The sequence below is a fragment of the Balaenoptera ricei genome, chromosome 18 (genome assembly GCF_028023285.1).
Source record: "Balaenoptera ricei isolate mBalRic1 chromosome 18, mBalRic1.hap2, whole genome shotgun sequence".
Lineage (NCBI taxonomy): Eukaryota > Metazoa > Chordata > Mammalia > Artiodactyla > Balaenopteridae > Balaenoptera > Balaenoptera ricei.
Genome location: NC_082656.1, coordinates 58,359,035 through 58,503,213, shown reverse-complemented (window position 1 = coordinate 58,503,213; position 144,179 = coordinate 58,359,035).

Sequence of the window (144,179 nt, the reverse complement as noted above, 5' to 3'; positions counted from 1 at the left end):
TTGGTTCTCTCCTTGTTCCTTTTTAAATAATTTATTCCTTCTATGAATTTTGAGTAATACTAAGAAGTTGAAAATAACGTAAATATTTAATGATAAAATAACGTGGGATAATTTACATATCTAGCAATAGGAGATTGGCTGATTAAATTATGGTTAGTTGTAAAACAACATCTAGAGTGTAATGTTATTTTAAAAAGTAATAACAATAACATGTCTGAAAGAGAGACAGAGTTGTGTTTAATAGCAAGAACTTCGTAGGCATTATGCCCACCTTTAAACACTGGTCTTTTTCTCACTAACTTCAAGTTCTTAAACCTTGTGTTCCACAGTTTCCATTTATAAAATGGGTGGAATGATTGGTACTAATATATACATAAACCCCTTAGCACCTTTCCTAAGAACTTAACACTAAGAGTTTGCTGTTTCATATAGCAGTACACACATGTATGGATAAGACATTGCAGCATATTTTTTAAAAGGATTAATGGTGGACTTCTAATGCCATTTGTTCTAAAAGAGAATTTATTTTTATACATAAAATTAATTTCAAATGGGTTGTATAATTTCATGTTTTGATTTTATTTATTAATATTTTAGACATTTTCTTAAAACAATTTTTTATCCTTCTATCATGTAAGAGCCATACTAACATCAATGAGAGAAGCAAGAAAAAACTATTAAAAGGCATCTTTATGTCAAGAAACTACAATTTAGCTGTAGTATAGTAAGAGATAAAACGATATTAGTCACAACAAAGAAAAGAAAAAGGATGATATATCCATAGTAAATTAATTAACATTTATTGAATTCATAATTGATGATTACTGTTTTATTTGTGGTTAAATTGGTAGAATTGTACTGACAAAGAGATTGGAGTTACGTGAGATATAAAAGGAATTTATTTGACTGTCTTATAGCTACAAGTTCATAGAAAGCAATCAAACTTTTTCTACTTCATCATTTTCTTTTTATATTCCTGGCTTTTGAAGTTTGTAGGATTGTAAAAACTAATTTGCACTCAATTACATACAATTAACATACTCCAAAGGAGTTGTCTATAAATTTTATGCCTTCTCCCTTAAAAGAAAGTAACAAATAGAATTTTTATACTTTGGATCACATCACCACATCTCTGTTTCAAGGAGAATGCTTTAGTCTGCCATTAATGTATTCATTTCTTCATAAAACATTTAGTGCCTGATTACTCACTTTATTTGCAGACCCAGTATTTTTCTTGAAAATCACAAAAGAATACGACAATATCCATATTCCAGATAGCTCAGCGATAGCTACCTAATTACAGTAATATTAGCAGGAGGAGGACAGGGAGAGAGAATTCATACTTTTTCAGCACCTACAATATGACAGGCATTCTGTTCAGAGATTTACAGACATTCTTTTACGTACTCTTCATAAGTAAGTGTTGCATTACTGTTGTAAATGTATAGATGAGGTAACCAAAAGAATAAAGGGTAAGAACCTTCCTCAAATCACAGAACTAGTAAGTTGTGACCCTGAATTTGATAGCACATCCACTTAATGGCAGAATGAGCAACTGAGAAAGAAAGAGGCCATGCTCACAGTACTTCATATACTCTATTTTCTTTCTCTTTTTCTTTGAGTTTATGTTAAATAATCCATGAACACTCTTTTAATCCATACATGATCTCTAACAGCCTTTTTAAGGAGCTCTGTAAATATTAGTTATAGCTTTTAATCTTGATAACTCTGATTAATATATTATTTTTATATTTTAATCTGCATATTACAAATTGTATATATTCTGACTCAGTATATTATGTCTGTTTCAGTTTCCTTGTGCCTAATTATATTAACTAGAATAGAGGAATAGTTTCTCAAAAATAAAATCACAAAAAGTACAAGTGGTTTTAAAAGAATTACTACAAAAAGAACTACACGTTGAAAGTAATCCTAATAATGTAATGGAAGACTTAAAATGAGAAAACGGTGGCTTTTAAGCTTCTCCTCTACCTAATTATATTTATTATAAGCTATCATGTAGCTTAATTAATGATGATATAATAAACTCAGATGAGAAATGGACATCAATTTTATATTTATGAATAAGGGTATTTAATTCTGGATTTATTGATATATCCAATATCTTTAACAATGAAAGTCTTCTGTAAGGTGCGTTTCTTGGAAAAGAACTAGGATTACAAGGCATTCTTTGTTGGTACCAATTATGGGATGAAGGGTGGAAGAAGCCAAAGACTTCTTTCAAGTATCTATTATCAACTGTATTCGGTAGGTAAAAATTGAACTCCTTGCTAGAGAGGATAATACAGATGCTGGCATCTTTTATATGCTAGTCTTGTTGGTACGTTATATTTAGGGTCTTTTAAAAGCAGCATAATATTTTGTTTTTATTTGTTCTATTTCCTCCTTTATAAAACTTTTCTCTTTCAGTTGGAGGGTTTAGTCTATTCATATTTACTGAAATTGCTGCTATATTTAGGTTTAAGTCTATCATCTTATTATTTGTTTGCCCAACCTCTTCTGTTTTCTGTTTATTTTTCTTCTTCTTGTCTTCTTATAGATTAGTCTAGCATTTTTTATTCACTAATTTTTTTACATTAACCTTTCCCTTTATTTGCTTGTTAGTTACATATTAATTTTATTATTTTTATTTTTTTCTAGAATCACAATGCTCATATAGGACTTATGAAAATCTTCCTTAGAACTATAAGTATATACATATATACACACATATATACGTATATACATATGTACATATATACACATATATGTATATACATATATACATGTATACATATATATATAATCTCAAAAAAATGGACCCTGCTGCTTACATAATTGTCAAGCTCTTCCTAAAGTAGTCTATGAGGAAATCATGATTCTTATTCATATTGTCTAGATTTTATCCCAATTTTTATTTACATTTAATAATGTGTAACTGTTGGTATGGAGCATTAATACTTCAGGTTAGGAATGAAGAATTCCAGAGCTGGATCATTGCCTTTGCTTCTTAGAAGGCTTAAGATTTACTTTATACGGGTAAATTGGTCCGACCTTATTAAAATAGGTCACAGAAACACCTTCAACAATAGATTATATGCTTCCATCCTGTACAGTGATTTAAAAAAAAAAGAAAAACAGTTATTGGCTTCAAACAATTGTTCAGGCCTTCTTTAAAGACATCAAATCAATTAGCACACCTACTTCTCACAACAGAGAGTAATATCCTCCTTAGAAATTTGAGGAAACTTAGTCACTGAGAGTGAGGTTCAGGCCACACAGCTGGTAAGTACTTAATCCATGATTCAAAATCATACTGTCTGGCTTGAACTCATGCTCTTAACTATCAGATTGAACAAACTGCCTGGATTGCCTCCTAAATTGTCTAATTAACCGTTTAGAATATAAAGGCAATGTGTGAAATCACCTATCAGTGTGTTTGTCCTGTGATAAACATCTGTCTTATGGTGTATTCGTTTGGATCCTTCATGACAAGCAACAGAAATGCACTCTATTAACATAAGAAAGTGATAATTTATTGAAAAGATATATAATATCTCAAGAATTTAAGTATAATTTGAAGAACATTATATCAGAAATGGCACGAACCAGGGCATCAGTAGGATCTAATTAATACATGTAATGAAGAATTTCTTTAGAGTATGCACAGCCATCTACTTCCTATCTTTGTGTCATTACTCAAGATTCAAATTTCAGTGAGAAATCATATGAACCATCTATCTTGGGCCAAATGTAAGTAGGAAAGCAGTTAATTGTTGTACTAGTAAGATTAGGTCCATGAGAGAAGTATTATTTTCCAAAGCAATTTTATTGATGCTATCTCTAGAAAGGCAAAAAATGGATGTTGGGAAGACAGATGTACATAGGATTCATTTCTTAAAGCAAATGTTTCAGCACAGAGTTTGAAGAGCTCTTTGGCTTTAGCTGTATGCCTTATGTAATGATTATCACCCAAAGTTCTTGACTTGTTGGGTTAACCAGAGTGTGTTTTCCTTATTAGATAATTTTTAAAAATATAACAACACAATTGGTGTTGGCTTTCTAATATTTTTGTATCCCTTACAATCTCCATTTTATTATTGGTTAGTAATTATACATATTAAAAATAAAAACATTTATTAAATATGTTTCATTTATTAGTTTACTTAACAATATTTTCTATTAGTCATATACCTCATATTAGACTCTGTAGTGAAATAAATTCTAAAAAGGCAGAGAAGAGATTTTGTTCTATAAGTTAGTTAAGAGCTTTTAAAATGCTTTTAATAATTTATAATTATATGCAGTGTGAGGTTCATGACCTGACATTATAAAACAAAAACAGTTGATAGTTTGAGACACATTCATTTCTATGCAAGTAAAAAGTTAATTGTTTACTAATAATTTAAAAATCACATCATTTCACTGTACTCAAGAATAATGAAATCATAAGAATTTTAAATGTATACAAACTCCCACAAAGCAAATTTTACGTCAACTTCAATATTATTTTATTAATTGTCATTATATATTTTGTCTTTCCAAGCAGGAAATTTTTGAGTGTGAAAAGGAGTACAATCAATAATTACTCTTGGGTCACAGGTGGAAACCAGTGCTAATGCAAGAAAATAGGAAAAAAAAATCTTGCTAGTCATCTTACCCTGTTTCTTTGCTCAGCAAAGATTTCAAAGGAAATTATTCTTTATTGGCCTTAAAAGAGAGTAAGATTTTTATAAGTCATAGGAAGATATTTGAAATAAAGGACTTTGAAAATCAAAATATCTGAAATTAAAAAGAACACTGGAATATTCAGAGAGTAGAGAGCATTAGCAAGGCTAAAAATAGTGATAGTAATAGAATTAGTGTTAGAGAAGAGAAGAAACCTAATATAAGAAACTGGTATCTGAATCTGGGTGCCTTAAACGGTTCTTCTATTTTCTTATTATCTATTTAGGAACTGTCATGGTTGATAATATTCTTCATTTTCTTTTGTATGTATCAGTCCACCAAGCAAAATTTTAGAACCATTTTGTCATAAGACAAATATATGTTCTATTTAAACATTTGATGTTTATGGTTTACATCAATTTAGTATCTGTGTTATTTATTAATGTTATACAATGGTCAGGAATCTATGAGAGAGTGAGTGGACTCAAGTATATTTTTGGTGACAAGATTTTGAGAAAACTTGGTGAAAAAGTTTGGAGAGTACCCATCCCTAAATGTTAAACAAAGATACTTCCCCAATATCTCTTCTCACAGCTTGCAGTGGCAAATTAGTTAAGTCAGTGGGAAAAATGAAAACACAGAAGTGATTGAAAGGTATTTCATGGAAGGAGATAGTGTCAACCCAAATTCACTTTTTAAAAATTGTTCTCCTCTGAATTGGTCCCTGAGATCAGTAAAATCTCCTAAGAATCTAGCAGTCAAAGGACAAAGTGAAGGGACGTCTGGGTATCAGTAACAGTGTGCTGCCCAGAGCAAAAGGAACACAAATTATAGTAACAATAGTTTGGGATACATTTGAACATTTAAATTTAGAATAAATTATAGGGAATCTTATTCCACATTTGAAGAATTTTAAAAATATCAGTGGATACCTGGACATCCCTGGGAGCCCTCCAATAGAATAATGACAGGATGAAAATTATACTTAAAGGATATAAATTTGACAGCAGTGCAATAGGCAGATTGAACAGAGAAGCAGGGGGTAGACGGCTGAGTGAAGTATTAGAGGATCATTCATAGATTGAATCATTTTAAACTGTTGTTTCAGAGGATGAAAAATGTTCAAATATTGGCACTTTCATAAGGTTAGACCTAATGGTATTCCAGACGTGATGTAATAAGGTACTAAAGTGATGTTAATGAGAGAGAATAAAATAAGAGAGACAGATGTAAAAATATTGCCAATTTCAAGAATGTAATTTCAGCAAAGTAACAAAACATAACTCAAACTGCTTTTTGGAGCTTCCTAGGTATGAATAGAACATCTACGCAAATAGTTAATATTTAAGTGTTCAAAATAAGCCCCACACTACTTTGTGTATTACGTGGATGAGCTCCTGGAATTATCATAACAACCATAAGAGGTAGGTATTATTATCTTACTCATTCAGTAAATTAGGAAACAGAGGGAAAGAAAGTATTTCCAACTTGCCCAAGGTAACACAGCTAGTAAGACATGGGACAAGGATTTAAATTCCAGGTGAATCTATAGCTTGTACTTTGAATTGCTAAACTACACTATTTGGAATAATAAGTTAGTCTCCAAATCATCTACTCCACATACAGTACTAATTGCATGCTTTTTGCAATTAAAGGAAAAATTTAGGACCTAGATTATATAAAATTGGAAAGTGCATGAAATTTATTTTTGTACCTAGAAACCCTCAAATTTGACCTACAATCTCAGGATCCTAATGCCCTTAATAGATCTTTGGTTCTTCCATTGATTTATTAGTAATTATTCTTCAAAATCACTACATTTTATTAAAGTTTTGCTGTTCTATAGTCTCTCTCATTTCTAGCTCTAACTCTCTACCAAATATGTAAATTAATTAAAGTTATATTTTAATGTTTATAATGGTTTCTTTGTTTCCTTATGGAGAATATTTACTTTGTAACTTGGCTTTGTTGGCCTTAACCTAAAGAAGTAACTAATTTATAAACTTTAGAAAACATATCAGGAAGTCATTCTAGGATAATATTCTGTAATCTTATGGTAAAGATGACTGACATCTTGTAAATTCTTTCTCTTAATACTGGAATTCCCAATTGTAAAATGAATCTTTGTAAAGTATGTTCATCTTAGCATGATTACATCTCTTCAAATGGACATTCTACTAATGCTCATGTCCCTTTTATATGCTGAATTAATAATTATTTGAGAAGCATTGACCACGTAGATGAGGTTAGCTCTATCACGTACCTGAGGAATCTTTGCCTATCTTCACAATAAGCATCTTATCTATTAACCAGGGGAAAAAGGAAACCTAACATATGTGAATGGGTACATCTCAATAAATTATTTCTTAATTATTTTGTGACAGTAAATTTTCCTTTAAAATCTAGGGTTTAACTTTAATTACTAATGAAAATGGCACCGTATATGATAATTCACAGACTTTAACTCCTAAATATGAGATCTTAATAGTACATTAATATTTATTGTTCTTGCAATTCCAAAGGTGGTTATCTCTTGTATTTTTCTTCCAATTTTATATTTTATTGAAAATTAATATTGTCATTTGCCTAAACACTAGTAATGGTATCAGATCATATATATTCCCATTTGAGTTATACAGAACTTGATCGCACAAGGATCTTTAAAATTAATTTTGATAATAGCTAACTGAAGGTTTCAATAATTTAACCCAAGTAAGGTTATCATTGAATTGTTGGTAATAAACAGAATGATTTTGTGTATAAATATCATGATATGCATAAGAACAATCCAGTTATACATTTGAATGAGATTGGAGAAAATAAAGTTATTTCTTTTTGAATCTCCTTGCTAAAAGACTTAGATATATCAAGCAAAATAAAGGGTTATGTTACTAAAAAGGAAGGAGGGAAACAGGTAATGGAGAAAACTATTAGTCCCAACCACAATTGTAGGACAATATAGGAAAAATTAGTAGAGTCATAAACATAAACATTTAACACCTCACTGACTCTCACCTCTCATTCTCTGCCTGTCTCTGTCACTGTCTTTCTCTTTCTCTCTCTGACTGTCTTCTCTCTCTCTCTCTCTCTCTCTCTCTCTCTATATATATATATACATACTATATGCACATATATATACTATATATACAATGTAACTGAACATATTAAAAATGCAAGGAGAATTTGATAAAAATATATTTTGGTTTTACTGATGACTTCAATACATCTGTTATTTGTTTTTTAGTTAGAAACTATTCTATTTATTTCTTTCTGCTAAAAAAGAAAGAAAAAAGAGTGGCATCAATGTTCAGCCTGAAGGGATAAATCACAGCTTATCTGAGCTTGTCATGGCAAATGGTGTACATTTTGCCAGACACTCAATTTCTTTATTTCTCTTCCAGTTAGAAGTGATCAAATAAGCTTATTCTCATGTTGAAAACAAAACAGGAAGTGTGTCATAAGTTTCTATTGAAAATTTTCTTGGCTTAACACAAAGAAGTCAATTTCTCTTCGCCTTTGGAGCATGGGATTAGATATTTTAGTGATTTGACATAACATTTTGAAATAAATATTAAGCTTACACTTTTTTTTTACTTTCTAAATGCATTTATAAGCTCTAGACTCTTTAAAGCATAGATCTATGCTCTGTAAGTTAGATGCAAAAAAATATACAGTGCTGGATTATTGCAAATGATTTAAGAGCTAAGAAGACAAAGCATATAGTAGAAGCATTTGGGGGATAAGAGAAAGGATACAAATAAAAATAGGAAAATATGTAAATTGAAATGTTTTAATATAGAATTTAATTATTAATTAATTATGAAACAAATTTATGTATATCAGGTATAATTTATATGTAAAGCAAAATTTCTAGCTCTGGAAATTCACAAATATTTCACAACTTGAAAACAATTTTCCAAAATTAATTGAACTTTTATCAGTTATGGAAACATTAGCGTCCATTAGAATATCAAGAAATAATGAAAAAAGAAACCATCCTCCCAGTAAGGAAAATACTATTGAATACTTCTTCTTTTCTGGTAATAAAATTTATGGCTGAACAGCTCTGTTTTACATAAACAATGTAAACGTTAGATGCATATTTACACACACACCATATGACCTGCTAAGCCTTCCAACGCCATTTTACTCTGTCCTTTTTCTCTGTGTAACAGGTGTTCATCTGCCTCTTAGTTCTCCTTAGTAATGGTCCATTCTCCTCTTCACTTATTCATGCATCTATATACAACTTCTTATGAGTTTCATCATTTTCTTAACTGAGCACATTGATCTCCATAATTTACTTCAAATTCTAAAAATTTGCCTAAAATTGGTTATATGGTTATGTCCTTAGCTGAAGAAATAATATTTTGCAAGTCTGAACGTTAAGGAAAAAAAAGAAAATGAGCTGCTTTTTATTCATTCAGCTCCGAGCTGCAATTAAACTAGACAAGCTGGGGGAAAAGTCCCTATACATTTATTAATTAATATCTTTCTTTAAAGTATGGAATATATAATGTAATTATGTATCTATAATATACAAGTCAATATTTCTTTACTGCTTTAGAATTTGTAAGAAGATTTTCACATATAATTTTTCTTATATTTATCTTAACAAACAGAAAAAATGTGGGCCAAACCCTTCCTCTCAGTGCTCCCTATATAATTTTATCTGTTTTATTCTCAAAGTAAGTATCATTATCTAATGAATAGATTCTAATCTATTAATTTACTCTTTAATTTTCTTTGTTAAGTCTCTCTCTATCCCTACTTCACCAAATTATTTAAGATTTTGAAAACAAGTGTTTGGTTGTGTTCAATGCTGTGTCTCCAGCGCCCAGAATACTTAATGGCACATAGCTGGAGATCAATAAGTAATGGCTGGATAAATATAAAATGAATTATCCTAAACTTGATTTTACAAATGAAGAAAAAAAGTAAGGATGTAGATATTTCCCAAAGATATAGAGCTTTTTAAACAGAATCAGTACTTGAACTTGTAAAATAATGTTGCCCACCATCTTGTTCTACAAGAATCAAGTCATTAGCCAATGCAGTCGCTAACCTACAAAACATCCTAAGAGGAATTCAGGGCAAAGATCAGGATGAGGCACTCTGTGCTCTAGGAAAACAGGCAAAACAGGTGCTTAGATATTTAGATATTTCAGAAGAAATTTTTTATGAACCTGGATTCTTGCATCTTCCCATACTTAGAAAAGCACTAAAACCATTAACTAAGTGACTGGCAGCAACCTTCTACTGATAAGTGTGCTTGGGTGCATTTACCCCTTTGCCAAAATCACGTCTATATGGACCCCCCTCTACCTCTTCAGAACAGTTCCTCAGAGCTGAGAGGCTGTATTCTGGGCTATAGTCCTCAGTAACTCCCCAGATAAAGCAAACTCACAACTCTCATGCTCTGCGTTTTTATTTCAGTAGACAAAATCACATCTCCTGCTTCTAAATCAAAGTCCTTTCAATAAATTTAATTGCCCATCTGTTGATTTTTTCCACTTAAGTGACTAAAAATGTATTTTTCAAAAAAGGTGAAAGGAATCTGTAGTTAATGAAAGCATTTGCAAGAAAAAGGAAAATGATCCTAAGTTGTTTTACTTCTACAGCAGCTTCCATAGTTACTGAGAACTCAAGAATCATCTAAAGAAATCATCCTAAATTAAATTATATAGCACCAAAATATTGAAAAAGAGAAACACTTGAAATTTGTTGAAGTGACAGATGGAACATAATTTCCAGCAATGGGTTGTCAGTTCCCTATAAGTGCAAAGTCTTTCTGTTTTATAAGTGCTAAATTGCTACAGAGGCTCTTGTAATATGAAAATCAATTAAAGAAAGAATTTGAGACAATGAGCTGTAATTTTAGTAGTGAACTTAAAGTGAATTGGTTGTATTTTAAACATTTTATAAACAATGAAAAGGGAGACTTATGTACATAGTGCAATTTGCTATGCAAACTTTAAACAATGTGACTAAATTATATGTAAAATGAGTATATTTTGAAAGAAAATAACTCCATTCAAACACTTTTCAGCACATAACTGCAAAGGGAGTACCGAACTCATATTTTGGGGAAAATATCTCTCTGCTTTTTAAAAAAGTAGATCCTTTACAACCTGCTGTGTTAAACATTGTGGTCTTATTTTACTATTTTGGGCAGTGAGGGGAAGATTTTTAAAATGCAAAACTAATATTCAGCATTTTTTCTTTATTGAATTTTCTACATACTAATTTTAATTAAAATATGTTTGTAATTATAATCATTTTGAGGAATAGTTTAGAAATTACCTCTAAGTTTAGGTCATATATTTCCTATAAGAATATTTGTTTTATATTATTCTCAGTCTTATGGATGAATAGAAATTTATTTAAGTCAGAATTCCAAATCTTGGATAATGGAGAATATCAAAATATCATGATCAAATTTACTTTTTTAAAGTCAAGTTTTCATGATTCTTTGAAACAATATTATGACATTTTCTAGTGAATTAATTATGGCTGCATTAAAATGACAATGTTTTGTTTTGTTTTTTAATTGCCATAAAAAAGAGTTTTACTATTCTCAAGTTTAGCTAGTTTTCTTTCAGGTAAAACTTTAAAATAATAACCATTATTATATTCAGATGAATTTGCTTTTGTGTGTACCTTCAGGGCATAACTACTTTGTTCTTCTATGTAACTTTTTCTTTTTTTTTTAGGGAATAATAATAATAGCTAACCTGTATCGAATTTCTGCTGTGTCTCAGGCATTTTACTAAGCTTTTCACATAGTTGAAAGCATTTAAACAGCATGACAACCATACTAAGTGGAAGTGATTTATTTCCCTGGTTTTCTCATGGAGATAGTTAATACCTTTCTCTAGATCACACTGATAGCATGGCAGAGTGAAGTCAGGAATTAATATCAGAAATTTCAAAGCCAAACTGTTAAACAGCCATACACCAAAATACCTCAAAAGCATGAAGGTAAATGTTCCTATACTCAGTACCTTTTAGATTAGTTCTTTAATCAATATTTTATATGAATATGAATTTTTAAAACGTATTTTTCTGAGAACGTTCAAACATGTTCTAGTACTCTACTTTGAAATCAGCAATTTTACCATGATATCATGTTTTGAAACATTATTATTATTCCTGGCACATTTTAAATTTTATTTTATTTTATTCAGTTATCTTACTTCCCAAACAATGCCAGACTATATTCTCCTTGTACAAATTTAAACACTGAAAATAAGACTAAAGTCCTCCTTAAACAGGTTCCCAAGCTCAAATTATCAGTTTTATGCATTGATTTCAACCTGTTTCTCTCTACCTATTTCTCAACTTTCATAGGCTCCATAAAAATATATATTGGTGTTTTGTACACTGTACTCTAAATATGTGTCTGGAATTTAATTTGTCCTATTTGATGTCTTGCAACACTGTTCTGAATCTCTTCTTTCTAACCCATATATTCTGGTATATCTTTTCATTGCTATGTTGTATTCCATTATGCAGTTTAGTTTTTCAGTCCACCAATTTTTTTTTTTTCCTGATCACAAACAGTGCTGCAATGTTTTCTTGCAGCATGAATGCTTAGCTTGCTTCACTCATTTGAGTTATATACTAAGAAGTATCATTGCTGTATCATGGTGTTTTTACCTCTGAGGCTAAATTGTACTCATAATGTTGCTGTGATAATTTTTGTTCACATTAGATATTATAGTCATTGAAAAATGTTTTTAAACTTTTCAATGTAATGCTAATTGTGATTGTTTGAAGGATATAATTTTTTTTTTGACTTTTTTTTTTTTTGATGTTTTTGTTTTTTCTATTAAAAGGCATGGGCTTTTAAAAAATATATTTTGGAACTGCCAGCTAAAAATTGGCACTTGCCATCTGCCTCTATAAGGTTTAAAATCACAATCTGCTGCAGTGACTGACCTTCAACACACCCTGAATGGAGGTTAGGGTGGAGATCAGGAATGAGACACTCTGTGCTCTGGGAAAAATTGTCAGAACAGGCCTTCAGGTAGTTACATATGTTCAGGAGAAGATTTTATGAGCCCAATTCTTACGTCTCCTCATATCTAGAAAAGCACTAAAATCATTCATGGTGACGTCTGCTCCTCGTGACTAGCAGAAACCTTCACGAGACTAGCAGCAACCTTCTGCAAAAAATGTGTGCTTGATTGCATGTACCCTGCCCCCTTGACCAAAATCTCGTATATACTGACCTTCCCCCTTACCTCTTTGGAGCATTTTCTCAGAGCTATCTGAAATGCTGCCTCCTGGGCTATAGTCCTCATTTTACCCCAAACTAAACTTGCTAGCTCACAACTCTCACGTTGTGCATTTTTTTCAGTCAACAGAACTAAGATGCATTTCCACAAACCATTCGTTCATATGTTTTGCCCAACTTCCTTTGGGAATGTTTTTCTTTCACTTTTTGTTTTGTAAAAATATTTGATGTGTTCTGTATATAATTTTTATACATTTGTTGGACATATTTTCTTCTAGGTTTTTAGTTATATTTATTATCTTTGTATAATATCTTTTGAAGTATAGAAGTATTGATTATTTGATTTGTTAGTTTCCTTTGGTCAGATTGATCAATACCTTTTTTATGTTTTGATAAGATCAGGTTCAATGTTTGTATCTTTTATCAGTGCCTAGTACTTCTACTAGGCCCCAGAATAAATTAAGCATGAAAAAAGTATTTTCATGAATAAAATATTGCATTATCCTATATTTTTTATAATAACCTTATTTATATTCTTTAAACTTTTATGCTTTTAACTTACTTTGATTTTATTTTGCAAAAAGTGTGAAATAAAATCATTTTCCCCAATTGGATAGCCAATCTTCTCATACAATTTTATGAATAAAGATCATTTCCTTGTAGCTTGGTAATACCACTTACATCACATACAACTTCATTTGTCAAAGAAGAATTGTACTGTACAAGTTTAACAGGCAAGGGAGACGTCATCAAGTCAACTAGGATAGGAATCAAGGCCATTGCAATAGAGAAAGAAACTGAACCCAACTCTACTGAAATGAAAGAGATTTAAGCACTTCAGTAAGCTAGTGGAAAAGAACTGGAGGACATTAGGAGGACATTGGTCAGTGTAATTAGGCCAAAGTTTTGCTAATTGCTGCTAACTGAAGTTAGGCTCCTATCCTCCCTCAGAAATTGGGAGATATGGCTCTTTCTTGATGACTACCTTTCAAAGGGAAAGCTCCCAGGTCCTTGAGAAAAGCATTCCTGGGTTATAAAATTTTCAAAAGGCTGGGAGAAGATTTACGCCTTAAAGAAGCAGAGAAAGGATTTACAATTGTAAGTTTTCTAATGTAAATGCTCTGAGAAAAGGGAGGTCAAGCACTTAGAGTCAAGAAGAAACCTGTCTTAAGTTTAGTCAAGTTGAGGAGAATGTTACAGCTGTCGTGATCACATCATAAGTTTAACTTCTTCCTGTACTCTATTCTGTCACATTAATGAAAGTGTCTATTTCTGAACCATTTCTCATTTAATTGCTTGATAGTGCATTACTATCCAGACATTAAAAACTCCTTTCTGTTGTCTTCTTTTTATCAAACTTTTCTCAGTTTTGTTTTGTGTTTGTTTTGTTATGCTTTGTTTTGTTCTGGGACAATTTTCTTGTCAATATGAGTTTAATTTCAGTTTGTCAAGTTCTATGAAAGATTATGTTGAAATACACATTGAGTATAAAAGACACTGATACTTACCTTTACAAATTCCATTCTTCTCTTATTCCTGACCAAAAACCCCATAATTTTGTTCAGTGCAATAATATATTCAGCTTAAAGGAAAAAGCAAAACATTTGTCACTGTCAGATAAATTATGACCAGCGATTATTAGTAAATGAACTTCCACTGAAAATATCTGGAATTATTTCACTCTCCTGATATAGGTGCTACTACTTCCTCATCATTACTTCATTTTTATTTTTTCCTTTTTGGGAAGGCAGGAGGGAAGTTGAAGTTGGAATAAACATCAGCAACCAGAGTGGAACTATCCAAAGATTCACACCACTACATCTATTCACATGTTGTTCCCAGCTGTTAACCTTCAAATTATTTATGATCCTATCAAAATTAAATCTCTCCATAGGTACCCTAACCCTTTTCATCTACATAAGGACATCAATCAAACAACATTCTTTTCCTCTGCAACATCATGAGTTTAGTTTTTACTGAAGACTGTATTTATATACAGCCATATATATATATATACACACACATTTCAAAACATAAAATACATTTCAAAACATAAAATAATTATGTAATCTCACTAGTACAAATTCTTTCCCGATTTCTGCCTAACTCAACATCAGTCTACTTCATTACCACATTACAAAAACTGTACAACTTATCAAAATACCAATGAATCAATGTTACTAAAACCAATGGTCAATTCTCAATCTTCACTTTTTCTTCATCTCTCATGAACATTAGACACAGGCCCTCAATTCATTCTTTTCATTTATTTTCCATGTCACTTTATTCTCTTAGCTTTCCTCCTATTTAGTGGGTACTCCTTTTAAAACACTTGTATTGTTTTCTCCTCTTCTGCGTAAACTTATGTTGTTAGATGTTCTCAGGACTCAGTCCTTGATCCTCCCTTCTGTCTGCATTTATTCTCTTGGAGACGAGTTTCTGTACCATGGCTTTAAATGATGTCTATATAATCATGACCTCTAAATTTCACCTCTAGTATAGACATTTCGAGACTTGTACCCTTACTTGAGTTTTTCCTAAGGGATGTGCCAAAATGAACTCCTGACCTGCCCTACCACTATCCGGCATCCTGTCCATCTCAGTTGATGGCAAAACTGTTCTTAAAGTTGTTTATGGAAAAATTTGGAGTTATTGAGATTTCTAGCTTACATTTACAGCCTAACAACCTGTTTTTAACTGGATTCCGTTTATCATCAAAATATGCTTATGCTAAGATTAAGGTAAAAGAAGGACAGAAGGAACCTGGGAATTGATATCTTCATGGAGCAGCTTCACCAGTCTATACAGGCTCTGTCCAAAAAGTTGAATGAGTAAAATAAACCTTGATTTTGCTATGTTACTGTGAATATATGTATATATTTTCAAGATATATATATATATATATATATATCTTATGCCATCAAATCCAGTCTTAACTGAAACAGAGAATTGTCTTCTGTACAATATTCAGTGCATCATTCCATGAACTTCTTATATGTCTCATTGTGTCCTTCAGTAATATATTCTTGCTTTTCTCTGTTATGTTCTACTACAAGTCTTGTAAAACTATCCCTGGAAACTTTATAGCTGTTGTTATGATTATGATTACATATTTTTTTTCTTCTATAATGTATTTGCTGTTTATACTTTTAAAGTAACTAACAGTATAATAGTAGTGTACTTGTGGTTGTTTTGCTTTGGCTTAACCCTTCTGCCAAATATTCAATATTAAATAGAACTCATGATAGCAGTATTTATATCACTTGACTTTAAAGATATTAAGTCTGTTATAATACTTTCCATATTAAGACTTTATCAAATGAAAGTCTCTTGTTAGTTTTACAGTGTTTTATTTTCTTTAATTAATCTGGAATATTTTAAATTAAATATTTTTCTCTATTTTAAGAGAATTATAATGTATCTTCTTTAATCTGTTGGTATGATAAATACACATTCATTGCATTCTTTCTGAGAATCTTTTGCTCCCAATTAAACCTTGAACATAACAAACTCAGAGAGAATCTGTGTATGCTCATGTGATCTAGGGTTGAAGTTCTTCTTTACCCAGCCATATTGTCATATAAGCCTAGTATATAAACATCCTTCTCTGTTCTTACTCATGTAAATTCTTCCCTTGCCTTAAGAGTGGAACCGTGTAAGGGAACTTAAAAAAATATGGTGGAGGGTGGCTTGGAGCCAGAACTTTATTTTATCCCAGTTCACTAACCGGAAATACTATTATCCATGAAGAGATCTCCTAATTGAAAGCTGCTTAAAATTTAGAAAATTAACAACAGATTAGGAATCTGTCTGAATTCCTTCTTCTTATAAAATAGTCATACGATTATAACCACATTTTGGGGGTTGCTGATTCTAGACTAGTGCTAATGATGGACTAAATTGCAACTTTATAGACTGTTCTTATTTTCTAGACCACATTTATGGAGTTAGCCTGAACAATATTCCATTATATGCCTCATCCTTGCTACGTCATACTGGATCCATTCTCCCAACGTTTTTCATGCCAGTTCCCAAACATATCAGTCCATCTTGTCTTATATAATTCTGAATATAGAAGTAATTCTGTGTTTGTGTGTGTGTCACATGACTAAAAGAAGCATGCTTCTGTTTTCACTACAAGATCCTAGTAGAATTTTAATGATTTACTTTACTTTTATTTTATTTTATTTTTTATTTTTTTCTGCCGCACCACGTGGCATGCGGGATCTTAGTTCTCCGACCAGGGATAGAACCCATGCCCCCTGCGGTGGAAGCATGGAGTCTTAACCACTGGACCACCAGGGAAGTACCATGATTTACTTTTAATAAATTGAAAAAATTAAGATTCTGCTCTCAAGCAGTTTAATAAATTAGTCTCTAACATTTATATTGGACATTATTTTAAAAGCTTTGCACTTTTCTCCTCTTTGGCTATAATGAACATAAGTATTTGACTTTCACTTTAATGAGAAATTCAAGCAATTCCTACCATAACCTTGCTTAACTGGTCTCTCATTGGTGCATAATACCTTTTTAAAAAATTTTATTGGAGTATAGTTGATTTCTAATGTGTTAGTTTCAGGTGTACAGTAAAATGAATCATGTATATACATAATGCCTTTTATAAGGCTAGTGGTTTTAAACATTTGAAAGGCATGGAAATCTCAAATGTGAATAGGTCACTTAGTAATTTGCAATTCTTTGTTCTCAGTCTTTTTCTTAAACTAGCGCTTCCTTTATTGATGACTACTTTAATACAACAGACCATTTGTCAGGAATTCAGACCACTCTGATGGGAAACAGATTGTTAGGATATCTAAATTCCAATTAAATGCACTGCTGCACTTTATTCCTGCATTTGAGAAACTAAGAACAAGAAGCGCAGACTGAAACAGCAACTTGGAAGATGCCTTGATTGATAATGCATGGTTCTTCGTCTAATTTTTAAACATTTAACTGGAATGAAAAGATATTGTAATAGTAATCAATTTGTGCTTAGGAAATGAAATGTACTTAGTAGTGAATGTTATTTAAATAGAATTTTTTAGGGAGGGAATTGTATATTTAGAGTTTTTTAAGTTATATGAAGACAAGGCAGGAGTCCATTTTTGCTTTAAGCCATATGGTTAAAATCTTTTATAAAAAGTTCTCTTTCCATCAATGGAAAATGAAGTAGCTGAACCCAATTTGTTCCTTCTTTCATTGCTGGAGACTTCAAGTGAATTACCTCAGGGACAGCAATGCTAGGACCATTTATACAAGGCGAGAATCATTGGATGAGACTTAATCAGTGAGTGAGCTGCCTGAGAATTGATACCAATAGAGAGAAACTTTTAGATATAGTTTATTTAATGGTACATTATTAATTTGAAACATAATCAATATTAAAATGCAATTAGTTTTACATATCAATTTCTAATATTTAAAGTAAAAAGAAAAATAAATGTAAAAAATAGAATACTTCCAACATTTTTAGGAGGTACTTTGGCAAATTCCTGTAGACTAGCTTTGGAAAATTGTTTTGGTTTATCTCTTAAAAACTTCTTCAATAAAATATTTTGGTTACCTCATTTTGAAGGACTCTAATGCGTACAAATCTTAAAATTCATTCACATGCAATTTGAGACAGTCTCCACAAAGAGTGTGTGGCTTATGTTACATGCTAAGAAATTAAAGCTGTCTCACTAAAAAGTTTCTTGACTGATAGTAGTTCAGAATTAGAGTGTGTGCTCAGCCTGACAAACCAGCCCCTACGTTCCCTTCCCATCGCTTCCTAAGCTGACCTATCTTATAGTTGTGAAAATATCCACATCCAGAAATGATAAATCTGAAAGTAGGTAGTGTTTCCAATATACATTTAGCAATGGAAGACATTTTAATGAGTTTTTCTCCAGTAATATATCCAAGTGGATGTCTGTGTGTGTGTGTGTGTGTGCATGTGTATGTGTGTTTAACTTTTTGGCCTTATTCTTTCAACAGTTTGTTGTTTGAGGGAAGAGGGGAGTAGGCTGGTGGTTTATTTACATTAGATTGTAGTAAACCCAGATTTAATATATTACCAGTTCAATGCAGTTATAACAAGTTATCCCTATTCAGCTGAATTCCACACATTTATTTACCACTAAAATTGTTCTAGACGATTGGTTTTCAAATTGTGTTTCTTGGTGACTGGCAGAATTGACAAGTTGTGAATGTTCTGGTTCCCTCATTCCTGTATCAACCACAACACTCCTACTTTTATCTATTTCATATATTGTGGGAGTTAAAAAAAAAAGTGTGACTAAGCATTTACAATAAGACATTTGAGAATTATTTTTATTTTATTCTAAAATGGCTTCTATAAAAGTAAACCATTATGGAAAGACCTTATGGGAGGAGCATTGTGGACAGCCATATAGTAGAGAATTGTTGACTACAATTGTCCAGATATTTGTTGCCAAATGTATAATTTTGGCCAAATCATTTTAATGTTCTCAAAGTTCAGTTATGTTTTATGGACTGTGATTTTAGAGTTTTCATATTTATAATGCATAAGTTTCAAGGTTTATGAATGTTCTCCCATTTTGAATATACATTCAGATACTGTGATGGCTGAGTATATGCACATCTTAATTTCTCTGTGTAAAGAAAGAGAGTGTACCAGCAAATGTTTCAACTGAAAAGTAATAAGCTAAATTATTTTCAAAGATGGTCACACTATAAATTAATGAAATAATGTAGGAATGGGAAAAACAATTTGCATTTTCCAAAACAGAATTCCCAAGTGTTTTTTTCAGAAATATTGTCAATTAAAGACAAGAATTTGACTAACCAAATGTGATTAAAATGTAGATGTTTCCAAAATTTTCAGCAGTCACTTTCACTGGAACTATAAGTCATAAAAATAAACTATGTCAACTAAGTAGCTCTTTATTTTAGCCACTGATTTTTCAGAGAATTTTTTTTAGTTTTACGTTTCTTAATTCATAAAAATTTATCATTCGTCCATAAAAGAGAGAGTATGCCTCTCTTATTTGACATTATTCTTTTAAATGTTCTATTCTATTCTATTAAATATTCTATTCTATTCTATATAAAATTAAGTGTCTCATAGCATTCTATATTGGCATAAAATGTCTTCTTGGAAGTACTAATAATTTTTTAGTGTGAAAATTTTATTGTGACAAAACCCTGGGTTTGAAATCCCAACTCTGATTGAATTAACACCCATATGTAACATCCTTAGGTCACTAAACCCAATGAGCCTGTTTTGGGGTGAGATAAAGGTGTTTTCTTGTTTTTATTTCACTTGATTTTTGTGAGGATTAAATAATGCCAATACAAATGATAATTTTTTTCCTTCCTTGAAATCCATCTTGATCAGTATAAATATTCCTAGTATGTCCTATTATTTCAACTAGGAACTCAGATACACACATACATGCATTTCTTTGAATTATGATTACTTTCAAAGGGCCATTCCAGTTATAAGTATCAAATAGAGAGATAACTGGAAACTGGCAGTTGCAGCCAAATATGATTCCCTTCGAAAAGTGGTAGTAGCTCTTTTTCCCTACTTATGGTAATGGTTCTTTTGTGTCTCTTTCTGTGTTTGGGGGTAGGGGGGTGAGGGGAAAGCAGGGGAAGATTCATCTTATACTTAAATGTTCTCAGCACATATAATTTTTATTTGATCACCAAATTATTTTGCATATATATTTTTTACATATATACATATATATATATACATATATTTTACACTCATACCCAGTCTTTAACTTCAATGAATGTTCCTAGTACTAGAGTTGCTTGCTGATTCTGGAGAGAGTTTCCATTGCATCCACGTGATATGAACACAACCCTTACACTACCATGGTAGAAACCCTGGCATTGAACCTCGTCCTCCATTTCAGAACCTCCTTCAGATATCAGAGATATTTGAGATAATCTCAAACTCTTAGAGAAGTTAGCTAAATTCTTCTCTTTTAGGAGTTTGCTTTTATAGGATGTACATCTATCAGCCCATCCCATGCAACCTAGAAATCTACCTGCCAAATGATGAAGGAAGGGATGGGGTAAAATTTACAATGCAAAAGTGTCCCTGTTACATGTGTTTTTGAAGATAAATAAATTGTCAGCTACCTAATTTTTCTCTTTGCTTTATTTAGAACTTTTAAACAACAAAATTATAGATTTTGTTCATATCCTGATTTTTTCCCAAAAGACATTAAGTTAGAAAATAATCAGTAAGATTTAAAAAATAGATTAGATAAACAGCACATGAAAGTAAAATAAGAAAAGCCAGAGGTACTGTTAATATGCAAACACAACAGTCATAAAACATTCTACATTTGCTAAAATGGACCACAAATTTGATTGTAAAATTCCTGACTGCCAAAGGCAAGATCCATGTAAAGAGTTAGACTGTCCCTATGGGCTAACAACAAACAATTCCTCAAGCGAAGCACAGATCTCCTGATACTAAGACTGAAATAAATGTCTCCTGGGCGCCCCATAGTGGAAGGATCTTAGAAGTGGTACAGGTGTTAGTGTTCAGCCAGTCCAAGAGCCTATTCAGTTCCTGTATTCATCCTAGTCTAGCTTTTCTGAAAGATCATATGTCTATTTGAGTGAGTTCATTGGCAAAAAGCTCAGCACTAATAAGGCATTTCATTATTTAGCAGACAATTTCTGTTTTTTAAAAATGTATTTCTTTTGTTCAGCCTCCTTCTATGCATAACTCTTTAGTCATAATTTTAATTCTCTTGAGCAAAGTAGAACAAGAGTACTCAATATTCCGGTTTTAAATAATTTAAGAATAGCTGCCACTGCTCCCTTATTCTTGCATACATTCATTAAAAATATGCATTATGTTTCTAAAATTTACTGTACAGGAAGTTTGGTGGCTATAACTGTGAACAGTGAAAAACCTAGCTCTTACTTCCACCAGGTTTACAAAAGAATTTTTTTTTTTTTTTTACCTTTGTCTGCTTTTTGTCAGTTTCTTCCTTGGATTGAATATCATGGGTTTACCTTTTCAGAGACATTCTTCATCCTTCACTACCATGCTCTGTGCCCTGGTAGCCTAACATGAATGGAATATATCAATGTGTCCTTTTCCTTGGGGATTCTAGATGGCTGGAATTCAGACAGCAATGAAGAAGCGGGAGAGAGGGTTTTGGCCAGTAATTTATTCCTTTGGTCAAGTCTCTATGAGGGCACCGTCAGCTGGTCTCATCCATCAACCAAAGGTCACAGCTTCTGAAAATCAGCTTTGTTTCCAGTATTTCATAATCTCTTAGTTTGCTCCTCTGTTTGCCTAGGGTCCTCCACTCTATCTAGTTCAGTGGTACTCAGCTTTCCCTGTGGTTTTCCTATACCCTTAATGTTTTCCTTTAATTTATATAACTCTCCCCAAATTATTCATTTATTTTGTTCGTTTCTTCCTAGGTATGTGACAGGGACAATTTACAATACCAGATAATGCCTAGAATATAGTAAAGACATCTAGTATATGCTGAATAAAGAATTTTAAAAAAAAACCTGAAACCTGAGATTACAGATTTCACATTCTTAGTCTTCTCCTTCTCCTCCTTTCCTTCCTTCTCCCTCTCACTCTCTGTATCTCTCTCTTTCTCTCCACACACATGCACACACACGTGTGTGTGTATTACATAGATAATCTTTGTGATTCTTAGGTAGAATCTAGATATTTGTGATTTACGAATTAATACAACTTTCAATAGGCAATTATCTGTGTACTTTATTCAACAAATCTCATAGAGAAAACTTGAATAGTTCAAAATTAAATTAACAGAAACATTCATGTAATCATAAATACAATCATCTGTAAATCCTAGTACCAATTTTTCTGGGAATACTTTAATTTACCAAGGACATGCTTAAAATGTAATGTCTAAAGCTGTATAATATATATGTGCTAAAAACACAGTATGTGTTGTTTCATTCTCTTTAGGTGACTGTATTTTGTAATTAGTTGTCTAATATGCTTATTTTTATTTACTAGCATGAATAGAGATAAACATAGTAACAAAAGAACATTAGAACACAGATCAATGATAATACCTTCTGATTGATTTCAACTTTCTTTTCACTCGCTGGGAGTAGGAGAAATTACTTCTGGAGATACTTCAGTTTTTCTCTCCAAATACTCAAATTACATTTATTTGCCTAATCTTCACAAGTAAAGTAATGATTGTAGTAAATATCCAGCAAGTCACTTTCTTGAGAGAATGGTAGAATGCCTGTGTTTGATAAAGAGACACTTGATTTCTTTTGGTGAATGAAATCATATTATAAAACACATCTAAAGGAAGGGCTTCCATGTCCTGTATGAGTAGATACCTGCTCTGTCACATTGCACACTATAGGCTTAGTGCAAAGTCTATAGAGTTTGGAACATACTAAATGTTCAACGAATATTTTATAACTGATTGATTAATGATGCGTACATTTGTTAAATGATTGCCATGTAGTATGGAGATTATTAAAAACATGGAATGCTCCTTGAAATAGTTGGAGACTTACTGCTCTACCCTATTTTTCCCTGACATCCTATTAATTTGGAAATGTACAACACATGAAAAATGGGATTTATATGTGCACTTTTGAGTAAGTAATAAGAATACAAAACAGAACAAAATTAAACTCGGAAATCGATATCTTATCTGAAAGAGAAAAATAAAAGAGGATACTAGTGTTGTGTTCACTAACCAAGTCAGAGGTAAATCAGGAATTATGGATGTAAAATTATGAAAAGATTGGAAATATTTACCAAATTTAAAAACCTTTAAATGTGCTTATCTTCTGTTTTCCCTTACAAAACCCCAAACCTGGGAACATTTTTTTTATCATTTAGTTCACAACAGAGATGAATAACTGGACAAGCAGTGGCCCTCTCTGCAGTCTCTTACGATGGCTTCATCACCAAGAATGGCAGAGGGTGTAGCAATGTTCCTGTAAAGTAAAGCAGGCTGAGACTTTGGAGGATGGCAAATGGAAGAATCACTGAGAGATAGAACCATAGCTCTAATGGCCTCTAAGCCTTGACCAGACGTGCTCAAAGGCTGCAACCTATTGCACTTTATGTGATTTTTTTTTTCAAATATATTGTCCACTATGTCCTTGCTCGATAAACCCAGTTGGGTGTGGGTTTTCTATTATTTGTAATTGAAAGTATCATACTTCATATTTATGGCCACATTATTATATTCTTTAATAAAATAAAAATTAAAACATTAAAAAAATTATTATATTCACATGATCACTTCCAGCCCCTGAGGTTAATTCTACCCAAACACCATAACTTCTGCAAAAGGGGAATGGCTTGTGTTAAGGATAAGTGGTTCGTTCATTGACGAATCAATATCCATAACTCTACTCCATCTCATACATCTATTCATACCATCATTCTCACATAAATAAAACCTATTCATCCCCTCCCAAGAGAAAAGAACCCAACATTCCTACTGGAGAATATTAACCTCTTCTTCCAGTTCCAGATACATCACTTTATGTGAATAAGTAATGTATTCTGAACACATAAAATGTATAATAACAGTTAGAAAGAGGAATAACTGCAATAATAATTACCATTTGAAGATGGGTAGATCAGAAAAATCTACATCTCACTTTACTTTAGGAATAGTAAAGAGTGACATGAGCTGCTTGGGCAGCCAAGTAATATGTCCTCAGATATATCCTCTATGAAGTTCTGATATGTGTAGTGTCCTCCATGACCTTGTTTTACTCATTTAAAAATATCTCCCCTGTACTTTATGGTCACATCACAAGGTCATTTGGGGGGGTCTGTATAACTTTAAAAGCCAAATCCACGTTGACAGTAAGTCATGTATTTTGATAAATAATGCTTTCTTAAAATGCTCTTACTAGTATGACCAGAATCTGACAACAGAGTCTTTAGTTTAGAAGCAAGCATAATTTTATCCCTTTGCATTTTGAATTGGTCTTGGTGCTTTAGTCATTCCTTATCACTGAGATAAATAGCTTCATATTTTATTCAAATTTAATTTGTCTTGGATTGTGAGGACAGAATTATTGTATAATTTACAGTTTCTCTTGAGAAGTTTAAGTATGTTTTTAGCTGGAAAATTTTTAATCTGAGTTGCTTATGAGAGCCTTGGTATGTCAGGATTTTCCTGAGTCTAATCTGGTAAAATTCTCAACTCCATGTCTCAGCTAACACCAGCTTCACATTTCATAATGCTTTCCTTCATCTGGATGAGCCTGATATGGCCTAGCTCCAAATACCAGTTGAAAAAGTGTGTTAGAGTCTAATAGTACACGAGTGTTTGACTTTATTTAGATAGTTCTTGAAAACCATTCATGCTCTAAAACTCACCCACATAAATCAATATGTTATATAAGTTCCAAGAAATGTGTGAAAGAAGAAAGAGGTATTTTGGAATCAGAAGGGCCTTTCCACAGTGTCTTGAAATCATACCAGTTAAAAAACCTATTATGCCACCTCATAAGCTCAACCCTGTTATATGGAAAACTACTTTTGAAGTGGGTGAAAATATGTTTTCCAACTTTATATAGGACTAAAAGTTTAAGAAACTAAAGACAGCTAGTTTATAAACAGCTTTTTTATAACATAGATTTGGCTTTGGAATGAGAAGTGCATGAATGTAGAGGAGATAAGTTGACTCAGGAAGAGTCATTTCTGTAGGTATTTGGATAGAGGTGAACTGTTCCTTCACTGGAGAGGATACTTCACTAAAAAATTCAAGCCAGAGGGGATCCTGGCTTTTTATGAAGTAAGCCAGTGTGTTGAGACTAATATCACCCTATAGTATACTTATCACAATGCTAACTGTATAATTTAACTTATTAAAACACTAAATAAATTTTAAAAGTCACAATTGTAGTAGACAGTTATTCCCATTTTTACTATCAAGTTTACATGCTGCTTCCTCTCTCACTCTGGGTCTTGCTCTGAGAGAGTAGAGTGAGTCCTTTATTTGATAGTCAGACACCCTCAAATGTCACTCTTAAATGCAGTCTTATCGTGAACGGTTCTAATAAGCAAAACAGCCTATTCAGAGAAAAGCACTTAACTTCCTTCTCAACCAGAACTTACTATCAAGCATAAGAGCCTTAATTCTTTTCTGTGGGATGCTAAGGCACCAGGTTTTTATGATAATATTTGGGAAGAGAAAATTGAGGCCTTTTGTAGAAAATATATTAATTCTTACAAGTAGAAAAATAATAGCATATAATAGAAATAGTTGATATAGTCTTCGGGGTGGCTGAACAAACCTATTTAAAGTTGTGCTTTCAGGAGTGATTCCCAGAGCCATGTCACAGAATTTTCTCAAAGATGCTGCTCTTTTTCCTCCAATTAGAAAGCCTCTAGATGACATCCACACCAAGTACTGTACTAAGTAAGAAGCTAAGATATGTAAAATAGACAGTTCCTAGTTAAAAAGCTGTGTGTGATGATCCAGACCTGACCAATAGGCAATGACAAAGGCTTCACCTGACAGTCCTCATGGAAAGCTGCCACCCACACCAGGCTTGGTGTACAGCCAGTGCATTGCAGTCTCTGGAGAGTTGTAGTCAAGAACTCAGGGCCCCTGGGCTAAGTCATGCTCTTTCTCCTATTTACATTCCTAGCCTAGACAGCTTTGTTCCTAGGTCTCTGTAGATGAGACCAGGAGCCAAGGTCATCTTCAGACACCTCTGTAGAGACCTCCTTATGTCAGACAAAAGGGAGAAAGCTTGAAGTCAGTTTATCCCACTCTGACTCACTACCCAGTACTTTTATGCTCCTAGCCCTCCCTCCTTGTATCACCCCAACCCTAGGTCCATAAAACTGTCAGTCTTTTGTTCTGGGGTCCCTCAACAGACAGAGGACCCATATGTCTGTGCCGATTCATCTGATCCTCGATCTGTGTGCCATTCCATGGGGGAAAATGGAACAGAGGGAGTCAGCACTTTCTCCGGTTTTAGACTCTTGCTTATATCATCTCAGTAAGTGATTAGAGGCTTAACTCTTTCATTTCTGGCTTGTGGCTTTAATCAGCTACTCTGACACCTGATGATAGCTGAGCTCACTCTCTCCAAGCTCAGCTGAGTTCCTGACAATATGAAAATCACCAAAAAAAGAATCTGTTAGTGCAGAACTAGCTATGATCTGATATCAGCGCATCGGTTGGACCAAATCTTGCCTCTCAACACTCATGAAACAGATGTCTAAACATTGAGACATCCACTAATGCTGATTCTGAAACTCCCAAAATATGAACACTGCAGAGGAGTTGAAACAAAAGCATGCCTCATGTTTGCTTTCCAAATCTTATGAATGCATCTGATTGTCTGAGTTTTAAACACACCAGGATCCTAACTACAAAGTAGTCTTGAAAATGTAGTTTTTAACCTGTCCAGGCTTTAAATTACAGGGAGAAACATTAGTAAGAGAATGGAACAGATACTATAAAAACTGTCCACCAAGTCGACCACAATCCAAGTGTTTTACTAACAACATCCACACAAAAACATTTTCCACATTTAAACTTCAGAATAGCATCATCTAATTAAAAATAGAACTCTCCAAAGTAATGAAATTGCACTCAGCATTTCAACCCTGAGTGATAATTATTACTCACTTAATTCGGTCAAAATCCCATTCAGACATAAGATATACTGTAGATAATTTATGAAGTGAAGACCTACAATACAACATGCATTGCACGACATGGTAATGGAAAATGAAGGGGAAATTAAAGAAAAATATAAATAACTAGATAGATAATTCACTTCTCATTTCTGCATCTGAACATATAGCCAAATTAGGCAATATTGGTTTTTATAGCTTCTTTTCTTTTTCCACTTGTTTGATGTTCTGCTTTCCCTCAGACAGTAATTTAGCAGCTGGTAAGTCATCTGATAGAGTGGCCAAGACTTTGGCCTTAAGTGTTCCTCTAAAATTCAATTTTAGTACTATCATTGACATTTTCTTGACTATGGAAAAGATAGCATCTTATATTATCCCTTAATTTAAGATATATATCTCATCCTGTAGGACAGAACCTCAAATTCATAAGGTGTGGTCTTTCTTTGATGGAGCTTCACATGAGCTTCATTAGACTTCTTTGTCATGTTTCAAACTCCCTTCTTATAGTTCATGGTTGTTGTAGTAAGACTGATAAATGAATTGCATTGATTCAAGCCCATTGTTGCATTTCCTTGACCATAAATGTGTCCTTTAGTAAGCGGGGTTGTAATATAACATGTAGGGGGGTGTGTGTGTGTGTGTGTGTGTGTGTGTGTGTGTGTGTGTGTTTGTGTGTAATTAGCCAATTCAGCCAAGTTCTCTGCCACTTTATAACAAGAATTACCTTTCCTCCAGTTTCCTTAACATGTTTTCATTTCCCTCTGAGACCTCACCAAAAGCTTGTTTAACAGTCATACTTATAGCAACATTCTGTTCACGATGACACATGCATGCTCTAAAAGCTTTCTCTACAGTGCTCTTCTTTTCTTTCTTAGTCTTCACCAGAATCTCTTTTTTTTTTTTTTTAATTATCTAAGAGCTTTTATTTATATGAGTTGTATCTACTGATATTCATAGCATTAGAAATTAAAACAAAATTTAAATATATTAATTCACTTAAAAACAATAAACTATCTACATATTAACATAAATAACATTTTTCCAATACAAAATATATTAGTGAGCTGAGTGGCATCATTTTAAAGAATCTCTTTTAACATCCATTTTTCTGCCAACAGTTCTTCAAGGCAATCTAGTCTTTTTCTATCAAGCACCTCAAAACTCTTCCAGTCTCTACCTGTTATCCAATTCCAAAGCCATATCCACATGTCTAGTTATTTGTTGCAACAGCACCCACTTGCTGGTACCAAAATCTGTATTACCCATGGATATGGAGGGCAGACCATAACTACATTTAGGCTTAATATAATTCCACATAGAGGTTCTGCTTATTTTTGTAGAAATCTTTATTTTCCCTCTCTCTCTGTGGGATTCTATTGATTTATGTGTCTTCAGGTTGGCTATTATTAATTATCTATTTTCAAATTCAAGGAACATTTTTATTGCTACAAAGTAGCTAATAAATTTTTCAGAATATTTATTTATTTATTTATTTATTTATTTATTTATTTCAGTTTTGTTTCCATTCAGTTCTTTTACAGAGTTTCCATATCTCTCATGAAATTCCCCAAATCTTTACCCATTATATTCAGCTTCATCTGAAACATTTGAAACATATTTTTAACAATTATTTTAAAGTATTATTTTATTGTTAATTTTAATATATATCATTATTTGGTCTACTTCTAGACTATTTTTCTTTTTTTATTATGGGTCATATTTCCTATGCTTTGGAAATCATATACTTTTAAAATGTGTATATTCATAGGATGTGTAGTTAAAATTTTGGATTTTGTTACTTGGATTGAAAAGTGTTGGATTTGTACAGGCAGAATGTCAAGTTTCTAGTATATCACCTTGATGCTGTGAGGTCTTTGTGTTAGGCATTGTCCCATAGTAGATACTTATGAATTTGCCCCTAGGCCTAAGGTATGTCTCTTAGTTCTGTTATGTGTTTCTAACTTTTAAAGTTGGATTGTTTGGAGTTTCAGTAATAAGTCCAAAGTGTTCATCAAAGCCCTCTAAATTGGCAGTAATTGAAATCCAAACTCTGTCTCACCAGCACTGGGAAGATACTAAATTTATGCATGTCACTTTGAGCCATCAATGTGTTGATTTCTGCTGTAATCCTTGGAGTCTCACTTTGTAAATGTATGGTTTAAAAGTTAGCCAATTATTTGAATGGAGTTTGACACATTTTCAGGTTTGAGTGGCTTCCTCCTTTCTGGAATCTCCCCTTCGATTCCCAGCAGCTTTTCAAGCTCGGATTCCAACCTCTGAATCCTCAGTCCAATGACACTGAATCTTTTCTCTTGTACTCTATGTCCTGTGTTCCATGTGAGTTGGGGAGTAGTACTCTGAGGTAATATGACAGTTAAATGTGGAGTCCACCTAGCTTTCTCTCCTCATTTTAAATGATATAACCCCTCCAGTTTCTACTTGTTTTTGTTTACTTCCTTATGCCTTCAAACATTTGTTTAATTTATATTTACCTTAGAGTTTATAAGTGTTGTCAACAGAAGAGATAGTTTGGTATGAACTTTTCTCTATTTCCAAAAAGAGAACAAATCTGTCATCTTTTAATAACACTGGAAATATTACTGATATTTGTCAATGTTTCAGGTATTATATTGTACTACATTCATGAAAAAAGATAAAGATGATAGAATGTGGATGTAGATGAAATGTATGAAAATATTGGGCATCCCTTTCAATGATGAATCTTCGGATATCTGAACTCTACATATTAACATCACTTATCTTCTACCTTTAAAAGTTATAAATTATACTCTGATTTGTACAAAAATAGGCATTTATTTTGCTCACCTAATATATATATATATATATATATATATATATATATATATATATATATAAGTGATTTTCTTTTACACTGATAAATGTTTTCTTTTCAGAAGGAGGCATTCTAGTATGAATAAAATATTATTATATAAAATTTAACATGTTAAAAAATGAATTTAAATTTTATTGGAGGCAGCAAGATAGAGAGGCAAATAGATTTGTAGTCACCACTCATTAGATGTTAAAGCCTTGGCTAATTATCATTATCTACTGAATTTCATTTTTTTCTTCTATAAAATGGAAATTTTCTTAGGATTATTGTGACTCTGTCCTAGGATATTAAGTGTCTTTTATGTTGCCAAAGTACATCCTTAATAAATATATTTTTGACCCTTCCTTAATTAAGTCAGAATCATTTGCAGGAATATACAGAATTACATTGCACGACCAAAAATGTATATGTTTATGTGTGCTTAGAAATCACTCTGTAATCTTGCTTGAGTTTTTGAAAACCATATTTTCCATTAATTAACATGGCACTGTTCGATCCTTAGTAATTATTTGAATTCTTATTTTGTTTTCAGGTAATGATTTGTATGTGACTAATGCAGAAAACAAAATGACATCAGCCAGATTTTTGAAAATTGCTCACTTAAGAATCTTTTATCACCATAACATTCCTTATGAAAAATACATTAGTCATTAAAATAATTGACAGTTAAGAAATAAATATGCTCTCTATTGCTTTAATTTATCACGTTTTTGATCCATTTTATTATCTATAAATGTTTAAACTTCTAGTGACTTCTTTCTCCCAATGATTCATTATTTATACCTTTTAAAGTTGTCTGTTATCTATTATTATGAAACAGATATGCATACTTTTTTCAAGAGTTAACCGAATCATCTGTACCAATCAATAATCATCATATTAGTCATTGTCAAGGAAGAGTAGTATTAAATTCAAGAACAGGGTGATTTGGTTGAAAGACCCTAGAAGTATGAGTTAACTAGCACTGACTCTGCTTCTGTTTTTTTCTGTCAATTCAATAGAAGAAAAATATTGAATTTATCAGAACTTCTTTTTAAAAGATTACGAAACTTATGCTTAGTGAATTTAAGGGGTTTTCTTAAATTTAAGGGGCTTGCTTAAAGCCCTTAAGGGGCTTCCAATTTCTTATTGGAAGTTGTGGAATCGGGATCTAAATCCAAATCTATTTGACTACAAAATCTGATTTAAAAAAATGTCATTTAAAAAAGTATAAAGCCAACAAATAAAAATATCTTCCTTCAAGCTCATGCATCCATTTAGCTATTGTCCAAGTTTCTGAAGCAAAGTATATTGAACAGGTCTAAACCTCATTCTCTCCTGTTCTATCCTCCAATTCATTTTTCAATCCACCACAAAAAGTTTTGCAGTCTTACTTCTCCAGGATTACTGATCTCTTCAATTCTAATTATTAATCCATGTTACATTTAAGATGTTTTCATCTGTTAAAAAAACATGACTCACTGAAGTTTGTACTAATTATTATTTATTTTATTTTATTCTTTTAACTTTTTTCTTTTTATTTTCTACTTCTTCTCCACAGTCTTTACCCCCACTTAACAAGGAGTCTGAAGGCAGGTAACTTCTGTTATAAGGGAAGTAACAACAGTGTCAGAGCAGGGCTCTGTCAGTATCTTGGCTTGTTTCTCCAGACCAAATGCTGGCTGCCACAGTTCTGGGTATCCAACTCCAGAAAGGGTTAAACTCTACGTATTATTCCTTTATTCAAGAATGCAAAACCTCTTCTGTGAAAACTCCCCAGACAATTTTCCCTTATATCTCATTGACCAGAGCTGAGTTATATGGTCATATATTGCTTCAGTGGAGAAGAACAGGATTAAAATTTTTCTTTACATCCTCAAACTGAGATTCCCTTGGCAAAGAAAAAGGTGGGCAAATGTTATCAGGTAGACAATTAACAGCACCTTCACCATCATAAAATTATTTCAAGACTTTATCTTATTTGACCTTTCTGCAGCATTTATTTTGTTTAGCTCATTGAAATTCTCCTGTTCTATATTTTGTGATCCCAGATACTCTTTCCTTCTGCTTCCCTGGGTTTTTTTTTTATATATATAATTTGTTTTGGATTCTTATTTCCTACCCAAATCTAGTATGTTTTTCCCCTCAAAACTTAATCCTAGACTCTCTTCTCACTCTTCATGTGTAATGACATGAGTTGCAATGGTTTCAGTTGCATATGCTAAATTTCTGATATTTTAATTTCCAGTCCACTCCCTTCCATTCATTACTTCCCTGAGACTATGGCAAGAGCATCTGCTGACATGGGCCCCAAAGTAATTAGGAACCACCTACCACACACACGTGCACACGCTCGCGCGCACGCGCGCACACACACACACACACACCACATCGAGTCAGGAGTAAACATAACAAAATATTTCTTTATATTGCTTGTTCTAAGTCCTAGAAACAATGTTGACTGCTTAAGAATGTGGTGAAGAAAATCAGGGTGTGCCACGGCCAATACTGGAGAGAGATACTGCTTCAGAGTTCAAGGAGAATTTAATTGGCATAAGTAAAAAGACGCTTCATTTACCTTTTCAAATCTTTCCTCTTGGACTGCATGAATTATATGATTCTTACATAACAAAGTATTGTTCTCCAATAGTGCCAAGCATCAATTTTATTGCTTCCTTATATGTTCCACATCTCGGTTCCAGGGACATTCAATTAGCATGACATTTATAACCATTGAAATCATGGCTGAGAAAGATTTTGGAATATTAAATAATTAATATCAGTATAGCTAGCTAGTTAGCTAGATAAGTAGAGTAAATGTGAAGAGTGATACCAGTTATTTTCTCTGACAATCGAACTATATTAAATACTAGAATTGTGAATAATTTATATTCAATAAATATGTAGTACAATGTATTTACTTTTTTTTCAAATAAATAACCAGATTTTTGGTGTTATTTCATTAAATTAGAAAGATTGTCTTTGGGTTCTCAGAGAGATAGCTGTGAAAAAATGAGATTTTTAGCAGCAGCCAAATTTTGCCTAATGTCCAGAATGATTTTTTATTTTTACTTGGCAGCAATAGTTTATAGTTGTCACTATGAAACACAGAATCAACAAATAGTCATCATAGTTTTTACATCAATTCAAAGATTACATAGGATATTTTCTGGACTTGTCTATAATTATAATATCTTTAAGGTCACTTTATATCTTAACCTATAGTCATTCTCAAACACTCAGTGAGGATGCTGATTAAGTACTGTTGATGCAGTAACATTTACTTTAAACAGATGCTAGGTAAATGAAAGAATTTTAAGAAAAATAAAGATGCCCTTCATATGAAGAGATAATCATAAGAATTTCAAATATACTTGTTTTGGATTTGCAGTAACCACAATGAAGTAACTGTGATGTAGATTCAGAATATATATTTGAAATATTTATATATATATATATAAATATACATATAACTAAATATACATTTACTAATAATTTGCAATAGCTTAAAATAACTGATCTAATTTGGCCATTTTCATTTTAAAGAATTAAAAAAATATTTTAAAAACATTTAAAAATTATATTTTTCTTGAATCTAAGAGCTACATACAAAATTTGACCAGCGTTTTATTCCAATAAAACTTAAAAAAATTAAAACAAGGAAACAAAAATGATGGTGAAGGAGAAAATAAATTTTAAATAATCTACAATGTAATGTCTATATTTTGATCATTATACATCAAGGTAACATCTTTAAACATTGGCAAAATATTTGAATAAGCTGAGAAGAAAAATGTTTAAATTTAGCAACATGCTGCTAATTTGGTGGGGTGTTTTGGTCATATTAGAATAACATTTAAAATTTACAGAAGGTAAATATAAGGGATACTATGTAGATATAAATATTGCTTTAAGATTGTAAAATCACAATTTATGTGATAGAAAATTATAAGATGAAATCAAAACAATTTCTGTAATGAGGATATTTCATGTGGTCCCATCACAATGTTCGAATCTGATATATAAACTAAATGATTTATTTCTGAATATAAATCTTAATTATAACTAACTCAACAGATATTTTCAAAGGCAAAATATATATATATATATATTTCAGAATACATTGTGAAACTATAGTAATTAAAACAGTAGGTTACAGGTATTAAAACAGACATACAAGCCAATGGAATAGAATTGAGAGCCCAGAAATAAAACCATGCATGTACAGTAAGCTAATATATGACAAGGGACCCAAGAATACTCAATGGGGAATGGATAAATAAATGGTGTTGAGAAAACTGGCTATTCACATGCACAAAAATGGTAACTATGTGAGGTGATGGCATATGTTAACTTACTTTATTGTGATAATCATAATATTTACATGTGTCAAATCATCACACTATATACCTTAAACTTACACAATGCTATAGGTCTGTTATACCTCAGTAAAGTTGGAAAAAATCCTTTTGCCTTCACGATTTTGCCAGCTTTTGGTTATATAACCAAAACTTACAGCATAGTCTTTCTATTTTTCTGTTGTGGAGATATGGTTGTCAAGGTAGGATGATAAATATATATTATTTAATTATTTGTTAGTTTAAGTTGTAAATTTAAGTAGTTAATATGCTATATTTTGACCTCTGTTTGGACCCTTGACCCAGATAAAAGTATAGAGATATGTAAACATTTGCTAAAGGATGTGCTTCTTACAACACATGTAAAAGTGAGTATACATTCTTCCTCTCCAGACTTGTTTTTCCTCCTATATATCTTAGCTCATGATTCACCTAGTTGATTGAGTCTGAAACACTGGATTCATTTGACTGTTGCATTACATATCATACACTCTAACTGATTCAAAAACATTGCTCTGACAGTTTTCCCTACTTACTCTCCTATATTTTATTATTCACTTGATCACTCCCATCAGTACAAAAGCATGGTTTTCTTTTTCATATTTTACTGAAAAGAAGGCTTTCTGTTGACTGCGCTTCCTTTTTAAACTTTTTTAAAATTTTCATTACTTTGCTCCCCATTACAATAAATCCTCTTGAAGGAGTCATTTATCTTTCTTGACACAAGTTCTTCTTTTCCTGACACTTTTTAACCTTATCAGCATTTACTTGTCCTTGGTTTTTGTTTCTGTACTTATTACTTTCAAATATCATACTGATTTCTATTATGTTGATTGTGTTTATCTTTAAAATATAATTTCCATGATGTCAGGGATACTTTCTATCTCTTGTTCACTGATAATCACCAGGAGTCTATAAAGTTGTCCATAAGGTAGGAGCTCAGTAGATACTTGCTGAAGGAATTGATGAAGGAATGCTTGATTATTACCTGTCCCTCAGCATCATCATGTACTTAGTACTCTATGCTTCATATTTCTTGATTTAGTCCCCTGTACTATCTTGGCAACTTTTATGTCAATCTACTATTACTCCAAAATAAGAAGTTTATTTAAAAGAAACTCCTTCTCTAAGGCTAAGCTGTAATGCTATTTTTCCAGGAAATTTTTCCATTTCATGATCACAATTAAAAGTCCTTCCCTCTGTCTTCTAGGACATCTTGTTTATGTTCCTGGATCTCTGTAAATACTACTTAATGTTGAGGCTTTTCATCTCTTCACTTTGCTATCTTTACCACATTTTACTATTTGGCAAATGAGGAAAAACTGGACTATATTTAATACTGAAAGCAGGACTTGATTTTTATCTTAATAATAGAAATAGAATAAATATACCGTTTTGGGTATTATATTGGCCTTGGAAAGTTAGTAAATTTCTCTAATCCTAAATAGACATTCATGAGGCCAATCTCGGTCAATTTTAAAAGTACAGAAATCAGAAACATGAAAGGTTTTCAGGCATAAATTTTAATTTATTTTAATTTTATAAAGATCCGTGGAGAGGCAAACTCACTTTGGAAAGCAGTAGGAATCTGACAAGATAAACTCTTGGAGACCGTCAGCATGGGGTTTTCCTCAGTATATTTGAGCTTAGCTCTCCTCTGGTTGTTTTAACCAGGCTTGGGCTGTTTTTTATCTTATCAATTTATCTTTCTATATATGAACAATAATAATTATTATGTTATTAATTACAATCTGTCTAGAACATTTAAAATCCCAAATCATGTCCAAATCAGAAATTCTCCCACCCTCATCACAGTAGACTTATTGTAACTTGGGGAACTTGGACCTGGGAGAGAAATATAAACTGATCTTACCTCCTCTGTGTTCTCACTCCTTTGAGATTAGGTATTCCAAGGCTGGAAAAGGGAGTACAAAGAGGGAAGGCAAGGTCGTCTTATGTTGCTTGACACTATGTTTGCAGTGAGGAGATTCCCCTGATATGTTCCTGGTTTGATCTGGTAATATATGATCATGGTTATTCCTGTTGCTAAACCAACTTACATAGCAAATTCCACTCCAAGTGGTGTCTGGCTTAGTAGTTTTTCAGTAATTTCGATAGTTCTCCACATAGAGTGGAAAGAAATAAAGGACTCTTCTATATCCACCTAAGGATCATAGTACTAGGATAAGGTGGAAGTTGCATCCATCTTTTCCCCAAGTATACTCCATTAAATTTCTTTTCAAGCATACTATCATAAATTCTTCTCTTGGGTCTAAAAATGGGTGCATATTTCCCCATGTTTTGTGGGAGACATATCAATCTCTCCAGAGGAATTCCCACCATTCCAATGCAAGCATTAGAATAGGCTGACAGAAATGTCAGTAAACACATACACAGCATTCCCATTATGCAGCAAATCCAAAACATTCTCTCTCTTTCCCAGTGGCCTTTCTGCCTAGGAAAGAGGTGGAGGTGAAATCATGCACCATCCAATAAGTCTGCCTGTGAGTAAAGTCAAAGTATTTGGCCTCAATTGGAGGTGGCTCTCTTTAGAATTTGGGCCACTTAATATTCCCGTGTCATCAATACTTGGACTTACTCAACAATTCTAAGGAAATAAGAATGGCTTTTTAAATATTCTATTACACTAACATTTGCATGGGGCAAGAATCCTGAACCAAAATTATAAAACTAAGTCTTAGGCTGGAGAACTGGGTAAAGAGGATTAGGTAATCAGGGAAGAAGTGATAGGGAAAACAAAATTAAAAGTCTCACTGAAGGTCTTTTCAGAACAAATTCCAAACATCATGACAGTACATATTACTGTCATTGTATTACATTATATTACATTACATATTACGTCAATGATAGTGAATAGAACCATAATTAGGCTGTAGATATAACTTTAAAAATCAGTAATATTAATAAGTAATATTAATCAGAAGAGCAGCAAGTGTTTCATTTTTAATATAACAATGTATCTACATATATGTATGTGTGTATATAATTTGGAATTATGAAATATAGATTTTAAATCCTTGTATAACATATTTAGTGAAATAAAAGGTAGATTAAAATATTGAAGAACAAATAGTGTTTAAAATGATTGATGCAAGTAAAAGAAAAAAGAATTTTTTTAGAAAATAAAATAAAAATTTGAAATTACAAATCCACTGAACAGCTTGAACAGAATCTTAAACAAAGATTAAAGAGAATTAGTAAACTGAAAATGGATATGAAAATTTACACAAAATTCAATACAAATTTTCATGAAGAGCAAAAATTTGAAACAGATTCTAAGAAACATTGAAAATAGAATAAGATATTTTAAGGAATTTTTATTCAGATTTCTAGAGAATGGAAAAAGATGATATGGAGAAACAGGATAGATATATAAATGGATATATAGAAAGATAAGTGTAAATGTACATTTGCAAAGAAGGAGATATTGACCATAAATATTTTCTGATAATGAATAATTGCTTCACACCAACATAACCAACCTAGTACCCATGGTTAAATTAGGCATAAATCCTATAGACAACACCCAGAAGAAGGAAGGACTAGGGAGATCTATTACATCACTCTACCATCCTGATGTTTCTTAAGGAAAATAGAAGTGCACAGAAGGACAATAACACATTCCAGCTCTCATATGGCAGTGGAGCCCTAGTTAGAGGAATTAGTTTTTTTTTCCAGGCAGAAGAAAGAATAGATAATGTGTATATTATTTGGCTTTGTGGCCTTGAGGGTGTAGGGGGTGTGTGTGTGTGTGTGTCTGTGTGTGTGTCTGTGTATTCTGCATCTATAAATTGCTAAAAGCATGGAGCTCTAAAAAACTGAAAAAATTAACCCCAAAATACTCATGCTTTGATGGCTCAGAAATATCCACTTCTCCTCATTTGAAGATTTTAACCATTTGCAATATTCACATAAAGTCTTTTTCTTTTTTCTTTTCTTTTTGTAATTAGTAAGGTAATACTGTAAAACTGAGCTGACTCCAAGGGCAAATTGTCCCATTTGCTACTTTCCTTTATCCCAAGTCTAGATCATGGAAACTGCCTCTCAGTGGGGATTTTGTACTGAAGGGCAAACACATGCATGTGTATGTCTAATATGATGAAGAAGCAGAAATCATCACAAAACCTGTCATCATTAGATTAGAGAGATAAAGGAGAATTTCTCCAAACATACCTATTAAAAGTACATGTTTGGGGGTTATTTTGTTATTATTTGATTTTATTGTTGTGACTTTATTACATACGGGAATGGAGCTAAGAAAATAAAGAGAGAAACCTGATTTGATTTTGCTGTACATATTGATAAAATGTCCTAATCAGTTTAATCCTCAAAGTTAGCACAGATGTGAAGAAAATGACATTAATACTTAACAAAAAAGACATCTGTTTGAGGAATTCTGTCCAGTGCTTTAGAATGTGCAGAGCAGAAAGATTTCCCATTAGTCGCAAGTTTCCTGAAGGACATATTTCCCTTCCATTCTATGCCAAAAACTGTGTTTCTGAGTAGTGACACTGTATCCTTAGAAAAAGTTCAGCTCAACCTCCCAAACTAATTATTATCTTTCATCTGAACATTTTTTTCACTAACCTCAGCATCTCAATGACTTAGATTAACAGTAACTTCTGAATTATACAGAAAAATGAAAGAGGAAAGAGGAAAAAAGTATCTCACAACACTGAAGGTCATAATGCTGTGTACAATACCTGGGGTTAGAAAGTCTAGACTATCAGTTTTTGCAGTAGCCAGTTTCCCAATTTTGCTTTTCTTTCCATTTGGGCACAGAATTTATAGGTGTGAATCCATAAACTGTATTTTTTAAAAGATTTTTTTCTTCTTTCTTCAAGGTATGGGTAAGAGGATAAATGTGTTGCCTCTTATGTAAATAATAATGAAAACTCCAGTGAGCTTTTCTCATATCTTCAGTAACTTTCAAAAAAAGTTTTCTCAAAGTCATTGAAACTCAAGTAAAATTTTGTTTTTTAATTGCACAATAAATAAAATAATAATAATAGTAATAAATACCACAAAAATTTCTTACTTGGTATTATTAGACAAATTGCATTTTTAGGTATAAATTATTTTTATCTGTACATTGAAATTTTATTTGTATTATTTTCAAATAATCTGAAAAGTATCAGGAGTATAACACTTTGAAAATGAACAATGAATTTTCAAACACGTCTTAATTACTATGCACATTAATACAATCTTTCTCACTGTATTTTAGCTGCTATGTAGCTATTGGGTGATCCAGATATTTATGTACATATTAAGGTACAGGCTTTCCAAGTAAGTTTTGCAGCTCAGTATAAAGTCATTTTTGCAAAAAAATACCCTGGCAACTTGAACACATTTCAATTATAGTTGTGATTAGTTTTTAATTATTAGTGTTATTATTAGTGGTAAATGTTTTGGTATGATAAAATGATTGCTGTGGTATTGACTTTAAAACATTATATAAAGGAAGGTTTAAGAGGAATGATTGAAACAAAATTGGCAAAATATTGATAATTGTTATAAGTGGGTAATATTTACATGATTCATTATAGTTTTTCCTTCCCTATGTGTATATTTTAAAATTTCCATAATAAAAAATTAAAATACAAGATAAGAAGCTTATTATTATTGCTAAAAATAGTCTACAGGAAAATTGAAGTTTTACCACCAAAATATTATTATTACATTATTTTAATGGTCAGAGATTCTCTATATTATAAAGCATAAGAGGTATTGTTTCATCAGTAATAAATGTCCTCTTTAGTGGCCAGCTAACTCTGAATGAAATTACATATATAAAATGGGAAAAATTAGAGAACATCAATGAAACTAAATCTGATTCTTTGAAAAGACAATAAAAATAAGAAATCAAAATTAACACAACATAGTAAATCAACTGTACTTCAATAAAATAAATTTAAAAAATAAAAAGAAATCTGTAGACAGCTAACCAATAAAAATAAATGAGACATAAATTATTAATATCATGAATGAATGAAGTATCATTTTATTCATTCCATGGACATTAAAAGGAAGATAGAATAATACTAGGAAAATCCATATGCCCATAAATTTGATAATAAAGATTAAAATGGACCAATTCCTTAAAAGCCATAAACTACCAAATTCACACAAGGAGAATGGATCACTGGAACAAGTATATAATAACTTAAGAAATTGAATCAATAATTACTAATTTCCCAAAATGAAGACCTCAGACCCAGATAGTTTCACCAGTGAATTCTACCAAATACTAAAGCAAGCTATACTTCCAATTATCCACAATCTCATCGAGAAAATAGAAGCAGAGGGAATACTTCCTAGCATTACGATAACACCAATACCAAATAAAGAAATTTTTTAAAAGGGAAAACTACAATGCAATATTACTCATGAACGTACATGCAAAAGCCCTCAACAATTTTTAGTAAACTTAATCCAACAATATATTAAAAAATTGTACACTATGACAAATGGAATTTATTCCATGTATGCAAGGCTGATTTAACATTAAAAAAATCAATATAATACACTCTACCAGCACAATAAAGATGGTATAATAATATCAATTGATAACACAAATAATTTTTAAAATCTGATACCTATTCATGACAAAAATAAACAAACAAAAATAAGAAAACTCCCAGCAAAGTAAGAAGAGATTAAAAACTTCCTGAACTTGATAAAATACATCTACAAAAATACAAAAATCTTACAAATAACATCTTCCTTATCAACAAAAACTAGATGCTTCCACTGTAAGGTCTGGAACAAGATAAAATGTCCTCTCCCCACTCCTAAACAATGTCATGCTGGAAATACTAGCTAGTGCAATGAGACAAGAAAAAGAAATACAAATTATACATATTGGAAAGGAAGAAATAAACCATCTTTATTCACAGATAACAGAATTGTCTATGATTTGGCAATCATAACAATTTTTTATCTTTTTAAAAAAATCCTGGCTTCTCACTCCCAGTCTCTTCCCAATTCTTCATCCCACCAATTCATCTTGACAAGGAATAATCCCTATGTATTTTCTGTGTTCATATAATTAATTGCAAATATATATGTATGCATATTTCTATGCATGATCAGAAGATTATTTTTACTCCAGGGTAATTATTACACATGCACATTTCTGAATTTGCTTCCCTCACTCAACAATAACTTCTGCAAATTTTCCGGATACATTTCGAATTTATCATTTTGATTGGATGTTTATTAATCAGTATGTAAAATAATTTCATAAATCTTTCTACTGATAGTCATTCATTTTGTTTGGAACTTTTTGCCACTGTAAATAGTGAGGCAGTAAAACCCTTACGTGGATATTTTTACATTCCTGTGATTGTATTTATAAGACATAAATTTCCAGGAATGGGTTGTTGGGTTAATGGTATCTATAAATTTACCCTAAAAATATTGTTTATAATTTAAATATACACATATTTAGATTTACACATAAACTATTCTTATTACCTTACTAATAAAAATTTCATTATTATAATTGCCATACCATGGAGATCAGAGTTGCTTTTGAAATATACCAGTTAATTCCATAATAACTTCAGTATTAACTTCAACTTACACAAGCTCTTTCTAAACTGCATATTTTAAATTTTGCTTAACGCTCCATATTATTTCCAAAAGTAGACTGGGTATCACCTATCGCAAATCAGTATTATACTAAATCTTCAAAGAGAAAAAAAAAGACTTCCAATGATTCATTTTTAATAGTAATTATTCCAAATGCTAAAATGGTTTCATTCATTGAAACCCACATCTATCTTGCTATAATTAAATACAGCTGCTTTGGCTCTCACTTCAATAAGTATTCATTTTTTAAAATATAATGACCCTTTTTATACAGAATACAAGTTATTAGGTCACCTGCCAGCAGTCTTCTCTCAAGCTACCTAATTATCATTCCTTTAAGCTTTATTCATAACTTATATTTCCAAGATTTGGATCATTAATTTTTCTCCCTTATGCATACATTGCATATATTTCTACATCTTTTTTGGCCTTCAGACTTTCTGCAAAAGTTAGAATCTAGCTTATTGTGGAATAAGGTATTTTTATATTTCCAAATTTTGCAGTTCTAATACTCAAAATAAAAAATTTCTCTATGAACCTGGAGAAGATTAATCATTTTTAATAAGTACATACCTTAACTCCATGAATTATTACTATATTCAATGGAATAAGTAGAAATGTTTCTTCCAACTAACCACTGCTATTGTTTCTAGAAATTTCCACGAAAGTAATTAAAGAATGACACATTAAAAAGAGGGTAGCAGCTTTCTTCCACCCCTCCCTCAGCACTGTAGTGCCTCAGAGATAGTTCATGACTCTGTCCTTCTCCTTTTGCACACTCTCCTTGGATGTGCATATTTTTCATTGTTATGACTACCATTGTTAATGCTCATGACTTCTTGACAGTTACCATTGAGTGCTTTACAAATATGTCTTCACCTTCACTCATTGGACCCCACAAAAACACCTAAATGAAAAGAATCACCTCTTCCTTTAGAATGCTTAACAGTCATCATCGGTAAAGCATCCATCAGGTATCCAGTCATCCAAGTCTCCAACTTTGGAGTTACCAAGACAGTTCATTTTCCTTCAGTGACTCTTTACCATAACAACTACTCCTTACCTTCTAAATAACTTTTTAATTTATTTTATGGCCTTAATAGTACTTGACTCTTTTTCTGCCTTTGCATACTAATGGCTAATATCTCTTCTCTACTAATCAAAACCTGCATCATCTATTACTGTGAAATAATCTATTAATCTTGAGATTACTTTTAACCCTTTAAAACTCATCTGCCTTTCACATTTCAGATAGCCTTAGCAAGTCAAATGTTATGATATTTTTAGTTGGTTAAATCCCTTATATGTCTCTCCATATTTCACCAAAGTGCATCCTACTTGCAATGGCACACAAGAACTTCAAAAACTGACATCATCTTCCATCATTAGTTGCTTAATAATTTTCAACCCAGTAATACCAAACTGCTTATGGCCTTGTATAAATTTCACTTTTATGATCCCATGTCCTAGTTCATTCTAAGTTTCTGTCTTATATATCTCTTTTCCCTATTAATCAATATTTACTGGTGCTACAATATCCATCACAGAATTATCTCAAGAAGACATCTCTGAGCCCTCTCTACTTACGTGATCCTTCTTATGCTTCTGTAGCATTTAGAATGTGACTTTTTCTTACCATCTGTCATAATAAATTGCACTTTTTAAAAATTGATGTTCTTTCCTTAAAGTCGTTGAAGACTGGAATCTTGTTTAATTTTCTTCTTTTTTTTTTTAACATCTTTATTGGAGTATAATTGCTTTACAATGGTGTGTTAGTTTCTGCTTTATAACAAAGTGAATCAGTTATACATATACATGTGTTCCCATATCTCTTCCCTCTTGCATCTCCCTCCCTCCCACCCTCCTTATCCTACCCCTCTAAGTGGTCACAAAGCACAGAGCTGATCTCCCTGTGCTATGCGGTTGCTTCCCACTAGCTATCTATTTTACGTTTGGTAGTGTATATATGTCCATGCCACTCTCTCACTTTGTCACATCTTACCCTTCCCCCTCCCCGTATCCTCAAGTCCATTCTCTAGTAGGTCTGTGTCTTTATTCCCGTCCTGCCACTAGGTTCTTCATGACCTTTTTTTAATTTTTTTTTCCTTATATTCCATATATATGTGTTAGCATACTGTATTTGTTTTTCTTCTTAACCCCAACACTCGTAATATTGATTCACAGAATAAATTATCAACAAATATTCATCAAAATGAAATATTTAAAAATAATTGCTGAACCCACTTTCTACATGGCTGGAGTCCAATTTTAGTCTGTCCAGGTAAGCTCCTACCACAGACTTACATAACAATATAAATTCACATAAATCTTGGACAATTACAAAAGTAAAACTACTTGAAGATACTAGAGAATGAACAAAAGCAGGCACATTCTCAAGGGGAGTCAAAACTTGGAAGAAGAGTAAGGCATTGGGTGAGTGATCACAGTTTTTGTATTTATCTTAAGGGAAGGCTATGGTTGGAGGCACAAGTGGTGGCTAAACTTTGATTTAAAACTCACAGACTTTTGAACATCAAGAATCAGATAGGCAGAAATTGGTGTAATCTAAACTGTGGAAAATTAATTGGGAGCATTCTCAGATAATTCTTCTCTTCCATTCCTTCTTTCCTCCCCTTCTAGAAATCCAGTTACACATAAAGTAGAACTTTTAACTATGTTACATATGTGTCTTATACTCTTTTCTGGATTTTTCATCATATTTTTCCTTTTCTTTTTTAGTTTGTATATTTTTCAGTTGTCCTCTTACTTTTCCATTTTCTAGTGAACAATTCAGCTGTGTCCAACTTACTGTAAAATTTGTTATTTTGTTTTTAATGTTAGTTATTGTATATTTCACTCCAAGAATTCCTTGGTATTCTTTAAAGGGCTTCTTTTTCCCTGATGAAATTTTATATCTCAGCATCTATTTTCACAAATATATTAATCTCATTTTAAAATTTTAATCCATATTTGATAATTTGAGAATCTAGATCATTTATGAGTCAATTTTAATTGTTACTGTTTTTCACTTGGTCTAGTTTATTGGTCTACCTATTACTTATTTGAGAGAATATCTGAAATAGTCTATGAAAAATTGTGGAGTCTATGGATACTGTTATCTTTCCTCAAAGAAGTTGTATTTAGTCATCAGAAAGATAGTTAAATTAGGGTCAGTGCACCTCAATCCAAATGCTTATTTTCAGAATTTGTCAAGTCTCTTTCCTGTTTGCTCTTAACTTGATGAATTAGCCTATCAACGATTTAATTGATTATGGAATGTAGACCTATACTCTTCCTTCTTGATAGTGCCTAATTCTAATTTTTATCTCCTCAGAAACAAGAATTCTGATAGTTTCATTGAACCATTCAACATTTTAACAGCAGATACTTTCTGCTTGAACAGCCTAGGAATCTGGAAACACATCAATGGGAAAAGTGTTGCAAAAAGTCAGGCTGATTTCTTACTGAGAATTTAGCCCTTCAAGTCTGGCTGCCTTGGCTTCCCTGAATCCAATATTTCTCTCTCCAGTCCTGTAAACTGCTGAAATCTCTGATTTTCTCAGATATTCCTCAGGTTTCTGCTAGTATTTTTAGTCTTTCTCCCTATGCCGCATATTAGCAAATATCTTGCTGGAAAAGCAAAGTGCCAGATTCACCACGATGATGTTTTCTTCTCTCTAGGACCTTGGTCCCTCCAATCTCAGCTAATTTTATGGCTCTCTGATGTCTTCAAGTGAACTTTTTTTACCCCATTACACTAATCTTTGGTGGGAGTTTTGATCTGCTGCAAATTAGACTATTTTATCTAGAGATGACACTACTTTTCATAAATAGGAAATAAATTACAAACTGAAGTTACATTAATGCATAATAAATTATTTACTTTTATAATTTCCTATTTACTAAAATTATTGCTTATTTTTCTACCCCTTTTTATTATAAAAAAGTGAGCTCTATAGCCCTAGGATAATTATTATCTAATTTTATTTCCTGTTTAGCTAATTTACAACATGTATACAACATTTTGCTTATACAGAAGTATGTGATATTTTCATTTCTTAAAGTATAAATGGATTAAAAATGAATTGGGTATTAGAAAATAAGCTAATTCTTTTCATTATTTCAAAGTTCTGTCCATAGGATAAAAACACAAATTATTTCATGCGTCCATGCACGTCTTTCTATTAGCATTTATATTATATGTATATCAATATTTATAATACTGATACCACACTTTGTTTTTGTAAAAGCTACATATTTTTTCAGAGAGGGAGAGAGTGGAATATAGAGAACAAAAATTTTTTTTTCTATTTACCAGGAACAGTTATGAGTCATGTATATGTATTATTTATTTCACATAATCTTTGCAACACAATATGTTGGGTACTATTATTACTGCCATTTTATAGAGAAGAAAATGAAGATCTAGAAAGGTTAAATAATTGTAAATTCCTCAAGATGACACATAAGTGGCAAAAATTAAATTTCAATCCACTATATGACTCTGAACATTTTAAAATCACTATAATATAGCAATCTACAAATCTATAGATGCATGCACGTGCATCTATAGAGTTATGAAATAAGGAAGAGATTCATTTAGGATATAATATATGCATAAAACCATCCTTGTTTCATAAAAATGTGAATTTTTGCAAAGAACTGTAAAAAAATTGTAATCACAAATGCAGTTTCCTACTGAAAATCTTTACACCATCAAAGTTAAGAAAAATGCCTTCATAGAATTAGCAATGAATTAAAAAAATCTGTAATCGTGTTTTTTGAACATTTTTTCTGTTAATTTGAATATCTCTGTGTGTTTTTTTTAAACTGGATTATTTTTAATACCTGAAAATAATCCACTTTTTTAGTATTCTATTTTTTATCTGGGTTATTGTAATAATTCCTGGGAAAGCCTTCACTATAATATCAGAAACAGTACGTTAACTATTTAACATCCTTGCCTTACAACCTATTAGGTTCAATATTAAAGAAAATATCTAATCTCAAACTAATCAATTAATTTTAAATATAGCATTTTCTTTACATGTTAGCATTATCATTATTAATTAACATCATAAATAAATAATGTTTAAACATGAGCATGTCATTGTTATTTCAAGATTAAGACCCATTTTTCACTCAAGTTGTTTCAAAGACATTTTTAAATCCATCAAACTTCTAATTCTCTTTTCCAAGACCAAAATTGTAAATTATTTACATATGTACTTATTGTATATCTTGGATGATTATGGAAGGAACAATTTTAGAATTTTATAACATGAAATTTTAATTACAGAAAATCTCAAGAAATATAAATATTTATCTTTGTCCAGACTGTTTCCAAATTGCCTCTTATACATACATGGCAATGATAGAAAAATGTTTATAAAATGATAATTCTATATTTCATCTTCAACATTGTTATGAAGTCAGCTGAGCTTGGATAAAGAGCTGAGCTGCTAGGTGTCAGAGTAGCCAACTGTTCCTTTAACAGTTAAAAATGGAAGAGTTAAATCTTTAATATCTTACTCCGATGGTATAAGCAAGATTCTAAAACTGGAGAAAGCACTGACTCCCCCAGTTCCGTTTCCCCCTATGAAACAGTGCACCGATGGAGGGTCAAGTGGGTCAGCACAGGTACAGAGGGGAGGGGTGTCTCGTTAATGAAGGAGCCCCAAGCAAAGGCTCTGGCAGTTTTTGGATACTGCGGTGGGGGAGAGTGTGAGAAAAGAGAGCTAGGAGTGAAAAATTACTGGATACTGAGTCAGGGTCGGGCAAAATGTCTTCAAGGTCCCTTTCCACCCTCGCACCCTTTCTCACACACACAGAGGTAGGCGTAGGCAGAGGAGGCTGAAAGCCATCAGCCCAGGGACTCAGATAAGAGATCTAGAAAGGAAAACGCCAAGCGGAGTGCAAATACACAGAGAGCACGGCCGGCATGAGGGCCTTACTCCTTGACTGCAGCTCAGTTTCAGAGACTGCAGTGCTCTGACTGTGCACCAAATTTGGGAGGGCACCTTTCCTGCAAGGACTGTCAGGTAGAGCCTTCATAGTGCGTGTGGTCAGGCCTGAAAAGCAGGCTTTAAAACATGTAGGATTTTAACCAGGAGCCAGTCTCCTCAAATAGAGTAAATATCAAGTTGTAAAACATTATTTCCTTTTCTGATTAACATCGAAACAGAATACCATTTCCCCCACTTTTTCTCCGTGTTCTTCACCCCATCAGTGAAGGAGGATCCCTCCCTGCCCTAAATAATGTGTCATGTCCAAAGGCAGACACCTGACCCTGGAAGGATGAGATTCACAGCAGTGTATTAGTCACACCTGATGACAGTACAGGGGGAGGAGGACTCCACAGGCCAGGAGCACTGCTCTTGGGAGCAGGGACTGTTGAAGGCAGTCTGTGTTGGAAGGAGAGGGTGAGGAACCCTTAAGACCCATAAGTGATGGTTTATTTGAATAGTTTTGTGGGCTGTCAGGGAAGATTGAGAACCAAATGGAAGGCAGCTGCTCCTGCTCAGAGAGGAACTAGCTGAGTGAGGACCCTTTCCCAGTAGGTCGGGGCACAGACCAGGGAAACTCTTGATCAGGCTTTTTGGCCCTGTGTAGTTCGAGGTATCAAGGCAGGACTTTAAATTTTAGGTCTGCTTATATTTCTCAGAATTTAATGCAGTAAATTTCCATTTATATATTCCTTTATTTGAGTTCTACATATATTGATGTATTGTGTTTAATTCATCACATTTTCTTTCCAATTCTATTATTTTTTTTGTATCATGTATTATGTAATACTATTATTAAGTCCATGCACACATAGGATTGTTCTATCTTCTTGAAAACTTGACTCATATTCCTCTTTATTCCTGTTATGAAGCATCATTTGTATGATGTTAATATAGTCACTGCAGTTATTTTTCTTTAGCATTTGAATGGTATATTATCTTCAATTAAAGTTTTTTCTTGTTGGTTGTGTATATTTGGATCTAACTTTTATATCTAATTTGACAGTATTATAATTTATACCTCTCTGCTCAAATTCTTCATCTCCTCATACGTGTTGCTTGGCTTTTATACTACATAATCATAACTATGTTAAGGTAACCATGCCTTAGAATTCCAACGTCAGGATAATCACTGGTTCTGGGTTCTGTTAATAGCTTCTCTTAATAAGAGATTACTTCCCCTTGCTATTTTGTGTATGATAAATTTTAATTGGATGACAGACTTTGTGTGTAGAAGAAGAAAAGAAACCAAAGTGAATAGTATTTATGCCTGGAAATGGGCTTGCATTTTCCTAATTTCAAGTCAGTATAGTCCATGTAGTCTGGAGTTGAGTTGGATTTGTTTTCTCATTGCTATAGTTATTTTCAGTGCATAACAGACTTCTAGTTCTATCAGCAAGGGGCTGATTTCTACCTTATGTTTATTGTGGGGCCTAACATGTCAAAGGATTTTTCTCAGTTTTTCTGTTCCACAGTCAGCACTCTATACAGGTTTCCCCCATATCCGGAAGTAGAACATTCCTATGAAACTTTTCAAAAGCAGAAGCAGAAGCAGAAGGTGAAGAAGCAATTACATTAGGGCACATCTTGTAAAAGAATGCACAAAATAAATCGAGATAAATCGCAGATGCTCAGAGACACAGTTCAAAGCTATGGCAGCTTGATGCTGAGATGCTGAGTTTAGTTCCCAGGGAAGGACTTGGCTATACCACTCTCGCTGCTCAGGGTGCAAGTTGCAAAACAAACTGAAAGCTATTTTCACTTTTTGCCGTTTTTTGTAAAAGCAGAAATTCTCTTCAGATTCTTTCAGTTAGTGAAAACAGGTACTAATGTAAGTCCTTGTAATAGCAAAGTGAGATAAAGTGAATTTTTGAAAAGATGGGCATACCTATACATGCATTGCAGCAAAGGGCTATTCCCCAGAAGTAGAGTGTTACTGCTTGTTATTTGGTGCAAGACTCACAGGAAAGGCCGAAACGTTCTCTGATTCACTGGTGCTGCCTTAATCTCAAGCATGCTCCATGTTCCTGGGACCCATGGGTAGAATTGTCTCAGCATTGCTTTTCCTCCTCTCCCATGGCAGTCAGTCTCTGCTTTGTAACTCTGGGTGGTCTTGGGCAGAAGGATTTTGCTAAAGCTCTTTCAGTGGTAGCAGATCTCTACTTGGTATCAGTACAAGATTCCAGGCCCAGATGTCTTTTCTGCTTCTTTCTAGGAGTATATGGCTTTTACTCCTCCTCCTTGCCTGGTTGGTATTGTACCTTTGTCTGGAATTACTGGCAGAGAGATGTGTTCCTCCCGCCTCAGTGGAAGGCTGCTAATTTTTGTTACTGAGTAAAATGATCTTTTGCCACATGCTATGCGTGAAATCCTTAATTTGATGTTTTAAATTAACTTTGGTATATTGTACTTTCTCCTTTGTTTTCCTTATCCTTATGTCAGTTATTTTAGTTTTACAACAACTATGGTTACATGATAGTATGATACTAGACATTTATTTTTCTGTGATCCTTTTTGGGCATTTAATAATAATATGTCCTTGAGTGATTTCCCTGTCTGGGCAAATAAGTAAATATGCACAATATTCCATTATGTTGCTCCACTGTAGTCCATAGCCCAATGCACAATATGTCATTTAATTACTCTCCTATTGATAGAGATATATTTTTTCCATTTCTTTTTTATGCTCTTTTATAATACTGAAGGAAGCATTTGTGCACATACGTCTTTGAACAAATGCGAAATTTTTCTATAGAACACACACTTAGAAGTGTAGTATTGGGTAAAAGGGACAGTGAGCTTTCCTCATGCTGTTCTTTCCATCTCAATTATAAGATATGTGAACTCAGTATGTTAAATGAGCCCACTAAGGTGATTACAAAAAATATGTTTTATCATAAATGTATAAGACTTTTTGAATATTTACTTTGATAAGCTAAATGAATCTAAGGAAGTCTACTTTTGTCCAAAAGGAAGTAAGTTACGTTAATAATTAAAATAATGCTTAGATTTTTTCATAGCTCTATAAGTTTATTGAATGTGACAAAAAACTAAAATAAATCACTCATTAGTAACTACAATACAATTACAAGCAAAAATGCTTTCCGTGATTTTATAGCCCAGAATTAAGAGTAATTTAATATTAAAGATTAAAACTATTTCTATGTGTTTTACATTTAAATTTATAAATATAAATAAATCAATGTGACCCTTTTTATTTCTTCCATAAAATTTAAAGATTGAATAATGTTTCATCATTTTCAGCAATTATTGTCTCTTGCTTACTATCTAGTTCTTTCCTATGCTTAATAAATAGGTGTATTCAGGCAAGAGGAGTAAATATTAGATAGTAAGACCATTCTGTATGTCAAGGTTCTCCAGACAAACAGAGCCAATAGGATATTTAGAGATTATATAAAAGGAAACCTATTGTAGGAACTGGCTCACATGGTTATGGAGGCCAACAAGTACTGCAATCTTCTGTCTTCAAGGTAGAGAATCAGGAAAGCCTGGGTGTAATTCAGTAGTGTCCGAAGACCTGAGAATCCAGAGGCCTATGGTATAAGTCTTGGACTGAGTCCGTAGTAAGGGAAGAACGTTAAATTGACTGTTGTTTTGACCTCCATAGCTCAATGGATAATAGAGTTGACATGCTACACACTTGCACTTTCTCATCTTGTATATATCAGAGAAGATTCTCCCATTCAGTGATGGCTGCATGTAGAGATTCTAAAACATGTAGATGGCTCTACAACCTTACTTTCCATCCTCTCCCAGGTAGCCCAGAAAAATAAGAGATAATCACAGGAGGAGAAAGACAAAACTTTAAAGAATTAATTGCAGCCTTGGTACTGAGAAGCCATTTTCCAGAACAAAGGTGTTACTTTCCCAATGTACCCACCAAGTATACGTCTTTTGAACCAGCTGAATGCATGCCACATGCAGACCTTGTGAGTCTCCAACCTGATATCCACATTTTGTGTTGGGTCACTTTAGAGTCTACAGATAACAAAGTGGGCCTGCCAAGCTTTGCTTGTCAAGTAGAAATTGTATTTTCAAGAGAGCAACTGACTTGGCACCATTTCAGATTCACATAAAAAGTGAAAGCTACCCCTTTGGGGGAATCCTTATCTATCACTTCACTGCCTTAAGCAAAACTGCTGCCTTATTGAGGACTTCCATTCACAGAAATTTCCCTAAATGCCTGGGTGTGGTTCACTGATTGCTCATCTACGTTGAAATATGATGGTGTGCATTGTACTGCTATGGAAAATCATCTGTGCAAAATCAGCACCTGCTATGTATAACCAAAAGCCAATATGGTATCTCCAGTCAATTGGCAGAAGTTAAAAAAGTGCTCATAGCCAAGCCAATACTTTCCTTAATGAACTTTGGGATATTTTTATTATCTTCTGGCTCTTGCCTAAAGCTTAGCTGTCTGGTCTGCCATTCGGGAAACTATAGACTGGGAAATTAAAGACATTTCTCTTTGAAGCTGTAAACTGTAGGAAAAAATCCCTGCTACCAACCAGAAAGTCTGGGTCACAAATGTAAATACCCCTGGTAAGGACATGTTCTCTGATGGGACCATAGAATCAAGCCTCCCTCCAACTAAAGAAATTCCTATTGGAAAAAACCCAGTAATCATAAATGACACTTTCATTCTGGGGGTACCATGTGTACCACCAGGACTATACTTCTTGTGTAGAAGCCTGGGACAAACTTTCCTGCTCCCAAGACCATAGGAGATTGTACATTATTGTGGTCATAAAAGACCTTCATATTTTTAAGGAACTGCTATCAGTAGTCCTAAGACTCCTCCACAAATTTCTTCAACATGAGGTGACCCTTAGCTACTTGGGGAAACTCCCTGGAGTGATAACCGACTCATAATTTATGCACATTCTGTGGGAGTTTATTGCTATAATAGAATCATCCAACTAGAAAAAGTAGTAAGAATTTTTCCCTGACGTTAGCTTACATTATCAATGATACCACCTTGGCCTAGGAAGGCATTCCACTCAGCCTAATTCACTAGTCAGAGTGGTTATGGATCACAGACTTATCCTATACTTCCGCCTTGCAGGTCAAAGCAGAGTCAATGCAATCAATAATAAATTCTGATGTACCGGGATTATTGCCTTGGGGCAAATGGAAGGTCAAAGCACATATAAGAAAGTCTTCCAGTTTTCCAAGGTAGACTCAATGATTCATGTAATTGTTTTTTGTTTTTTGTTTTTTTTTTTCCATCTGGTTGAGCATGGAATCCTAGAGGGCACGGTAGAGGAAAATACTGTTTGTTGGTGATATTGGCTGAATGTGTACCCCCAAAATTCATATATATTGAAATACTATGCTCAATGTGATGGTATTTAGGAGGTGAGCTATCATGAATGAGATTAATGCCCTTATAAAAAAGGCCTGAGAGAGAGCTCCCTAGCTCTTCCTCCATGTGAGGATACAATGAGAAGTCTGAAACCTAGAAGAGGGCCCTCACCTGACCATGCTGGAACCCTGGTCTTAGACTTCCAGCCTCCAGAACTGTAAGAAATAAGTTTCTGTCGCTTATAAGTCACCTAGGCTGTGATATTTTGTTATAGTGACCAAGACAGGCTAAGACAAGTGGTTCTTGGAGTCCTATTGATAGAAGCCCAAGTTAAACCCTATATGAGACAAGTTGAAAGGATTTGATTCTAGCTTCTGTTGGTCAGATTAATTAGAGTAGTCAACAGGGTAGCTTACTAATGTGAAAATTTTCCAGGGGTCAAGACAGCATATGACTCTGTGAGTTACTGGGAGGAAGTCCACCATGAACTTCCTGTGCTCATATAGGTTTTGCTGTATATATTGGGATCAGAAGGCCCTGACTGCTTTGTAACCTGGACCATTTTTCAAGATCCTTTATGCAGATTAGGTTTCAGAGAGATAAAGTAATGTCTCTACTCAGAGAACAGTCTTGCTTCCCACATGTCGTAACATCAGTGGGTTTCTTATGCTCAGAGTCAGTCTCCTATGCTACAGCCCAGTGCATGTACCCACTATGGTTGGCCCTCCATGTTGCCCTGTGGGACTTAGAATTTAGGGATCCAGAGCAACTACACTGAGCTGATATGGTTACTTCGTTCTTGATCCAGGAATCTGGCATCTTTTTTCAGCATCCACATAACTGTGACTGGGTTACATATTAGTATTTAAATAGGGCAAAATCAATTCCCTTGCACACAGGAGTTACCAGTTTGAAAATCATCAATCTCTTCTCTTACAGTATCTACATATTTCTGTGCATTCATGTACAATAAATAATTTATAAAATTTAAACTTAAACCAATTATATAGATAGATATTTTTAGGATAAAATGAGAGGAAATTAAATATATGATATAGATTATGTTTATTATAGTTCAGTGTTTTAAAAAAAGTTTCAAGATTTTAATTCTCCCAGAAAGAAGAAAAGCACTAGTAGTTATGAGATCTTATGACAGATTCTGTCTCAGCGGTTCACCTTCTATCATTTTAAATTCTACACATACACATTTTTTTACAAAGTGAAGACTGAATTTCTCATTGTTTGTTGCCTTTTTAAATGTATTAATCTGTCAGAAGAGAAAAAAGATATGATGAAAACAAAATGACTTTAAATACCATTGCCCAGATAATGCTTGTGGATAAAACTCAACAAACATACATAAATGAATCCCCTTTCTTCAAAGCACAGTAAAATTATTTTACTCTTTTCAAAACAATTAATACACCTAAATATGAAGTTTTATAGCACTTACCATGTGTTATGTTTATACTAAAACATATTCCTCATTATATATTTTATATATCACTTTATTCCTTTTATCCTTTGTATTGTTTATCTATTACTTTTAAACTAAATCTCTAACAATGTCAGCCTCTATCAAATTACATCTGACTCAAAACATACGTTAATTAACTTTGATTTGTATCAACATGTTGCTTCTCAAGGTGCAAAATAACAGAGCAAAACTGTACAGATAGCAATGAACAGATCTAAAAGGAAGTTAAGAAAATGATTTCATTTGCAATCAATTAAAAAGAATAAAATATTTAGGACAAAACAAGTGCAAAACTTAAACTCTGAAAACTACATAACATGATTAAAAGAAATTAAAGAAGATTTAAATAAATGGAAAGGCATCCATGTTCATGGATCTGAATACTTAATGTTGTTAAGATAGTAATACTCCCCAAATTAATTTACAGATTCAATGCACTCCCTATCAGAATCCCCGCTAGTTTCATTGTAGAAATTGGGAAGCTGATTCTAAAATTAATACTGAAATTCAATGGATACAAAATAGCCAGAACAATCTTGACAAAGAAGAATAGAATTCTTGAATCACACTCCTGCTTTCAAAACTTACTACAAAGGAACAGTAAGAAAGACAGTGTGGTACAGGCATAGGATAGACATATAAATCAATGAAATAGAACTGAGAGTATAGAAATAAACACATGTATCTATGGTCAATAGATTATTTACAAGGGTGACAAGACATTCAGTAGGAAAAGAATAATATTTTCAAGAAATGGTGCTGAGACAATTAGATATCCACATGCGAAAGAATGAAGTGTGCAGGTTAGAGGGTATATATGTGAACTTAGTCTTTCTGCTCAGTTTTTCTGTATACCTAAAGCAGCTCTAAAATTAGTCTGTGAATTTTATGAGATGGGCAAAAGATCTGAATAGACATTTCTCACTAAAAGATATACAAATGTCCAATAAGCACATATAAAGATGCTCAATGTCATTAGTCAACAGGGAAACGCAAATTAAAACCACAGTGATACCACTAGGCATCCACTAGGATGTCTAGAATCAAAAAGTCAGATAATGTCAAGTGTTAGAAGTAGATAAGTTGGAGCTTTCATACACTCCTGGCGTATGTAATGTAAAATATCACAACCACTTTGTAAAACAGTCCAGTAGTTCTTCAAACAATTAAACAGTTACCATATTGCCAAACAATTCCCCTTCTAGATATCTCCACGTAAAACCTTGTAAACAAGTGTTTATAGCAGCATTATTCATAATAGCCAAAGCTGGAAACACTCCAAAATACATGTGAACTAACAGATAAACAAAATGTGGTATATCCAAATAATGGAATATCATTTAGCCATACAAAATTAAGGAAGTACTTATACATGATACAATATGGATTAACCTTGAGAGCATTACAGTAAGTCCCCTACATAGGAACTAGTTCCGTTCCAAGAGTGCGTTCATAAGTCCAGTTTGTTCGTTAAGTCCAACAAAGTTAGCCTAGGTACCCAGCTAACACAATCAGCTATATAGTACTGTACTGTAATAGGTTTATAATACTTTTCACACAAATAATACATAAAAACAATCAAACACACAAAATAAAACATTTTTAATCTTACAGTATAGTACCTTGAAAATTACAGTAGTACAGTACAATAGGTGGCATACAGGGGCTGACATCAAGTGAACAGGCAAGAAAAGTTACTGACTGGAGGAGGGGAAGGAAGTGGGAGATGGTAGAGCTGAAGGATAGTCAACAATAGGAGACGGAGGGCAAGCTTCAATTTCACTCACACCTGACGTTGATGGAACGCACGTTCACATCTTTGAAAGTTCGCACCTTGAAGGTTCGTATGTAGGGGACTTACTGTTATGCTATGAAAAAAGCTAGCTTCAAAAGACCACATGTGTGATTCCATTCATAGGAAAGGAGTAGGGGGAGATAACTAGATTGGGAAAGGTATCCTTTTGGGGTGATAAAAACGTTCCATAATTGATTGTGGTGATGGCTGCACAACTCTGTGAATATAACTTTTAAAACTGAACTGTAAACTTTAAATGGATGAATTGTATGGTATGTCAATTATAGTTCAGTAAAGGTTTACAAATATACAGGGTAAAAATATACAGGGAAACAATGTAACTTATGATAACATAATGGTTAATATCATGGACTCCAGAGCATGATGATCTCTGTTCATGGGTCAGCTGTGCTATTTACTAAATCTAATCTTTCTGTGTCTGAGTTTGGAAAAATCAAGGCAGCATTAATTCTTTTCTTAAGAGACTTATTTGTGTGGGGTGTGTGTGTGTGTGTATGTGTGTGTGTGTGAAATAATCCGTGCAAAACACTTAAGACAATGTGTACCACATAGTAAATTGCATAAATATTTGCTTTAATGTTGTTACTAGTTATTCAACAGAGGAGTTTCTGAGTTTTAGGAACTGAATTGCTTTTTTTTATTGGAGTATAATTACTTTACAGTGTTGTATTAGTTCCTTTATTATAGGCCCTCTTTTGAGAAGGTAGGAGGTGTTATTAATAAATATCAAGCAAATTTTTACATTATGAAAGAACAACAATGTGTGTTGAGCAGGGGTTTTGAAAAGTACCAGGGAAATTTGGAATGAATATTCTTTTCATTTTAATTGCCTCAGTTGCCCATCTTTGTTGTAAAGATATCCAATAGGCAAGGTATTTCTCCTCCATTCTCTAATTATTTTGGGTAATAATCTGTTTAATGTAATTTGCTAGCTTGCATCAGTTTAAACTCACCAGGTGGGAAAGCTTCCTTTTTAGACTATTTAGCTGTAATATTTAAATCTGCTCTCCTTTGTCAGGACAAATATATAGCACATTGGTAAAACCAATAAAACAATTTCAAAGAGTGTAAAGGTTGATCATAAGTAACCTAATAAAAGAGAACGAAAAAAATCCAAGTTGACCTCCTCTCTGGTCCCAACCGGATATCTCAGTAAGCACCACTTTAATTCATCATGCTGTCACCAGGTAACAATGAAATCCCAACCCGTTTCTATATTCTGTTCAACCTTGGTATCTATGAATGCATTTTATTGCTTAGAAAAATATACATCATACCTGATATTATTGTCTTTGAATTGCCAAATTATTTATGATTAAACTATGAAAGATATATTCAGACAGTCATAAAGATCAGGCACAAACCTCAAAAGAAGGGAATTTAGAAGTGAAGCAGAGATTTAATTCTTCAATTACTCTTTTATGCCTCTCTATTACATCACATAATGAAAAAACGACAAATCAATATTTGACTGTCTCTTCCTATAAACAAAGAAAATATCATTTAAAATTATGCTGGCTAACTATTCCTCCTCACAAAAGACTGATATGATTTTTTTAAAACATATGTTTCAAAAAAACCAAAAAAAATTGTTTTATTTTTATTTATTTTTCTTGCAACTATGTAGTGATTAGAAATGCTCTATGAATTACGATGGCACAAAAGTTAAGACATGTTAACCCATTAAAAAATAATTTTTACATCTCAATAAGCAATATTTTGGAGAGGAATACAAATTTCTAAAACAGTAGTCCTCTGTCTTTTTTTTGTGGTTGATAGGAGAGAATTTTTAGAACCTTTGGCAATCTGATTAAAATTGTGGACTCATTCATTTAAAAAAAATGATCATGTACATGCAACCCTCAACTGTGATATGGAGCAATATCTGCGACCCCAGGAAGTTATCAAGTCAATCTCTGTCTGCTGCCTCTACTTTTACTCCCTAGCAAAACTACATGGTAAACAAAGTATTGCAGAGAAAGAAATAGTGGAGAGCTGTTCTTTGATAGACAATTTTAAAGTAGAAGGTGGGCCCTCATATTTTAATAAAAAATGGTAGTAACTGTTATTAGTAGCAAGCTAAATTGCTAATATATCATCTTGTATTTAAATGTCTTAATTTTAAAATTTTATAATATACATTAATGTTTCTAAGACTTTGTATTCTAAATAATCTGTGGATTAAACTTCATGATATATTCAAAATATTTGCAACACCTATCTAGTCCATTGCTCAAGGTAATATTTTCAAGAGGTAGTGATGTAGCAGGAAAATGGAGATGCACATAGAATATGAATTGGTTTGAATCATTTTAACCATTTATTATCCAAGTAAACAAAGGAGAATCCCTTCTTCTAGAAGCCAGGCTTCATGTCTAGAATAGATGTCATTTGCTTCTGTTGTACATATTGTGAAGCATAGAGACAGAGAGTGACCTGGGACATTGGATCATGAATTTCTGAATCTTGTTTTGTTGCCAAAATTTCTTTACCCTCCTCTTATGTGGACTACAAAGTAAATATATACAAAGAGGGGACTTTACTATTATTGAAATTTCCTTTTGTTTGTTTTTCCCCATCTCTGTAGCCAAATTTCAGTGGACTTCTCCAAATGTAGAGACAAACTTGAACAAGGAAATTCATTCCAGGGCTTATGTCATTGGATGGGGCAACTTCTGGGTGGAATCACCCCAGGCTCTTCTCATGCAAGTAGTATTGACAAATAAGAGAGAAAATTCTCAAGGAGACAAAACTGTAAATGTGAATAAAAAAAGAGAAACTCTGCCTGTATTATGGTCTAATAAATATCCTTAATATTTGGTAACATTATTTGTTCATATATTTGGAGAAGAAATCAAGGAAAGAGAGTACTAAAATTCCCCCTGGAGGCAAATAAGTATACTTTATCTCATTAATAATAATAAACTATTAATAATTAACTAGAGAGAGTTAACTAGATTTATCAAGCCCTTCAGGAACAAAGACCTACAGTTTCAGAAACCTCTATCCAGGCTTTGTACTAATTTGTCAACAGTGAGAGCAGCATGTGGGCTCATGAAGGCTTACATGCATGTCTCTTCTTTGTTATAACCAGAAGCTTCTTAAATTGAATGTAAGACATTAATTAATTTCACCTTAAGACCTCATATTTCAGTAGAGAAGTCAGTCAAAAAGCTATTTCTGATTGGGATTGACATATATACACTAATATGTATAAAATAGATAACTAGTAAGAACCTGCTGTATAGCACAAGGAACTCCACTTCGCTGTACAGTAGAAACTAACACAACATTGTAAAACTATACTCCAATAAAAAAAAAAGTTATTTCTGATCTGAATCTTACACTGTTATATTGTCCAATCAAGCTCAAAGAAAACTGTTTGATACCACAGCTTTGATTCAATGGAATTTAATAATGTAAAACCTTACTATTAAGTCAATTGTTTTACCCAGAAAAAAATTACATCTCCAGAAAATAATTTTTTCAATACAGTTTCTTGGTCCTTCTTAAACATTTTTTTATATCCAGCAGCCACAAAAAATACAAGTCTCATGTGTCCCGTTTGGATAGATGAATCACAATCCCTTAATCCCATTTTTAAACGGTAAACTACTGAGACTTCATCTAACTGCTCGGCTAGATTCTTAAAAAAATATATGTGTAGGAAACACAAACCCTGACAATAAAAGTGGCTGTAAAGATTCTAGTGATGGTAGATGATTTCCAGACCACTGTATATTTCCCAGGTTAGCTTCAATTGTGCAGAGAGAGTCTTTTTTTTTTTTTCCTATGCTGAGGTAAGCCTAAGTAAGAGTCTTACTTAATCTTTTTTTCTATACTCACAGACTTTTACAATTCTAATATCCACCCCCCCCGCAAAAAAATAGATAAGTACAAAAAGAAAACTACATGAAAAAGTTCTACATAAATAGTCACTCTACAGGGTGACTATCTTAGGGTGAAGTCATTTTTGTTGTTGATTTGGTTGTCTGTTTGGTGGTTGTTTTTTTCACTGTTCACAGAACTTCATACTAAGGAGGCTTTGGCTGGGAAGGATTGTCATCCCCTGACCATATTATTATAACTGTGCAGGGAGTTGTGAGAGAGAGGGAGAGAGAGAGAGAGGTTTCTTAGAAACCAAACACCAAAAAAAGGAAAAAGCCTCCAGCACCAGAATCCAATAAATACTCATTTATTGACTGATCTACATCAACCATTCTCACCCCTGGGTAGGAGATGAACAGTGATATGAAGCTTGCTTGCATTTATCTGGTCTTTCTTCCATGGAGACCTAACAGTGCTGTTACCAAGTGAACAATTCCATTGACTATTTCTAAAGCCTTTATCAAGATTACTGAAAAGCTCTTTCTTCTGCCTCAAAATTCTGTTCATTAACTGTTGAAAAATATTACTCTGTATCCCTAGACGGTTCATCTCTGTCATGCTTTTTCTCTTGGTCCCCTAGAGAGGTTCTGAAATGCATCAGAAAGTATAGTAATTCAATTAAAGTTACCTCAGGGCCACACTAATCACAAAAAAGAAGTCATCTGCCTCCCATTTCTCAACTCTAATGGTTTAGTTACCTTATGCAACCGACATCATGGTTATATAAGTTAAAAGCATCAGTTAAAACATAGCTGACATTAACTCCACACCTGTTAAAAATGGACTTATACATGTCATTATCAAGCTAATATCTTTAACTGAGGAAATGTATAGAACTCCAAGACAATTTATCTGTTCTCCCTTTTTTCCTACAAGAAAATTAAAGGTTAAAAAACTTTTTAAAATATGTCTAGCTTCATTTTTTCCCATTCTGCTTGTTTCAAGCAAGATAGTTAATGTTAGATTGGATTATGTGTGCCTTCTTCAGCTTCAGCGTGAACCATCTTCTAACATAATTGATATTGGTGTAGCTACCTAAGGTTTTACCATTTACAAAATATTGCTTGGCAGGCTTTTTGCATTTATTTATTTATTCATTTCCTGGAGAGAAGTGCTGCGTTTCAGTTTTCCTTTTAAAACGGGCACTTCATAATGTTACCACAAGGTCAGTAATGCTAATATTAACAGGTCTAGATTCTTCTTCCACTTTAGATACAGAGAACAGTGTCATCCATCCCAAGATTTTCTTTCCAAAGCTATACAAGATTACACAATGAACAACTAAATACTGAGATTACTTGTATTTAATTTTCACTACCTCCTTTTTTTATTGTGATTAGAATTTTAACAAGTGGACTTATTGTCTGAACACATCAAAAGACATAGATGATTCCTGTAGTTAAAACCAATATAGCAGATGTATAAAGCCTGCCCCTAATTTCACTTATAACCACAATAATATTATTAACCCCCTTGCCTTTTGAGAACCTAACTATGAAAGCAGTGATCTTAATGTTCACTATATGTAGGTATGCCAGCTCCATTATGAAACCACATTAACACTGATAATCTTAATCTAGTACATATATATTTAGATTTACTTTTTTCAAATCTCTTTCAATCATCTTATTAACATGCAAATATCAAGGTTAATCAACCCTCTAACATAACTACATAGAAAATCTATACACTATGGACATGGAGTTCTTAGGGATTCTCAAAACCTCTGTTGTACTTTATTTACAAAGCATTTAAATTTCATCCCCTTTGCTCTGGGAAAAACACAGAAAGTCACATGAATTTTCTCTCTAGTCTTGATTTTTTTTTTCACCTTGCTCTAGAACAGACTGTCTCCTCTCTTTGCATTGATCCTCCCTATACAGCTTGGCTTATCTCAAGACCCACAAACTCCATTGTCTTTCTTCAAGATTTTCAAGTGCACTGAGAATTATCTTCAGAAAAGAGCTTTGGTATATTTACTTTATATTTCTACTCCACTACCTCATGTGTGTACTTTACTTCTCTACTAACTTTAATTTCTTTGTGAAAAGAGACTTTATTTTTCTTTTAATTCCTCAATGTATTGCCATGCTGAACATCAGAGTGATGGCATTAAGTGAGGGATTCCTTCTAATATTCCCTTAAAATTATGTGTACATCCACTCTAAATCATGCTGATGTGCAGTTATTCATTCCTCAGAGTTTCCTTATGCGACTTTTACTTATGCAATACTGTTGGAATCGATCTGGTCTCTCTTTATCATAGTTTTAAAAATAAAAACTTTAAAACAATTATGGGTATTTCTTTCATAAGTGATAGACTGCATGAGAGTTTTAGGATAAATTCTCACATGGATACTGATTTATAAGTATTAAAAAATAATGAAAAAAATTGTATCTATAATTTTGCTAATAAATCCATATAAATTAGGGATATGTATATGTTTTGACATAAATAACAAATGCTGTTCACGAATAATAATAAATGGTGCTTAATGCATTCTTTTAACAGTTTGGAAATTTATTTCAATATTCAAATATATCAGCTTTCCCGCTTATATTTTAAAAAGTAATTAAAATTCTAAAGAAAACATTAAATATAGACATTTAAAATATTTGAGTATTTATTTAAGTTCTCATTTTTCAGAAAGATATGTTATAATTACAAGAAGTTTACAAGAATTATCTTCCTATTAAAAAACTCCTAGAAAATACATGTTCCATTAAAGCAAAGATTACTAGATACCCTCCAAATATGTGCTACCACTTTAATAATGTAGAAGTTTATTTTTGAAAGAAACTCATGAAGAAGAGACTTCATTTCCATTTCCCTGTTTTGTTTTGTCTTCCTGTAACAAATACATCCATCATAAGCATTAATATAATTGCCTAGATTTTAGCATCCTCCTTAATAAACACGCCTAGATGAGTAAATACTAAGAAAGGCACACCTTTGCCTGGAATGGCATTACCTATTTATGTCTAAAATTTCATTGTTATGTTTTTCTTTATCCACTTTTAAAATGTTGGCTGTCTTCTGATTGATGTGTGTTGCATTTGGTTTCAAATTGAGTTTGTTTACTTTTTAATCAGGTTCTTGAATCTGTAGCTATAGACTGACTCAAAGTTGCTTGGTTACTCGTACTCTTGTGTTTCTTCCTGCAATTACATAGTACATATGACAGCCTATTCTCATGGACATTTTCTTGTACTTTTAATCAAACTATCAATTGGTAATTGATATACTCTTTTTTTAAAGACTTTTTTGTTTCTGACTTATTCATGCTAGATAAAGAATCAAATAATAAATTTGAAGCTAAGGTGTAAAGATTAATATAACAATTTAAAAAAAAAGATAGCTCACAAAATAAAGTTAGGAGAAAATCACTAGGAATAAACCACTCCTAATTAAGGGTAAACATCAAAATAATAAGTGGATTCCTCTGTAATAGCACTGGTTGCTGGATTTTTTAATTGAGCTGAAATTGGAAGGGGATTCAGAATCGTGGAAACGGTTGAGAAATTTTCTCTGTCTTCTCTATGTCGTTATTCCTCAATCCTTTGGCTTTCACAGAAATTACTTTATCTTTTTACCAACTACTAAAGACATTAACACATTAAGAAATATCCACATCTGTATCTTATTTTGTGCTATATTACGAAGCTAAAAGGTCTTAGCTACTTAAAAGGTTGATCATGGAACCAACAAATGCTTCTGTTTCACAAAACAGAAATTAAAAAAATAAGTTGACAAATAAAGTTTAGCCCAAATGACCATAAACAGTAACAGGCTTTGTGGGAAAAAAAATGTTAAATTCAAAATCCAAAATCCAAAAATGTTATGGAAAAGTCTGAAGTCCATACTTACTTATATAATAAGGAGGTTTTTTGTATCAAAGTTCTTAATTGCCAGAAATAAAAGCTCACTCTGACTATCTTAAGCAGAAATAGAATTTATTGGAACACTCAAAATAAGTTAGAGAATCAGCTTGTGAACCGGGCAGAAACCATGGAAATGAGGTTTGATAAAGAAACAGGAAGCAGAAAGAACCTGGACAACATTACACCACCCTAACTTGAGGACATCATTAATAATACTTGTGCAAATGAAAACCTCAGCATCCCTTTCCTTTTGCCTCACTTGCTCTGGGAGAGCATTGCCTGGCTCTGGCTAGGTCATGTTTCTGTCCTCTGGATAAGACAATAAAGTTATTTCCAGATCCTCTTGGCCTCTGTGCTGGCAAATAGAAAGCATACACTGAAACAACGCAGACCAATGATGCTAGAGCAAAATTAAAAATTACATGTTTAGAAAGTGTCTATAAATTATTTTCTTACTGATGCTTTTATTTTAGAATGTTTACATATAAATGAAGTCTTTGAAAATTCCTTGGGCAGTAATAACTCTAAATGCCCTTTTAGTCAGACTGTGGAGGTGAGTACTGTTTATCCCAGTTAAATGTACACTGGGTCACAAAGTAGATCCTAGAAGCCATACCCTGAAGGAAGAATGTAGTCAGTATTGGGTATAGTGACTAAAACATGATTGATCCTCACTTTGTTCTCACTTCCAGGACAGCAAATAAAGAGCTCCTTTTCTGTGATTCTGATAATTCAACCTTTATCTCACCTCATTTCCAGAAACCAAATTTTTATTTAAAGTATATCATGTCAGAATGAATAACTGAAAGAATGAATGAATAACTGAATGAATGAAAAATTGAATAAAAAGACTCTAAAGAATACTATGCCAGCTGGTCTTAGTTGTCTCTTTTTTTTTTTTTTTTTCATCATCTCATGTTTATTAACTTTGGAGCAGTTGAACAATACTTATGCATTTGTAAACTTTAGAGGTAATGTGATTCAAAAAAGCTTTTGATACTTCTTCCTTTTAGAGAAAGTTATCTTTTTATAATTTGTTTTCTTTTTATAATTTGCTTTAAGAAGTTTAATTCCCTAAAGGTATCTGTAGATTAAAGGTAGAATTCGCTAGATATTTTTTTGTGTGTGTGTAGCGAGGAATTAATATCCCCCATGAAAAACTAGTTATATAATAAACACCGGAACTCAGAAATCCATATTCACAGTTTGCTCTATGAAGCTTCTCACAGGAACAAAGAGAAATAAAAAGTAATCTATTTCTTTGAAACTAAATGAAAAGTCCCTTCAAGCTGGTGACTTTCAACGAAATATAGCTGGATTTAGTAATATACAAAGTGTTGTACAAATAGATGGGATGACTCATCATGTTCTTAACAGAAATTATGTCTTGTTTTCTCAACATCTTTATTGGAGTATAATTGCTTTACAATGTTGTGTTAGTTTCTGCTGTATAACAAAGTGAATAGCTATGTGTATACATATATCCCCATATCCCCTCCCTCTTGCGTCTCCTTCCCACCCTCCCTATCCCACCCCCTAGGTGGTCACAAAGCACCGAAATGACCTCCCTGTGCTATGCAGCTGCTTCCCACAGCTATCTGTTTTACATTTGGTAGTGTATATATGTCAGTGCTACTCTTCCGCTTCATCCCAGCTTACCCTTCCCCCTCCCCTTGTCCTCAAGTCCATTCTCTACGACTGCGTCTTTATTCCTGTTCTGCCCCTAGGTTCATCAGAACAATTTTTTTTTTTTATATTCCATATAAATGTGTTAGCATACAGTATTTGTTTTGCTCTTTCTGACTTATTTCACTCTGTATGACAGACTCTAGGTCCAACCAGCTCACTACAAATAACTCAATTTCATTTCTTTTTATGACTGAGTTATAGTCCATTGTATATATGTGCCACATCTTCTTTTTCCATTCATCTGTCGATGGACACTTAGGCTGCTTCCATGTCCTGGCTATTGTAAATAGTGCTGCAATGAACATTGTGGTACATGACTTTTTTGATTTATGGTTTTCTCAGGGTATATGCCCAGTAGTGGGATTGCTGGGTCATATGGTAGTTCTATTTTTAGTTTTTTAAGGAACCTGCATACTGTTCTCCATAGTGGCTGTATCAATTTACATTCCCACCAACAGTGAAAAAGGGTTCCCTTCTCTCCATACCATCTCCAGCATTTATTGTTTGTAGATTTTTTGATGATGGCCATTCTGACTGGTGTGAGGTGATACCTCATTGTAGTTTTGATTTGCATTTCTCTAATGATTAGTGATGTTGAGCACCCTTTCATGTGTTTGTTGGCAATCTGTATATCTTCTCTGGAGAAATGTCTATTTAGGTCTTCTGCCCATTTTTGGATTGGGTTGTTTGTTTTTTTTGGTATTGAGCTGCATGAGCTGCTTGTATATTTTGGAGATTAATCCTTTGTCAGTTGCTTCATTTGCAAATATTTTCTCCCATTCTGAGGGTTGTCTCTTTGTCTTGTTTATGACTTCCTTTGCTGTGCAGTAGCTTTTAAGTTTCATTAGGTCCCATTTGCTTTTTTTTGTTTTTATTTCCATTTCTCTAGGAGGTGGGTCAAAAAGGATCTTGCTGTGATTTATGTCATGGAGTGTTCTGCCTATGTTTTCCTGTAAGAGTTTTATAGTGTCTGGCCTTACATTTAGGTGTTTAATCCATTTTGAGTTTATTTTTGTGTATGGTGTTAGGGAGTGTTCTAATTTCATTCTTTTACATGTAGCTGTCCAGTTTTCCCAGCGCCAATTATTGAAGAGGCTGTCTTTTCTACATTGTATATTCTTGCCTCCTTTATCAAAGATAAGGTGACCATATTGTGTGGGTTTATCTCTGGGCTTTCTATCCTGTTCCATTGATCTATATTTCTGTTCTTCTGCCAGTACCATACTGTCTTCATTACTGTGGCTTTGTAGTATAGTCTGAAGTTCGGGAGCCTGGGTCTTCCAGCTCCGTTTTTCTTTCTCAAGACAACTTTGGCTATTCAGGGTCTTTTGTGTTTCCATACAAAATGTGAATTTTTTTGTTCTAGTTCTGAGAAAAATGCCATTGGTAGTTTGATAGGAATTACATTGAATCAGTAGATTGCTCTGGGTAGTATAGGCATTTTCACAATATTGCTTCTTCTAATCCAAGAACATGGTATATCTCTCCATGTGTTTGTATCATCTTTAATTTCTTTCATCAGTGTCTTATAGTTTTCTGCATGCAGGTCTTTTGTCTCCCTAGGTGGGCTTATTCCTAGGTATTTTTTTTCTTTTTTGTTGCAATAGTAAATGGGAGTGTTTCTTTAATTTCTATTTCAGATTTCTCATCATTTAGTATATAGGAATACAAGAGATTTCAGTGCATTAATATTGAATCCTGCTACTCTACCAAATTCATTGATTAGCTCTAGTAGTTTTCTGATAGTATCTTTAAGATTCTCTATGTATAGTATCATGTCATCTGCAAACAGTGACAGTTTTACTTCTTCTTTTCCAATTTGGATTCCTTTTATTTCTTTTTCTTCTCTGATTCCTGTGGCTAAAACTTCCAAAGCTATGTTGAATAATAGTGGTGAGAGTGGGCAACCTTGTCTTGTTCCTGATGTTAGAGGAAATGATTTTGGTATTTCACCATTGAGAACGATGTTGACTGTGGGTTTGTCATATATGGCCTTTATTATGTTGAGGTAGGTTCCCTCTATGCCTACTTTCTGGAGAGTTTTGTTTTGTTTTGTTTTGTTTTCTGCAGAGTTTTTACCACAAATGGGTGTTGAATTTTCTCAAAAGCTTTTTCTGCCTCTATTGAGATGATCATATGGTTTTTATCCTTCAATTTGTTAATGTAGTTTATCACATTGATTGATTCGCGTATATTGAAAAATCTTTGCATTCCTGGCATAAACCCCACTTGATCCTGTTTTATGATCCTTTTAATGTGCTGTTGGATTCTGTTTGCTCATATTTTGTTGAGGATTTCTGCATTTATGTTCATCAGAGATATTGGCCTGTAGTTTTCATTTTTGTGTGACATCTTTGTCTGGTTTTGGTATTGGGGAGATGGTGGCCTCATAGAATGAGTTTGGGAGTGTTCCTCCCTCTACTATATTTTGGAAGAGTTTGAGAAGGATAGGTGTTAGCTCTTCTCTAAATGTTTGATAGAATTCACCTGTGAAGCCATCTGGTCCTGGGCTTTTGTTTGTTGGAAGATTTTTAATCACAGTTTCAGTTTCAGTGCTTGTGATTGGTCTGTTTATATTTTCTGTTTCTTCCTGGTTCAGTCTCAGAAAGTTGTGCCTTTCTAAGAATTTGTCCACTTCTTCCAGGTTGTCCATTTTATTGACATATAGTTGCTTGTAGTAATCTCTCATGATCCTTTGTATTTCTGCAGTGTCAGGTGTTACTTCTCCTTTTTCGTTTCTAATGCTGTTGATTTGAGTCTTCTCCCTTTTTTTCTTGATGAGTCTGGCTAATGATTTATCAACTTTGTTTATCTTCTCAAAGAACCAGTTTTTAGTTTTATTGATCTTTGCTATTGTTTCCTTCATTTCTGTTTCATTTATGTCTGATCTGATCTTTATGATTTCTTCCCTTCTGCTGACTTTGGGTTTTTTTGTTCTTATTTCTCTATTTGAGCTGGAAGCCAGGGCTGACATGGCCCAGTCTATGTCTTATGCTCTCTAGTAGCCTAACTTCAGCATCTCCCACAGTGAAGGCAAAAGACAAAAAGAGACAGGAGCATTTTGCAAGGCCTCTTGAAAGGAGGCTAAACTCAGCACTGGCACAACATTGCTTCTAGTTACACTGGCCAAAGTGAGTTACAAGGACAACCTATAATTCAGTACTAAGGAAATAGACTCTACCTGTTGATTTAAGGAGTTGCAAAGTCATACTATAGAATGGAAGCAGTTTTGGTAATCACTTTATCATAACGCTCACAGTGTTTGTTTTTCTGACATAATAGAAATGTATCTAAAATTTAATTTGGAGACTGTCAGGTGGAAGCAACTATAGGGAGGATTGTGGTTATATGTAGAGGAGAAAACATGTTCATTTCTATAGATGTAAGAGACATTAAAGAGACAGTGGAGAATAAAATGTCTATTTTCTGGAACTACAAAAAGACTTATAAGAAAAATTTAAAAAGCAAAGAAAAAACTGAAAAAGAGAAAATGTCTGCAAAAATAGTGAAAAAAAATTACCACTAAGCCTAACATGTAAAATTTTAATATCAAGTATTCATGAAAATTCAGAAACACCATTTAAAAATTGAGCAGAAGAAGCAAAAAAAAACCCAGAAAATAAATAACAAATATGAAAAGTTATAAAAATTCTCAAAAACATTTTAGCGATATCACTGTGCTTCAGCAAAATATTCTTATTAGATGTTTCAATTTACACAAACTTTCTGATATGGGACTTTGAAAATCAATTGTTAATTGCCATAAAAAATCATACATTTGACTTAATAATCACCTGTCTTGTTATCCATCCCCAAAATAGATGTTCAATAAAATAATTGTAAAGTAGGGAGAGGAATGAAGAAAGAGAGAAAAGGGTGAATATTCAGCTCATGGTATGGGGATTCTTGCCAGTTTTGCATCATCTCTACCTAATTTAGCTTTGCTAAGACTTCTCAAGACACCAGAAATCTGTTTTCATATTGGGCTTCACCTTTATCCTATGAATAGCGAGAGACTGCATATGGTGATCATACTTGTAATCATCTAGGGAATGTATCTATGTATTTTTTTGTCATGATTGTTCCATCAGTTGTTGTTTTTAGGTGAACACTCAGGGAAAAGTTTCGTTTAAGAAAAAAACGAATACAAACCATTTCTTATTCATATAGTTTTACCTAATTCAACTTAATTAACAATGAAAATCATAAACAGATATTTACATAGGAAATATCAGTAGAAATAAAGGCTTACATTTCTATACAATAAGGAAATTCATGTTTTTAATGACAAATATAAGTAATCAAAGACCAAAATCTGATTCTATCACCAAGGTTTAACCATGACTTGTATTGTTTCCTTCCATGTTGCCATCAATGTTGACATGCACCATCCTCAAAAGCATCATCCTTACTGAAGGAACATGACAGAAACTAGTCTGAGTTGTGTAGGGAGGAGAATTGTAGCAGTTTCCCCTGGACCTTTGTATAAGGCATTGTGAAAAAAATTATTTTCAAACACTGTGGCTCTTGATAGAAATGGTGAACATAAAGAAGCCTTACCTCTACCAGGCCCCTATGAACCATCTGGCATCAAAAACATTCTGCCCTTTAACTCTGAAGATCCAGAAGGAGCATAATCAGCATCTGAAATTGTTAGGGCTAAACTCTAAATACATCATTGCAAGAGTATATTTCATGGAAATTGTATATAGTTTTAAAACATTGAAAAAGAGAGCAGTGCTTGCTTTTCTTACAGCTGTGCTAAGCGAAAGAGTGATTTCTTCATCCTCATTTCCATAACCAAATTTGTAGAAACTTAGTTTCACTGCTTAAAACTCTTTCCTGTGTACTTTGAGATTTTGAATCTAAATATTAATTATACTGAACAAAGGTGGCTTTTGGTAGAGTAATTTTCACTTTTCCAATTACTCGCATTCTCTTCTCTTCTAGTCTTCTTTCCCCAGAATTAAGGCATTTCATCTGATTTCAGGGTTTTTCCCCCCACATGGAAGTGAATCACACCTCCATAGAGAATTAGTGTGCAGCCAATATGTCACCTCAGTGTTTGCAATTCCAGCAGTGCAGCCACAGCCTTTGAAATCAAAAGTTGTTACTAAAAGGCAGGAATTGCCATCAACCCTGTGACCAGTCATCAACTTTGACTTTCACTCCTACAGCTTATTTGATACTATGAGATTTGTCACAATTTCCTTTTTCTACTTCATGTAACATCCCACACCTTTTTTTTTTTGCCATCTGTAGGGTAAGAGTTAATAACAGAGATTTCCTTTAATTTGCAATCTTCTGTCATTATATCTTTAAAAAAGTATTTGAATTTTGAACAATTTGCTTTTTCTCTTGTTTTTAAAACTGATTAAGGCCCCCATTTTATTTTTATTTTTATTCTCCTTTGAACACTTCTGTCAGATTCTGAGGAGGAAAAGGGGGAGTTAAAGCTTGCTGCTTCTTATATTGCCATTCTTGACCTGAAACAAAACTGACAGATATTTCTCCAGCAACGATGGGTTAATTCCAGATCAGCAGAGAATTGCAGTATGGGGTCTACAACCATGCTGAGCCATATGCAAGTCCCTGCAAGTCAAGGGAAGGAGCACTCTTTTCTAGAGAGGAAAAGGAAGTTGGGAGGGCTTGTAGTAAACAAAGAGTCCATGGTTTTTCATTGGCTGAGTCCCTGCCAGGAAAGAAGTGGAGTCTTTCTTCTTCCTATTGGGCTCTGCTATCATAAGGGGGCCATGACAGCTCCCCCTTTTGGTCTCCCAATTCTATTTAATTAAAGTTTCTCTTTATTAATTTTTTATACTCTCTTGCTTGAAATCTTCCAAATTCATAAGTTTAATCATAAATGCCTAAATAAAAGCTATAGATCACTTTTAACTTTGGACTATTGAATATTTGCTTGAGACAATTATTCTTCTAATTATGAAGCTTAAGATAATTTTCTTTGGAAGAACTAAAGCTAACCCTGGGGGAGGGGGAAAGGAAATCATGCTAAGTGAGTTCCTGAAGTAAACATAATTCTTATGGTAATTAGGTTCTATTGTTGTTGTTTGTATAAATAAATAAACAGTATGATCACTATGTTGGCTGGCCTTCCTCACCGTGTGTTTGGGTGAACCAAGTGTGGAGTGGTTTCCCTGACCTCCTCCATCCCAAGAGAGTAGGAACCAAGGTTTTGATGGAGAAGCCAAGGAAGCTGCCAGCTAGTTACTACAATGAATTTACAAGTTCCATAGGCAAAATTATCAGTGCTTAACGGGAAGAAGAAAAACTAGACATGCAATTCTCTGCCTTTCAGCAGGAATCACTATATCACTTCTGTCTGGCAGTAGAGGTCTCATGAGCCAGCCCCTCTCAGTAATTCTGTGGGGCCCTCAGGAAGGGCTGAGTGCTGGGCTGTGGAGGTGGTGAGGGTGGAACAACATCACTGTGGGAGAGGGGGAGAGAAGGTGGTAGGAACTCGGCTAGGGGTGGAGGTGGGTTGTTCATGTGCTTCCCTGCCTAAGGAAGATGGGATATTGAGTGCCAGAATTAATTTCTGTTCACTGGGGGAGGCCAGCAGACCCAGGAGATTGATGAGCCACCCAAGTTGACTTGGGCGACAGTACCTTCCCAGGGGCCTGGACATCAGGCAGAACAAGACATGGGTCTTACTTCCTCCACAGGCTCGGCGAGGCCTGGGTTGGGACGCAGGAACTGGCTACCTGCTACCGTGATCAATTCTGAGCAATATCTCTTATCAATATCTCATCCTTTACTTTTTATTTGTTTTAATTCATTATTATTTTATATATTATTTTTTGTTTTTATTATTTTAATGTCTTTTATTATGAATGAGTGTAAAGTAGGGAGTGTTTCATACTTTTAAAAACTTAAGCATCATTTCTCAGTTGTATTTCAAGGAATACTTCTCTATATGGTAATACTTTTTTTGAAAAAACTATTACCAAATAATTGTTGTATAATCCATCCTGCCTTTAATATCCCAAAGCATGTTGCATGCTGTAGACTCTGGCAAATCTTGCAGCAATTTTAATAAAATCTATTTGCTGAACTTTTTAGAACATGATGAAGAATATTACCTTAAATATTTCTCTTCTTTTTCATATTCTTTCTCCCCTTCTACTCTTCCTATAAACATAAAATCCCTTAGAACAATCTTTTATATTCTCCAGTTTGGGGAGTGCCCAATTAGAGAACAGCTTTCTCCTATTAATATGTTTTATATTCCATTTCTTTTTTTTTTTTTAAACATCTTTATTGGAGTATAATTGCCCCACAATGATGTGTTAGTTTCCGCTTCACAACAAAGTGAATCAGTTATACATATACATATGCTCCCATATCTCTTCCCCCCTGCATCTCCCTCCCTCCCACCCTCCCCATCCCACCCCTCCAGGTGGTCACAAAGTACCGAGCTGTTCTCCCTGTGCTATGCGGCTGCTTCCCACCAGCCATCCACTTCACATTTGGTAGTGTATATATGTCTATGCCATATTCCATTTCTTAAAAGCTCTTCACTAAATGATTCTTCCTAACACTGGTATTTGTATGGTATCACTGTACCAGACAAAAGTACATGAGATAATCTTATTCTAAAAGCATGTGTTTTCCCAATTTTGTCATTGAGGCTATAAAGTAAATTGAAATGTGAGTCATTTACTCTGGAATGTCTTTTATATGTCTAAATCATTATAGTTATTAAGAAATAAATGATTTCCCAATCTGAAAAATTGTAAAATATTGTCACCAATAAAAAAACTAGAGATGATATGATTCACAGCTTTCATTTAACACTGAGAAAATAGATCCAGAGAATTTAATTATATTACCTAAAGTCATCCTAAGACTGGTAACCAAATTTTCTAGCTCTGAAATTGAGTGTGTTGTTTTTCCCCAGATGATGCTATTGAACTATTGATGTATTGTATGCTCACATTTTTGACAATGATGACAACTCGATCACTATTGTTTATATATAATTTAAAAATTACTCTTTGATTTTTTTATTTTTAAAATCCATCCAGAGTTTGGTAGATTGAATTATTCCAATTTTAGAAAATTACAAAGTGAACATAACATTGACCTTTCTATACCTAGAATATTCACCTACAAATTTCAAATTGGAACCACTAGCGTTAAGTTCCAAATTGCCAAGGTAAATTACATGTTCAAATTAGAAGATACTTTGAGGGGGGCATATAAACTATATTACAGTTGAAGGTTATAGCAGAAATCTATTGCCTGCACACAGGAAAAGAATCTTATAGTGGAAAATGTCCTTTCTTTAATTATTATTAAAATTTAAGAAGACATTTTTTCAAAAAATAGCTAGCCTAATATATGTATCTTATACCTAATTTGTGAAATTGTGCATAATAAGATGGAAAATATCAATCTCTTCTAAGAAATTCTTGTATTCAACCATAAATATAAATAAATTTAATCCACCTGAAGTAATCTTATGATATTTTGGTTTCATATTTTGTGTTAAAAAACAGCAATTTTATGCTATTAAAAATAGGCACACTTATAAGATTCATTTTTAACCTTACATTCTGTGCTATAGTTTTTCATAGTCTTTTCTAGAAGTCAAAATTTTTCTATTTTTAAATAATATGTAATTCAAGTCCATATCTATTGGTACACAAGTTGAAATAAAATAAATTTTAAAACATGAGGATAAATTGACTTTGAGGGAAGTAATCAAATAGTAATATATTTTTCTCTTATAAATCACTGGGAGTTTCACATTTACAGGAAAAAAAAAATTCTAAAATGTCATAGACATGTATTTACCTCCAGGCACCCAATGTAACAAAATGAATCTATTTCCATTTGTTCTGTGACAGGAGAAAAGTAGTCAACCAACCACAGAGAACATGTTTTGGAAGAATTTGATTTGTGGGCTCTTTCAGATTGATAATGAATATGAGGTTTTATTCAATTCCATCACAAGTTTACTTGGAAAACAATACCAAAAACATCTATGTTGTGATTGGAATGCAAAATTATGTGTTGTCACTTAGATTTGTAATAGCCTAACAACTTGTTTTACAGATGCACAAAAGACTTAAATGTCATGTTCCTTTTTTTAAAAAAAGATTTATAAGTTATTAAATTACTACACTGTGAATGGTTTACAGTAGTAATTTGATTAAGCTGGAGAATAGATAAAACATGTTAATATGAGGTTGATGTTTGACATAATTTATTTTATCCTGAATTATTTTCATTCTACCTATCACCATAATACACATTTCTTATCTTCCCAAATGAGTCAAGAATCATGAGGTCACTGCTTATGAAAACACTGTATATAAATCATTTCAATTACTTGTGAAGAAATTTATTACTAGGGAACACAAAGTATCATATATGAAAATTTATAGAATGTGAACAGTTGAAATTGTCATTAAAGAAACCTCTTTACATATATCACACACAAATTTACATTAGAAAGAACAACCTGTTATAATCTTTCTAATGTATATAAGACGATGTTTTATGTTATGTGATTATCTTATTATATTTGATATATTATTTTATATTCAATATGAACTCTAAAAAAAGAATGCTATCCTTTTTCAGTTTTCAAGCTATGAATAATTTTACAATTATTATTGATTAATAGCTATATTGTGTGAGTGTATATGAGAGGGGGGAGGAGTGGAGAGAAAGAAGAACCAGTGTGAGATTTTATTAGTATTCAATAGCACTCTGAATGTTCTTATTTCATTTTATGCGAAGTCTGAAAAGTCACAAACATTTCATGAGTTGAGGTTATTTAATTAAAAATGATCTTTATAAGCTAGCAAGAAACTATTCCAACTATCACTCTGCCCTTTTTCTTCATTTTGGTTACTGACAAGGGTCCAAAGAAAAGGAGCAATGTGGTGGGCAAGGGTGAATTACATACTAAGACACATGCCCCTAAGAATTAAATCATTATTAATAGTTCTACAAATCAAAATAATTCTGAAAATGGTGCAATCAAACATTATCAGTTGTTATGAAATACCTCATTTCAAACCTTCAGAGAAATTGGCAGTAGGGTATAGGAATGGGTTCCTATGAGAAGGAGATTTCTTATGCAACATCATTGTGAATAATTCTCACTCAAAAAAGCAAATGTAACAGTAATGCTGAATAGTGTTTGCTTTTAAGTGTTGATTTGACATAAGAAATAGAATTTATTAAATTACTAGCTGAAAAAAAGGAATTAAAGAAAAATGCAAATAACACCTGTGAAAAGGTACAAAACAAGCAAACAAAATTAAGTATTCATTTGCAGAAACACAAAAGTAAACTTTAGCGTGAGTGTTTCTAAATTTGAAATGTAAACTAGACATAAAATATAGATAATCTCCCACATATAATTAACAGTATGTATGAATTTTGTACTCTAAAACAATAAAAACAATTATTTTCAAGCAGACAGAAAATGTATCCAAAAGTTACCAAACATTAAGCTGTTATGGAAATATCTGTAAGTTTTAAAAAATAAAATATTTAATGCCACATTCTGATAAAAGAAGGCATTAAAAGCAGAAATGAAAAACAAAATTTTGCATAAAATAGACACAGTTACTTGGAAACTGTGAATAGATATATTTCTTAATCATTTTAGGATAAGATGAAATCAAAACTTCTTTGCTATCAATTTTGAGACTGAGACATTAAGATGAAGAATATACAATGGAACTGTGAGGCTTAAAACTAGGTTATGAAAAGGAAGATGACATTTTAGTTAACAACAGTTTTGCTGCTGACCATTTTGGAAGTACTGGTACTGTACTAACTGTAGCACAGTAAAAAACTATAAAAATGGAACAAATATTTGAGTCAAATCTTTTCAAGTGTAGGAAAACACCTATCCATGATACTTGATAGAAAAGAGACAAATAAGGGACGTGTTACCTTCAGTCTGGCCTTCAATATTTATGCACTTTCAGACAGCGGCTGAAGAATGTGAAACAGGCAGAGAGAATTTGTCTTTCTGAGCTGAGGATACAAACACTGGAGCTCAGTTTTCAGAAACAGCTGAAATTTGCAGAGAATATTATTGGAACATAGTAAGCTATCCCAAAGTTTGAACCCAGAAGTCTTTCATGGGGCTTTTCTGTATGTCTTTGGCCAAGAGTTAATCTGGGCAGGTGAAGAATGAGAATTTTAAAGTCCTGAAGGATGTTACCACTGTGGAGTTTAAGGCAAAATGGAGATAGTAGTTATGCACTCCTTGGACATGTTAGAGTTCTGTCTACTTTGAGTGGAAGCACATTACTGAGTACCTCGGGCATTCGTTTGTCACTCCAGAAATTCTGTGTTTTCATAGTTAGAATCATGCTCTAAAGTCAGAAAATATCCTAATACTAAGGGAAAAATCAAAACAGACCCAATCTAATCACTAGGGTCAAGTGAGAAGATACTATCTGCTTTCATCATGCTGGGCACACTAATCATCCTCTATTCAGTTCAACACAGATTAAACCGTCTCCATAGAAACAAGCAGGAAGATATTTTGGAAGGAAGACATAATATAATCAACACAGAGTAAAATGTGGATACTATACCATGACCTGTATTTCAGCTGAGGGCACATTTCTTGGTCTTCTTTTCCAAAAAACTTCTAATCAGAAAATTTTTTAAAATTATTTAAGAATTTATGATGTTTGGCCTTATTTAAGCCTTGAAACAGTTTGGTTCATAGATTTGAATCTAACAATAGGCTGCAAAACTTAATATAATTGAAACAGTTGAATACATTTTGATTTCTTCCTTTTTTTCTAATATTACAATAAGTTATTCAGGTTTGTTTATTTAATCAGTCATGCATTATTCTGAATTATGGATGAGTTCTAAAGCAATAAATTAAAATAAGAAACCTAACCTTGTAAGCAGAACTTGGAAATTACTATGATCAAGGTCTTTTGGAGTGAGGAATATTAAAAACCTGGAGATATAATCAGGGATTACACATAAGCTATTGGATATTGGAAATTGAAGTAGTTAAAATTCTGCTGCCAGTCAGAGACTAAAATTTGGATTCACTACTCTCCATCATTAAATGTTCCTGTAGAAAAGATATCATACATGAAACCTCCACAGTATAAAAATGATTATAAAAACACTGAACCAGAAAATTAAAATGATTTGTTTATTTAAATTGATAATGTAAAAAATAAGTCCAGTATTTTGATAAGTAGTATTTTGAAACTGATTTAAAAGTATTCCTAGTGCTTGTTTAAGTTATGTTTTTACTTACATATTTCAAAATGTACAATTCAAATTAATGATTAAATCTTTATCTTTAAGAGAATAAAGTCTAATCTAAATGATAAAACAAGAAAAATGTAAATATTTATACAGAAAAAGGATGAAGTTATATTTTGTTTGTCAAATAGATTCCATTATTTGTATAATCATGAGGTTGCAAGAGAAAAAGTAAATGATATATCTGCAACACACACACACACACACACACACACACACACACACAATTTCCTTCTTCTCACTATCCCCTTTATCTCCTAAGAGGTTATATATTGTTTATGTATCTTGCTTTGTTTAATGGACTCTTTAGTAATTGGCTGGCTTTTTTCATCATTATTTATTTATTTATTTTGGGGCATCCTGTGAATAATTTTTTTTAACATCTTTATCAGAGTATAATTGCTTTACACTGTGTGTTAGTTTTTGTTGTATAAGAAAGTGAGTCAGCTATACATATACATATATCCCCATATCCCCTCCCTCTTGTGTCTCCCTCCCACCCTCCCTATCCCACCCCTCTAGATGGTCACAAAGCACCGAGATGATCTCCCTGTGCTATGCGGCTGCTTCCCACTAGCTATCTCTTTTACATTTGGTAGTGTATGTATGTCCATGCCACTCTCTCACTTTGTCCCAGCTTACCTTTCCCCCTCCCTGTATCCTCAAGTCCATTCTCTAGTATGTCTGTGTCTTTATTCCCGTCTTGCCCCTAGGGTCTTCATGACCATTTTTTTGTTTGTTTTTTAGATTCCATATATATGTGTTAGCATACGGTATTTGTTTTTCTGTTTCTGACTTACTTTACTCTGTATGACACACTCTACGTCCATCCACCTCACTGCAAATAACTCAATTTCTTTTCTTTTTATGGCTGAGTAATATTCCATTGTATAAATGTGCCACTTTCTCTTTATCCATTCACCTGTTGATGGACACTTAGGTTGCTTCCATGTCCTGGCTATTGTAAATAGTGCTGCAATGAACATTGTGGTACATGACTTTTTTGATTCATGGTTTTCTCAGGGTATATGCCCAGTAGTGGGATTGCTGGGTCATATGGTAGTTCTATTTTTAGTTTTTTAAGGAACGTCCATACTGTTCTCCATAGTGGCTGTATCAATTTACATTCCCACCCATAGTGCAAGAAGGTTGCCTTTTCTCCACACCCTCTCCAGCATTTATGTTTGTAGATTTTTTTGATGATGGCCATTCTGACTGGTGTGAGGTGATACCTCATTGTAGTTTTGATTTCCATTTCTCTAATGATTAGTGATGTTGAGCATCCTTTCATGTGTTTGTTGGCAATCTGTATATCTTCTGTGGAGAAATGTCTATTTAGGTCTTCTGCCCATTTTTGGATTGGATTGTTTGTTTTTTTGATATTGAGCTGCATGAGCTGCTTGTAAATTTTGGAGATTAATCCTTTGTCAGTTGCTTTGTTTGCAAATATTTTCTCCCATTCTGAGGGTTGTCTTTTTGTCTTTTTTATGGTTTCCTTTGCTGTGCAAAAGCTTTTAAGTTTCATTAAGTCCCATTTGTTTATTTTTGTTTTTATTTCCATTTCTCTAGGAGGTGGGTCAAAAAGGATCTTGCTGTTTATGTCATAGAGTGTTCTCCCTATGTTTTCCTCTAAGAGTTTTATAGTGTCTGGCCTTACATTTAGGTCTTTAATCCATTCATAGAGTCATTTTTTATTTACCACACTTTTTATCTACCTCACTCATAATGGTCTTCATTGACTTAAATCCCTGAAATTACCCAGGCTTCCCGTGTTGCTTCATGATGGTGAAACTGATACAAGTGGTCTCAGGCAGTAAATCAGACATGTACTTGATGGCTACTTAACGATCACCTAGGAAGATTCCAGTGTTTATTAAATGTCTAGTAATAAAAAGTATCTGTGGTTGTATTCCAGTAAATATTTATGGAAACTGAAATTTGAATTTCGTATAGTTTTCACTTTGCACAAAAAGCAATCTTCTTTTGACTTTTATATCCATTTAAAAAATGTAAAGAACATTTTTTAAGCTCAGAGATTGTTCAGACAGGCAGCAGGCTGGATATGGCAGCTATGTTTTGGCAATCCCTCGTACAAACAGGCCCCAGTCTTACATTTGCAGCATCGGGGAATGATTTTGAATTTAAAAAATACTAAACTAAGACAGGTGCGAGGGAATTACACTTTCTAGCTCAGAATAGGGACTTAAAAATTAACTATTAACTCTACGAGGTAGGGGAAACAGGAAGTAGTTGTTCTAGAATCAGGGATCAGCTATTTAAAATCTACAACAAAAGTGGCTATGAAGTTTTGGAGAGACCAAAATACATTTAGTGAAATTGGCTTGAAGAAAACGAAATGTGGAACCTTGAAGTGTGTGATATTGGAAGACTCACTTTACAGCTTTCAGCTAAGGTCTCTTCCTTTGCAAAGATTTGTAATAATATTCGTTTTCCAGCTTTGTTGATATAGCTGAGTGAGATAATTGATACAGAACTGCTACATAGGTGGAAATTCACATACCTTAATTGTTATTCTTTATATATTAGCTTTTTTTTAGGACTTTGCCTACTACGATATTTTATTTTGACTTTTTAAAATTGAATTAAGTGTTTATGCTGATAATCAATGTTCTCAAATCAATATGGTTAAAATCTAAATGCACCGTTTTATTAAATTGACCAGTTTAATTTAACTGTAAAGGTTATCTTATAATGTTTACAAATTGGTGACAGAGATAATATTGTAATAGCTTAGGTACGCTGAAATAAAACATTGTGTTATTTTGTTTTGTTCTGTTTTAATTTTGGTCAGTAAGGGCAGACAGAGATAAAATATTGTGCTTTTATTGCACTAACCTTTAAAAAATTATAAATTAATTTTTTTTTTTATTAATTTGCTCAGCAAATATTAACCAGGGGTGCAATCACGTGTGGCAATTATCTTTATAACTTTATGAGATAGAAAGAGTAGAAAGACAGGAACTACTTTTCCCTTAAGAACAAATCCAAAGTATAATTAACCATCTCAGCAAGAAAGGCACAATTCTTCACTGCTCTTCAAATAATCCTAAAAGGATTATTTATTCCCCCTTAAAATAGATGGCCAACTGAACTCACATCACCTCCTCCCCTTTCCTGCTGTGTGTATTTAGTCCTGAGCACACAGCCCACTGAGCCATCAGCTATTATTATAGTGCTATTTTCCTCTTTAATGTTACTTTTGACCTCTACATTGGTAATATGATTCAGGGTGCTTTGATTAAGGTCAATTTATCATATAGACAGTGAACTTATATGAAAAATCTGTCCCGTCAGTATAAGGATATAGGTAAGAAGTGCTTTAACAAAAGTTTCACTTTCTAAATGAGATTTACTTCATTAGATTCGAGGCAGTGTAGCTAATGAATGAAGTTAGGAGATATTGCCCTATGCATTGTGATTGACATCAAAATTGTCTAACATTCCCTCTTGGCACTATTCTATTGATGTATGTGTGGTCTTTGGAATGTCATGGAAGGTAGATCCAGGTTACTCATTTGTGAAATGGCAGCACAAAGATCCATAGACCTCAAAGAAATTCAACATTAATAATTATCAAATTTTTGTAAAATGTTAAGTAACACAATTTAGCCCTGAGATTAGTGTTCCATAACTTCCAGCAGTATACAAATTATCCCTCTGATATTAAGTCATTACTAAAAATAAGTGGCAGAGTTTATGAGTCAGAGAACTAGATTTTAAGTTTTGGCAGGCTTATTTTCCCTTATAAAGGAAGAATAAGAATTATTAAATAAAAGTCATTGGGAAGCAAATCAAAGTTTATAAAAGTTTGAAACTTAAGCAACATAATCAGCAACTCAACAAATATTGATTGCATGCTAATTACAAAGTTCTCTGCTAGCTCAAGGAAAAGAATATTTTTCATACTAAAGTAAGTGATCTATAATTATCAAATGATTTTTAGTATCACAAATAGCCAAAGTAAACAGTCATATGATTGTGCTAAAGCCATATGAAATAAGTACTGTGATATTTGTTTTAGTTCATATCTGTTGTTAATGTTGATGAAGCTTTTAAAAAAGTAACATTTTTAATATTATCCTTTTCAATGGTAGAAAATATCCTCAGCAGTAAAGGAGAATATATTTTTTCACATACCTTTAAAATATTGGGAAATGTGGAATATAATACAAGGGAAAATTCACACAACAAGAAATCTATTGAAATCTATTGGAAGAAATTATTAGAATGAAGGGGTAGAAAAAAAAGAAAAGGGAGGTAAATTCATTGACTGAGTATATGCCAAGCACTGACGTGTATTACCTCACTTAATACATATCACTACTGAATATAATTTAACAACAAGAAAATTGATCTAATAGCATTAATTATGGAACCTCAGATCACTCAGCAGACAATTTTAAGAAAATAGATGTCAATATAAAACTAGATAACTCAAAGCCAGTATATATAAATGTTAATATACCACAGTACCTTCTCTAAGAAGTAGAAATTCTTTATCTTCCTATCTTCCTATACTTTCTATGTGGTGAATGATTTTACTACTATTTACTAATTTTTTTTAAAATGTAGTTTCTATAACCTAAAAGAACTTTGATGAAAGTCTTGGAATGTATTGAGTTTTGTTTTAACTTTCAAGTGAGTATAAAAAATCCTAACAGAGAAGAATTAACAAAGGAGTTAATGGAGAAATTCTGCGTGGGAAAAATGTGTTGAAATAAGATCAACAATTCATTTGAGGAAATTAAATATATAGGAGAATGTGAAATTCCCACATCCCACATAAAGAAAATGGAGGTGACCACTTATGAAATGTAAGACAAATAGTATGATTAGTTTTGGAGACATGGGCCAAGAAGAGAGGTTCAGATGAGTTGCTGTAGTAAACTAATGCATGTAAGTACTTTCACTGAATTGTAGACAGTGGATAATCACTGGATAGCAGTTACAAGTAAGACATCGCTGCCCTATCAATACTCAATCAGATGTGTAAAAAACTGATAAACAGAAACCTCAATTAAGTAGAGTTGGGAGACAAGACTTCTTTTCAGTTGAAAAGCTGCAGAGTAGCAGACAATGAGGTGGAGGGAGTTAGAAGACTGGGTTATTTTGAGAAAGGTTTGAAAGTTCCTTGAAGAGGAAAGAGAACATCATCCCACTGGGTGTCTAATGAGTTTTCTCTGGGGGAGGTGGGGAGGGGGGTTGTTGTCCATCTATGACAAGTTTGTGGTTGGCCCTTCTAAAGGGTTTAATATGCAAATTCTTGTCCTGCCACCTGGAGAAGCTGGCCCTGTTGTGTCAAGCAAGGACTGCCAGCATACCGTCATTTATTTTTTAACCTTTAAATATCTTTAAATCACCAAAAATAGCCATGAACTTTAGCAGCTAAAATATACTGGTAGTATCCCTGGTGAAATGATTCTCATCACTCTTGCATTTCCCTTCTGCTGCCCTCTAAAATTGACGCATTTGTGAAGAGGGAGATCTGAATGGCTCTCTGCTACTAATTTTTTAATATATGGGTCAGTCTTCAATGTCTTATTTCATAACTAGCAGAACTTTATAAAAATTCATAGTGTGTTACTTGTTTTCAGTATTAGTGCAAAGATTTTTTTGTTTGTGCATCTATTTGGTAAATTAAAAGCTTAACTTGATTCTAACAAAAATATCAATAAAGTTCCCATTGTAAGAATGAATAGGTAAATCTAGCCAAGAAAATATTGAAAAATAATTATTTTATCACTTATATGTGAGTTTGCCTTACAAAGCTCTGTAACATTATTTACAGAATTATTTGAACAACTACATTTTAGTGGCTGTCATTGATCCTGTTTCACAACTCTATATCATAAATGCTGGGATTTTATTTACCTGTAAACAGAACCAGTACTGTATTTATTTTCTTCATAGAACTATTTGCTATAATTTCTGTGACATCGAATGTATTAGGGTTTCTTTTTGTAGCTTTTTCCCCATAAGTCATGGCTTAGATTACCTGAGAATTATTGGGTCTAATCTTTACAAACTAATATTTTGTTTGATAAACCACAGGGTGCTTCATTAAGAATGGTTTAAGCAGGTAGAAAAAAAAAAATTCCCTTAAACATCAAGATACATGGAATTAGGCAGTCCAGTGCACCAACATAAAGGACCCTGGATCTATTTATTCCCATGTTCCATTTATCTTAACATTTTCTTTCATCTTCATGATTTAAAAAAGGATGCTAATCCTCAGGGAATCTCATTTAAGTTCCAGGCAAGTAGAAGAGTGAGGAAGCAAGGGGAAGAGTCAGGTGTAGGTAAGTTCATGTGCCATGACTTTGCATCCTTGAAGACTCTTCTGTGAATTTTTACTTGTGTGTGAAGAGCTAAGTAAAAGTGCCCCTGCTGCCCCAGTGACAAAAAAAAACTTGATAATCTACAAAATCATAATTTCCATGACTTCTCCTGGTGTTGATTATGTTTTATATACTTATTAACAACAGCAAGTTTTATTTATTAAATGAATGAATAGATGAATGAATGAATAATCCAGTGGTGGAAGTGTAGGAGGTTGTTACAATAAGTAAGAGTTTCATTGGTAGAATAGACAGGTACCTTGGTGGAAGTGTCTTATTATTCAAAAATACTGTCCAGGTTAACTGTGCCTTCATTTTCAAAAGGTAGATTTAGTGTGAACACACAGTGAGTTTCTCACAGTGGGTTTCTCATATAGAGGTATTAAAGTATGTGAATCCACCAAAGTCATATATCAAAATTTTTGACGAAATAGAAGTAGTAGGATTATCTTTGCTCTTGAATCAAATTGTACTTTTCTAGATTGATAACTTGTGACAAAGTAAAATACAACCTGAGGTGAGAGAGGTAGTATCAGCTACTAAACAAATGTTCTGGGCTTCCTTTTTTAAAATCACTTGTTAATTAATAGCCTTTGGTAAGTTGTTTATATACTCTGAAGTTTAGTTTTCTCATCTAAACTAAAAAAATGACAGAGTATTGAAGAATTAATAAATGTATTCATTCATTTGAAATATTATTGAGCATCATCTATATGCCATTTCATGTTAAAATATCAGAAAGATATCAGAGAAATACCTAGAATACCGGCAGTGAACAAATAATAGTCTTCAAGTAACACAACTCCATCTGACTTCACTTATTTAAAAAAAAACATTATTTTCAATTTGAAGTAGTATATTCATTTTTAAAAAATCTGTATACCTGTACTTCTTGAAATTTAATGATATTGATACCAGGGCAAATCATAATTTATTTTACTAACTGAAATTCCAAGCTGCCTACATGTACATTCAGTAATATGTCATAAAATTTTTAGGTTACATGTTTAAAAAAGAAAAATATAGAATGCATAATGTAAGTAAAATAAAAGGCATTCAGTTCCTGTAATACACTGCAGAGTCCAAATATAATTTCCTTATTGACATCATGATAAATTCAGCTTAGAGAGTTCAAATAAACATCTGTTGCCTCCACTCACAAATGTGTTCAACCATTCATGCTTCAAATGCCTATCATATTTTTAAGTGAAAATAATTTTTAACCCAATTATAGTGTGTCTTTTAGTCTGCTTGAATGTGATACTGAGAGAAAAGTTTATTAATAAATTATAGTTTGTGGGAAAATTGAAATGTGATAAGAAAAAATTTAATAATAAGGGCATTTAGTTTGATTATGACCAAATAATTTCACTTAAATTCTTGTAGTCCACAAACCTCTAATGGCATAAATTTAATGTTTCTCATTTGTATATTCACAACAGCAAAGAGACATAAAATGTGCCAAAGGTATATCAACATTGCCCGGGTTGGGGGAAGAAGTTGGAGGAGTGGTAACTGCTGGGTTAAGTGGGAAGAAAGCTGCTACCATAGAGAAAATGTGGCCCAAAGAGGAGTCATTCTTTGCAGCACATTGAGAGGCTGAGGTCACTGCAATGCTGGGTGGGCAGAGGTCAGAAGTTAGACGTGGGACTGAAAAGCAGTCATTACTTTCAAGTATTCCTAGAGAGGAGTTAGCTCCACCTTTGACCCCATTCTCCATGCAAAATCTCTTCAGATAGGAAGATATAGAAATAAAAATTTGCAGTGAAGACACTGCAAGGCCCTGAGCAAATTTTCCAATACTTTCCAATTTTATGTATTGCTAAATACGCTTATGTTTAGGTATGTTTCCAAACTAAAACCCCACTCCTACATGATGAATCTAAAGTAAAGCCCGTCAGTTCCAAAGCCCCACTGATAGTCACAGAACACTGAAATACCTTTTTATTGTTGTTGTTGGTAAATCTTTTAAAATTAATTGAAAACTATAATAACTAAATTTACAACATGATAGATATTGCAATAAGGTAAAAGAAAAATTGACCCCCCCCAAAAAGGTAATATAATTCTATGAACAAAAAGATGCTTAAATGTGCATGAATAACATATCTGCATTTGTGCATAATGCACAACTCTACTGGTATTTCAAAGAGAATCAAGAATATAGTACAATCATGAAAGAACATCTACTTAACATAAAACAGTAACAAATGAAAAAACTATTAAAAGAAAAGTACTGAACATTTAAAATAATAATATTATTAATTAATTAATTAGCCTGATATAAGGGCAAGAACAAGTGGGAATAGCAGAGATACATAAAATGCTAAAGTAAAAAATAAGAAAAACTGAGGGAGGAAAAGGAAACACAGGGAAAGAAAATCTCTATAATTTTAGGGTATATGTTTCCACTTTGATAGAGTTTATCATGTACAAGCAATGGAAAGACAGTAAGACCCAGACCTAGACAAATCATCATGAAAATTCAGAGCACTAAGGATAAAAGAAAATTTTAGCTCTCTAAAGAGCACAAGAGTTAAATTGGTTCTTGAGCAACACAAGATAATATAATAATATATATTCACTTCAATTTCCTGAGGAAAAAAATTTTAGTTTAATATTGAATTCTATATTAAGGCCAACACGTAATCAAATCTGTTGGTAGATTATTTTTAAATGTGTTTTAAAATATTTAAATATTTTATTTAAATATTTTAATTTAAAATATTTAAATGTTTTATTTAAATATTTTAATTTAAAATATTTTTATTTAAAAATAAATATTTTTATTTATTTTAATATTTTAAAATATTTTTATTTAAAAATAAAAATATTTTTAAATGTGTTTAAATTTTAAATTCATTATCTTAGGATATTGTATGAGGATCATTTAAATATATATAATGTTATTCATACATATTATATATATCTTACTTGTATTAGAATATCTTACACATTTTATAATATAATATTTAGCATTATATATCATATTTTTAGAATTACTTACATATAAATATTTTAAATATATATCTACCTATTTACATATGTATACATATATATAATATATATGTATGTATTTTATATAATATATATATATACATAAAATCCCACATGGACATGAACAGAAAAATAGTGACATAAAATCCAGGAGAGTGGATTCAACTCAGGAGACTAAGAAAGGAGGCTCTAATGTGAATTATGCAACACCCTTGGAGAAGACTCAGTAGAGGTTTGAGCAGTTTTATGCAGGGCATCAGAGAGATTACAACTGAAGAAAAACAAAATTATAGGATTTGATATGATAAGTCTTTGATATTTTTGAAAAATTTAATGAGAACATGAAAGTTATGATTCATAGACTTTGAAATTTTATATCTGTTTACATTGTCATCTGTAGCCCTAATTTGTTGGAATTTAGTATTATTTCTGATTTAACGTTTCCTAAATGCCTTTTTGAGATTAATCATTTCAATTGATCATCTTTTCAAGAGATGTCATAAAAATAAATTTAAGAAAGAAGAATTTGTATTAGGAATAATTAGAAGTGATAAATATGAAAATCCTAATTTTCTCATTATCTTGTAGAGGATACTTAACCAATACAGTCAAAAATAATTATTCAATCTTCTTAATCATTTCACAATTTTTAAGACTATTTAAAGTTTATCTCCTTTTGTAGTGAAAAAATTACTTTATTTTTTTCTCTATTTATTTCTTTTTTCCTCCTATGAAATTGAAGTTACATTTAATACCATCTATTAATATCACTTGTATGGAAGAATTCTGGTTCCTCTGCAGTCATATGAAACCTTGATACATATGAAACCTTGATTACTCCTGATAATTACAACTAAAAATTCAAAATCCAATAATATAAGCAACTAACTGAGGAAACAAACATTTGGTCTCCTACAACAAAATAACACAGACAGGGTAGCTGACAAATAGAAATTTATTTCTCACAGTTGTAGAGGCTGGAAGTCCAAGATTGGGGTGCCACCGTGGTCAGGTGACAGCCCTCTTCTGGGTTGCAGATTGTAGATTTCTTGCTGTGTGTCCTCACATGGTTGAAATGGGCTAGTAAGTTCTCTGTGGCCTTGTTTATAAAGGCACTATTCCCATTTATGAGGGCTACACCCTCATAACCTAAGCACCTTTCAATGGCCCCAGCTCCTGATAACATCTTATCAGGCGTTAGAATTTCAACATATAAATTTTGAGGAGACAAACATTCAGACCATAACAGGCAGATTGTGGAAAGGAGCCAAAACTTGTAGGGTTGGTGTGTTTGGTAGCAAATATCTTAGCTTTGTTGTTTTATTTTGTTCTGTTTTGGTTTAGATTAGTTTAGTTTAGTTTTTCTTTTTGTAGCTTTGCTCAGAGGCTGAGTGATAGTCATGGGTGTAATCCAAAGTTAACTCTTAAGAAGTGGAAAAGGAGAGCATGGTAAAACCAAAGTAGAAGGAATGAAATCAGCAAGATTGAAAAACAGGTAGATAATATTCAGAAGTAACAAAACCTAAAGCTAATTCATGAAAAGATCAACAAAATTGACAGCTAAACTGATTCTGGGAAAAAAGAAAAGACACAAGTCATCAAATCAGGAATTGATAAGTATAATCAACACATACACTCCTGTCATTTATGGAAAATAAGAATATGATGAATAATATTCTGCCATGAAATTCTTGAAATAATGATCTAAAGTTAATAATGTTTATTTTTGATTGTGAAGTTTTGTGTAATTTTTTGCTATTTTAATTTTGTTTTATATATTGTTTTACTTTCATAGTTATTGTTTAGCGTGTGTTTCTCAAGTATGACATTTAATTACCATTTTAACAAGGTCTTAGTGAACAGAGATAAAGGGATGGTAGAATGTATTCCTTAATCAAATCAAGGACCTCATTATAATACAAAAGCACAGGTAACCTTGAATTACTTAGATGTTCTTTTATTCTTTTTAGAATTTATTTATTTATTTTTTAATTGGAATATAATTGCTTTTTAATGTTGGATTAGCTTCTGCTGTACAACCAAGTGAATCAGCTATATGTGTACATATATCCCCCCCCTTTTGGACCTCCCTTCCACCCCCTCCCCCATCCCACACATCTAGGTCATCACAGAGCACCGAGCTGAGCTCCCTGTGCTATACTGCAGATATAATCTTAATCTTGTGTTTACAGCACCAAGCATGGTGTTCGTCTGTTGCAGGCATGCACATAAGTAATGGACATATATTTATTTTTATAGTACATTAATGCTGTTTACTCATAAAATATTAAAATACAAGATGAAAGATTTAAACTAACACTGCTTAGTTATTTTTATGGGCTTGGTATTACATATGGTTCATTTTATGCAATGTGATTTAATCCTCAGAATCAATATTTGTTTGCACTTCTGGGTTAATTCCTGAATGTCTATTGTAGAACAAAATGCAGCAAATTCTGGCTCTCACAGCATTTACATTTTATGGATAAACTGATAGGATAGTTCTCATTACTCCCGTTTTACCCCCTAGGAAACTGTATTTCACAATTGGTTTGGACACTTTTGTAACCAGACGTCAGCAGAAGTATGTTTCCTTTTGAGCTTCAAATGAAATTTCCTGCAATCTTATGCCATGTTTGGTAGGAAAGAGGCAGGCTTAAGTGTTTTAAAATTCACATCTGTCTATGATTCTCTGCTTCTGCTGCATTGGTCAGTGAACTGCTCACCACCAGCCTTTGATTTCTGTATAGATTCCAGATCATAATGAGCTCAAATAACACTGATATGGTCATGGTCGTCAGCCCTTTTCTATAATTTTCAGGAAAGAACAAACAAAGCAAGAGTTACAACAATAACAACAAAAGTCAAAGAAATGCAAGTAACCAGAATTGAATAATAAAAACAATTACAGTTAAGTAAAATTAAGCTATTTTTGACAATGTGAACTCTTACCTCTTCTCTACTGTCATTACTCTTGTGCTTTCTCCAGCCTTCGCATTCAAGGACATGTGCAAGACATTTTAGTATTTGCTGTATCCTGCCAAACCATTCCCCCAGGGCCTCTACCTGAATCCGAGACAGTTATTTTCGTAGACAGCTTTGCATCAGTGCAAACTCTACTTGCATTAAATCAAATATCCAGTAAGTGGTGAAACCAATATTCACATGCCTCGAAAGAGTATAGACTTCTCACTTCATTTGCTGCCTCAAATATATGAATAATAGCAATAAGTCTTGAATAGAACATAGGGAGATTACCTTTTTAGAGCATAACTATAAGGCAAAAACAATGTAGCATTTAAGCATTCAACCTATGAAAATAGCTAAAATTCATAGTGATTACTATGGGCTAGGCAATATGATAAAAGATGTTCTCATTGTTTCCTGACCTTCTTAAAATATCCTTAAGAAAAAATACATATTGTTATCCTCAAGTACCAATAGATAGAGGATTGGCACACAGTGACATATCTGGTAAATTGTGGTAGCATAATCTCAACCAAGTATGTATGATTCTAGAGTTTATTGTATTAACTATTATCCTACACTATTGGCACATTATGTAAAATGTACAACGGCATTGAAGATTTTACAGAGGTAGATAATGGTGCTGAGACATCAAATAACTTTCCCAGGGTGACAAAACTGGTAATGATGAGATTTGTAAACATAACCTTTTTCTGTGACTCCAAACCCTTGCTCATTGCACCACACCATGCTACTGTTTAAATCAATGCCATTTCAGCTTTTAGCAACCAGGGTTCATCACATCTACAAGTGCTAATTAGATTTAGTCAGCCTCTTTTCTCTGGATGAGGCCATTGTAGTGTGAAGCTGAAAACCCCAGTGATCTGTAAATGACATTAACTTAGGCTAATAATGTAGCCCAAGTATGCTAGTTTTAAATTTTTCTTCTTTTAACTTTAAAATATGAACTATCAAATATTATTAAGTTTGAAAATAATGATCTTTCAATGTCACACAATGGCATTATCTGATGAACGTAATTTTACAATAAAGGAAATCCTTTCTTAAATTTAAGGAAACTTTTTCACACTTTAACTTAATATTCCATTTCCTCTTGTTCTGTTTTTCATTTCTTTATAATACATTTGGCCTTTCAACAAGCTTATTTTCTGAAGACAGCATACTAATGTGCTGGGGTTTAATACCATTAGTAATAGATTCCTGATTTCAAGTTGTTTCTTAGATTTCATTTTCTTACCATAAAATAGTAAAGTTTGTTGTCTTAAATGTTACATTATTGATCATTTCACTGACATTGTATCAATCCAGCATAGGTGCCAGACCCAGTGCTGTAAACAATGAATTTGTTTTTTTTCTTTTTTGCATATTACAGTATATCTTACAGTTTATTTTTAATATATAATTGAGTATTAATTTGTCAAATATGAAGTGGATTATTTTAATAACCTGTTATCATTCTTTATAAAATAAGTGGCTAAAACCTTAAAATTACTAAGATAAGATTATATGGAGTTTTCCCTATCAAAACATATTGAAAAAATAGCATCAAAGTGGAAAAATATATTAAAGATCATAAGCCGTTTCCATAACTTTATATTATTTTAAACTCAACTGTTTAGAGTACATATTATGTATCAATATGCATTTCCATACCCAAATCCATGCTAAGATTATCATATTTTTATGAAAGCCATATATCCAAAAATATGTTTCATTCAATATGAGAGACTTCCCCCAAAGAGAACAAATTCTTCTTTAGCTCCCCCAAAAAACAATATCAGGATACTTTTAAAATTATTGACACTCAGTGTGTTCTTCTAAATTACTGAAGTCATGGAAATGTTTTAAAATAGATATGACCATCATAAAGCCTTAAATCTGAGACATTACATTTTTTTCCACAATTTTATAAAATCGAGATACATCTTAAAATAGTTGTTTACAATTAATGTAATATATTTTCATTTTCTTCAAAAGCTATTATTGCAATTTTGTTCTCAAAATGAATGAGTCATAAAATAAAGATAGAATGCTACCCATTTATCTCATATTAATTTGAGAAGCAAATATATAAGATAGAAAATTTGAAGAAATTACATATGAGATTCTCATTATTATGAAGTATTTTTAGCAATAAACAAATAAAACAAACTGAATATAAGCATCTTTTTGAGTTGCTTTAAATTTATGGTGGTCTTCCAAGAAAAATTATACATTTATCTTTCTGAATCTCACATTGCCTATGTTGAAAATAGGTTACAGTCATTGCCCCATTACATACAGTTACAAGGTACTTTAACATAAACTATCATTTCAGAATAAAAGTAAACATAAAAATGGGGAAAATATGACTCAAAAAGATTATCTTCTCTAATTTTGAGCAACTCAAATAAATAGATTTAAAAAAAGAGGAAGGTTTGTCAAATGTTAATTTGGAGGATTTGAAGCTGTCAGACCTGGGATAATGAGTAAGCCCTTATTCAAATTCATGTTCTCTCCCAAGAGGAGAATTATCAGGAGGTTGCAATTCATGTGCTACAAAAGTGCACTTATTGGGGCTTCCCTGGTGGCGCAGTGGTTGAGAATCTGCCTGCTAATGCAGGGGACACGGGTTCGAGCCCTGGTCTGGGAAGATCCCACATGCCGCGGAGCAACCAAGCCCGTGAGCCACAATTACTGAGCCTGCGCATCTGGAGCCTGTGCTCCGCAACAAGAGAGGCCGCGATAGTGAGAGGCCCGTGCACCGCGATGAAGAGTGGCCCCCGCTCGCCACAACTAGAGAAAGCCCTCGCACAGAAACAAAGACCCAACACAGCCATAAATAAATAAATAAATAAATTTTAAAAAAAAAAAAAAAAAAAATGCACTTATTATGAACTGGCTTCTTTACATGAAAGTTCATTTGTGTAAAATGTGTGAGGTAAGAGAGGGGAACAATAAAATGTATTTAAGATGTGCATTTGCAGACAATAGTTCATTCACTGTGTGTCCAAACATATATATTAGTCTTGAGAGTGACAGGGCTTCATGTTGTATTCTACTGATAGAGTGGCCAGCCTGATTCAAGCCTGTGTAACCCTGAAAATAATACTTTTATAGGAAAATTATTTGCCCTCACAGCCTGGCTGTGAAAGAGTTAGAGAAAAGACATCATTTACTCTATGTCTTCCTACTGCTATAGTTCCATCTTCACTTGCCAAGAAGCTGAATAATTAAACAAATAATTTATAAAAATCAATATTTATCATAATATTTATTAGACAACATGAATCAACATCATTCTAGCACAATCTATACAACAAAATAAATTAAGAAAGAGCAATCTGGAGGCTGATGATAGCCACCCAATAAAAAAATCACAATCCCTAGTTTCTTTTCCACACCTGAACCAGTTTTCAGACCTGAAACCCAGTAACTGGATGATATTCCAGGTTCCCGGATTGAAGGGGCATGCAATTCGTAGAAACTGTATACAGTAAACATTTCCCAATTCCCTCTTCCCAAGGAATCTATCACCAGTACTAGGGTAATGACACACTGAAGACAGGGGGATACTCGCAATTTTAAGGACTGATGGACACTGACTTGTGTAGTGATAATGATCAGGCATTATCATGGCCTTGTTATGTAGAGTTATACGGAGATCAGGGAATAAATTTAGTCCTGGCCATACCTGACTCACAGTGTATCCACTGTCACAAAGGCACGCCAAGAGTTTATTTCTCCAGTCTCCTTGTATATGCTTGTACTTGAAATGAACAAGTAATGGAAATTTGTCTCACTCTCACACTGACAGTTTACCTCGTGAGATAAGGGCTATTGTACTGTAAAAAGTCAAATGGAAGCCTCTGAAATTGTCCCCACCCATGGCTAAATAGTTGATAAAAAATAATATTGTATGCTGGGGGTATGGCAGAGACTCATGCCACTCTTGAAAACCTATGGGATACAACAAACAGTACAGGTGTTGTTCTCTCTACCATATTCCATTTAATGAACAACTCTGGCTGTTACTTACAGATGACAGTAAACTCCTACAAATTCAACCACATGGCAGCCCTGATTGCAGCCGTTGTGCCATTAATACCTATTGTTAAACAGTTCACATGGTATGAGTTATATGGTGGGCATCAATTTATTTTATGAATGCATTTTTTTCATTTCTATGTGTACCGAGGCCCAGAAGTGGTCTGCATTCATTTGGAACATATATCAATGTACATTTACAGTATTGCCCCAGGACTGATGTTAATTCTCTTGCCCCTTTTCATAATATAATTCTAAGGTGTCTGAGCATTTCTGCAGGAGTCAGATTTGTTCATTAAATGAAGATAGTATCACTTTGATCCAGTACATTGATAACATCATGTTACTTGGACCACATAAGCAAGAAATGGCCAAGCTATATTCTTAAATTATCCCAGATTTAGCCAATGGAAGCCTCTTCAATTTGGTTATTTTGTCAGGCCCACATTAATTTTGGAGCACTTCTTTATTTCTAGCACAGCAAAATGTTTTAGACTCATCTTGTACTTCCCTTCCAAGCCCTGCAGTCATTTTTACAAATGGTCTACATCCTTTGGATGGAGAACAATATTTTTATAAAAATATCAGAGATATGTGTGCTTATTGCTACTGGGACATCACTGTTTCTAGATCCTTTCAACAGATAGAGCAAATACATTGGGTGCTTGTGTGTGTTTAATCATGAGATTAAACTGATTTTCCCAATACCAACCAATTAGAGGATTCTTGCTAAGCTTCCCACTGTATATTTTATTTAACATTTCCACAGTGAGAAATCTCTCTCCCAACATAATACATTTACACATGTATTCAAACCCTCAATATACACAAAACAGGTGTAGGATTTCTATACCCACACCTCTTAAGTACACATTTGCAGATGAGGGGAAGATTTGTTTGTAGTTATTTTTATGCTTTTAGATTAAATGTATGCAGTCAAAAGATTCTCTACCTTTGTATTTATCAAGTATATAGAGTCCTGAATTGTCCATTTATTTTATTTTTCCAACTTTACTGAGATATAACTGAGAAGTAGCCCCACTTGTTTATTTTTGCTTGTTTCCTTTGCTATCTGTGTCAAATCCAAAAAACATCATTGCCAAGGCCAATGTCAAGGAGCTTACTCCCTATGTTTTCATATAGGAGTTTTATGGTTTCAGGTCTCATGTTCAAGCCTTTAATCCAATTTGAGTTGCTTTTTTATCTTACTCCTTTTGAAATGGTATGTGGAAAAATTTATATTCAGGTAGACACCAATATCCTAGGACCAACCACAAATGTTTGACACTATGATGTTAATATAGTAGTATATGCAGTTTTAAGCCTATAATTTCATCTTGATTTGGTCTTACTACTGTAGCCTATCATTATGTAGTGACTCAACATATCCTTAATAATTCTTTGACTCTTAAAATTCTATGTTTCTGATTTTAACATTTTGCACCAGTTTTCTTTCGCTTTATGGTTTGTATGTCTGTTTCTCTTTATTACTTTTATCCTTTTTATTTCTATTTTTCAATTTTGTCACCTGAAGAAATTCCAAAATAGGATAATCCAATGTTTTTATGGGTATGACGTCAAAACCACAAGCAACAAAATCCAAAATTGACAAGTGGGACTACATCAAACTATTGATAAAAAGCTTCTGCACAGCAAAAGGAACCATCAACAAAATGAAAAGGCAAGCTAGACAATGGAAAAAACATTTGCAAATCATATATCTGGAAAGGACCTAATATCCAAAGTATATTAAGAACTCATACAATCATAAACACAATAGAAAAAAAACAATCCTATTTAAATGATAGTAAGTAAATTTAAGGAGATATAAACAAATCCACAATCATAGTAGGAGATTTCAAATTTTTTATTTTTCACAAATAGAGCATTTGTGAAGTGCATCAGTTCTCTATTCTCTCAAAATTACATAAGGAACTGAAAAGGGAGCCTTCAACCTATATTTTTACCAATTTTATTGGTCCCAATGGATTTAATTTCTCCCCAAGAACTTTGTTTTATAATTATTTTGTTAGTAAGGGTTTTTGATGGGGTAATATTTTGGTCTCTGATTTTTTTTTTCTTAACTTGGATATTATAGCTCAGTAGAGAAACGTAAGTTGATTGTCATAAGAAAATTGATAAACATGGATAAATATAAATAAGCATTGATTATAACTGATAAATAATAATGATGGTTTAAAAATAAATAGCAGTTAATTATTACAAGAAAAATAATCATCTGGGTGAGGAGCATTAGTATAACATCTGCTACAAACTTTGAACAATATGTGGTATTACTTGAGCAATTTATAAATTTATTGTAGACTTCTGTGTGTTCTGGTCTGTATTAATAATTGTGATAATTCTGCAGCCAGAATTCTAATTGTTTTCCCTTTACACATAATCATTGATTCTTTTTGAGTCTCTCTCTATTTGGTGTGTTAGAGGATCAATTATGTGCCTAAGATTAGATTAGTTTTGATTTATTCCACTCTCACCTCAATATTTTTCAGTTTTAGGACTTATATCTCTCTTCATTTCTCATGAATTTTTAAGACAATATCCCTTCAAATGTGGAATCTTAAATTCCCTTTGTATTCTTCTTAAGATTCCCTTTTTTAATTCTTCTTAATTATCCGTTCTGTTACATGTAGATTGCACATGTATATTATGTCCTCTTTGTCTCATAATTTCTCCAATATTTTCCATTGCTTTACATTTTTGTGATGCATTCCCAGAAATTTCCTCAGACATTTCTGCCAGTTTATTGATTCTATGTTGAACCAAATCTAATCAGATATATAATCAATCTATTTAAATTTTAATCACATTAAAATATTTAATTTCTAGTACAGTCATATTGTCCTTTTTTCAAATCTATCTATGCTTGTTTCATGGTGTCATATGCTTTTATTTTTTCCCTCATTCATTATTTCATTGTTTTAATTCCTTAAAACACATTTATTGCATATTCCTTTTTTGAGTTTTTAATCTTGAATTCTAAGAATATTAATCATATCAGTGTGGTCCAAAGTTTATTCCTCATAATAGCTTATCATTCCCTTTGGTGATTTTACTTTTAATTATAAGTCCAAGTTCAGGAGAAACCTTATTTTTCCATATATTCTGGGTTGTGGATATATTCCCAAAGTAAAATTTGGATATTCCTTTGGTCAGTTTCCTGAGCACTTTCGCTGTTATATGTGTACATATATATTTTAAAATATATAAATATATATATATATGTGTGTGTGTATATATATATATATAGAGAGAGAGAGAGATAGCAATACATTATCTGTTTGGAGTTCTTTACCCACCTAGCTAAGTAAATGTATTTACATTATCCCATGATTAACATGGGCTTGAATTTGTTTTTTAATTTTTATTGGAGTATAATTGATTTACAATGTTGTGTTAGTTTCAGGTGTACAGCAAAGTGAATGTTATATATACCCATATATCCACTCTTTTAGATTCTTTTCCAATATAGGCCATTATGGAGTATTGAGTAGGGTTTCCTATGCTATTCAGTAGGTCCTTATTAGTTATCTATTTTATGTAGAGTAGTGTATATATGTCAATCCCAATCTTCCAGTTTACACACCCCCCCTTATTCCCTGGTAACCATAAGTTTATTTTCTACATCTGTAACTCTATTTCTGTTTTGTAGATAAGTTCATTTGTAGGCTTGAACTCTAATTCTTCAAAGGACTGTTTTTTCCTACTTAAATGCCAGGACATGTGTAAGTCTTTGTGCCACAAATCCAGTATGGTAGGAATAATTTGTTTATTTCTTTGTTCTAATGCAGTAGTTCTCAACAGGGAGAATCTCTCTACCTCCCAAACCCCACTCGCATAGACATTTGATAATACCTGGAGACATTTTTGGTTGTCTCCAAAAATGGGAGTGAGATTGCACTACTGACAAATAGCAGATAGAGGCCAGGGATACTGCTAAACATCCCACCATATAAAGGATAGCTCCCCTACAACAATTATCCTGCCAAAATATCAACAGTGCTAAAGTTGGGAAATTAATACAATTAACTTCTATTGCAATTAAAATCTAAACTTTATTTTACTGAATAGTCAGAAGCAAAATATCCTTTTTACCCTTCTAGGTTATTCTGTTTCTTCATCAATTTTAAATCCTGAAACTTAGTTGAGAATATACTGCTTATACTGTATATACTGTAAGGGAAAACTCATAGTCCCTTTTTCTCAAAAGCTAATGAAATATTTTTTCTCCTATAATGAATTTCTTCTAAGTTTAAATGATTTTTTTAATTCCCTAAAATTAGATTAGGAAAATGTTAGTTTTTCTAAATTACGTTAAGAATTGACACCTTTTATACATTACATTACAATTCAATATTTTGCATAGTACTGGCCTGAAAGGCCAATCAATCTTCTAATTATCATGAATGGACTTGCTAGTTCTGGAATATGCCAACATGTGAAAACCTTGAGAATCTAACCACTATGTGTAGGCCAGTTTCTAATATATTTAGATTTCATGTTTCTTTTAGAAATATAGATTATAAAAATAATATAATTCAAAGAATTAAGTTCTATATCTTAGCTCATGTTACTATACACAATAACCTTAAATTCTTGCTTCAGTAACATCCTGTTTGATTATTATTTTTATTCCTTACTTATAGATTTGTAGTAGCTCTAATTGTTATTCCATGATTTATCTTCTTTTTAAATTAATATAATGATTATTCTTTCTATAGATGGCACCTGTCAGTGGAAATAATCAAGTGTTTTTCAAAATGAGGTCAACTCCTCTCAGTAACTTTGCAATATATCACTATGATTCGGGTTCCTCCATTATACTCAAATGTAGAGGACAAGATGATTTTGTAACCTCGATTGCCTGGGAACACTGCCAAAAATCAGATTTTGTGCTACATTAATGTAATGGAGAAAGACTCACTCTTGAATTGCACTTATGTTCTATTGGATTAAAAAAAAAACTCACTATATAACCTTGACTAGTCATTAAGTATAAAGCCTTGATTAAGGCAAAATTAAATGGTACACATAATATTTCAGACATTATGATAAACAGTAATATTATAACAAATATTATAACTGTAATATTAGGTGATAAGCAGATATTATAATAAATTCAATATTAATTCATATACAGATACACCAAATCTGTATTAAGTTCTTACTGTACGCTGTGTCCTCTTCTAGTTACACCTCTAGGAAAATCAGCAAGAGCAAAAACGGATGAGGTCACTCCCTCGTGGAATTTTTTCTTTATTTGGGAAAGGCATACAATAGACCATTACTTACATAAACACAAAAATATCAAGTAATGGCAAGTACTTTGATGAAAGGTAGATACTGCATTACAGTGAGTTTTACATGAAGCATACTCAGAAGAGGTGATGTTATGGGCTGAATTGTGTTCTCCAAAAAGATATGTTGAAGCTCTAACCCCTGCACCATGTGGTCTTTTTGAAAAGAGGGTCTTTGAAGATGTAAACAAGTTAAGATGAGATCATTAGGGTCCTAATCCAATATGACTAATATCCTATAACAAAAGGAAAATTTACCCAGAGACAAAGAGGGAGAATACCATGTGGAGACAGAGGCCATTATAGTGATGCATCTACAAAGTGCAGAATAGATTCTCCTGTCCATCACCAGAAGCTGGAAGAGAGACAGGGGATAGATTCTTTCTCATAGCCCTCTAAAGGAACCAACTCTGCCAACACCTTGATTTTGGACTTCTAGAATCCAGAACTGTGAAACAATAAATTGCTGTTATTTTAAGCCACCCAGTTTGTGGTACTTTATTACAGTAGCTTACAGGGAACTAATACACTTGATATCTAAGTTGAGACCTGAATTGTGGCATAAATCAACTGTATGAAGAATTAGGGAAGATAATTTGGAGTAGAAGTGTTACATATTGGAAAGACGTAAGTGCAAATAAGCTCTCTTATGCATAAGAAGCAGAAAGAAGGTGTGTACAGCTGTAGCATAAAAATATAAAGCAGAGAGATTGTTGTAGGAAGTGATATGGAATAAATAGGAGGACAACAAATCATGTTTTCCAATTAAGGAGTTCAGATTTTATTATAAGTAAATGAAAAAGTTATTTGAAGATTTTAATAATAATTGAATATAATCAGAAAGGAAATTTGTATTTCAAAAAGAAATTCTCCCTTCTGTAGAATGGATAGTGGGGAGAGGGGGTGGACAAGATGGAAGCACGCAGAGCAGTTAGGGATACAGTCCAATGATCCAGTGGTTTAAACCGTAAATTTGGGTGATTTTTGTTAGGCTGATAATTGCTGAATATGGAGAAGAGTAAAAGATTTGTGGTATGTTGGTAGAATCACTGGTGGAGAGTATGTGTGGATGAAAAGATAAAGAATCAAAGCTAACTCGTAGGTTGTTGGCTTGAGATCCTGGGTTGTTGATATCATTTCCTGATATCAGGGAAATCGGAAGGGAACAGTTACAGGTAACACGAATTCAATCATGACATTCCAGCTCCATTAGTTATAAATTTTAAAATGTTAAATTTACCGTTCAGATATATGGGTTTTGAATTCAGAAGAGATGTTGGGTCTGAAGATACGCATTTTGGAGTAATCAACATAAAGTTGGGGGCTTCCCTGGTGGTGCAGTGGTTAAGAATCCACCTGCCAATGCAGGGGACACGGGTTTGATCCCTGGTCCAGGAAGATCCCACATGCCGCGGAGCAACCAAGCCCGTGCACCACAACTACTGAGCCTGCGCTCTAGAGCCCGCGAGTCACAACTACTGAGCCTGCGTGTCACAGCTGCTGAAGCGCATGTGCCTAGAGCCCGTGCTCCACAACAAGAGAAACCGCCGCAATGAGAAGCCCGCACACCGCAACGAAGAGTAGCCCCCGCTCGCCGCAACTACAGAAAGCCTGCGCACAGCAATGAAGACCCAACGCAGCCAAAAATAAATAAATAAATAAAATAAATTTTAAAAAAAACAAACAAACAAACGTAAAGGTGGTATTTAAGGCTGCAAACCTGGGTATAAGATAACCTTCATTAGGGGGATATATTCCCATGAATTATCCCAGAGGCTGCAATTTTTCAAGACTGGGTAGGATATAGAACACACAAGGATATTGATAAAGAATCAACAAAGTAGAAGTGGAAGAAAATTCCAGATTTGATGCAGAAAGGTGGAACAGAAAATGCAAACCAGGACACAGGAAAGGATTACTCTAGAGACAAAGTTCTAGCATGAAAGAATCGGTAGGAGTTAGCTACTGAAATGAATTAAAGACAGTTTCAGGCAGAAGGATAAGCATGTCCAAATTCCTGAGGGGAAAGGAGTACATAAAACATAAGAATAGGACAAGAATATAATCAGGCAGCAGATCAATTTTGCTTAGTAAAATTCATATTATGCATATTGGATTTCATCCTAGTGGGCATGGGATGACTTCAAATTGTTTAGGTCAGGAGACTATCTATACCACATTAAAATACCATTTCATCTGTGGAGTAAAGAATAGCTTTGAGGGCAGCATTAGTAAGCCCCTACCATGCGTCATTTATGTTTCTTTAGTCATTAGCTTAATAATAAACACCTCAACTATGAACCACAATGAAGATCACCATAGGGTTCAGTTACCTGGGAGCAGTCTTGGTTTACCCTGTGTTTTGACATGATTATTAAATGTATACCTTTTCATCCTCAAAAAGTTCCAGGTCAGTGATATGCTACTATATATTCAACAATTGCTGGGGAGGGACAGGTCTTAATTTACAGCATTAGCTGATTTTCATGGTGAAAATACTACTATCATGGTGACAAATTTCAAGCTGTTTTTAACATCTGGCTCACAAAATTTCTTTTTAACAATCAGCTCATCCAAGCCAATAAAAGCCAGTTCCAGAGCAACACTGGTTCTGTTTTTGATAACTTACTATTTATTATTAGTACTCTTTCACTTTCAAATGAGTGTCAGTTTTGATTATAAATCAGTTACCTTGCCTAAAATGGAAGGATGTTACTGGAAATAAATCAGTATTAATATATTAAGTGAATGTTAACTTGTGTCATGCTTTGTAAATGGAATCAAATTACATTACACAAAGAAATGAAGTATGGGATAAAGCATTCAATGTAAATGATCCTCCTAGAATAAAAAATTTAATTTATTAGCTCAATAATTTTATAGTTGGTATATAGTTCTTTATTAAATAATGACTTATGTAGATCCCATCATAATCATAAATGTTATTTTTGAAGACATTTTCTACTTATATTAAAGCATTTATACATAATCTTTACAAATATCCCCTAAAGTTTACCTTGGAATATTTTAAAACAAATATATAATCTTTGTTTATAAATTTTTGTTGACAAATCAAATGGTTTATATCATTTGATATAATTATTAATAAATTGCTTAGTAAACCTTGAAACAATAGAAATGCCTCCTGTCAGATTATTATAATAGGAGTTTTAGTTAGAGGCCAGCAACTCCTTTAAGTACTAGGGAACTGAAAAAATATAATAAATGATTTATAATTAGAATTATTAAGAAAAATAATTCAACATGTATGCAATAGGCTGCAACAACATCACCAAGTAACATTAGATAATTGACCTAAGTGAATAAGTTATCTTTCACATAATACAATTCCTTATGTGTCAAGTACCCCTTTGGTCTGATATACATTTTGAAAAGATATTTTTATGAATTTTCAATGTTAAAAAATGTAAAATGTCAGTAGTACTGGCTAACCAGGTGCAATTCATGAAACTGTTTTAATCATGATATTTGTCAAATAAAAATGCAAATTAGGACTAATTTAGAAAAAAACATGATAATGGTTTTCAAACTTCTAAATCAATTCATACATAGATATAATAGCAAATTGTGTTAGAGATGTTTATTTGAAAATCTTTTCTGAGAAAAATCAGAAAAAAGCCTAAAACTTCTGTTGTGCATGTAGCACCCATCATTTTCTGCAACTCATCCAGGATCTGAGTTATAAATGGTTCTTGCAAATCTCAGCCAGGATTTTCCATATTAAGGAGAATGTTCAAGGGTATCCTATGGGGGAAGGAGAATTTGGTTTAATGAGTCAATCTCTCTTTCTGTTTGGTGTACTCTAGCTTCTCTGTTCTGAGTCTTAATGGTTATTGCTGGAAATGGTCTCACTTGGCACATTTCACTGAGATGGATCACTATTTTCTCACAGAAAAAGTTTTGTAACTGACAAATTATGTAACTCATTGCAACATTTTCCTCATCTCAGAACCACAATCTGGATACAGTCTCTGTGTTGTTGTTGTTGTTTCATATAATTTTGTCTTGATTTAAGTAAATATAAGATGCAACAAAATTGTCACAGAGAAAAATGCCTATTTACACATCTAGAGAAAATACCCATACACCATTAAGTAGCACATTAAAAGATAGTCAAAATATTCATGACTTCACTAATGTTAACAACACTGTTTCATTGTTAAAAACTTCCTCATTATAAAAAAAATAGGTGTTGGATGTCATCTTGGGTTGTTTTCTTAAAAAGATGGCAATGTGACTCAATACTTAGAATCAAGGAGTTTATAATCTTATAGGGAACAAGACTTTAAAAAAGAATGTTAAAAGGCCATTTGGAAATAATGTCTTCCATATAGAAAGTAGTTCAGAAGAGTTGCCCTGTGTAGTGTAAACTCTGACAGTTGGTTTTTCCTTTTTTGTAATTCAAGTGTCTGACTTAAGCTTTGATTGCCAAGACATCTACTTCAAAGAAGGGTGGCTATCCCAAATAAACACATTGCCAGCCACAGGACTAGATACAGAGTCAGACTGCCCCCTACCCTCATGCTTCTTGGATAACTGACTCTCAGGGCTGCTACCTGCTTCTTTTTTTTTTCCTCTTCTCTCCTTTAAATTCCCTCTGTTATGTTTTAAATTCACCAAATAAAGAATCAGTCCTAGAAACCCTACACCCCATCCTTGACCCCCATAAAAGCAGAACCCCAGGCCCTCACTACCCACCCTCAACACCTGAGCTTGCTGTGTTGCCCCAGGTGTGTCATGTAATTTCCAGGACTTATAAATAGTAAACTTTCCCCCCCACCCCCAAAGTTTCCTGATGGTTCATACTAAGAACCGCAGGGGCTGGTCCAGCCACATCATTGGTTATAGATAGGCTGAGACAGACACACAACAACCCCTAAAATAAAGGAGAAAAAAAAGAAAAAGAAAAAGAAAAAGTAGTTTATGTCTCCAAAAAAGTAATTGAGGTTACATCTTTCCAACTATTGCAAAATGTATACTTTGAGTAATGGAATCATTTGCATTTTTAAAATTCTCTATTCTTTGTTGAGGAAACAGACTCAGGCTGGAAGTGTTTCATTGGGAGAATTCTCTTAGCAGTAGTAAAAAAAAAAAAAAAAGACATTTGCCTTCCTTCACCTGCCACCCCCCTCTTCCTGTTTCCTGCCTACAAAACCCCACTTCCACCCATTTCCTGCCTTCACTGAGGCAGATTTACAACAACTCCAGATATAGTTACCACTAGTTAAAGAGGACCCCCTTTCATACATCTCAAAGTATCAATATTTCCTCACAGGTACCAGTTAAATTGAGCCATTGCTAACACTCAAAAAAATCCTAACCTCATAACACATATTAGTTCTAGATAAGTAATTGCTGTGCAACTCTCATACTGTGTATTTTGAGAATCAGGTGTTACTTTTTTTATCTTTCCATCTTTTATTTGGATAGCTCTGAAACCCGCAGACACTGGCTTGCTTTTTTGGTGAAGCAGGAACCTTTATCATACTAAATGCTCCTTCCATTCACAGAAACAAATGAACAACTGATATGTTATCTAATTCTCCTTCATAATTTTATTTCAAATGATATGTTTTAACATTTTATTAAAATATAATTTTATTATATAAGGATATATGATATAGAAATATTCAAACCATTTATATGGATTTTATGGAAAGGAGGTGCAGTAAATTAGGTGATCATCTCAATAAATTTCTCAATATTATGTATAATCTTATATAAGACCCATATAAGTTTTTGTCTAGGGTGGTTTTTGAAAACCTAACTATCCTAATAGCATTATGTTTCAAAGCATGTTTCAATGGTGAAGATTTGACAAATATCACTATTGACTTTATTCATTCAACCAGACTCTAACTGATCATAACCTAATATGAAAGGAGAAATTTTTCTAGACAATAAAGACATAGAGGATGGAAGTAAGATATATAAGTAGCTCTGATATCATCAGACAGGTTTTAGCTTGCCAGTTATTCAACTGAATTGTTATATGTGCTTGTGCAATGAATAAAACCTATTTGGCGTGCTCCTTTCTTTCCAGGCTGAAGAAATATCTTATCAGTAAAGTACAAGAATTTTAGTCCGTAGATTTTATGACATCTTTAGAAGTATCAGGAACATTTTTTTTCCAATTTATTATTTCCCATTCATTAGCTGTATCCAGCTGTGTTTTGAGTTGGCAAGAAAGTGAACCCCGGACTATTGAAATGTTGTACCTTGCTTTTATCCACACAAGATTAAAGCCATTGTTGATGTTTTATTTCTCTTGTTCCCAAAGTGCTGTTGTTAAACATGTGTGCTGTTCTTTGCTTCAAAGTTTTGCATATTCTCAAACGGAAAGACTCATTCTTGAGATTATTGATCAGCAGTTCAATTCATTCAGTGTTTAGTACAAGTCAGGGATGAGAGACATAGTAAAAACAGATAAACTGACTAAGAGAAAAACAAGAAGGGAAGGAAAGAGAGAGAGAGAAGAGATACAGAAGTGTTCAACTGTAGTGGTTAAGAAATAGGTCACCAGATTCAGAAAGAATTAGCTTAGAATTTTTACCATGGAATTTTTAGATTTTGATATGGGTCAACTCTGATTTTTTTTACCAACTTGGTATAATTCATTTTCCTACTTCACAGATTATTTTTGTATGTGATAATCAAGTACATTAATCCATGTGAAGCACTAATCACAGTACTTGTCACAGAGCACATTGTTGATAAAGTTAGCTATTATTATAGCTAACAGCTACATGACTACAGAATACAAAATGGATGCAATCATTATATGCATCTAATGTGTAAAATTGTTACTGTTCCCTAGATTAAAATAAATAAGAATAAAACACGTGTGGATGGAGATTAATCAAAATTTTCTAGTTTAATGCAATATATGCCTAAGGGAGTTCTTGATATATACTAGGCATGCTACTAGGCAGGTAGTCAGCGGTACACATAGACGGATTACTATTTAGTTTGGAAGAGAGAGAGAATTACAATTGAATATGCTAAAGTACTGTGATCAAGGTGTGAAAAAGATACCATGGAAGCACATAGGAAGAATGACTATGCTTAACGTTGACATTAGGAGGTGATTTCTCTGAGAAGATCCCTGAAGACTGAAAGAGCTGTTTGTACACACTTCTGTAGGGATGTAGGGAGTAGTAGAGCAAAGAGAAGCCAAAGGATTCCAAATAACATGATCACATTTGCAAAGACCTAGATAGGTGTCAGAACATAGTATTTTGACCACTACAAGGAATTCATCACTAGATTCAGGGTAGAATAAAAAGTTGAGAACCAGAAAAAGTATTTTACTTCCAATAAAATATTTCTGGTAATTCATCTGTATATTTCCGTGAAAGTTATTTTCTATGGCATAAAATGCCTGCTTAATTTTCCACATTGCATCACTTTAGAACACTCCATTTTACTGGATTATATCTAGATTTTCTGATGATTCTTAATGGAGTATATTATACAGTAAATAGTTTATTACTTCCCAAATGTCTTGCCAATGGGTATTTATTTGAAATGAAATTATATTTTGGAAACCACAACATATCATCCTTTAGACAGGATGAAATTTAGTAAGGAGTAGCTTAAATAACCAGCTTATTGTTATCATGAATATTGTTTGCAAGCTTTTGATTGAAATTATGTTATTTAAACCATATTTTTTCTTGGGTGACTTATCCTACCCAGAGTTAGAATAAGGCTTATTTATGTAATTATAATTAACTGCACTCTGAATTGCAGATAGATCCCAATAGAAAAATCTGTCCTATATCCACTTTCTAGCTGATGTGCAGCTGCATCTATGGTGATGGTGTTGCTGTCTCCCATTTTCACCCAAGTGCACACATTATTGAAAAACAAGATTTTAATGTTTTATGGTACTGTATTAAGGGTAGCTCGTCTTTAATATGTAGCCTTTCTACATTGCAGTAAGCATATGTTGATCAATATCCTTTAATAGAATAGTTACCCTGTGACAAAACATACTGATTTCACAAAGAAAAATAACACAACTCTGAAAAGAGAATCATTCTTTTGGAGTCTAATAGAGTCTTATTTTGATTTTTTTTTTCCAACTAGGAGATTTCTGCAACAAATTTCTTCAGAAGCCACAAATTCTGCACTGGTTAATGAATATTTCTCAGCATGTGTGCTAGGTATTATGAGACAATGACTAACATAAAGAAAAAAATAACCAATCATGCATGACTGAAAGCAACAACTACTAAGCAACTTAAGCATCAAAAAGTCATCCTGATCTAAGGTAAATTTAATGGAATGAAAATCCAATACTTGTTTTTTTTGACAGATTAAAAGGAAAGGAAATGACCAATGCTACGAATTAGGGACATGTTTCTTATTGAAGGTGTAACAAACCAGGAAATAAATGTGCATATACATTTAGTTACCTGTAAAATAAACATATATGCACTTTCTTTTCTAAGAGATCTAAAATTTTCCATGTTTCCTCCACCATTTGAGTCACAAATGAACAGACAGATCACATCACCCTTAAGCACAACTTTAAAATATATCAATACATAGAGCCAGAAAGAAATCGATGAAACATGTTTCAGAATTTTTCCTGTTCCAATCTTCTGAGCCTCTGATTTCCATATTTATTTTTATCTTGTTTTACTCTATGTTTCTTTCCAAACTACTTCAAATAGATTTATTTTCTACTTGGGGCTAAAATATTAAAATATAGTGTTACATATGTTTGAAGCTTTAATAAAAGTATCAATTTAAAAAATACTTATTTTGCAGTTAAAATAACTTACTTTTGCAAAGACCTGAGCACATTAAAGCAACATTTACATTATTATATTATAATGTTATTACATTATTTCATCATAATCTTCAAAATACATAGAGTAATAACCTAAATGTGCATGGTGTATATTAAAGAATGTATACCTAAAATCAATAAAATATCTGGGTTATAATTGCTTCTTGATACATATTAGTGTCCATAGTTGTTATTATTTGTCAAATAATAATAACAGGAAGAAAACTAAAAATGTGAGTTTAAGAACGTGAAATTTAAATTCAAAGGAGAAAATAAAAGAAAAAAATGAAGTTTAGAAGATACACTTTAACAATAAATTACATCGTGAACACCAAAGCCACATTTTTAACTAAAGAATTAATGTTAATTATGTAAATTATAAAGACTATATAATGGCTTAAATAAAATAAACAGAATAATTATGGCTAGAGAAAATATTTTGATAAGGTTTTTCTTGATTGTAAAAAAGATTTTAGAAAATTTGTCTTTGAACTTGAATTTTAATCTGTATCTTAAGAGCATATTCAGAGATACCATAGGGGAAAATGATATTCTGGAAATGCAAAAAATAGAAAAAGAAACACGAGATAAGCCCCACACTTACCCCATCTCTCTACGTAGGGACAGTTTCCCAAATTTGACTCAGGGAGGTGAAGCCTAAAGAGAGCACAGTGGTACTGCTGGGCAGAGAAGGCAGAGAGCAGATTTCAAGGACAGTATTACTGGTGGAACTTGTAGGACAGTGCATCAGAAGGAGGGAGCTGTGTGCGGTGGGATTCCTGAAGGATCATTGACCAAGGGCTGCTGTCTTTATGCTCAGGGAGAAACTTCACAAAGCCAAACAGGACACATCTTCTACAGAATACAGAGGCCACATAGGGCCGGAGACTTTGGCATTCTGATTCATCTGAGAGGAGATGCCTCAATAATACTGAAGTATTCTTTTGAGACTACAGGCAGATCACACCTTAAAACCGTGGACCACATCACATGGTAAAATCTTCTTTAAACCCTCCTAAACAAAGACTAAATTTAAACTCCAAAATGGTCCAGAAAAGCTTCTGTACAGTTACTGCTTGTTAGGGAAAAACAAACAAACAATAAACAAAAAAAAAGCACTTTAAAGAAAGAAAACATAATTCAAATCCAGGTATTAGAAATAGAGAAGAGTTTTAAGGAACTATTATAAATATATTTAAGGACATAGTAGAACAGATGGTCTTAAGAAGTGAAGATGAGGACTCACAGGAGAAAAATCAAAGTGGTAAAAGAGCCAAATGGAAAATCTGTAAGTGAAAAATACAATATTTGAAATGAAAATTTTATTGGATGTGTCTAGAAGATTAGTCACTGAAGAAGAAAAGATCAGTGAACATGAAGAATTTAGCAACAGAAATTATCCAAACAGAAATACAGAGAGAAAAACAAGATTTGAAATAAAAAATGGTACAGTTTTAGTGAGTTATGAGAAAATATCAGGAATTATAAGAAAGTCTCTAGTACGATAGTAGTTATGTACCTGGGATCTTAGAAAGAAGAAGGGAGAGAATAGGGTTTAAAAATTGAAGAAGCAGTGATTTCAAATTTTCCAAATGTGTTGAAAATGAAAATGTAATTATGCAACCTTTAGACTAAACACTAAACTATATAAAGATAATTATAGCAAAAAAATACTGGAAGAAGCAAGCTGAGTATTAAAAAATAGGTTAAATTTTTCCACCAACACAGAAGTAGAATTGCTGCATCATGCAGTAGTTCTATTTTTAATTTTTTTGAGGAACTTTCAAAGTTTTCCATAGTGGATGTTCCAGTTTACATTCCTACCAACAGTGTACAAGAGTTCCCCTTCTCCACCAGCACTTGTTGTCTCTTGTTTTTTTGATAATAGGTGTGAAGTGGTATGTCACTGTGGTTTTGATTTGTATTTCCCTCATAATTAGTAATGTTGAGCACCTTTTCATGTACTTGGTGGCCATTCACATGTCTTCTTTGGAAAAATGTCTATTCAAGGGCTTCGTCCATTCGTTTTTTTGCTGTTGAGTTTAGGAGTTTCTTATGTATTTTGGATATTAACTCTTATCAGATATATGGCTTGATTTTTTTTTCTCCCATTCTGTAGGTTGCCTTTTCATTCTGTTGATTATTTCCTTTGCTGTGCAGAAGGTTTTTAGTTTGATATAGTCCCACTTTTGTATTTTTGCTTTTCTTGCATATGCTTTTGGTTTCATGTCCAAGAAATCATTGCCAAGACTAATATGAAGAACTTTCCCCCTATGTATTCTTCTAGGAATTCTATAGTTTCAGGACTTACATTTACATGTGCTTTTTCTGAGTTGATTTTTGTGTATGATGCAAGATAAGTGTCCAATTTCATTCTTTTGCAAGGGGACATTCAGCTTTCTCAGCACTGTTTGTTGAAAGACTATCATTTCTCCATTGTGTATTCTTGGCACCCTTGTTGAAGATCAGTTGACTGTATATGTGTGAGTTTGTTTCTGGGATCCTTATTCTGTTCCATCGGTCTATCTGTCTTTATCGGTGTGCCATACTGTTTTGATTACTATATCTTTGGAATATATTTTGAAATCAGACAGTGTGATGCCTGCAGCTTTGTTCTTCCTTCTTGAGATTACTTTGGCTATTTGAGGTCTTTTGTTGTTCTATATGAATTTTAGGATATTTTTTTTTCTATTTCTGTAAAAAATGCCATTGGGATTTTTATAGCAATAACACATATTCCCCCCTGCTCAACACATCTTAAAAATTAAGTTAAGCCAAAAAGAAAAAGACAGAAAATCGGAAACAGAGTTTTTTTTAAAGCATATAAAACAGTTTGAAAACAAATAGAAAAATGGTGGATGTAAACACAAACATACCAATAATTACATAAAATATAAGTGAACTTCATGATCCAATAAAAGGAAGTAATTATTGTATACTGGATAAAAAAGAGAATATAACTATATGCTATCTACAAGAAACACTGTGTGTGTGTGTGTGTGTGTGTGTGTGTGTGTGTATACACATACACATATATATACATATATATATGTGTATGTGTATATATATATATATATATATATATATATATATATATATATATATATATTCACAGATAGGTTAAAAGTAAAAGAGTAGAAAAATTTACCTTAAAATTTTAATCAAAAAAACAGCCTTCATGGCTCTTTTTAATTAAAAAACAAAAAGATTTTACCACAAGATAGAGTGATATTTCATAATGATAAATGGGCCAGTTGAACAGGAAGATACAACAATAATAAATGCATATGTGACCCTTAAGAGAGCCTCAATATACATTAAGCAGACTCAGGCAGAACTAAAGAGAGAAAGAGACAAATCCACAATCATTGTTAAGGATTTTATCATTTATCTCTGGGAAGTTGAAATAAAACCTATAGGCAAAAAACCAGGAAGAATATGATCTGTATAACTCTACCCATCGCTATTACTTAATTTGCATGTACAGACCACTACACCTAAAACTGCCATTATAAAGTTTGTATTTAAATTGAACATGAACTATTTACCAAGATAGTTCATATGTTGGACCACAATATAAATCTCAATGCAATTGAAAATATTGAAATTTACAGAGTACTTTCTCTTACTACAATAAAATTAAATCAGAAATCAATAATAATATACACAATGTAAAATGTTTATATGTACAATAAATGTATGATCAATATATATATAAATATATATGTGATTTCTTTCCCTTTGAAACTGCATTCCAGAATCCAGAAATCTGGAATGTTTTACTCTTTGGTAAATATATATATATATATATATATATATATATATATATATATATATATCCTTTCTACTTATTAAAGACGATATATGTCAGGTAGAAAGAAGGAGCCTATTTTTGATGTAATAAAATACAGGTTTTTCTACACGTATTTGATTTTTCAAAATTATTATATAGAGTTCAAGCATTAAATAGGCTTAAATACTTAAGATGTTGGTTTTCAGAGAGTGAACTGTGGACCAGCAGCAGCACATCACCTGGGGACTCATTAGAAATGCAAATTCTTGGTACACATGTTAGAAATATGGAATCAGAGACTCAGGAATTGGGACCTAGCAAATTGTGTTTTGTCAAGCTCTCCAAGTGATTGTTTTACACACGTAAGTTTGAGAACCATTGGTTTTAAGGCATTTTAGTTTTTCCCTGTCAGAGATGCATGCTCAATGTTGTCATGAATGGCAAAAGGTGATATTGATGCATTACTCTTTTCTGAACAATTCTTAAAAAAGCAGATGAATGAAAAGACAGATTTATGGAAGTATACTTATCTCCAAATTCATCAAGTTGTATACATTAAACATATACAGTTTCTTGTATGTCAATCACATCTCAGTATAGTAGTTAAAAAAAAAAAAAGCCAACCAACAAACAAACCAGAATACTTACTATTGAAACAGTCTCACCACATTTCCAGTTTGGCAGTCTCCAGTAACTGAAATGCAATAGCCATTAACTTCTCAGAAAAATCCTCCCCAAAATTGTGTGGTTTGGAAATCAAAAATATAACTTGAAAAATACTTCAAGTTTGTGTCTTCATGGAACTATTTGATCATTTGTTTAAAATTTTAAAAGCTAATAAATCAGCTAAAATATTAATTTCTCAAATGGTGCCTTTGATTGTTGTTTGAACTTTTTTGAACATTTGATTCAACTGACTCATTAATCCAAACCAGTTGTATAGAAGTATTTTGGGATAACATAGCCACTATAATATAAAGAATGCCAACATTTTCAAATGCCCTCGTTAAAATTCTAAGTTCATTCAGTTATTCTTTTTTTCTTTTGGTCTCATGAATTTATGAACTTTAATTCAAACTCTGAATTTCTAAAGTCCAAACATCCATACTAATTAAAATTCAGTTACAACAGACAAGCTTAATTAGGACCAAAAAGCTCCAGAGAAAATTACAGTAGATTATTTCAAGTCTGAGTACTTCAAGGACTTCTTTGTTATGCCAGGATTCAGTTATTAAGATTTCTCTTGTCCTTTCACGATTTCCTCACAATGAATTTTACTTTCTAGACAGTTTCATAAATGAGAAACTGTAATACCACTTATAGTTCTGAGAATAACTTAGTAATGATGAGCAAAATTGCTTTGATTTATTTTGTGTTTTGTAGATGATAAGATGGAAATAAAAGAAAACAGTATGTTAATTATAAACATAGAGGCAGGATCATCTTACACATATAGGAATATTAGAGGCAAAAAGGTTTTTGACGGTTTCATTCTGTCAGCACAAACACTCATTTAAGCATTTTTTACAATATTCAGTATTAACTAAATTGTAAATTGTCAATCAGGAAAGACTAAAATCAAAATGACAGATGTTAAATAATGTTTGTAATTAGCTAATTTTGCTTCAAGTTAGGTGTATGAATGTCTGAACCCTATAAAATAATGATACATATTTATATATCAGTGTCTTAGGATAGGTAGGCCGTAATAATAAATACGCCAAAATGTCAAGGCCCAAGCACAATGGAAGTTTATTCCTCACTCACACAATCTGATATAGTTGTCTTCATCGCTCCTTCACATAGTGAGTCAGAAGTCCAAGTCCTTTAAATCATTTGTCTCTCTCATCCTCGAGGGGCTTGTTATTGCAAGAATCCAGCTGGAATAAAAAGAGAGACAGTCTGGAGAGGAAAGCACTTGCTAAGCTTAGTCTGGAAATAGAACCCATCACTTACCTCATGTAACACTGTCTACAAGGCATTCATATGGTTCTATCTAAATGCAAGGGAGGTTGGGAAATGTAGAATTGCTGTAGGCTGAAGAAGAGAAAATGAATTTTGGGTGAACTGGTAACAGCTTTTGTTGCACTCAGTTACAAGTAATTTAGTATAAATTTAATGCTTCTCATAAAGCTTATTAACTTATAGAAGCAAACTGAAATGAGACTGTCATTGTTTAAATTTTACCCACAGCAGAACTTTCTGGATGGTCTAAGTGATGATGAATAGAGGATAAACTAAAATTTTACAAAATTCATCAAAATCATAAACCTGAAACATAGAATTGTCTGTGTGTTTGTGTATATGCTCATATGTGATGTCTACAATACTTAGCTACGGTAGATAAGGAAAAATACTGGTTTTGTGTGTTTATGTGAATATAACTCAGATATTGTCTTCAATAAGATGTGGTTATCTGCTTCCATTTCTTCAGTTATCACCCAAGAATAGAAACAGTGTATTTGAAAAAGCATGAGATTCAAACATTCCAAATATGAAATCTTGGTTAAGCTGTTTGCTAAATTTATGGCTTGCTAATTGTGTGACTTTGGGCAAGTTTGTTAATCCCTTTCTGATTTAGTCTCCACATTTTTAAAAGTGCAAACTTTCTACTTTGAAGATTTTGAGGATTACATGAGATAATGCATGACAACTATGTGACTCAGAAAAGACAAGCTATAAATAGTAACTGCTATTTTTATGCCTCTTCTATCTCCAGTCCTGATCTCTCTCTCTTGAACTTCTGGCCCGTTTTTCCAACATCTTACTAAATATTTCTCTTCTTTATTTCTCTACTTTATTTTCCCACGGTTAAAAGCATTGCTCCCTACTAATTGTCACCCAGATAAGTAGATTCTACCACTGAAATATATCTGGAATGTACCTCCACCTCCATCATAATTTCACTGCTAGAGACTCATTATATCTCATGTATAATGTCTGAGTAGCAAAATAGACAGTGTCTGTCCTCATTCTGCTGTTCCAATGTGCTTTCCCTAAAAAAAAAAAAATTTATATATATATATATACATATATATATATATATATATATATATATATATATATATATATGTATATATTTTCTAAGCTTTCCAAGGCATCTTGCAGCTTAAGTGAATTCTAAATCCTTTACCATGATTCTCAAGACTCTAACAGAAATTCACCCTATCAGAAGTTTTTCAACTTCACTTTTTGTCATTCCTTTTGCCTGACCCATGCATATTACCTTAAACCATAGCTACACATTTGCTGCCAACAGCCATTGTTATCATTAGTCTATGCATCTGTTCATCCTGGAACATCTGCTTAAAATATATTTCCTTACTTTTTCTGCTTTGCCATGTTGTCTACTCTAATACTCCTTTAAGACTCAGTTGAAATTTAAATTCAGCGACTTAATTTTCCAGGACACCTCATGCCTTGCCAGAAAAGGCCAAAATTAGCCCCAAATTGAGGATAAATTTCAAGTTAGGGACACATTATTTGTTTTTCTCTCTTCTAGCTATTACTTTCCATTGCTGTAAAAGATCATTTTTCTGGAAATTATGCTTTGGCTCAGGATGTAGGCATATCTCTAAAGCTGCTAAATGAGAGAAACTCTCAGGTTGGAGTCCATATTTAGAATTATGAATCAACCAGGTCTGGGGTTTTAGTAATTATACTATTAAACTTTTAGCATCAAATAGACTTGGGAATGGGTCAATCGTGGATTTGAAGAGAGTAAAATGACTGCAGTAATACAGCTAATGGTGGAAATTTCTGGGTCCCCTGTATTGCAGAGACACTGTTTTAAAATCCACACAAATAACAAAAAAAATGGAGAGGATGAAAAAACATAGATTATGCTGAGTATTATCGACTTGACCCTCAGACATATCCTGCAACTTTATATCAGTTAGCTATTTCTGCATAACAAATCACCCCAAAATTTAGGAACTTAAGGCAACTTTCATTTATTATTTCTCACAAGACTATATCTCTGGGTCAGGCAAAGCTAATCTTGCCTGGCCTTGCTGTATAATTGGGGTCAGCTGACAGATTGGCTGAGTGTTGACTTGTCTCAGATGCCCTTGGCTGGGATTATTCAACTTGTATCTATGTAGTCTCATTCTTCAGAGGACTAACTTGGGCTTGTATTCATGGTATTGCAAGATTTTCAGAAAGAAATAAGAAACATGCCTATAGTTAACACTATTGTATTGTACCTTAAACATTCCTTAGGCAGGTAGATCTCATGTTAAGTGTTCTTACGACAATTAAAACAACAACAACACAACAACAACAACAAAAAAAACCCACACATCATTTTCATCATATTCTATTGGTCAAAGCAAATCACAAGATCAGCCCAGATTCAAGGATTGGAGTACTGGATTCAACATCTTGAAGGGAAGAGCTGCAAAGTTACCTGGCAAAGAGAATGGATACAGGAAGCACTGAGGGTTTGAGGATATTATTCAACAATCAGTTTCCTTCAGACTGTGCCAGTCTTTCCTGCCAGTCTGTGTCTGAGACATTCACCCTTATAAACTGCATCAAAGCACTCTCTTATCTTTTATGTTCTTATTGGGTTTGACAAATGAACAATACCAATAGCGGATTAGAGACTGCATCAAAGCATGTTGGACTGCAGGTTATACATAACTGAATCTCTTTCTGTAAGGCAAAAGATCCTGCCTGGTAGGTTTTATGATACGTTTCTATTCATGATTCATAAAAGGCATATTACCCTTGATTAATCAAAATTGTACTTTAAAGAGCTAATGCTTAGCAATTAATTTTTCAGATATTTTAATTCATAATTCAGTTGCAAATAATCTATAACTTTGAACAATCTTCAGGATTGCCATCTGTTGTTCATTAGCATTAAACTTAAGCAAACAAAATATCTGTAAAATATTTTAATTGAAATTATACAGTTGTGGGGACTTTTTAAATTAAAAATGACCTGACCCTTGTGATTCAAAGTGTGTCTATACTTATTTTATATGATAATAAAATTATTTTCAAATTAAACAAATAATTAAAATAATGTAGACTGAGCACTGATTTTATCTAATTATAATTCGTGAAAAAAAGTTTCTTGAAATCATTATATTCAATACTTTGTGTTTCCCTGGATTAAGACACCAACGTAATTGTGAATGCTTGAATCTTTAAGTATTTCAGTTAAACTAGAGTATTGTATATCGTGGATATTATAGAATATACTTAACTATATTATTGTAGTTTAGCCAATGAGAAAAGAGTGATATTTATTTTTAATGTGTATCTGATAAATTATAGTATATACATACCCCAAAGTTTATAGAAACGTTTATTTAGAAAAAATTCTAATTAAACAAATATTTCTCAAATTTGCTTTATCCAACCTCTGTCTATATACCTACGTATATAATCTCATTATACTCATTATAAACACATGTATATATGTGTGTATGTTTGGTGACCCATTATAAGTTACTACCATTGAGACTATACCCTTAAGTACTTCAGCATGTATCCTCTAAGAATAAAAGATATTCTTCTACATAATTTCAATAGTATTATCACAACTAAGAGTAAGAAGAGTCCCATAACGCTATTGAATATTCAGTTCATATGTAAATTTCTCTCAATAGTTTCCAAACTCTCTTTTAAAGAATTTTTTTCGGCAGATTCAATCAAATCTCAGACCCTTCCTCTGATTGTTATATATATATATATATTTTAGTCACTTTTTATCTAGAATAATCCCTCAAGTGTGATTGATTGATTGATTGATTGTTTTGATATATACTTTTGGAAGAAGTCAGTAAGTTGTCTGTTTGATTGCTCCCACATTCTGGATTTCTCTCACTGTTTTCTTTCTTTAACTTGTTCCACTATCCAATGTATTTCCTCTGGGATTTATGACTAATTGTTTGTTTTGTTCAAGTTGAACATGATTGGCAAGAATATTTCATAGGTGATAACGTATACTCTATATTGCATCACATGAGTAGCACGTATTGTCAATAATTAACTGTAAACTGTTAATTTTGCCAAGTTTGATCATTTGGTTAAAGTAGTGCCCACCAGATTTTTGCATTTTAGAGATGCTTTTTTTTTTTCTGATTAGTAAAGTAGTCCATGCAATTATCATGTTACCCAATGTACTTTCATCCAATGATTACTTTTCTAATCAATTATTACACTTGGGGTTGCAAAGTGTTTTCTAAAAATTCTAAGATGGCATTTCATTTATTAGTTATATTCTTCTGTAAAGAAAAGGTTTTCTTATCATTGTGTCTTTCTATTTATATATTTGTTTATTTAGTATCAGTATGGGACCAAGATTTTAAAAGTATAATCAATTAGTACTATTTTGATGTTTGAATGATCGACTTTGATTTAATATCAAATGAATAATTAAATATAATAATTGTTTTTCATCAATCCTTTTCTAAAATTTCTTATATTGACTTTCATTGTATGAGCTTATTCTCTAATAGATATCTAAGGAAGGAATCATGAGTATAGTTTTCTTTGTGTTTTTGCATGTTTATTGCTATTTTTTTTTCTTGAAAATGTTGATTCACTGTTGGCTTTCTTTGTATGTTTCTATTAATAAGTACTAGGGAAATTTTATTTTATTATTTTAATTTAATTTAATTATTTTACTTTATTTTTATAACTTCTTGGTCTTCTTGCCTGGACTGGGGAACCAAGAATTCTTCTATTTATACTTAAGATACAGTTTGTTTGTTTTTTTAAGTTTTACCACTGGAATCAATTTTTCAAGCCTAAGAGCAATCCTATTGATACTTAGATTCTCATATTCTTTTTTCAGTCAGAAAATTTCATTTTAATATTAAATATTAATTGTTTTCCACTGTTTAGTTTTTGCTCTTAAGGGTCTACAATTTATATGTATATATCGACTCATATCTGCATCCATATCTATGTATTTATGCATTAATATATATATATATATGTTTTTTGGATCCACTTTATTTTTCCTTATTATTTTGTCTTGGCTTTTTTTTCATTCTTCTCTTCTATATTTATTACTTTATTTGCAGTTTTTGTCTATTCTTCCGTTGGTACCCTGTAACATTTCTGAGATGTTTTGTTCTTCAGTTGTTTTTCCTTTGTTCAGTTTGCTCTTACATCATGTATTTCTTTTGCTTGTACATTACAATCATGAGTTTTTTAATACATAATTTGTTGTGTTTTTTTCACTTCTCTAATTTCTTGTTTAATTTTAACAAATTAAGGGCAAAAAGTTGGTGCACAATTTACCCAGCTTTGTCAGATCCCCTTTTTCACAGCAGGGAGTTATAAATTTTTTCATACCTAAAATTATTGATTAGCATGTTTTTATTATAGTAACTGTATGGCTATAAATTATTCTTTCTTGCTTATAATAAATTTTGTAGATGTTTTTTGTACTAGCAATAATAAGTTGGGTGGGGTGGAGAAGGAGTTTGGATGGCTTATTTATTTTCTTTAAGAGTTTTCTATTCTTGTGTCACAGTGAAGTTCAGGTCTTAATAAATGGTAGCTTCCTGTATGTGTGGTGAGGGGGGAGTTGATCACTGTGCCTTCTGCTTCTGATTCAGTGATGCCTTCTTGTTTTATAGGATTATGAACTTGAACAGTGTGCTTGTTTCTTTCCTTTCACCACAAAGCCTTCTTCTTTTCCCTCCTATTTCCTAGATGTACTTCCCAACACTGCTTCCTCTGGAATTGTTCACTTTTAATGCCCTTTCTTTTTGATGCACCAGATCTGACTCATTCTCAGGATTCTTTACCCAGAGCAAGAAGCTGTCTCTAGGGAAGTAGTATTTATATTCCACCACTGTTAGGGTTCCTCTACACACCTTTCTCTTTTGGCGATATTTTCTAATCTACTACTCCTCAAAAATGGACTCCATTTCTGCATCTGCTGTCTTCAAACGTTTGTTTCCCCAGTTACATGTAAATCGAATTTTGCAGTATTCTCTGTTTATTGACTGTCATGTAGGATGTGTGAAGAATTTTTGATCTAAGGTTGTTAACATTATGCGTATACCAAGGAGTTGTTAATATTATGTGTATACCAAGGAGTCTCAAGACAATGTATCTTAAATAGTTGAAAGTCAATGAAATTAGAATATATGAACCTCGCAGAGGGCAGACAGCAGAAGCAAGAAGAACTACAATCCTGCAGCCTGTGGAACAAAAACCACATTCACAGAAAGATAGACAAGATGAAAAGGCAGAGGACTATGTACAAGATGAAGGAACAAGATAAAACCCCAGAAAAACAACTAAGTGAAATGGAGATAGGCAACCTTCCAGAAAAAGAATTCAGAATAATGATAGTGAAGATGATCCAGGACCTCGGAAAAAGAATGGAGGCAAAGATTGAGAAGATGCAAGAAATGTTTAACAAAGACCTAGAAGAATTAAAGAACAGACAAACAGAGATGAACAATACAATACCTGAAATGAAAACTACACCAGAAGGAGTCAATAGCAGAATAACTGAGGCAGAAGAACAGATAAGTGACCTGGAAGACAGAATGGTGGAATTCACTGCTGTGGAACAGAATAAAGAAAACAGAATGAAAAGAAATGAAGACAGCCTAAGAGACTTCTGGGACAACATTAAATGCAACAACATTCGCATTATAGGGGTCCCAGAAGGAAAAGAGAGAGAGAAAGGGCCAGAGAAAATGTTTGAAGAGATAATAGTCAAAAACTTCCCTAAAATGGGAAAAGAAATAGCCACCCAAGTCCAGGAAGCACAGAGAGTCCCATACAGGATAAACCCAAGGAGAAACACCCTGAGACATATAGTAATCAAACTGGCAAAAATTAAAGACAAAGAAAAATTATTGAAAGCAGCAAGGGAAAAACGACAAATAACATACATGGGAACTCCCATAAGGTTAACAGCTGATTTCTCAGCAGAAACTCTACAAGCCAGAAGGGAGTGGCACGATATATTTAAATTGATGAAAGGGAAGAACCTACAACGAAGATTACTCTACCCGGCAAGGATCTCATTCAGATTCGACTGAGAAATCAAAAGTTTTACAGACAAGCAAAAGCTAAGAGAATTCAGCACCACCAAACCAGCTTTACAACAAATGCTAAAGGAACTTCTCTAAGTGGGAAACACAAGAGAAGAAAAGGACCTACAAAAACAAACCCAAAACAATTAAGAAAATGGTCATAGGAACATACATATCGATAATTACCTTAAACGTGAATGGATTAAATGCTCCAACCAAAAGACACAGGCTTGCTGAATGGATACAAAAACAAGACCTATCTATATGCTGTCTACAAGAGACCCACTTCAGACCTAGGGACACATACAGACTGAAAGTGAGGGGATGGAAAAAGATATTCCATGCAAATGGAAATCAAAAGAAAGCTGGAGTAGCTATACTCATATCAGATAAAATAGACTTTAAAATAAAGAATGTTACAAGAGACAAGGAAGGACACTACATAATGATCAAGGGCTCAATCCAAGAAGAAGATATAACAATTATAAATATATATGCACCCAACATAGGAGCACCTCAATACATAAGGCAACTGCCAACAGCTATAAAAGGGGAAATCGACAGTAACACAATAATAGTGGGGGACTTTAACACCTCACTTGCACCAATGGACAGATCATCCAAAATGAAAATAAATAAGGAAACAGAAGCTTTAAGTGACACAATAGGCCAGATAGATTTAACTGATATTTATAGGACATTCCATCCAAAAACAGCAGATTACACTTTCTTCTCAAGTGTGCACGGAACATTCTCCAAGATAGATCACATCTTGGGTCACAAATCAAGCCTCAATAAATTTAAGAATATTGTAATCATATCAATCATCTTTTCTGACCACAACGCTATGAGATTAGAAATGAATTACAGGGGAAAAAACATAAAAACCACAAACACATGGAGGCTAAACAATCCGTTACTAAATAACCAAGAAATCACTGAAGAAATCAAAGAGGAATTCAAAAAATACCTAGAGACAAATGACAATGAAAACACAACGATCCAAAACTTATGGGATGCAGCAAAAGCAGTTCTAAGAGGGAAGTTTATAGCTATACAAGCCTACCTCAAGAAACAAGAAAAATCTCAAAAAAAGCAATCTAACCTTACCCCTAAAGGAACTAGAGAAAGAAGAACAAACAAAACCCAAAGTTAGCAGAAGGAAAGAAATCATAAAGATCAGAGCGGAAATAAATGAAATAGAAACAAAGAAAACAACAGCAAAGACCAATAAAACTAAAAGCTGGTTCTTTGAGAAGATAAATAAAATTGATAAACCATTAGCCAGACTCATCAAGAAGAAGAGGGAGAGGACTCAAATCAATAAAGTTAGAAATAAAAAAGGAGACGTTACAACAGACACTGCAGAAATACAAAGCATCCTAAGAGACTACTACAAGCAACTCTACGCCAAAAAAAAAGGACAACCTGGAAGAAATGGACAAATTCTTAGAAAGGTATAACCTCCCAAGACTGAACCAGGAAGAAATAGAAAATATGAACTGACCAATCACAAGTAATGAAATTGAAACTGTGATTAAAAATCTTCCAACAAACAAAAGTCCAGGACCAGATGGCTTCACAGGTGAATTCTATCAAACATTTAGAGAAAAGTTAACACCCATCCTTCTCAAGCTCTCCCAAAAAATTGCAGAGGAAGGAACACTCTCAGACTCATTCTATGAGGCCACCATCACCCTGATACCAAAACCAGACAAAGATACTACAAAAAAAGAAAATTACAGACCAATATCACTGATGAATATAGGTGCAAAAATCCTCAACAAAATACTAGCAAACAGAATACAACAGCACATTCAAAGGGTCATACACCATGATCAAGTGGGATTTATCCGAGGGATGCAAGGATTCTTCAATATATGCAAATCAATCAATGTGATACACCATATTAAGAAATTGAAGAATAAAAACCATATGATCATCTCAATAGATGCAGAAAAAGCTTTTGACAAAATTCAACACCATTTATGATAAAAACTCTCCAGAAAGTGGGCATAGAGGGAACCTACCTCAACATAATGAAGGCCATATGCGATAAACCCACAGCAAACATCATTCTCAATGGAGAAAAACTGAAAGCATTTCCTCTAAGATCAGGAACAAGACAAGGATGTCCACTCTCACCACTGTTATTCAACATAGTTTTGGAAGTCCTAGCCATGGCAATCAGAGAAGAAAAGGAAATAAAAGGAATACAAATTGGAAAAGGAGTAAAACTGTCACTGTTTGCAGATGACATGATACTATACGTAGAGAATCCTAAAGATGCCACCAGAAAACTACTAGAGCTAATCAATGAATTTGGTAAAGTTGCAGGATACAAAATTAATGCACAGAAATCTCTTGCATTCCTATACACTAATGATGAAAAATCTGAAAGAGAAATTAAGGAAACACTCCCATTTACCACTGCAACAAAAAGAATAAAATACCTAGGAATAAACCTACCTAGGGAGACAAAAGACCCATATGAAGAAAACTGTAAGACACTGATGAAAGAAATTAAAGATGATACCAACAGATGGAGAGATATACCATGTTCTTGGATTGGAAGAATCAATATTGTGAAAATGACTATACTACCCAAAGCAATCTACAGATTCAATGCAATCCCTATCAAATTACCAATGGCATTTTTTTATGGAACTAGAACAAAAAATCTTAAAATTTGTATGGAGGCACAAAGCAGTCTTGAGGGAAAAAACCGGAGCTGGAGGAATCAGACTACCTGACTTCAGACTATACTAGAAAGATACAGTAATCAAGACAGTATGGTAACTGACACAAAAACAGAAACATAGATCAATGGAACAAGATAGAAAGCCCAGAGATAAACCCATGCACCTATGGCCAACTAGTCTATGACAAAGGAGGCAAGGATATACCATGGAGAAAAGACCATCTATTCAATAAGTGGTGCTGGGAAAACCGTACAGCTACATGTAAAAGAATGAAATTAGAACACTCCCTAACACCATACACAAAAATAAACTCAAAATGGATTAAACACCTAAATGTAAGGCCAGACACTATAAAACTCTTACAGGAAAACATAGGCAGAACACTCTATGACATAAATCACAGCAAGATCCTTTTTGACCCAGCTCCTAGAGAAATGGAAATAAAAACAAAAATAAACAAATGGGACCTAATGAAACTTAAAAGCTTTTGCACAGCAAAGGAAACCATAAACAAGACAAAAAGACAACCCTCAGAATGGGAAAAAATATTTGCAAACGAAGCAATGGACAAAGGATTAGTCTCCAAAATATATAAACAGCTCATGCAGCTCAATATTAAAAAAACAAACAACCCAATCCAAAAATGGGCAGAAGACCTATATAGACATTTCTCCAAAGAAGATATACAGATGGCCAAGAAGCACATGAAAAGCTGCTCAACATCACTAATTATTAGAGAAATGCAAATCAAAACTACAATGGGGTATAACCTCACACCAGTTAGAATGGGCACCATCAGAAAATCTACAAACAACAAATGCTGGAGAGGGTGTGGAGAAAAGGGAACCCTCTTGCACTGTTGGTGGGAATGTAAATTGATACAGCCACTATGGAGAACAGTATGGAGGTTCCTTAAAAAACTAAAAATAGAATTACCATATGACCCAGTAATCCCACTACTGGGCATATACCCAGAGAAAACCATAGTTCAAAAAGACACATGCACCCCAATGTTCATTGCAGCACTATTTACAATAGCCAGGTCATGGAGGCAACCTAAATGCCCATCTACAGACGAATGGATAAAGAAGATGTGGTACATATATACAATGGAATATTACTCAGCCATAAAAGGAAACGATATTGGGTCATTTGTAGAGACGTGGATGGACCTAGAGACTGTCATACAGAGTGAAGTAAGTCAAAAAGAGAAAAACAAATATCGTATATTAACGCATATATGCGGAACCTAGAAAAATGGTACAGATGAACCGGTTTGCAGTGCAGAAATAGAGACATAGATGTAGAGAACAAATGTATGGACACCAAGGGGGGAAAGCTGCAGGGGGGTGGGGATGGTGGTGTGATGAATTGGGCGATTGGGGTTGACATGTATACACTGATGTGTATAAAATGGATGACTAATAAGAACCTGATGTATAAAATATATATATATATATGAACCTCTCCTAATATTTTTAATAAATTGATCCATGTAATAAAGAACACCTCAGTGAAGAGTAGGAAGAAATAAAAAGAGTTATATTTCTCCTGGGAGTAAAGATAAGAGCTTAGATTTTTATAAATAAAGTTTTAGTAGTTATTCAGGGAAGCAAAGATTTCATGTGAGGTTAATTAGTCAATCTGAGAGCTTTGAAGAAAAACGTAATGCCTCATCTTTCATGATTCATTTATTTACTCAATACTAAAGGAAACTACTATTTTGCCTTTTTAAGATATATATTTTTTTTTAATTAGAGGAAACATAGCAAAGGTTGTCATTTATTGATTTTCAGTTACTCTAAGCCATAAATTTAGTCATTTGGAAGTTAACAGTTCTAACTTGTGTTATACACTTGCCTCCTGAGTCAGAAGGGTAACACATTTTATATTATACATATATAAGAGGAAGTCATGATTATCCTTCTTTTTTTCTCCTTCTATTCTTTTCTCCTTTTTCCTCCAAATTCTTTATTTTTCTTATTACATATGCATGTCTCCTGTTGAAAACACAAAAATGAATTATTTTGTAAAAAGGAAAGATTATTTTACATCATATGGGACTGCTGTTAAAGGCATTCTCATAACCTTGTTTTTGTACTTATCCTGTCTGAAAGAAAAAAAAATAGGTCAGTTAATATAAAGAAACCTGAAAAATATAAGCTATTGAGCATGACTGTTGTCTGCATATACCAATTATGTGCTTAACTCACACTTCAAGGAGCATATAAGGAACATGATTTTAGGAAGCTTGCTCTTTAGGAGTTTTATACTGAAAGATTCAGCAGGGTCTACAGTAATATAGCATCTCTCTTTCCATGCTTGACTTAAAGCAAGAAATTGAGAAAAACTGGGGAATTATTTATTGAAACTCTATATTTCAAACAATGGTCTGAAATTTATTTTACTAGGTTTCAGAGATGCTTTTATTTCATAACAATGTGCTTTAGACAGTCATTGCAGGAGAGATTTATTTGTTTATATTTTTCATTTGTCAGACTATATTTAACAAACATTGACTGAGTGAAGAATCACTGTACCAGGGACCAAGAGTGTGTGCATGTTAGTGGGAGTGATGAGAGATATATAACTAAGTTGGGGAAACCAAAATATCTTTTCCTTTTAAAAGGGAAAAAAAGACAAATAAAACAGAATGCAAGGTTACTAGGATGGGCAGTTTGCCAATGTTTGAGTAGATTGGATAATTTCTGCATCAACATTCCATTAGTTTTATGGAAAATTGTTATTTAAAAAATGTTTTTCTAAGCAGTGAGCATGATTATACAATTAATTATAGTGGCATTGAAAACTTCAGTTCTTCTAAAGAAATATTAATTAAAGCCCTAATCCCATGAAATTTCCATCTCACAGAATTAGAGAAACAAAACAAACAACAACAGCAAAACAAGACTGAAGAAAGGCAATGCTTTGTCCAAAAGAGTTATGAAACTATAAACTATTTTCCACATGGTTTAGTGATGCATGTGCAAATTTGAAAAGCCTCCAAAAATTTTGCTATGGGTTCTAAAAATATATATTTTTATTATTTAAGTCAGTTATAATCTCTTGGTTATATGGATATCAGCATCTGTCAAGAGACAATATATAAAAATATAGAAAATCTACAAGTATAAAAATGTAATTTTGATGTCCAAGAAAATGGAAATATTTCATTAATTTAAGGTACACTCAGTATTATATGATGCAGACATTTTAAAATGGTTTTAAATACCAATCCTGTCATAGGAAATACATAAATTGACAGGAAAATATGGGAACTACACCAAATGCTAACATTGAAAACTTTATGAGCCTTGTTTGTAAAATTTCTGCACTTTCTGTATTTCAGAAGTGTGGTTATATTACATATGAGATTAAAATTTTGTTTTTTTTTAACTCGGAACAGAACCTTGGATACATTTAACAGTAGCTGCCACCATTGCGCCACTGTACAGTTTTGTTGTGAACATAACATTTCCTTGTGAACATGTTTTCCTTGTGAACATCCTTGGGGGTACATGGTGCAGCCATATATTTTTCTTGTGAACCTCCAATGTGTGGTTCTTTTGCAGATTAGTCTGGACATTACTGGCCATTTTCAATTGCATCTTTATTTATATAACTGCTTTAAACATGGCAATTATATATTCATACGAGGTAATTTCAATGTCAGAATTTCTTGGGAGTATGATTCAGCTTTTTATTTTTATCTTTTCACTCTTAGTAACTTTTTCTGCATTTGTTTTACAGTGTGTGTGTGTGCCTGTATGTGTGTGTGTGTGTGTGTGTGTGTGTGTGTTTTGATCTCATGTTTAAGTTATCTGAATATATAAAGTACTGAGGGGCCTGGGCTGAGGAGCTCTTCAAAAGTTTTGCTTTACTTCTGCAAGACACACTTGCTATCAATGCAGAATAACTTTTTGCATTAATAATGGTTTTGCTGCTAGAAAATATCAAGGGAGTCTTGTTTTCCTATTCTTTCTTCCTTCCTTCTTCTATCCTATCCTTCTTTCCTTTCTTCATTTTCTTTCTATTTTTAAAATATTCTTTCATTATGAAAATATTTAGTTGCTTTTTCTGCCTGTAGCTGATTTTTTTTTCCGACCCATGCTTTCCATAAAGTTATGTCTTTAGCTTGAGGACCTATTTCCAAGTGCACACCTTGAGCAAGTCCACACTTTGCCTCCTGAATCCTGACTGGCCTTTCACAAATATGGCTCTATGTGCTTGGTGTCACCATATGCCCTTGACATACCATGGGTTTTAGTGCAGGCTTTTATCACTGTGGAATTATGTTTACTCCTCCTCTTTTAGCACTGGAATTTATCTTATGTATCCATGAACACAAATTGATTTTATTTATGTTCATTATACTTCCCATGAAAAACTTTATTTTCAGTGAAGGTTTTAAGAATTTCTAATTTTCCATTTTGTAGGAAGAGGAGTCCACAAGTTTCACCTTATACATAACTTCTGTAATGCTTGGATTTCTTAAAGAAATATATATTTCTTTTGTATTCTGTAAAAGTAATATCTGCTAAACACTAATCATAGAATAAGATGCAAGTTTTCTAATGTGGCATATAGACTTTTTTCTTATTATTTATTAAAACTATTTTTTAATGGAAATTTAAGATTGACAGCAGAATTGAGGGGAAGGTACAGAGATTTCCTTTATACCTTTTGCCCTCCCAGATCAGTTAGTCTCTGATAATACCGCACGCAGCACGTTAGGCTCTGGTTAACTAGTTTCTCTACTCAGGGCAGGCCTAGTTGAGAAGAGCAGAGTACTCTGGAGAATGTCACAGTGGTTCCTTTTCTCTTCCCCCTACCGGAAGCACGATGAGACTTTTATATTTACTGTGGGAGTCTGGTTGACCTCCTGGAGGTAAATCTCACAATACTGTGGGAGTTCCCCTAAGACTGGGGGACCCTGCAGTTTTAACTCTCAGAGTTGACCTCACCGAGCATCCAGCAATTTGTCAAATACAGTTCCCGTTTTCCTCTTGGGCACTGGTTCCCACAGCAATTTTCATTCATGAGTCTCTGCTGCAGTAAAATGTGACTCCCTATATTTTCACCTGTCTGTCTCTTCGATCTTGGGGTCAGTGGTTTGTCTTGTTTCCTCCTATATAAGACTTTTCAAAGTATGGCCTATGACTCATTATCCCTTCTTATCTCCCTCACTCTGAATTCTCCCCTTTCTCCTTTCATTATAAATGTCAGCAATATTAGACTGTAACTTTTTTTTTTTTAAATGCCTGGAGTGCTCAGAATTCAGCTTAAAAATAACTTTGTGATACCTTTTATGAACTGTTAAGACACTAAGGCAACATGTTCTGACTTCTATGGGGAAAATTTTATTTTTTATTTATTTGATTACTTTGGAAAGAACACAAGAACTCTTATTATTTATTATATTGTGCATTTACCTAGTTATTAACATACAGTATCTTCTTATCTGTGTATGTATGTATGTACAATTCTATATCTTTGTATATTTGAAGAGTTAGACTTATGGAATGATCACAAACACCAAAACAAAAGAATCAGGAGAGTTGAATGAGCATCAACCAAAGATGATCTTGTTAGTGCAATCACATATTACAGTTAACTTAGAAAACGTACTAGAGTCATGCATAAGGGAGAAAATAACAAATAGTAATTTTTTGTTATTTTTTTTCATAGTTAATCCCTAGATATTTTCAGATAAAAAAATTGGCTTAATACCAAACACTAAAAGGAATGTATTGTAAGCAAAGAAAAATGAACAGCGTTGCTCATCACCAAGTGCTACAAGGATTAAGCCATTAGCTATTGCACTTGCTGAAGGACAACGCACATGGAGAGGAATTCACAATGAGGCACACTGTGCTTTGGGTAAACGGGCCCTATAGAGAGTTAGATGCATATCTCAGGAAGAATTTTAATGAACCCAGATTTCTGCATCTTCCCATACCTAGAAAAGCCCTGAAATCATTAGCTTGAGATATCTGTTCTTTGTGAATAGCAGTGATTTTTTTACCAAGACGTATGCTTGACTGCATGTATTCCCCAGCCAAAAATATCGTAGATAAACTGGCTCCCTCCCTACCTCTTCGGACTGGTTTCCCCAGAGCTACTAAGAGACTGTCTCCTGGGGGTTTCATCCTCAGTAAGACCCTAAATAAAACTTAAACTCACAACACTTGTGTGCTTTTCTTCAAGTCAGTAATACCATATGGATCCTTTTCTCGGGGTTATTGCATCTGATAATGCACAATATCTTCAGCTTTCAAGCTGAAGCTATTTTTTTTTTTAATGTGTAACAACTAAAAAAAAAACTTCCTATGTCAGACCATGATAGGTTTGGATTTATTTTGTAAGAGTTTGAAAACTTTCTCTAGTAAAAGTGTAGGCTCTTGGTAATCAAACTTAAAATATGAAGAAGAAAGCTTAAAACCTACAACAGTGAATTTTTAGCACGTTCTACTGACTACCAAATATAATTTTGAAAATGGAGCTTTTGGCAGGAACTTGAAAGCAGCTGGCGCAACATTATGTCCCCTGGCAAATGAGACACATATGGTTTCTAGTCCAAACATAAAGATGGAAAAGCTGTCATTCTATCTTTTGAATTAAATAAATTTATTATATTTCATTTCAGATAGCCAAATATATGATAGAGTTTGTCTATAAGAGTAGCTTATGCTGGGGACAAATTTTATTACACCAATTAGTTTTAAATTTATACAGATGGCTAATGTAAATTACCTGTCCCTAGAGTTTTTTACCATGAACCATGGGAAATAGTTTTGGTTAAGAAAATTATATTATCAATTGTCAGTTGATATTATCAATTAACTTTTCAGTCATACAAGATAATTATTATGAATCCTAATTTTCTATATGGTGTGTGTGTATACATATATGTATTTGAGTAAGTCATATATCCACTTTAAAAATAGACTACAGAGTAACTGAATGAGTTATACTGGCACACTGAGTTATTTGTTAGTATCTCTGTAATTCTAAATAAATGTTGTCCTACTTAAGAACACCAACCTGAGAAATATGTCAAGATATTTAATTGCTAAGAGAAGCTGTGTCTGGTAAGTGGTTTTATTACTCTTGTATTGATAGGTTGCCTAAAGTAACAAAACATCTGTGTTATCCCCTTAAGTGTTATGCATTTTGTGAATTAAATTTTACCCTAGAAGTTTTGTTTGTTTGTTTGTTTTATAACTCTTTATTTTATTTATTTATTTTTGGCTGTGTTGGGTCTTCGTTTCTGTGCGAGGGCTTTCTCTAGCTGCGGCAAGTGGGGGCCACTCTTCATCGCAGTGCACGGGCCTCTCACTATCGTGGCCTTTCTTGCTGCGGAGCACAGGCTCCAGACGCGCAGGCTCAGTAGTTGTGGTGCACGGGCCCAGTTGCTCCGCGGCATGTGGGATCCTCCCAGACCAGGGCTCGAACCCGTGTCCCCTGCATCGGCAGGCAGATTCTCAACCACTGCGCCACCAGGGAAGCCCCTACCCTAGAAGTTTTTATGTATTCTGTTATTCTCTGAGTTTCATCTTCTCTTATTCTTTGGTTTTATTGTTGCCGTTGAGGGGTTTTTTCCTAACTTTTATTGACTTATTCTTATTTACTAACTTCAGATTGAAGACTTTTTTTTCTTTCCCCTTGATCAAAAAACCCTCAAAATCCACAATTTACTCTTCTAATTGAAGAAGACCTCAAATCAAGTTGAAGAAAACTGAAGGAATATTAAAACAGTTTTCACTGAACTGCTTTACTTTAACGAAAGGGTGTTACTTCTTTTGTAAAAAGGTGTGTGTCCCTCTTGCCCTTTTTTCTCATGATAGAAATTGCAAGATCTGCAGTGAGTCTTTCCTCACCCCAAACAGAATGTTGTTAGTCATCCAATTGTGAAACCGTGATACAGGTCCAAATGTATAACAATAAATAAATAGCAAACATTTAATGCTTTATGCTGCAACACGAAAGCTTTAAATACACAGAGTCTCACTGGTGTCTAATATTGGGAGATAACAGATGTGTTGAGTATACAGCCTTCTGGCAGGTAGGAATGGTTGTTGAAGAGCAATTGAATGAAGATTACAACATGTTCCTCAGTGAATTCTTTTTTAAAAAAAGTTAAATATCCTGTGTTTTCCTTTTTCTTTCCATCATTACCAGCACAGGTGAATTTTTATATGTTAGCAGCATTTACATTCATTTAATGTATCTCAGTTGGGACAGAGATAAGCCATTTAGCCAGTACTTTCACAGGCATATGAGTGTCTTCAAGTTTGGAGACTGCATGGTTAAAACTATCGCTAGTACATAGCTGCTTACTTTATTTCTGTCAGTGTTCTTTTTATTAAGAAAATATGTTGAATTATTCAACATCTAAAAAATCAAAAGCAATTTGCTTCATGATTTGAGCTAACTATCAGTTGAATTTTTCTAAGTCAGTAAATCACTGAAAATAATTTTGCCACCTAGAATAATTTAGGAGCAGTAAAAATTATCAACAGCAACAAAAACTTAATTCCTATTGTTGACACCATTTTATAGTCAAAGGGGCAATGAAAACTTTATCTTACAAATTCATAGCTTCAAGGAGAAAAATGATTTTTGCTAGGATCAAGTGTGGAAGGATATGCATAGTATTTAGCACTGAATTTTAAAAATTTGGCAACTCTCATCTGAATAGTATACCTAATTATTATTTTTTATTACCACATTTTAACTGGTAATCATAAAATATATTACCTTTTAAGTGGTAATTTTTAAATTACTTATAATATTTCTGCAAAAACCTATTAATACCAGCTGAGCAAAGAATTCCCAAATATAAGTTAACTTAGGAAACTATTTTGGGCTTCATCTAAGAATTCATGAACATTTCCTTAATTGCTGGAAGGATTCTCAATATGATCAAGGTCAAAGTACTTAATAAAGCTTAAAATTCCTTTGCAGTTGACTGGTACAAGCACTTCAATATAGGAGTTAATACATTTGCAATGTTCTAATACGTTTTAATAAATAAAACTAAAACTTATGTCAATTTTGAAGTGACTGCTTATTGGCAACTAGTATCCTTGGTTAGATAGCTCCAAAACATTTTAAATAAATAGCTATACTGCTGTCTTCCTGCTTTACAAAGTCACTACATGCAAATTAATGTAATATTGGTTATAGCTTTATTTTTATATCATTTAAAAAAAATCTTCATGGGAAAGTGCTTTTGCTTCTTTTCACTTTATTCAAAATTCTTATTAATTGATAATTAATGTTTGATACATTCTTAACTTATATCTTGTACTAAAGAGAAAGAACAAAAATTTTTTTTCTGACCAGTGACACTAAGGTTTTATATGAATAATTTATATTGTGTGTCTCGTATTTCTAGATACCTAGCCTTTAAATTTCATTATTCAGACATTTTAACAATCACTTTTATTCCCAAGTTGTTTGCCAACTCAGTTTTTACTTTTATTTATTGTAAACATGCTTTGGAAATTAATATTTTAATGAATATCTTACAAAATATTTTATTTAAAAGGAACGGCTTGGCTCATGCCAATTAAACCTCTTTGAACCTAATCATTCTGAGGTTATTCAATATTTCAAGTAACTCAAAGGTAATTGCTTAGTGAACTTCCTTATTATCTTCAAAGGCTTAAAAACCAGTATAGCTTTAAAACATGTAATCTGCTCTGAGCAAGACTGCATCTAATTTTCCTTAAAATTACATTTTTTAATAGTTCAAGGTAGCAAAATACATTTCTTAATGGCAGGCTTCAGTAGGTATTCCAAAGAATCCTAAAAATCTGGACATTTATAACGATCCTTTATTTATGAGTTGCTGACTATATTCTTTGGTTAACATTCCATTAATTGAATCTATGTTTCATAGTGGTTTTAGAGCTTAGTAATACTACATTGTATGTGTCATTGATCTCCCTCATAAATAGTAAAGCAAATGAACTCTTTACAGTTTGTTAACATAAATAATGTATCTCTGGAGTCTGGAAATGTACTGGAAATTTCTTGCATTTTAACTAAGGCACTTCTAAACTTCAATAGTCAGATACATGATAGAAGGAAAAATTTCTGATTAAATGTCTTAGCCCAGTAAATAACTTAACCATTAGTGAACTTAATAACTTTGATAAATGAAAAAATAATGTGTCTTTTAATTCATTCATTTCTATTTTTATTAAATCAGTTTAAATTTTTATCAATGTATGCAATTTTAAGACCAGGTTTGGAAATAGGATATAACAGAAGTTAATTGAATCTAGACCACTTCCATTGTATATATATGTGATGCAGTAATATATGGCTAATGAACATTCAGAAATTTTAGTTCTGTGAATTTGCGGAAACTCAGAGGTATTCTTTAATATGCATAGCAGTCCATTTAATTAACCTTGAAAAGATAACAGGGTGCTAACGTGCTCCTTGGCAACATGTACAATGATTCTTCCAATTTAAGTTATATAGACCAAGGGTCATAATGTCAAACAGGTTTTCCTATATAAATTTCTAGGTGAGAGGTAGTGTTGTGATGTATGTAACCCAATCACTCCTTGGACACAATGTCCCACTAAAGGAACTTTGAATCCTAGCTCTGTGTGGCCTTCAGTAAACAACGTAAATGTTCCAGATTTATCATCTGGAATATGGGACACATATAATATCTCCTTGAATCTTCTTAGGATTAAATTTAAAAATCTTGTACTTAGTATCTAGTCCATTATAAACACTCAATACTTTCTAGCTATTTTTACTCTTTATTTCTACTTCTGAGGACTCCTCGGCTATAGAGTGAGTGCATCATCAAACATTATCAGGTATTTCCACTGTTAAACTGGGATAGGACTTCCAGGAAGGACAGTTCTACTCCCCATCTCTAAAGATAAATAATCAGTAACCAATGAGAATAAAATAGGAACATCCAAAGACAGAGGTGTTTCAAAATTCATTCTGAGAATAATAGAACGAATCAGAGTAAAACGAAGACACCTGGAGCCCATGCAGTAATAACTTAATAAAAATAAAATGTATATTTACTTCTAATCCCAAGCATGATGATAGATTTTATTGCCCTCAGTCACTATGCTTAAAATAGTTTTTTGTTTCTTTTTTTTTTTGCTTTCCATGCATTTTATAGCCTGCTTTTTGTTTGTTTGTTTGTTTGTTTTAAGGATCTTAATGTGACTTAATCCAGCAACAGACATACTACATATAGTCTACCCTGGGAAAGCTTCTTTACTTCAGGCATACAAACCAGGGAAAGTGACTTCAATTAAGATTCTTCTAAAGTCAAGGTTATATGTATGGTAGGTAAATTGGTGTTTGTTGCTTCATTGTCCTGTGCTGATTATTTTTTCTTTTTTTAATTAATTTTTATTGGAGTATAGTTGATTTACAATGTTGTGTTACTTTCTGCTGTACAGCAAAGTGAATCAGTTATGCATATACATATATCCACTCTTTTTTAGATTCTTTTCCCCTATAGGTCATTACAGAGTATTTGCTATACAATAGGTCCTTATTAGTTATCTATTTTATATATAGTAGTGTGTATATGTCATACTGAGTGAAGTAAGTCAGACAAAGACAAATATCATACGATATCGATTATATGTGGAATCTAAAAAAAATGGTACAAATGAACTTATTTATAAAAGAGGAATAGAGTCACAGATGTAAAAAACAAACTTATGGCTGACTGATTTTTAATATCTCTACTATAGGAAGATAATACCAAAAAAACTGCACTCTTTGTGGTAGCATAACTTTATGCCAGTAGTGAAAATATTCACATTCTGGAACAATATTACTAGATTTACTAGATTAGAAACAAACCGTAATTATCAGGCATGAGATATCGATGAGCAAGGTAAGATTATGTACAAAATTTTCAGAAAGAAGAAAGCATAAAATCTATATACTTGAATTAGCACTTTCCAAAAGCTTTTTTCCTTTTGCTAACTTTTCAAATCTTCTTTCAAAGCTTCTGCTCCATGTCAATATAGCTACCCCGTATTCATTTGCTTTACTTTTCAACCATAGATTTATCTCTCTCTCTCTCTCTCTCTCTCTCTGTGTATATATATATATATATATACACACATACATCTTTATATCTCAAATGAAGTTACTTAGGTCTAAGATAGGAAGAGGTTAAGGACTTGAGTTTTTAAAGGTAAGTAATCCAATTTTGATTCAGAGAGCGATAAAGGCTTAAAATATTTGAGTTTTTTAAAAAGGCATCTTCAATAAATACTCTATTGTAACCAGTCACCCTTCTAATTTGCTAATCCAGAAAACCATTATAACCTCCCCTTTAAAGTCATTCTTTTTTTTTTCATATTTACCTAATTACCATTTACAAAGCATGTTAACATTCTTTATAAGCCTGATTCGCATTAGGAAGAGATGAAGTGGTTATAACTTCCCAGTAAAAGTACTGATAATTACAGTATTCAGCCTGGATACATGGGTATTCATGCATAGCTGGTGAATAATTGGGGACAATTCAAGAGTTTGTAGAATTTATAAACACTTACTAATGCAAAAGAAAAGTTCAGGAAATAAGAAAAGCCCAAGCTATTTCAATGATGCTATCTGCATAATCTTTCAAATTCATATCATTTCTGAATGAGCATCACAACTTTGAGGATGTATGCTGCCTGCTTTGGTTTATCCTCCTTTAGGCAGAGACTGTGCATCAAAGCAAGAGAAGAATTGATAATCATTCACATTCTGTTCAGTCAGTAAAGTGCTTTAGCAAATGATACATAGGAAAAAAGTTTGGATTTTTATATAAAATGAGCAGTGAAATCATTAACGACAGCAGTGTTAAACAATTCATGAATATTTATGACTCTTCTCTATGTAGTTTGAGTAATAGTCTTTGAGAGCCCTCATTATTTAAATGCTTTGTGGAGGGTGAGGTTATTTTAAAGTCAGTAATTTTTTCTCAAATGTATATAAACTCTCAGGCTGGAAACTACATAGTTTGTTACAAATATAAAAACTTTGCTGGCAATACTCAAGTCAGTGAAACATCTCTTAAGTTTCTGGTATATTCCAAGCACTATTGTAGGTCAGGGTGGGGATGGGAGTAATAGGAAGCCCTATGGAATCTAAAATAAAGGGCAGTATAACTCCTACAGAGAGAAATGTAAATCATGTTGGGGGAAAAAAAAAAAATGTTCCAACAAAAATTAACCAGGAAAAAAATTAAAAACTCTAAATAAACAAAGCAATATGTAAAATTTGTGAAGTTCAGATTGTATTCATAAAGTATTAAAAGCACTTATATTATTTTGGAGTACTATTATTCTAAGAAGACTGTAAACTCTGTTAAAGGATAGGTAAATTGTTGCCTGTAACAATGGAATGAGTACTGCCATAGAAGAGGCAGACCTGGATTTCTTATAATTAAGGTGTTAATTGCCTCTATCATGACTTTCCATAACCTAGCCAGATATGTCAGGAATTTTTAAATGTCAAATCAAACCTTAACTGCCTGATTAAACAAATAGTTTAAAAAAACAGAATCATGAAGTACTGCAACATGAAAATTGGCTCTATATTAGTAGAATGGACCACAAAATTATGCTTTCTTTCTTCAAAAGTGAGATAGCTAAAGTCTCCAAATGCCTATGATTTAACATTTCTGGTATTATAAAAAACACTGTGAAATACAATTTCTGTAAATATTTACTTATCTTTCTATCTAACAGAATGTGATGTTTTAAGAAAAGTCTCCATACTGTCTTATTTGAATCTCTGGTAGCTATAACTTTGTAAATTGTAGTGATCTATTACTTTGTCAATTTATCACTGTGTCAACTACATTGTTCAGAATTTTTTTACTACATGGCTTCAGGTTAGTGTTGGCCACAAGACAAATTTCTGTGAGACTTTAAAGGCAGAAATGAAATAGCAGCTATATATTTATACTCTGAAGATTGAAGGAGGGTGCCAGTTACTTTGGCAGTTTGACATGTTGTCACTAATGTGTTTGGTCATCTTGTTGGCCTGGGGCATCATCTGGACCTGCAGCTTCTCCAGCTCCCACCCCATCTTTGCCTTCATCTTCCATTCTCATGGGCCAGGATAAAGAATGGCATATGCTCCTCTATGAGCTCCCAACTGCATAAGACCTAAGCACTGTGATAAATGCCCTATTCTGTTGCACTTAGGGTGGTTTTGCTTCTCTCTGAATAAAACTTTACTGTTAGAAAAATAGGTATAGTAAGAGATTCCAGAGGAAAAGAACCTTAATGGAGGGTTCTTTGAATTGGTTACGGGTTATGTAGAAGTGATTCTCTGATCTGATTATTTTTAAAGATGTTGAAGATACTGTTTCCAGTGATAATATGGCCATTGGTAGTCTCTTGCATGAAGCAGTAAAGGAGTTACTTAAATGATCACTGTAGACACCTGTATCATATATCTATGGGAGACAAAACCTTGAAGGATCAATAAGTTGCTATTATAGAATAGTTTCATGAAAATTAGGAGTTTAATGTTTTGTTTTGATTTTTGATATTTGCTAAGTTCACTGGGTGTCATAGGCAAAATTCTAAGATGGTCCTCAAGATTCCTGCCCCCTGGTGTTTATGCTTTGTATAATCCTCTCCCATTGCATGCATGCAGAAGTTGTGTATGTTATAGGATATCCTTACCATGAATAGTTTATTAAGCAGTTGGCCTTTAAATAATCAAACAGAGATGATAAGGGGTATGCTTGGCCTAATTTAGTGAGTCCCTAAAACAAAGTGAAACGTGAAACAACAGACAGCTTGCCTGCTGGCCTTGAAGGAGCAGCTTAAATGTTGTGGAATCATAGTGCGGGGAACTCCAGTAGCTGAGAACAGCCCCTGGTGGATAACCAACCAGAAAGCAGGGAGGTCAGTCCTACAACCACAGGGAAGTTCGTTTTGCCGCAAGTCCAGATAAGCTTAGAATAGGACCCTGAGCCTCAGATGAGAATGCAGACCTAACTGAGACTTTGATTTCAGCCTGGTGAGACCCTGAGCAAAAGTTCCAGTTAATCTGTGCCCAGATTCATGATCAAGAGAAATTTTGATATAATAAATTTGTGTTGCTGTAAGCCACTAATTTTGTAGCAACTTGTTGGGAAACCATAGAAAATTAATAGAGATTTTATTACCTAGAAGTGGGGTGTTGCTGTAACAAATACCTAAAAATGTGAGAGTGACTTTGGAATCAGGCACTGGGCAGAGGCTAGAAGAATTTTGAGGTGTGTGAAATAGAAAGCCTAAAGTTCCTAGAACAGACTGCTAGTAGAAATATGGACTTGCAGGATGCTGCTGGGGGTGACTCAAAGGAAGTAAGGAAGATGTAATTGTAAACTGAAGGATGAAGCATCCTTGTTATGTAGGGGCAAAAAGCCAACGTTTAGAAAGGAATAGGACACTAAACATTATGATGGGCATATACTTTCAGATTGTGATTAGCTAAGGACCTTGAATTCATAAAATTTTGCTAAGCCTCCTTTGCCAGTAGAAGCACTATTTTCTTCTTGTCTGAAGAGGTAGTCTACTTTTGTCTGAAACAACTTTAGTCACCTCCCCTGTGGTACTATTTTTCCAAGGGATTTCTGATTCTCCTCAAGGCCTAAATCCCCAAACTCATTCTTCTAGATCTATAACTAAAATTTCAAGAAGGCCAGAGGATAAGGTACAAAGTATGACTCATGAGAAGGTCTAATGCACACCAAAGGATTACCAAGATTTTACAAATTTCTATAGCTAGAAACTTGAGAAACATGTACTGGGATTAATTCTAAAGGTGTTAGATTTAAGAAATATAGTGTTAGATCAGATTGAATTTATACTCCTTAAATAGATATTCCACAATCAATATTCATATCAACATTCAATAGATAAAAACATTCAATGGCTTAGCTCAACAGACTGAGAGTGCCTCTAATATTTTGCTTGGTTGATTGATTTGGACCCAAATGTGCACCACACTAAATGAGAGGGAAATGCCAGAACTTTTTAGTATGCTTTAGATTAAGGTGCCAAAGCTGAAGGAGATTGGAATGCTTAAATGGATTTATCACATAAAACTTTCTGTGTCCCACAGAGGTTATAAAAGATAGTCCTTTTCAAGTCTAGAAAATACATTCATGAGTGGAACCTTTTCATGCTTGAATAGTTCTGTCATGGCTATTTTTTAAAGCCAGAAATGATAGTGGAAACTGCTGCCACTGAACTGAGTTTCCAAATGTAATGAAGATAATCAGATCTGATTGTAACTCTTAATTGTCAAAGGCAATGTATGTATTTTTACCATGATGGGTTGACAGAACCAACACAAAAATCAGGTTAGACCTAACCTGCAGAAATTATTGGCACTGGCTAGTTGAACATTGTATTTCTAAACTGAAATATATGTATAGCCTACTAAACTCTAAGTTTGGTTAACAAAAGTATTTCAATCACCATAATAGAAAATCACAACCTTTAAATGAATTTTCAGACTTTAGCCAGTTTACAGAACTCTAGTCTCTTGATGAAAGTGGAGGCCAGGTCCCCTTAAGGAAGGATCCTTCCATAAACCCCAAAAATGAATACCTAAAATTTCTCTCTGCCTTTGCCCAAATACCCTGTGGCCATTTACAAGGTTGACTATGCATTGGCAAAGAGGAAATAATCAAACTTTTAAGGGATTACTGGACTGTGTCTCCAAAATTACCTTAATCCTGGAGACCTGAAATGCCTTTGTGGTCCACCAGTTAGATTTGAGGCTTATGAAGATCAAGTGAGCAATGGAGTTTTGGTTTGTTCTCATTTCACAGAGGGCCTAGTGAATCCCTGAACAAAACCTGTGGTTATTTCCCATAATTTGGAGTAGTCAAACTTAGCAACTGGCAGAATTTGCACATTGATTAACTGGGCTCTTTTAATAAAAAAGGTCAAGTGAAAGCCACTAGAACTGGTTCTGTCTAGCAAAAGAATAATTCAAGATCAATCATGAGGGCATTGCAGAAATAAGTGACAATCTAAAAGACTTGAAAAGTGCAAGAATGTTGATTCATGCTACATTCTCATTCAAGTTGCCTATTTGGGTCATACACAATCCAGATGGATCTTGGAGAATAATAATGGATTATCATCATCTCAATCATATATTGACTCCAATTGCAGCTGCTGCTACAGATGAAGTTTCATAGCTGGAATAAATTAACATATCCCTCAGCCAGCACCTGGTCTGCAGCTATTGATCTGGAAAATGCTTTTCTCTATATTTGGTTGTAAAGAACATCAAAAGCATTTTTCTTTCAGCTGAACGTACCAGTAATATGTCTTCACTGCCTTACCTCATAAGTATATAACTCTCTAATCCTACACCATAGTCTACTCGGGAGCAACCTTGATCACCTCTCCATTCCACCAGAGTGGTCTATTATATTGATTTGTTACATCGAGGATATGCTAATTGGACCTGATTATTAGGAAGTAGCAGCTATTTTAGACATCTAGTGAAAACATATACATGGCAAAAGATGGAAAAGAAATCCCCTCAAAATTCATTGGTCTGGAAAATACTGAAAGGTCACTTCCAAGTTGAAAGACAACTTGCTTCCTTGAGCCTCTCCAACCACCAAGAAAGAGACACAATACTGAGAGGACCTCTTTGGAATTTGGAAATGCTATCTGTGGACTGATTAACCCCTCAAAACTAACATTTTTGAGTAGGTCCCATAATAGGAGAATGCCTCGCAACAGGTCCAGGATGTAATACACGGACCATATAACCTGGCAGATTAGATGGTGTTTAAATAATCATGGCCAAATGGTATTACATTGCCTTCTCTCTCTCAGCTCACATGTATGGACTTTTGGGCAATTTCATATGAGTAGCAGCTGATGACAAAAATTTGGGGTTCAGTTATAGGTTTTTTTTAATAATATACTGGCACTATTTGAAAGTACACAGAGGCAGCACTATATAGGGGTTACTCTGGGGTCACCATAAAGGAAGATGACACTAGATGTTTGTTACCTTTATAAAGGAATATCTAAAACTTCAAATGGTATACCTGGTTGTTGATTTTCTATAGAAAGAGAGATGACCAGAGGCATAGATCTTCATTGATTCATGGGCAGTGGTTAATTTGGCTTAATGGCCATGGATTTGGAAAGAACAAAAGGGGGAAATTGATACAAGGGAACCTGGATAAGAGGTGCATGGAAAAAAATTTCTGAAGGGGCATTGGATGTGAAGATATGTTTGCCCCATGTGAAAGCTCACCAAAGTGCAAGGAAAATAGCAATAATCAAGTGAACAAGTCGACCCATTCTAAGGATATCAGTAAACCCATCTCTCTAGCTATACCATTCCTTGCCCATTGGGCTCATGAGCTAAGTGTTCATAAAAGCAGTGTTGACAACGCATGGGGTTAACAACCTTGACTGACTCAACAAGGGTGTTGTGGGTATAGGTACAAATACTCTACCACCTGCCCAAAGCAGAGACAACGCTAAGCCCCCCAAGTGGCACTGTAATCTGGGTTTACCAGTCAATTACTTGGTAAATTAAATGCTTAATTAAATAAGATGTCTCCAGTCATGGAAAGGGTAGCATTTTATTCTCACTGGAATAAAGCTTATACCACATGTGAGTTTGTTTTTCTTTTGCAGAATGCTTCTGCCAAAACCACCATTCACAAACTTACAAAATGCCTTATTTACCATCATAGTATTCCATGCCTCATTGCTTCTGACCAAGAAACTCATTCAGAGTAAATGAAGTATAAGAAAGGGCTCATGTTCATCGAATTATTGGCCTTTCCATGTACCCCATTACCTGAAACTGCTGTCTTGAATGAGGTATGACCTTTAGATGATTCACAGATGCCATGTATTGGGCAATAACAACTCTATAAAAAAGAGGATAATGTTTTTTATTTTAAAAATTTAGAAATAAAAACACCTAGGTTAAGAATTTTCTGGGAATTCCCTGGCGGCCCAGTGGTCAGGACTCTGTGCTTTCACTGCTGAGGGCGTGGGTTCGATCCCTGGTTGGGGAACTAAGATCCCGTAAGCCGTGCCAAAAGTTTAAAAAAAAAGGTGTGATTAAAAAAGAGAATTTTCTATAAGCCACACAGTTAACTATAAGATGGTGTATTAGTCAGGGATCTCCAGAGAAACAGGAACATTATAAACATTAATATACATACACACACACACACACACACACACACACACACTATAAGAGATTTATTACAAGGAATTGGTTTGTGTGATTATGGAGATTGAGAAGTTCCACAATTTGCTGTCTGCAAGTTGGAAACCCAGGAAAGCTGGAGGTATAATTTCAGTCCAAAGCAGAAGGCCTGACGACCAGAAGAACCAAAGGTGCAAGTTCCAGCCTGAG